Below are 122,407 nucleotides of genomic sequence, written 5' to 3' on the forward strand. Positions count from 1 at the left end.
CAATTTAATATTTATGATTAAATATTATATACTATAACTGCTTTTATTGCTTACTAATATTTAAAACAAACTGTAGTCTAACTATATTAACATTAACATTAACATTAACAAAGATTAATACATAGTGTAATAACATAGTCAGTGTATTGTTCATTGTTTGTCCATGTTAGTTAATACATTAATGTTAACAAATGACACCTTATTGTAAAGTGTTACCGGGACATTTTAAATGATATATATATATAATGATATTTCTACAGCCATTAAATAAAAATGTAAAATGTTATACATATTTGTGAATAAAAACAGTGTTTTTTTACTTTTAATAAATATCTGATATATATTATATACCAGTCTATGAATTTATAAGTTGTATTAATATGTGACCCTTAAAACTGAGATTCATACGTCATCTGAAAGTTAAATACTTAGCTTTCCATTGATGTATGGCTTGTTAGAATAGGACAATATTTAGCTGAGATACAACTATTTGAGTATTGGAATCTGAGAGTGCAAAAAAAAGCTAAATATTGAGAAAATCGCCTTCAAAGTTGTCTAAATGAAGTTCTTAGCCATGCATATTACTAATCAAAAATAAAGTTTTGATATATTTACGATATGAAAATTACAAAATTAATAATATAATTTATAATTTTGACCCATACAGTGTATATACCCATTCTAACTTAAGATTGGTTTTGTGGTCCAGGGTCCCATATTGTTATATGTATTACCTAGGTTTTTATTATTCCTACGTTAGTTGCAAAATATGTTCAATATAATTCAGTTATCACCTTTTTGCTAATTACAAAATGACACTCATCATAAATTGAAGTCCTGCTATTAATATTTTTTTCCATCTCTCTAAAAATATTTTGACTTTTTTAGCGTAATCAGATCTCCTTAGCAAAATAGCAAATGTCAAAACATATCTTAAGACAAAACATAATATGTCATTGCCCACACACAGTGCACTCAGTGAGTGGAACAGAAAGAATTTTCTGTGTGAAGCGTCTAACAATAGCCATTAAATTTTGTGCAACATTCATAAAACGATGTTGCTGTAATTTGTTCATTTTCAACAGGTTAGGAGAGAGGAGCTGGTGGCCATGCCCAGCACCAACCATGACCCTTCTCTTCATTTCCCATGAGCCCCGGTTAAAAATGACCTTCCATGCCTCTCCTCTCTGCTCCAAACCCCCTCGAAGAATAATAAGGGCGCCAGACACATTAATTAGACGCTCTATTTAGATAAATGTCTGCGAGCGAACGTGAGGTAGTTATTAATATTTCATATTAAAATAATTAAATTCAATTTTTCATTCGAGCGAAATAGAACATCTACATTAGCGTGCATTGCTTTCTCTTCTTACCTCCTTCCTGGGTGTGCATTTTTATTAAAGCCTTTTTTTCTTTCACACACATTTTCCTGCTCTCTTCCTTGCAATGTTCCCTCTGCAACACTGATTGGGTCAAAGTGCCACATGGAGAGAAGGTACAGGAAATGACTGTTAATTAAAGAGCTGACAGCTCGCATGTCGCTTGCTGCGTGTGTGAATGGAAGTGTGTGTGTGAGCGACATTGTGAATGTGTGTGTGTCTCTCTAAACCCAAATCGTGGACCATCTTAGATCAAATAGGTAACTACATCTGTCAAAAGACATTTTTGCCATGGCACTTTGTGCAATTGTTTCAATAAAATTCTAATTTAGCCTTATATTTCCTTCATCTCCGGTTTCCGTCCGTTTTCCCATCCTGTAGAGTCTCATCTCATCTTCCGCAGCATCACATTGTAGAGCACTTTTGTGCCCCTGATCTCTTCAAGGTTCAAATCCATCAGCAAAAATCTTAAATGCTTCCATTGTCTCTTGTGTGGGAGGTCAGTTCTCTGTTTCACCTGACCAGAAAGGGCTAAATGGTTGCCAGGGAGACTGGAGATCATTTGTGCGTATATGTGTGTGTGTGTATGCGTGTGCACTTGTGTCTGTGTTTCTTACGTGTGTGTAGCGCTTCTAATGCTTCTATCAGCCTTTAGTCACGCTGGTGTTATTTGGAGCAATAATACAGAGCCTGACAGTTTGTCTCTCTTCTGTCCGTTACTCAATAGCATAAAAGGCACCCCTGACCTTTAAAAGAGAGAACTAATAGATGAATGAAAGAAAGCCAGGACGTATACGCAGTGAGGGCAGACTCCTGTGGAAAAAAGCCATTCCGACACAGGAAGTACAATAGATGTAGAGCTGCGGCAATCATAGAGGTGTCGCGGAGTGTTACACAGAGTGGAGCGCATAGAATAAATTCATTACTGCTGCAATGAAATGGAGCAGAATGCCTATACACTGAAAAGCAAAAGCATTCACTCGAATAAATGCAAAAATACTATTCAAAAATACATATTTATAGTATTTAGTTTTTATGAAAATTCAACATATTCAGTGCACAAATGTGTGAACACAACTGGGCCAATTTATTTGAATTTAACATTAAATATGCATGGGGTTCAAAAACCTAAGACTGTATGAGATATTTATTAATTTCATAAATAATTGAATTAATTTAACAAATAAATAAACAATACATAAGAAAAATCCATGAATGTTACATTCTTGCAGAATTTTTTACAAATGTAAGGGATAAAATATATATTTTACATAAGATATTTACATACAGTCTAACCAAAAATTATTCAGACACCAGATATCATTTTTGATTTTTTTTTTTTTTTTTACTTGTGGGTGCAGGGTACATTTATGTAAGTGAGGATGGCAAAATAAAGTAAACTATGACATATTATACACAAAAATTCTACAAACAGTGGACTACTAGCAAAATTGATTGACCAAAGATTTTATATGACACTTTTACCAGACCATGTTTTGTTATGCACCTTTCTATCAAAGTTATCTGCCAGATTGTTTGTTCTGAGTTCTTGTCATATTTTATTACCATTTTCTAGACTATAGTGAATAAACTGTGATAATGTGAGAAATCTTGAAGGTGTCTAAATAAATTTTGGTTTGAGTGTAATTCATTTGTGATTATCAAGATGAATTTAGTCTGACACAGTTTAACTCTGAGTTCTTATCATATTTTATTACCATTTTCTAAACTATAGCGAATAAACGGTGATAATGTGAGAAAAAAATTAGGTTTGACTGTATAAGGCAAAAAAATAACAATTCTCTTGTTCAAAAATGTGTCCTGTTCAAAAGTTTTCTCCCCCTTGTTTTTCAATACAGTGTCTTGTCATTTGGAGCATCATCAAATGCTTTTACCTTGTTTGTGTGAATATCTAGATCTCAGTATCATATAGCCACTGTTGGGATCAGCTCAAATCTGCAGAAGATGCTGAAAAATAAAAAAAATGTGCTAGATTACACTCTTAAAAATAAAGGTGCTTCAAAAGGTTCTTCAAGCGTAGCCATAGAAGAACCTTTTTTGGTTCCACAAAGAACCATTCAGTCAAAGGTTCTTTAAAGAACCATTTCTTGCTTACATTTTTAGAATCTGAAGAACCTTATTTGCCACAAAGAACCTTTTGTGAAACAGAAAGGTTCTTCAGATGTTAAAGGTTCTCACCATTTAGACAAAAAGGTTCTTCTATGGCATCGTGAAGCACCTTTATTTTTAAGAGTGTAGTTTGCACTATTATCACAAAACATACAAATAATGATCTTCAATGAAGGTACACACCATAATAAGAACCACTTTTGAGATTATCAAAATAATGATAATAACCTGATCAGTGCAGTATTAAGGCGAGACAATGCAGGTGAATAGGGTAAAAAAATGAACAGTTATGACCTTACTTACCCAGTTGATTGATTGCATTGATATAGCAAACATTTTTTGTATTACAAGTTTTCTAAAATGTTAGGTTTAAATATGCAAATGAGGCATTATTTAATTAAATATGCGCTAATTTGCATACATTTCTAGTACAAAAATCTAAACACTGGATGAAGTCCGTTTCATAATTCTTGTTTAATTTTTTTTGACATGTTAGAGTCGAATGTTTTTACAGAGGGAATTTTGGGTATTTGTCACTTCATAATTCAGAATATACTTAGAACCGGATTTTTCTTACCATTTTTGAGAGAGTAAAATGTTGTATAAAATCAAGCAAATTATATATGAACAAATCTCTCCGTAAAAACCTTCAGGATATAGATGGGAATAAAAATGTCAAGTTTGGTGTGTGTAAGTGTTACTGAAGTGGAGATTTATGGCTCAGTGTAGAAAAATTAACTCATTTTGAGAAAACACTCTTTAAAAATATGTATTGTAATGGAAATCTATTGACACAAATAGATAAAGTGCTATATAAGAAACACTTAACAGTGTCTTTTGAGTGTTTTCTTTCCACTAGCCTGAAAGAAAGAAAAAATCTCAAATTTGATAGGTGCATATTTATGAACCCTCTTTATTTATTTTTTTAAATGATAAACATCTTTCAGATTCTAAAAAAGCTATGCAAACGTATGCACTCAACTGTAGGAATCTTAAATATTTTTTAATTAATTTTATTGTTTATTTCCTGCTTTGAGGTTTCAACTGCATTCAATCCCACATTCAAACCCACTCGATTTTATTATATCAAAATTTGAAAAAGCCCAAAATTTGAAAAAAAATTGAAATTTATATGAATTTATACAGTGATAATTTTTCTGCTAAAGCAAACTGTGAAAGCACATTATTGTGGACCTGCAGTTCGCTAAAGCTCACATCTCCAATCTCCAATCTAAAACAACTTTCGGCCTATCGGTCTCCATAGCATCTTTTTAACAAGATTAATGTTAAATAATGTGCATTTGTTCATGAGTTAGCAGTTTGTGTAGACTAAAAGGCTGGCTGATGATTAGGCAGATATGGGGAGTATTTAGCATGTTATTCTCCCCCTGCTCTCTTTTGGACTCTTCCTTGGCTCTGTGCCTAGTGAGTGTAATTTGGATGAGTACTGCTCGCTTGCCTTTGGGCTCATTAACAACAATATAAACAGTAATTACAGTGATCGCCTAATTAATTCATTGAAAAACGGGCGAAAAAAGGAAAACGCTGAATGGTTAAGAAGCAAACGCAAATCTTTTGCCAAGATAACAATTTTATGGCAACATTGTTGACATAATTAGCAATTTCACGTGCCACAATACAACTTCAATAATTACAACACTTTTTTTTTTAGGAATTCATTTATGTGCATTCTCCTCTTATTGTTTGCAAAGATTTCCACAGTGCCCATCATTTGCGCAATTGTCCCTTCTTTGATATTCTTGAGAAAATTTACTACTTACAATCTACTTCTTTTGTTCCAGAGCCAATAATGTGTTTCTGTCTGGGCATCTATGACGAGTCTGCAGTGTGCTTAGTCTGGAAAGAGAGAAAAAAAATTCACGTGACTCTTAGCTCTTCATTATTGGTCTTAATTAGCTTAATTAGTGTAATTACTTAATTGTGGTTAGTTAAAAAATGATAAATACCTACCGGTAAAAGATGAATCGCTTGTAAGAGAAATTAATGAGCTTATATTTCATTAATATAACTGACTAATATTTTTCCTATGAAATTTCATTCACCTTTTTTCTTATTGAATAGCATCACCTATATTCCCTTATGAAACATACTACATTCTTAATATATAATAAAGGTTCCAAAAGGGTGTTTTTGCAGTGATGCCATAGAAGAACCATTTTTGGTTCCCCAAAGAACCTTTCAGTGAACAGCTCTTAAAAGAACTATTTAAAAAAAAAAAAAAAAAAAAAAAAAAACTAAAGAACCTTATTCAACTATAAAGAAACTTTTCAGCATTTGAAAGATTCCATGGATCTTCAAGGTTCTTCATAGAACCATTGATGCCAATAAAGAACTTTTTGTGTAGGAATATAATCCAAAATATAATACAATATTTTAAATCATACATATCCATTCTAGAAACTGCTAATATATATTTTTAATTTTATTTTATTGCTTTTATAGCACATTATCTATTTGTGTCAATAGATTTCAATTACAATACATATTTGTAAAGGCCGTTTTCTCAAAATGTGTTTTTTTTCTCCTACACTGAGCCATAAATCTCCACTTCAGTACTTACACACATTAAACTCTAAAACCATTTGACGCTAATATGCCAAAAAAATTTAACAAGAATTTTGAAACTGACTTTATGCAGTTTTTAGATTTTTGTATTAGAAATGTATGCAAATTAGCGCATATTTCATTCAAGAATACCTAATTTGCATATTAAAATTTAACATTCTAGAAAACTTGTAATACAAAAAATGTTTGCAATTATCAATGTAATCAATCACCTGAGTAATTAAGGTGATAACTATTAGTTTTTTTAACCCTATTCATCTGCAGTGTCTAGCCTTAATTATCGATTTAATACAATATACATTAAATAATTCAATATATTGATCATTGATATATAAGGAAATATGTTTTTTCTTGCATTTGGGTTACTTATTGCGTGTTAATTTTTCACAGTATCTGAAATACAATTAATCTGATACCTTAAATAATATTAGCTTTTGAATAAGTGAAAGTTGAAACTACTACAGACTTTCGCTGATAAATTAAGACTATTTTAAAATGAACTGATTCTTCCTTCAGTAATTTATCAGGAATCTAGATAAACTGTGAGAATAAGCTTTTCAGCTGTTGATCTTAGACTGTTTCAAGCAGTGTTTTTAATGCCCTAACAATGTAAGAGCAAGATATTTTAGTGACAGAGACTGATCATTGATCGGCAGTGAAAGCAGACAGGCAGAAAGCATGAATGAGCTCCTGGGCCGCATGGAAACCAGGCTGTAGTTGTGCCAGCTGACTGGTCGCCAGCAATGGAAACTTCCCACAATTAACACAAATTACTGACAGTCTGCCAGCTATCAGCGCCTGGCATCAGCCTCGGGCCTGGCAGCCATGCAGAAATAGGAGGTGGGATCATATACAACAATGATAATGTGCACTTCTGTGTGTTCATCCATTATCACCAGTGTCACTGCCAATATGTGTCTCATGTCTCTGCATGTCATTTCTAAGTGGCACAAGAGTGGTGTGTGTGAGTGTGTATGTGTGTGTTTATAAAAATAACTCATGAGACGTTTGTTTGTTAAGGTTAATCATTCTCTAAGTATTTATGTATACTTTAAACAGACAATTTTCAAAAGGCAAATTTAAGAGTTTATTATTCTGAAGTCCTCATGCATATCAGATCAGTGTGATATGATAGGTTGAAAGTGTTTATTTATCTTCTCTTGCCATTGTTATCTATTTATTATTTACATTGTGCAAATGTATCAAGTCTGTAAAAGAAAAAAAGAAATGATGTAATGTGGCACAAGGTTTTAATCTGAGATATCTTCCCATTCTGGATTTTTGCACATAGAAAATCACAGAACAAGCACAGACTGCAGCAACTTTCAACTGTTAGAATAGAGTTATAGCGCCATCTAATGTTTTTTCTAGTAGAGTTTGGGATGTATCTTCCTCGCTATAATTAATAAAACGTTGTTTTGAAAAACTAAAAGTACACTGTAAGAAAAAAATGGTACAAAACTGTCACTGGGGCAATGTCTTTTTAAAAATTATTACTTTCAAAGTATGTACAGTCAAGCACGAAATTATTCATACCCCTGGCAAATTCTGACTTAAAGTTACTTTTATTCAACCAGCAAGTTTTTTTTTTTTTTTTTTTTTGGGGGGGGGGGGGGGGGGGGGTTGACCGGAAATGACACAGGCTTCTCCCAAAAGAAACAAGAGGCATCATTGTGGAAAAAAATAGATTCATTGGGAACAGCTGTTTTAATCAACTCAACAGGTGAAAAACAGAAGCTCTCTGCTGTTGGTTTGTGGACAGTCATGGCTAAGACAAAGGAGTTCACTGAGGACCTGCGGCTGCGCATTGTGGCTGCTCACAAGTCAGGAAAGGGCTATAAGACCATATCTAAATGTTTTGAAGTTCCGGTGGCTACAGTGCAAATTATTATTAAAAAATACAAGACGTTCCGCACTGTGAAAAAATCTCAGAGGATGCGGTCGGAAGACAAAAGTGACACCTGTGCTGGCCAGGAGGATAGTGAGAGAGGTAAAGAAGAATCCAACCAACCCCCACCAAGGCCATCCTTGAACCAGGGAACCTAATCACAGTAAACGGGACCATGAAAAAGGAGCAATACATCAAAATTCTCAAAAACAACATCAGGCAGTCTGCAGAGAAACTTGGCCTTGGGCAACAGTGGACATTTCAGCACGACAACGACCCAAAACACACAGCAAAAGTGGTGAAGAAATGATTAGCAGACAAAAACATTAACATTTTGCAGTGGCCCAGCCAGAGTCCTGACTTAAATCCAATTGAGAATCTGTGAAGGGAACTAAAGATCAGGGTGATGGCAAGGAGACCCTCCAACCTGAAAGAGTTGGAGCTCATCGCTAAAGATGAATGGGCAAAAATACCAGTGGAGGCATGCAAAAAGCTGGTCAGCAATTATAGAAAGCGTTTGATTGCTGTAATAGCCAATAAAGGCTTTTCTATTGATTATTGAGAAGGGTATGAATCATTTTGGACATGCCACCTTTTGTTCAAATGTAATGAGTATGAGTAATAATTTTTTCCACAATGATGCCTCTTGTACATCGTCTTATTATCTTCTGGGAGATGTCTGTGTCATTTCTAATCAAAAAACTTGGTGGTTAAATAAAAGTAACTTTAAGTCAGAATTTGCCAGGGGTATGAATAATTTCGGGCTTGACTGTATGTTTAAGCTAATATGTACCTTTAAGCTAATAATATGCACTTTTTTTAAGGGTTAGAAAAAGGTGCACCTTTTAGCTTTTGTACCTTAGGGTAGTGTGCAGATGACAGCTTTGTACCTTTTTCTGAGAGTGTAGATTTGCACATTGACCTGATACAATATACAAAGAGCTATAATACAGAAAGAGTACTAACTAACTAAATGCATTTCATGAATGACATCCCAGGGCTAGCAAAATGTAGCCTAAAATTAGTAGTGTCAGTGACACAAGCTGTAAATCTAAATACACATCCATGGAATCTGGTGTAAGGCTAAGTGGTTCAGGCTTAACTGTAGAAATTTGTGGAGAATCAAAAGGCCAATCAAATTCAATAATGTGCTCATCTTTTAAGCATTGCATTGAATTAAGACTTGTATGGAGGTTATTGTAGCTTTTTGTTATAGTGAGGTAGCTGTTGGAATTATTTTTCATGATTATTTTTGTTTATCATTTATTTTGGGCAGGAGCCTACAGCGTTAGCAGTTGCATAATTGATTCAAAGTTTATAAAAATATATATATATATATAATAATAATAATAATAAAAGAAAACTGCTTGACAAGAAATCTAGAATTTCTTTTAGCTTTTTGTCTGTATGGTCTACACTACCAGTCAAAAGTTTTTGAAGTAAGAAATGTTCATTTTTTATAAAGAAGTTTCTTCTGCTCGCCAAGCCTGCATTCATTTGATCATAAATATGGCAAAAGTGGTAATATTGTGAAATATTTGTACTATTTAAAATAACTGCTTTTATTATTTGAACACATTTCTAGAATAATTACTCCACTCTTCATTGTCGCATGATCCTTCAGAAATCATTTCAATATGCTGATTTGCTGTATAGGAATCATTTACTATTATTATTACCAAAATTTAAAACTGTTGAGTACACTATTTTCAGGATTCTTTGATAAATAGAAAGATCCAAACATCAGCATTTATAAATAGAAATTAATACTTTTATTTAGCAATCATCTAAAGTGCATGATAAAAACATTTATAATGTTACAAAAGATTTATTTTTCAGATAAATGCTGTCTTGTTGAGCAGACAAATCTTTTTTAAAGAAATCTTGCTGTTCAAAAACGTTTGACTCGTAGTGTACATGTTCTTATAATAGTTTTTCATTACTCTTTGTAAAAAATGAGCCTTAGGTAGCAGGCCTGTTACATTTACATTTAATACAAACTTTGCTAAAGTATAGACTAACATTTGAATTATAACTCCTACAATATTCCAAAATAAAAACTGATACTGCTTTCCAAGAGCAATATGAAAGCAATAACTGAAAAGTAAAGTCCTCAACAGACAACAGATGAGAGGAAGGTGAACTGTCGAACTCTACCATACTACAACAATATGATTCGTGTGCGTTTTTCCAAATCTTTTAAAATCTTTAGATTTTTTCTTTGTGAAAATCAAATCTAACTTTAAGACGTTATTAATCTAGCACTCAAGTGAGAAACATATGGCGAAGAAAGGTATTTTCTAGTTTTTATTTAAAATATCTTTTAAATTTTATAGCTATTTTGTTCTATTTTGTATATAATGTGAATGCAAATGTCAATAACAAAATTCAAATGTTGCCTTTAAGGGGAGACACTGCAGGTGAATAGGGTAAATAAATTAACTAATAGTTATCACCTTACTTACCCAGTTGATTAATTACATTGATAATTGCAAACATTTTTTGTATTACAAGCTTTCTAAAATGTTAGGTTTAAATATGCAAATGAGGCATTATTTAATGAAATACGTGTTATTTGCCTACATTTCTAGTACAAAAATCTGAACACTAGATAAAGTCAGTTTCAAAATTTCTGTTTAATTTTTTTGACATATTAGAGTCAAAAGTTTTTACAGAGGGAATTTTGGGTATCTCATTTCACCACACCATAATTCAGAAAAAAACTTTGAACAGACAGGAAACACTATATTTTTTTACCATTTTTGGGGGAACAAAGTGTTGTATAAAATCAATATGAACAAATCCCTCTGTAAAAACCTTATATATACAGGAATAAAAATATAAAGTTTGGTGTGTGTAAGTGTTACTGAAGTGGAGATTTATGGCTCAGTATAGAAGAAAAAAACTCATTTTAAAAAAACTGCCTTAATAAATATGTATTGTAATTGAAATCTATTGACAAATAGATAAAGTGCTACAAAAGAAATACTTTACAGTGTTTTGGATGTTTTCTTTCCACTAGTCTGAAAAAACACTTTATGAAAAACCAAAAAGCCCAAAATCTCAAACTTGATAGGTGCAGTGTCTCCCCTTAAAAATTATTATACTAATTATGATACAGTCTAAAATAGGCCTTTTGTTATTACTTTATGGCTGGAACACCACTAGATGTCAGCAAACGCATAGATTTGAGAATAACATTTCCCCATCACGTCTGACACGTCTGTTATTTTGGGTAGAACATATATTTTATTTACAAAACACGCATGGCGTCAAATCAAACTGCATATTTAATCGTTGTTGTCGTATTTAATAATAGCTTAGAAGTAAATTCCAACACGTTGAAGTGATGACTAATATTAAGATTTGTTATGGAAGTCGTAAAAACGTATTTGAAAACAATAGATCAGCGAAAATGCAACCATTTCTCAGAAATATACGACAAATATCTAAATATAAACAATGATAATAATATCCACAGGCTGAGCTGCAGCCAAGAGAGGAAGGCGTGCCACGCGCATGACGTCATCAAACATTTCTCGTGCCACATTCCCCAAACGGTGCGAGGGCAGTGAGAGAACGTTTTCGGTTTAATTTCTCCACAGTTCTCGTTTTGGTCTCCGCTGTTGCATAGGACCCTACAGCTGGTTTTGTTCCTTGGCTTCCTCCAGTCGTCTGCATAAAGTTTGTTACCGTGAGTATCCGTTCGTTTTCTTGTTTTCCTGAACTTTTCTTCAAGTTTGCCGCTGTCCTTCTTTGAGCTCTGTGTTTGTTTTGTTGTTTAACACATGACTGTGTTTCTTGACTATGATAAACAACGTAAAACAATCTAGAGAGGATGACAAACAATAGAGTGTCTTGTCATTAATAGCTGATAACGTCGTGTTGTTTCTTAACACAATTAGTTCTTTTTTTTAATGTTGACATAACGCGTTTTAGCCAGTTAGCTTGATAGTAGGAAGTCTCCTTAAGCCTCTGCTTGTAAATGTAGGTCTTCTTACGCTAAACCGAAGGTAAACTGGTTATACTGAGTTAAACAGCTCTTCCAGTTCATGACACAAAGATTCTGTCTGGCTCCTGTAACGTTAGAAAGATTAGTTTGTCAAGTACGACCGTTAGCCACTAACAAAAACAGATGATCCTGAGTGTTTTGATGACGATTGTTATTTTCATTGCAATGCATGAATTGATTCTCATCTTAACTTTTCATTTAAAGAGTCTGCTGAAGTTTGCTTATTAAAATGCCTGTTGTAAATGTTGATATGTCTTGGGGATCATTGAGCACAGATCTCAGATGGATGTCATGCTATACAGTGGCATCCTTCAGAATGTGAGGTCTGACGCTGAAATAGCATTTAAACACGTTTAATACAGTCAGGTCCATACATATTTGGACACTGACACAGTTTTTATTATTTTAGCTGTTGACCAAAACATGTTTAAGTTACAGTTATACAATGAATACGGGCTTAAAGTGCACACTCTGAGCTTTAATTTTTAGGGCAGTCTCATGAAATTGGTAGAAAGGTTAAGGAATTACAGAATATGTACCTCCCCCCTTTTTCAAGGGGCCATAAGTAATTGGACAGTTGACTCAAAAGCTGTTTCATGGACAGTTGTGATGTTTTCTACATCAATTAACCAGGTAAAAGGTTCGGAGTTGATTCCAAGTGTGCCATTTGCATTTGGAAGCTGTTGCTCTGAACCCATCATGCAGTCAAAGGAGCTCTGAATGCAAGTAAAACAGACAATTGTTAGGTTTCAAAAACAAAAGAAATCCATCAGAGAGATAGCAGGAATATTAGGAGTGGCCAAATCAACAGTTCGGTGAATTCTGAGAAGAAAAAGAACACACTGGTGAGCTCAGCAACATAAAAAGGCCTGGATGTTCACAAAAGACGACAGTATGGTGGATGATTGGATGATCTTCTCCATGGTAATAAAACATTTTACAACATCCAGCCAAGTGAAGAATACTCTCCAGGAGGTAGGCGTGTCACTGTCAAAGTATTCAATCAAAAGACTTTACAAGAGCAAAATAGAGAGGGTTTACCACAAGGTGCATACAAGGCCAGATTAGACTTTGTCAAAAAACATTTAAAAGGGCCAGACCACTTCTGGAAAAACATTTGTTGGACTGCTGAAATTAAAATCAACGTGTACCAGAATGACAGGAAGAAAAAAAGTATGGAGAAGGCTTGGAACAGCTCATGATCCAAAGCCTACAACATCATCATCTTTGAACATGGTGGAGCAGTGTAATGGCATGAGCATGCATGGCTTCCAGTGGCACTGGGTTACCTGTGTTTAGTGATGATGTGACAGAAGACAGAAGCAGCTGGAAGAATTCTGAAGTGTATAGGGATATACTGTCTGCCCAGATTCAGTTAAATGGAGCAAAGTTGTTTGGGCGGCTCTTCATAGTACAAATGGACGATGACCTAAAACATACAGCAAAAGCAACCTAGGAGTTTTTAAAGGTAAAAAAGTGGAATATTCTGCAATGGCCAAGTCAATCTTCTGATTTCAAATTGATTGAGCATGCATTTCACTTGCTGAAGACAAAACTAAAGGCAGAAAGACCCACAAACCAACAACAACTGAAGTCAGCTGCAGTAAAGGCCTGGCAAAGCACCACGAAGGAGGAAACCCAGTCTGTGGTGATGTCCATGAGTTCCAGACTTAAGACAGTCATTGCCTGCAAAGGATTCTCAACAAAATATTAAAAATGAACATTTTATTTATGATTAAATTTATTTGTCCAATTACTTTTGAGCCCTTGAAAATGGGGGGTCTGTGTGTAAAAATGGTTGTAATTCCTTAGCATTTTATGTTATATTTTTGTTCAACCTTTGAATTAAAGCTTGCACTTCAAGTCTGCACTTTAATTTCATCTTGACTGTATCATTTTAAAACTATTCTAGTGGCATACAGAGCCGAAATTATGAAAAGTGTGTCAGTGTCCAAATATATATGGACCTGACTGCATCTCTGTCAATGGATGCTGTCTAAAGCAGTTGTGATTATGAAAAACCCTAGTAGGTACTGCATGTGAAATATGTTAGATTCATTCAAGAAGTCTTCTTGAAACAAGCCAGCATGTTGTCTCGGAATAGCCTGAATGCTTATTTTTAAACTGCTTCAGTTTAATGCATGTGCCTTTTTTCACCAATGTTTGAAGAGGTCATCCATGCCCATTACAGTTCCTAAAAAAGATGTCAAAGTCCTTTGGTCTGTGTACTTTCATGACTGCGGTTGAGGAGCCCAGATCTGCCTCCTCCCTCATTTTCCCACTAATGCAGACCAGATGGAAATTAGAGCCACTGATGCAAGCCAAGAGATAACACTCACAACCGTGTGTTCTAATGCCAGATGCCCCCCCCCACCCCCAAACAAACACTCACGTCTGTGCTATCTGTTGGCCAATTTCACTAATGCATAATTTGCAGTGAAAGAGGGAGTTGGCATACAGGAGCCGGCTGACCATCCTGCTGTCACTTTGGGTGAAGAAGAGCCACTTAGAACGTGCATAATATGTTGTGGAGGTGTGGCAATTTCGCAGACATCAAGCTTCACCTTACAGGCCGGTATGCGTGACAATGGCGATTACGGTCAATGACATGTAAATGTGTGGTCTCGTAAAAACTGACAGCAGTGTTCGTATTTTAATGTCAAATCAGTCTTAAGGATGGTGAAAAAAACTGCTGAAAAATTGCATACCATCAGGCCATCTGAGATTTTAGATTTTTTTTTCACTGAAATTAATTTGCAGAGATCCTCTGCAGTGAATGGGTGCCGTCAAAATGAGAGTCCGAACAGCTGATAAAAGCATCACAATAAACTACAAGTAATCCAGTCCATTAGTTAACATCTTGTGATGAGAAAGACTTTGTGTTTGTAATGTTACGTCCAAGGACGTATTAATTTATTATTGTGTCTGGGGTAGTTGTTCTCTATGCTCTGTGTCTTCTGCTCTCCAGGTTTCTCTCTCTCCCTCTCTCTCTCTCTCGCTCTACCAGGGCGCTGATTGCAGCTCCAGCTGCAGGAGGTTAACACCAAGGAGGGAAGCAGCTTAAAAGCAGATCTCAACAGTCAGCTGAGGAGAAGTTCTCCAGAGCTGTCGGGTGTCCTGCTTAGTACAATTTGTTGTTGAGCTTCACCTTTATCATCATAACTGGTTGTACCTTACTTTCCATTTCTATTAGTTGCTTAGATTGTTGCTGAGATTGTTGCTGAATGTGTAAAGATTAAAGTTGAATTAACAAGCTTAACTTCCAACCCAAAGCACTGTGGCTTTGAGTGTTGCAGATTCATACTCATGTGCAGGTAGATACTGACATGCCTTCAGCTTATGGTACATCTGTATCGTTCTTCTTCTTCTTGTATGTGTTAAATTGTCACTTTCATTAAGGCACCATCATTAAGGCTTTTCTAATTTTGAACTTTCACTTTTGGATGAAATGTCAGTTCATAATTCTTAATAATACTTCTCTCAGATCATCCCCTGTTGTCCTGTCACATCAAAAGTCACCAACATATTTCATTAGAACTGTTTTTGCTTGTAAACCGTGCTTTATCTGTGCACATTTCAATAAAAGTCTTAATGATAAATTACACAACCAGTCAAAAGTTTTTGAACAGTAAGATTTTTTTTTTAATTAATAAGTCTCTTCCGCTCACCAAGCCTGCATTTATTTGATTCAAAGTACTGCAAAAACAGTAACATTTTGAATTATTTTTACTATTTAAAAGAACTGTTTTTTTTTTTTTACTTTCTATTTGAATAAATGTAATTTGTTCTTGTGATTTTTTTTTTTTAAAGCTGAATTCAGCATCATTACGCCAGTAAGTTCTTTTTATTATTATGTTGAAAACAGCTGAGTAGATTTTTTTTTTCAGGGTTTCTTTGATGAATAGAAAGCTCAGAAGAAAAGCATTTATCTGAAATGGCAATCTTTTGTAACATTATAAATGTCTCTATCCTCAGTTTTGACCGGAAAAATACTGACTCCAAACTTTTCTATTTATCGAAGAATCCTGAAAAAAAGGATTCAACTGTTTTAAATATTGATTAATAATAATTAATAATAATAATAATAATAATAATAAATGTTTCTCGAACAGCAAATCAGCATATTAGAATGATTTCTGAAGGATCATGTGACACTGAAGACTGGAGTAATGATGCTGAAAATGTATCATTGATCACAGAAATAAATTATATTTTAAAATATATTCAAATAGAAAGCAGTTATTTTTCAAATGTTAAAAATATATCACAATATTACTGCTTTTGCTGTATTTTGGATCAAATGAATGCAGGCTTGGTGTGCAGAAGAGAATTCTTTAAGCTTTTGAACAGGACAACATTACAGTTAATTACAAATACAGCTTTTTACTTCAAGACGTTAAATGATGGGCTGGAGTTGTGTGGATTATTTGTGGGTTATTGTGATGCTTTTATCAGCTGTTCGGACTCTCATTCTGATGGCACACATTCACTGCAGAGGATCCATTGGTGAGCAAGTGATGTAATGCTGAATTTCACAAAATCTATTCTGATAAAGAAACATCATCATGACATCTACATCTTGACAATGAGTGCATTTTTAGCAAATTGTCATTTGAATGAACTATTCCTGTAATATATTGTATTTCATAGCTTGTGTGTTTGGGGTGTTTATTGAACCAGGTTCAGTAAACATCAAAGGGCTGATGGCAGATGTACATACAAAAGCTGCCAGAGCCGTAGGTTCTGTTGTTTTATTTTTTTGTGGCTGTTGAACAACATAAGAACAATGAGGGGATGAGTCAAGGTTTCTGTTGCTTAGAAACAAGAGCACCCACCCAGAAGAAACCAGCCTCTCTTTTTTTGTATCAACATTAACCCATTCTTTCAGTAAATAGTCTTTTTCTGCTCTCATTTCCATAATTCAAACCCCAGTTGAGATACTATGCATAAAACAAACGCCCCGCAGATTAAAATAACATTTTTCTGTTGTCTTTCAGGTGAAGAGTCCCTGGACGGCAGCTAAAGAAAGCAGCCTGGTCAGCTGGTCAAGCTTGTTGATTTCTTCTGGCAGTTGGTGAGGATCTGTTTCTTTAAGAAAAACTTTCACGATAAGTCTATCTGTAAATCTATTACAGAACATTTGGTGGGTTTTGTTTTAACCAGAAAAGGCTTTACAGACTGTGGTTGTCATCAAAAAAAGGAAGGAAGTGACCTTGAGGTTTATGTTGTTGAATTACTTAAACGGTTGCATTTGTTTTTAGCTAGTATTGACTCTTTTAAGAGCATAACTTAGAACTTTCTGTAAGCTGCTGTTGCTTGGTTACAGAGAGGAAATAAAGCCCACCTGTGTCACTCAAATCAGTACATTTCTAGCATGGTGGCTGCCTATTGAGAGCACCGAATTGACACGTTATGATTGTAGCAGTATTCGTTTCATATAAGGACAACATTATAACCACGGACTTCTCAGATTTAGGCTGAGAAAAATTCATTGTCATGCTGATTTATATGCAAATCTTGAAATTGTGAACAGTGGACAGTTACTGCACAATCTTGACTATGTCTCCTTTCATGTTCTCAAAACCAGTGAAGATCAGGTGACTTTCACAAGAATTTCCGACTGAAAACCACTGTAGTGTCGCTGCCCGAATCATGCTGCTATGCCTGAATGAATACGCCTACTGGCTCTCATATCCGTAATCACAAATTGCCTGGAGAGCTTGAAGTCTCACGTCTGCTGTATTTTCACTGGCTGCATGGCTGTACTCTGGTTTGCATCCTTCTTATTCTCAGTAACCTGCATTAGAGTCTCAGAACAAGTGGTTTGGATGACTTTTTCCAAACTTGTAACATAGGCCATCCTATAGGTTAAAAAAAAAACCTGAACTTTTGTTATCATGCTACAGTGTCTTAATATACTGTACAACACATGACATACATTCATTCATGGGGCACTGCACTTATTCGCAATCACTCAAGTAGATTATTTGCATGTGCATTAAAGCTTTGCTGATTAAATAACGTTAATTCATCCACACTTTGTCTAGTGTGCGCTTTATGAGTGCGTACACCCAAATGGCGTGCATGCTAAAAGCCTATCAAGCACAGGGTTGCCAGGTTTTCACAACAAAACCCGCCCAATTGCTACTCAAAACTAGCCCGAAATTAACCCAATCGCGTTTTGAGGGGGGTCCCCCATTAAAAATTGTGTTCCGGGGGTAAAATACACAAGGATTACATATAAACAAAGTTTGTTACGTCTAAAGTGAAAGTTAAGAGAAAAACAGATGTGCACCTGTAAATAAGATGCACGCAGCTCTTAAAGCGATAGAACTAAACATGATGTCGCTTGTCATTAAAGGGTCAGTTCACCCAAAAATGTACTCGCTCACATGTTGTCCCAAACCTCAATTATTATTATTATTATTATTATTATTATTATTATTTTTATTTTTTGTGCTGAACAAAAAATAAGATGTTTTGAAGTATGTGGATAACAGTAGCTGGTACAAAGTACAGCAAAGACAGTAAAAGTTTGAAATATTTTTACTATTTAAAATAACTGTTTTCTATTTGAATATAATTTCTTCCTGTGATTTCAAAGCTGAATATTTAGCATCATTACTCCAGTCACATGATAATAATAACGTTGTGCTGCTCAAAAACATTTTTATTTATTTTTTATTATTATGTTGAAAACAGCTAAGTAGATTTTGATTTTTTTCTGAGTAGAAAGTTCAGAAGAACAGCATTTATCTGAAAACATATGTCTTTATGATCACTTTTGATTTCACTTTTAGTTTAAAAAATTTATACTGACTCCAAGCTTTTGAATGGAATATTGTATAATGTTACAAAAGCTTTTCATTTCTGATAAATGCTGATCTTTGGATCTTTTTAATCATCAAAGAATCCTGAGGAAAAAAATGACTCAACTGTTTTAAATATTGATGATAATAACAATAATTATAGGTCTTATAAATAGGTAAATGTTTCTTGAACAGCAAATCCGCATATTAGAATGACTTCTGAAGGATCATGTGACACTGAAGACTGGAGTAATGATGCTGAAAATTTAGCTTTGATCACAGGAATGTTAAGTTTTTAAAACATATTCAAATAGAAAACAGTTATTTTAAATAGTAAAAAATATTTCAACATTTTACTGTTTTTGCTGTACTTTGAATCGAATAAATGCAGGCTTGGTGAAAAGAGACGTCTTTTACTGTTCAAAAACTTTTGACTGGTGATGTAACTTCACAGGTAAATTCATTCTCAACTGAGATGATATGGAAATGCATCATGTGTAAGCCTGAACCATGGTGGAACCTAAACAAAGTCCATGTGTGTAAAAGACCTACAGTATTATTAATATTTACTGTAACATGTACCATTAATGTTTTTGCAATTAAAATCATCCACAAAATTCAGTGGAAAATATCTATGCGAAACTGCACAATGTTCTTCGACTGATCATAAAAATCACTCTTGACATGATAAATGTGTTTTTATGTAATGTGTATTGCAGATACATTGCTTGTCATAAAAACGCAGTGCAAATAGTGGTCTGTCAAAAGGTATTTAGCTTTGCAATTTGTAATCCAAGATGAGAAATAGCTTGCAGCATATTCTATAAATAATCTTAAGCCCAATCTTTTTTTCACTTTATCTCAGGACAGAGGTATTCAAAACTTGGCTCAACTCTATAGCTGATCTCATTTAACTCAGTGGTTGTGTTATCGCATCGGTGATCTAGCCCACACAACACTATCTCTGCCCAGTGGGTTGGTTGAAAAGGTTGTTTCTCTGAGGCAGTGAAACGTTGTTTTTCTGTCCATGTTTAAAAGACTTGGCTCAGTCGACAAGCCTCAGGTTATTTCAAACTAAAAATGCAACACCTTTTGTTTCTGCGGGTACTTTATTGTCGTAAGACCTCTATTGTCTAATGTTGGCTGAATCCCAGTATTGCACTGATGCCCAGACTAGTGCTAAATGCACTCGCTTTGCTTTACAGTGCCTTGCAAAAGTATTCATACCCCTTCATTTTTTTTCCACATTTTATGTTGTTGCCTTATGTTACACTGTTTTAAATTACTTTTTTATTCCACATCAATCTACACACAATGCACCATAATGACAAAGCAAGAACAGAATTGTTGCGACTTCATAAATATATATTTAAAAAAAAAACTGAAATGGGTACATTGCATATGTATTCATACTCAGTACTTAGCTAAATCACCTTTACAGCCTCAATTCTTTTTGGGTATGATGCAGCAAGATTTGCACATCAAAATTTGGCAATTATTTGCCATTCTTCGCCCTCACCTCTTCACCTTTCAAGTTCTGCCAGCTTGGATGGGGTCTGGCAGACATTTTCAGGTTTCTCCAGAATTGTTTGATTGGGTTCAAGCACAGGCTGTGGCTGGGCCACTCAAGGACATTCACAGTTGTCTATAAGCCACTCTTGCTGTGTGCTTGGGGCCATTGTCCTGTTGGATGGTTCTGTTGGCTGAGTTTTCTTTAAGACTATCAGTGGTGGACGAAGTACACAAATCAAGTACTTGAGTAAAAGTACAGATACGTATAATAGAATATTACTCCAGTAAAAGTAAAAGTACTCCTTTTTCAATTTTACTTGAGTGAAAGTACAAAAGTAATACATTTTTTGTGTACTTAAGTAAAAAAGTACTGAACTATTTTGATATTTTATAAAGGTTAATTTAATTTTATATTAGCATATATATATATATATATATATATATATATATATATATATATAAAAAATTTTTTTTTTTTTTAACATCCTACTGTTCAAAAAGCCTTGGATTTTCCCAAAATAATCACTAGCCTACATGGAGTCAAGTGTTGTTGATATGGACAACGTTGACAAGAGTGATGTTCACTGTGAAGCTTACATTGCCATGTACCTGAGAGAAAACTGATTTGACCATCTCATTTCAACCAGTAAGAAAAGGTGTTATTTTTAAAGCTTGTTATTTTGCAGAACGGCACAGTTATAAATGATAGGAGAATAAGGCCTGAAGTTAAGAAGAAAAATGTAATTATTTTTCTTTTTTCTCAAACATTTTCTGTGTAAAAACACTCCTGGCCAAATGCCCCCAGAGGGCTTTACTACCCATTTTGATAATTACTGTAGTTCTGTACCATGTTCTGAACATCACATCTTTTGTTTTTCCCTCAGATGTAAACTGTCTAGGTGGTTGATTATAAATATGTGGACTTCATATCTGAAAATTACCTCAACTTAGCACCAGCAAGCTTGTTTGTTAGGAAGTTAGCATCAGCTAACAATATTTACTTATTTTCAGTATGGTTATGAATAAACATTTGTATAAACATCTGTGTACTAGGCTAGTTGATCCGAACAATATAAAAAAGTATACCGTTAATAAACAATTTAAAAACAGACGTTACATAGGGATATATACGTAGCATTTTAATAAAACTGTTAATGTTACATCAGCAAGGAATATGAACGTGCATGAGTTATTTTATTTAATCCGTTATTTTAATGTTATTTGACCTAAAAAGAGACAATGATGTTAATGTGTCTGCATTCAAGCATTTCAGAGGGCTTAAATACATCACCCTCTACAGCAGACTTAGTTCGCAAACAACTGACAGATACAATAATTAATCCTAAAATGCGACATTATAACTTACTTTTCGCAGCATCACTCGCGCACGCGCTCACATGATCTCCCGGTTCTTGTTTGTGAATCCAGTTGACGGGAGACTCGCTCTAAACGGCTCATTTGAATCAATAAGTTGTCGACTCGAGAACAGCTGCAATTGGATCAGTCCAATTCGTGAATGAATCGTTTGTTGCGATTTGCGAACCGATTGAAAAGAATCAGTTTGTTCATTAATCAGACACCGCTTCTGCGTCTCGGAACACGTGATATATTATAAGGAGTAACGACATGTTTTTGAAATGTAGTGAAGTAAAAAGTACGATCTTATGCCTTGGAATGTAGTGAAGTAAAAGTAAAAGTTACTCAAAATAAAACTACTCCAGTAAAGTACAGATACTTGAAAAATGTACTTAAGTACAGTAACGAAGTACAACTACTTCGTTACTGTCCACCACTGAAGACTATCTCAATATTTTGGTGCATTGAGCTTTTCTTCTACTCTGATGAGTCCCTCACTCCCTGCCACTGAAAAACAGCACCACAGCATGAGGCTACTACCAGCACACTTTACTTTTGGGATGGTACTCTGCAGGCGATGAGCAGTGGCTGGTTTCCTTGAAAAATTATGCTTGGAATTGAGGTTCATCAGACCAGAGAATCTTGTTTCTCACCGTCTGAGGGTCCGTTAGGTGTCTTCACTTGAGGAGAGGATTGAGTCTTGCCACACCACTATATTAAGCCCATCTGCAAATATGATCATGGAGCTCAAGTAGAGTGACCATCAGATTCTTGTTCACCACCCTAGCCAAAGCCCTTCTCCATCAATTGCTTAGTTTGGAAGACTCTAGGAAGAGTCCTGGTTGTTTCAAACTTCTTACATTAAGGGTAATGGAGACTACATGCTTCTGTGAACCTTCAGTGCAACATTTTTTTTCTAAACTCTTCCCCAGATGTGTGACTTGATGCAGTCCTGTCTTTGAGCTCAACTAGAGTGACCATCAGGTTCTTGGGCATCACCCTAGCGAAAGCCCATCTCCATCAATTGCTCAATTTGACCAGAAGGCCAGCTCTAGGAAGAGTCCTGGTTGTTTCAAACTTCTTACATTAAGGGTAATGGAGACTACATTGAACCTTCAGTGCAACATATTTTTTTATAAACTCTTCCCCAGATGTGACTTGATGCAGTCCTGTCTTTGAGCTGTTTTTTTACCTCAGGGTTTTTGCTCTGGTATACATTTTCAGCTGTTAGATCTTTTATTAAGACTTGTGCAGGGCTCTACAGTGCAACCATTTCAGTCGGATTTGCTATTAAGTAATGTATCACGGATATATCTCACAAAGCCTTTCATAAAACAAAGTGTAGAGAGAGTGTAAATTAGAGATTAATTGTGCAGCGTAGAGAGCTTTGTTGATTATAATGGAACTTTATGAGATCGCGATGAACTAAGATGAGTGACAGCTTTTAATAATTTTAAGGGGGTTTGTAAATGAGCTATTGATTTAATACAACAGTTAAATAAATAAGAAGTTAATATTAAGTGACTTACATTGTCTGACTATAACACTATTGCCTTATTTTGCTCTATTTCGTCATCAAAAATGGTCTGAAACAAGTCACAACTGAGCCGCTGCGCATCTCCATTCAAACACAGCGTTGTTTCGTTTATAAATGAATCAAATTAATAAATTATTCAGTCATGAAATCAGTGACTTGTCGCCACCTATTGGCAGATTTAGTTTCATTTTTAAAGTAACTTTTTAGTTATTTAAATCATTTAATATTTCCGTTGTATATTAAAAAAATATAAAATATTCAAAATTGTATATTTAAAACATTAACCTCAACATGAATGAATGAATTTGATTGCATTCATGCCACCTCTGAGCCTTATTAAACATGAAAATACACCTACAAGCCACATTGTGTGTGACATTCTTCTGCGCCTCTAATAAAAATGAATTGTTATTACTGATTTCATTTGAGTGGTAACTTATTCTACTTGTTCCTATTCTGTTGTTTTAATTAGAAATTTTAAAAAGCTTTAAAAAATATAATTTTTGAAAAATTACTAAATACTTTAAAGTTGCCAAAAATGCCATTATAAAGGTAAAAACAAAATCCCTTGTAAATCACTTTAAGGAGTCAGATTTTTTTTATCAGATTTTTTTCATTATTGGTTAGAAGGTGCTCCTGATATTTTGACTGTGCTCCTACATTTTTTAAGTTAGGAGCACAAGTGCTCATAAAAGAAGGTGCTCCTGATATTTTGACTGTGCTCCTACATTTTTTAAGTTAGGAGCACAAGTGCTCATAAAAAGAAAAGTAAGCATAGAGCCCTGGTGTGCCTTTCCAAATTATACCCATTTAATTAAATTTGCCACAAGTTAACTTTACTCAAAGCGTAGTAACATTTACAAGCAATAAGAATGCTCTTGAGCTAAATTTCAACTCTCCCAGATATACTCCCAGTATGAACTCCCCCAGTATGAATACTTATGCAATGGAATCATTTAGGTTTTTTATTTTTAATAAATTTGCAAAGATGGTGTATGAAGTGTAGATTGATGTGGGGAAAAAAGTAATTTAAAACAGTTTAACATAAGTCAGCAACATAACAGAATGTGAAAAATGAAGGCTATGAATACTTTCACAAGGCACTGTATATGGTTGACAGAACTTCATGAAGAACTTCTATGTAGTACTGTAATATTTATGTCTCAATTATATTTTTATTTAACATTTAATATTGAAATATAACTTAATTAGAGTTACTTGTTTCAGTCATTAGTCTGATTTCCATCAAAAGTTGCAAGTTTAACTTCTGCGCAAAATTGAAATATGACATAAAACATTTGCAAATAAGCATCGTTTTCATCCAATGAGTCAAAGAGAACAAAATCGTCAGTTCCTGATAAACTGGCACTAAATATCACTAAGAAAAGTAGGAGAAGCCTGAATATACAAATTTTCATAAATAATACAGTACTTGCACTTCACAGTGAGCAGACTAAACACAAATGCGGTAACTGATTTCGGAGGCAGATGCCAGCTGTTTGGGAACACAGTTTTGTAAGAGTAAGTTCTGGGAGGCAATCATACACAAATACTTTGACAATAAACTTGCTCAGTAATGCTCAGGCATTTCAGACTGACCATAACAACATGTCAGATGCTCTGCAATGAGATCTGCTGGTTATTCAAGTTATCCCGTCTCGGAATTTATTTATTTTCCATTATCCACATTTAACCCTTTTCGCACTATTCAAAATCCATCTCAAGTGAGCGAATTAATTTTTTTTGCAAATTAAGGGATTTAAAAACAGGATGATAGAAACATATGTGTTGTTATTATTAGAAGTCTTGACATTGAGGATGATATTTTAATATAAATATTGCTAATTGTGGTATTTAAAGTACCATTGTACAGAATGAATCAAGCATAAACGAAGAATCTATTTCTGTTCGCCTCAAATATGTGGAAAATATTTGCTCGAGGCCTATTCCGAACACCTGTCCTTTTCTATGTGGGTCAGGTTTAATAAGCATGACAATAATCTGTGGTAACCTGATGTTTTGTTTGTGGAAAAATTTGCAGATTAATTTTTGCATGTTGAGTTTGAAGAGCAGGTTCTACATCTATGTCTGTGCGTGCTAATGTATACTGAACCCAAATGAGCCCCTGGATCGGAGTGATGTAAACTTTCAGTCATGGTCATGTGAAAAAGGCCTCAGTGATGGTGACACGTGTTTCTGTGACTAATTCTTGCCAAATGTTAAGCTGTAAAATCAAAAGTTCATTTTACAAACACGTGCTGACTTTAATACCTCATAAATTTCATATCTCTAAATCAAGGGTGTCAAACTTAGTTCCTGGAGGGCCACAGTCCTACAGAGTGGATCTCCAACCTGTTCAAACATACCTACCTTTAGTTTTTAGTTAATTCTGAAGACGTTGGTTAGCTGGTTCAGGTATGACATTCCTGCTCTAAATCACTGGGGTTCATAGAGTATGCAACAATAATGGTCACAAAAAAGTTTGCAGTTGATCTTAAGAAAAATCAGTCTTCAGTTTTATAGTGAAAATGTAACTTTAGACATTTAGCCAGTCATGCTCTCTTTGGCTCTACTTTTGAGCTGCAGTGCATTGTGAGCGTAAGAGACCCAAATGGAGAAAACTGTTGTAACTTGCTGTGTTTTGTGATTGATTGATCTTGCGTCATGGCTCATTTTCATGTTTTGTTTGAACAGACAAATTGCTTGTCGCTGGAGTCTGGCCTTGCCGTGCCCGGTTAGGACACGGTTATTAGTCTTCAATAGTCATGCGGTTTCCATTGGCCCAGTCATCTCCGTTATTACATAATCATCAGGCTATTTGTTTGAGAAAATCTGTGGCTATTGATGCAGATGTCTGTCTGGCTGAGGATGTTCACATGAATTAAACTCCGAGGCACATCATCATTCTCACATTCAAATGTCATCTCACACCAGCTGTGTGCAATCAATGAAAACTCAAATGCAATTTGACAAAAAGTGTTTTTGGCGATGGAAAAAAATATATAATTGGTATTCTGAGAAGAAGTGGTAGTCGTTTTAAGGTTGTTCTGATCCACTGTAAGAAAGCTTTCTTCTGCTCAACATGAACAGTTGCAGAGAACAATGAATCAAGACTCAGATTGCAGCATAGTGCCCAGCTCTGTGGGAGGCACACAGACAGCCATCCGTCGATAATGTTGTATCAAAGCCTGTGCTGATGCCGTCATTTCTTGAATAATGATGTCTGTAAATGTCATTATTCTCCAGGTGGTCGGCTGAAAGGAAGTCAATAACAGATCACTCAGCCTAAGCACAAACTCTGTGAGCAGACACATGCCACCAGAGCGCTGCCTACACACTGAAACCAATCAATCACTGCAGCACATGGCGTTGAGTATTGGCAGAACCTGATGTCTTTGGATATTGTGTGGATGGAATGTGTGGTGGAACGCTTTCAGCACTGACACTAAATCAAGAATGTTTGAACTGCGTGATTAAATTACTGATATGAAGCGATTAATGATGGTATTTAGTGTCAACAAAGGTTTAATGGCTGTGTATGGAAAAGCCTTGGGAGGTTGTATCACTTAAATCAAGGGGTTATATTATTATTATGGATATATTAGGATTATTTTTATATTGTATTATTTTCTTTGATCTTTTGAGGTAAGCAGTCATTGTACTACAATGAAGACATGCTGTTATTTTTATTTTTTTGCCCGTACCAGTGAATACATAAGGTAATGCTTTTTTGTGAGTGTCAGGTGATGTTTCTTCTTCAACGAATTTAAGTAAAACCAGAAATGTGCATCGGTAAAACAGACAGTTTAAACTTCTTATTTCAGAATTCACGGTTGATAAGACACAGTGGTGTCATGGTTCAGTAAGTTTTTTTGATACAGCAAAAAGAAAAGAATGCCATAGAAAATTCCTTGATTTTTGATATGTTTTAATTTATTAGAACTAACCTCCTAGTTTTACATACATGCAATGACAAAAATGCTTTTGTTTTCTCAAAATATGCATTTAATGTCTAATTTTTCAGTGATTCTCAAACAATTAGTTTGAAGCAGTTCTAAGGGTGTGTTCACGCTTGTAGTTCAGTTTTTTTGGTTCATTTGGTCCAGACCAAAATAGAAAGAGATACATTTGGTCCTGGTCCGCATTCACACTGGCATTTTTGACAGCAAACTTAAAGATACCATAAAGGCATAATGATACTTTCACAGTCTGATGGTTGAATGACGTATATTACAAAAGGAAAAGGTGAGTTTGACTTAAAGCAGCACTGCGGGTGTATGACATCCAAGTACCCATTCACTGAGCAGTCTGCCGATTGCCGCTTTAAGTCGAATACACCTAATGCCATCTGCTGGACAAAGTACTCTCATTTGTTGCGTGCATATGTTTTTATTTTCACCACCTGCAAACTCACAAAGAGCTCGCACAAGTCACTTTACCTCCTTGTTGTGGCTTGCGGCTTGTTGCATGTCGCATAGCGGGCATCTTGTCATTACTTCCTCTTTTTGGTTCGTTTAGAAGTATTTGGTCCGTGTTGCATTAATATTTCATTTGAACTGCAATGAAGTTCATTTGGAAGCGGACCGAGACCCATCTTTTCAGCGGTCTCTGTCCGCTTGTTTGGTGCGCACCAGGGTTCGGATGGCAGCATTCACACTTACTCAAATGAAACGCACTAACAGAGCAATTCAGTCTCTCTAAAACCCTCCTTTCCGTGAGCCTGTTCTGCTCTGATTGGTCAGATTGTCCAGTCTGCTGTGATCAGTCTATCATGTACTACGCGTGTCATAAACAAACACTTGATAGAAAATATAAACGTCTATTATTTATCATGCTTACAGGTTGTGATTCAGTGGATCCAGCTGGTTCAAATAAACTAGGTGCTGAGCCATCTTTTAAAGGGTCTTCTAAAAGGTCATGCCATGAATAGTTTTTATTATTTTAATGTGTTCCTTGAGGTTTATTTATGTTTTTTTTGCAAACAATACCAAATATGTGGAAAAATGATTTTCAACCCTTATTCTGACCCTCTGTCTGAAACTACCTGTTTTTCAGGGGGCGTGTCCTGTAAAACGCTGTTAGGATAATGTCATTGCATAGGAAACCTTATCATTGCCCTGCCCCCTCGCTATTGCATGCAAGTGTTTTGACAACATAATCAAATACGGATGCACTAAAATGAAAATTCTTGGTCGAAGCCGAACAAAATTAAACACTGGGCCATGTTTCCCCCATGTATTTTGCCTATTTTTTTCACCATTACATAAGTTAAATAGCCAAAATGTGCTTTTACAGTTTTGTCTTGCTTTAAAAAAAAAATACAAAATTCTATTACAAAACAACAATTTAAAAATATTTACTTAACACTGAACATTTTTAACATTCTAGTATACATTATAGCCTACCAGCAAAGCACAATTTAACTTAAAATTAATAAGTAAAATATTCTTTGGCCATTTTTAAAACCCCCTTCTTGAAACAGGCATGTGTTTTTTATGTACAAATAAATGCAGCCTTGCTGAGCAAAGGAGAATGTTATAATAAATGTATTAATAGAGCTGTTGTTAGTAGAGCTTTCTGTTCTCATCGAAGACATGCAATGCAGTCTTTCTCGGACAGTTTTAAATGCTTTCACACTGCCGACATGTTTGCTACATTAGTGCACGCCTCTTTTGGATCGCTTCATGTAATTTTTCTGAATAATTTATTCGGCCTTTTTGCTTATTTGATTATACGCTATAATTTCGGTTGCCGAACATTCGATGCAGACCTATTACCCTACGCTGTATTAGGCTATATTAAAGTGCTGTATCATATTCAAAAAGTCTAATAAATGTTAAATTGATAGCAATTATAGTCAAGTCACCTTTATTTATATAGCGCTTGTAACAATACAGATTGTGTCAAAGCAACTGCACAGTATTTAAACAGAACAATAGTGTGTAAGTAACGCATTATTGAAGATAATAAATTTTCAGTTAAAGGCAGTTCATCAATGAATTCAGTGATATCATCGTCAGTTCAATTCAAATAGTATACGATATCGCTGGAAAATGTCCCCAACTAAGCAAGCCAGAGGCGACAGCGGCAAGGAACCAAAACTCCACAGGTGACAGAAATGGAGAAAATACCTTGGGAGAAACCAGGCTCAGTCGGGGGACCAGTTCTCCTCTGGCCAGACGAAACCAGCAGTTTGTACCAATGTCCAATTGTAGAGAACTCATCAGGTTCCTGTGGTGTAGTACCGATGGCTATCTAGGTTGGCGAGGTCTTCATTGATGATCGGTCTCTGGAGCTCATCTGGTTGACATCCATGGCTATTGAAGTCATCTCCAGGTGGTGATCCATGATCTAAGCCGGTGCGGACTGGATCCGGGGGACTGCAGTGACCATCTGATCCGGATACAGGCTGGATCTGGTGGCTACGGTGACCTCGGAATAAGAATGAAACAGACTAATATTAGCGTAGATGCCATTCTTTTTACGATGCAACGAGTGCATCAGATGTAATGGGAGGTGTTTTCGGTTCCGGCTAACCTAATTAATGCAGCCTAACAATCCTTTAACGGATTTGAATTATAGGAATGTGTTAATGTTTTATGTGTAAGCCAGGTTAAAGAGATGTGTCTTTAATCTACATTTAAACTTACAGAGTGTGTCTGCCTCCCGAACAGTGTTTGGTAGGTTGTTCCAGAGTTTAGGCGCTAGATAAGAAAATGATCTGCCGCCGGCAGTTGATTTTGATATTCTAGGTATTATCAAATTGCCAGAATTTTGAGAACGCAGCGGACGTGAGGGACTATAATGCGATAGAAGCTCGCTCAAGTACTGAGGAGCTAAACCATTGAGGGCTTTGTAAGTAATTAGCAAGATTTTAAAATCTATACGATATTTTATAGGGAGCCAATGCAATGCTGACAGAACCGGGCTAATATGCTCATACTTTCTAGTTCTAGTAAGAACTCTAGCTGCTGCATTTTGGACCAGCTGGAGTTTGTTTATTAAGCGTGCAGAACAACCACCCAATAAAGCATTACAATAATCTACCCTTGAGGTCATGAACGCATGAATTAATGTTTCAGCATTTAACATTGATAGCATAGGTCGTAATTTCGATATATTTTTAAGATGGAAAAATGCGGTTTTGCAAATGCTAGAAATGTGGCTTTCAAAGGAGAGATTGCTATCGAAAAGGACACCTAGGTTCCTAACTGATGACGACGAATTTACAGAGCAGCCATCTAGTATTAGACTGTGTTTTAGGTTATTACTTGTGGAGGTTTTAGGTCCAATAATTAACACCTCTGTTTTTTTTTTTAATTTAACAGTAAGAAGTTACTCGCCATCCAGTTTTTAATATCAGCTATGCATTCTGTTAGTTTTTCGAATTGATATGTTTTGCCGGGCTGCGAAGAAATATAGAGCTGAGTATCATCAGCGTAACAATGAAAGCTAACACCATGTTTCCTGATGATATCTCCCAAGGGTAACATGTAAAGCGTAAAAAGTAATGGCCCTAGTACTGAGCCTTGAGGTACTCCATACTGCACTTGTGATTTAAATGATACCTCTTCATTTATTGCCACAAACTGATGACGGTCTGATAAGTACGATTCGAACCAAGCCAGTGCACTACCATTAATGCCTACATAATTTTCAAGTCTATTTAAAAGAATGTTGTGGTCAATAGTATCAAACGCAGCACTAAGATCCAGTAGCACTAATAGAGAGATGCAACCACGATCGGTTGACAAGAGCAGGTCATTTGTAACTCTAATTAGAGCAGTCTCAGTACTATGATATGGTCTAAAACCTGACTGGAAATCCTCACAGATACCATTTTTCTCTAAGAAGGAGCATAATTGTGAGGATACTACCTTTTCTAGTATCTTTGACAGAAAAGGGAGATTCGAAATTGGTCTGTAGTTAATTAGTTCATTGGGGTCAAGTTGTGGTTTTTTAATGAGTGGCTTAATAACAGCCAGTTTGAAGGTTTTGGGAACATATCCTAATGATAGTGACGAATTAATAATATTCAGAAGAGGATCTATGACTTCTGGAAGTACCTCCTTTAGTAGCTTAGATGTAATATAGGGTCTAACATGCATGTTGTAGGTTTAGATGATTTAACAATTTTATACAATTCTTCCTCTCCTATAATAGAGAATGAGTGGAATTGTTCCTCAGGAGATCTACAACGCATTATCTGATGCAATACTGTAGCGGGCGGCTGTATGGTTACAATTTTATCTCTAATAGTGTCTATCTTGGAGGTAAAGTACTTCATAAAGTCATTACTGCTGTGCTGTTGGGAAATGTCTGCACCTGTTTCTGCTATATTTTTCGTTAATTTAACCACAGTATTGAACAAATACCTAGGGTTATGTTTGTTTTCTTCTAAGAGAGACGAAAAGTAATCCGATCTGGCAGTTTTTAATGCTTTTCTATAAGATAAGTTACATTCACGCCAAGCAGTACGAAAAACCTCTAGTTTTGTTTTCCTCCAGCTGCGTTCCATTTTTCGTGCTTTTCTCTTTAGGGCGCGAGTGTGATCGTTATACCACGGCGTTACACTGTTTTTCATAATCTTTTTTAAGCGCACTGGAGCAACTGTATCTAAAGTGCTAGAAAAGAGTGATTCCATAGTTTCTATTACATCAAGTTTTTCTGAGCTATTGGATATGCTGAGGAATTCAGATAAGTCAGGAAGATTACTTACAAAGCAGTCTTTTGTAGTAGAAGTGATGGTTCTACCGTACTTGTAGCAATGAGTTGAATTTACAGTTTTAGCTATCTGGAGTATACAAGAGACTAGATAATGATCTGAGATATCATCGCTTAGCTGCAGAATTTCAACGCCATTAACATCAATTCCATGTGACAGTATTAAATCTAGAGTATGATTTCGGCAATGAGTAGGACCTGACACGTGTTGTCTAACCCCAATAGAGTTCAAAATATCTATAAATGCTGTTCCTAATGCATCTTTTTCATTATCAACATGGATGTTAAAATCACCCACTATTAAGACTTTATCTGTGGCCAACACTAACTCGGATAGAAAATCAGCAAATTCTTTAATAAAGTCTGTATGGTGCCCTGGTGGCCTGTAAACTGTAGCTAGTACAAACGTCACGGCGGATTTATCATTAGCACTTGTTTCTCTGGATAATGCTATATGAAGCACTATTACTTCAAACGAGTTATATTTGAAGCCCTTTCTCTGAGAGACATTGAGAATATTGCTATAAATAGTAGAAACACCTCCCCCTTTACCTTTTAGACGCGGTTCATGTTTATAACAGTAATCTTGGGGGGTGGACTCGTTTAAAATAATGTAATCGTCTGGTTTTAGCCAGGTTTCTGTCAAACAGAGCACATCTAGCTTATGATCAGTGATCATATCATTTACAAAAAGTGCTTTCGTAGAAGGGGACCTGATATTCAATAAGCCAAGCTTTATCAATTGTTTCTCTGTATTATATATATATATATATATTTTTTTTATTTGTTGAACATCAATTAAATTGTTAGTCTTGATTTGATTCAGGCGTTTTTTGTATTTTCTTGCTCGGGGAACAGACACAGTCTCTATAGTGTGATATCTAGGTGAAAGGGTCTCTATGTGCTGAGAATTAACTGATTTCTGTGACGTGAGGCGGCTAGCAGACGGTCGGTTTAGCCAGTCTGTCTGCTTCCTGACCTGGGCCCCAGTTAGTCAAGTGCAAACGCTAAGACTATGTGCCATATTTCTAGATAGGAGAGATGCTCCACATCCGGAGGGATGAAGACCATCTCTTTTCAACAGGTCAGGTCTGCCCCAGAAACTCGTCCAATTGTCTATGAAACCTATGTTATTTCGTGGGCACCACTTTGACATCCAGCCATTGAGTGACCACAGTCTACTGTGTATCTCGTCACCACGATAAGCAGGGAGGGGACCAGAGCATATTACAGTGTCTGACATCGTACTTGCAAGTTCACACACCTCTTTAACATTATTTTTAGTGATCTCCGACTGGCGAAGTCGAACATCATTAGTGCCGACGTGAATAACAATCTTACTGAATTTACGTTTAGCATTAGCCAGCACTTTTAAATTTGCCAAGATGTCAGGCGCTCTGGCTCCTGGTAAACACTGAACTATGGTGGCTGGAGTCTCTATTTTCACGTTCCGTACAATAGAATCGCCAATTACTAGAGCACTTTCATCAGGTTTCTCAGTGGGTGCTTCACTGAGTGGGGAGAACCTGTTTGATGTTCTGATCGGAACGGAAGAGCGGTGTTTTGACCCGCGACTATGCCGTCTCACAGTCACCCAGTTGCCCTGCTGCACGGGCGTTGTTACCGGAACCGAACAATGTACAGGGCTTTCTGAGCTAGTCGCATCCAAAACCGTATCTAAGGCCCTCACATTCTTACTATCCTCTATTAAAGTTTGGATGCGTGATTCTAGTTCTGAAATCTTCTCTGTCAGCCTGACTATATTCCTGCATTTATCACATGTATAAGGCTCACTGCTGACAGAGATAGATAAGCTATACATGTGGCAAGCAGTGCAGACTACAATTATAGGAGAAGAAGCCATTACTCACCGTGATTGTGGAATGTTTCCAACTTACCAACTGTTGTTGTTCGAATTCCTGAAAAAACGGAACGGAACTGGCTAAAGGAGTACTAACGATATTAAACACGAGAGAAAAAACGTGAATGGAACGCAGATGACAAGCTAACCGGCTAACGTAATGCAAGAGTTAAAAGCGTGAATGGAGTGCGAGTAGAAAGTTAACTGGCTAATGGAATGCTAACGTGCTGCACTCGTGATTATAAAATAAGGCGAACGATCAAATTAGTCAGATTAGTTTGTTGGATAAGATCAGAAATCAAGTTAAGCTATATCTATCAATTTAAAACGGCAGAATTAACAATAAGATAGAGAATCCAACAGAAAACCGAAGCTGCAGGGAGCAACAAACACAGACCACTCTGCAGCAAGACAAGGCAAACAGGAAGCAGGGAAAGCAGCGAAACAGCCGAAACAGCAATGCCAAATGGCTATAGTCAATGGTTGAATATTAGGGGGAAAAAATCACAGAGACATCAGTTGGTATCAGTGATCAGTACGTTTTTTTTGTTTGTTTGTTTGTTTGTTTTTTTTACTTTTAAGTAGGGTATATTTGAATCATTTAAGTTGTATTTACCTGTATGTAAGCGCAGTACAGTGTTAATGTTCAAGCTGTATTTACAATGTTTAAAGTGGCCGACAATAATAAATATTCTTACTAGGAATAAAACTGCCTCGTTTTTGAACTGTGCATAGCTGTAGCTGAATAAATAGGCCTACTATGCTTCTGTATTTGAATGTTGGTCATTATGGTGGTACTTGGAGAGCCAAATATTTTCTGAGGTGGTACTTGGTGTAAAAAGTTTGAGAACCACTGTTATAGTGATGTGGTGTTTTTGCAACTTTCCCTTGAAATGTCTTTTTAAGTGGGTTTTTTTTTTTTTTGGACTGTTTTAGCTGGAAGTTACATAATATATGTTCGCAAAAACTTTGGAGTGTAATTTCACATCGATTTCAGCTGTGTTGATTAAAGTTGGCCTTTTCACTGTTACTCTAGGATGGCTGAAACCAGCAGTGTGGTGACAGCTAGCGTGACATACTGTTGAGACAGAGTTGAGAGGGGTAACTAAGTGGTGCTGACAGCCCCTGGCTTCAGATTCCATATATGACAGGCTCTAGCTTTACCCTCCTGAGCTGGCAAAAAAATCCTGGGGCATAACAGAAGCATGTTTTTGGCAAAGGTCATTACACACAGAATCTGCTACTAAAAATAGATTATATGCTTGTTAAACCTGTATTAGCTACACCGATTTTACTTTAAAATTCAGGAATAGGTTTTGGATTCTTGTATTGGGTGGCAGCAAACCATTGGCTTATTTCCTGAGTAAAACCAAATGTGTGAGATCAACCTGTTAAACCAGTTTAAGGTAATATCAAATATCTAGAAAATAGGTCTTGTTTATAGGAAGTGCAGTTTAAATTGGCAGAGCTGTTATGTAAGACCTGACAAAGAAACGCTGCCCTGCAACCAGCCAGCATTGTAAAAACGCACAAGTTGAGCTGCTTGACATTGATTCTCCAGATCTGTAAATCATTCGCCATCATCAGCACAGTTATTTCTCCATCATTCACCATCATCAGTGCAGTCATCTCTCTGTTTATGTGGTAAGTGAGATCCTATGTATTGCAATGTAACAGGCTAGCGCTAGCATTAAGCTAACCGTGTCCCTTCAATGGATTGCCTTGTTTAACTGATGTGCTGACATTACCGATGATTGGGCGATGCAAATGTTGGAGGCGTAACTATTAACGATTACAGGGATGTTGCGTAACAGTCTGTTATGTTGGAATTTACCTATTTTTCGGTGGTCTTTTTCAAATACTAGATTTATATAAGAAGGAGGAAACGATGGTGTTTGAGACTCATGGTATGTCATGTCCATGTACTGAACTGTTATTATTTAACTATGCCAAGGTAAATTCTGTTTTCCATTCTATGGCACCTTTAACACCCATTTTACACACATACTTTCTTTCATAATAAATTCATCATTGTTTAGTCCACCCAATCATGTTTATTCTGTAGAGAAAAATCTTTTTAGAAACAAGCAATTGGCAAGGCCTTAAGTGCATGATAATCACATTCGAATATCAAACTTCCATAAACACTAAATTTGTAAACACAGAAGCCATTGATCAGTAGTGCACTGCAAATTCATTTTATGTGAAAAAACAATGGCACATGCTGCTTCCGTACCATATACATACTGCAAACAGAGTATGCGTAAACTGCCTCTGTAAAGGAGATTCTGGAGTGCTTACAGCTAAACAACATTGAGCAAAATATTCTTAAAATGATTTAAAAGTGGGCATAGTTTAAGATGGATTGACATGCACCCCAGATGTTTAAATCCAGAAGTCTGTTTTTAACATGCCTGTCTGTGTGCATTCATCTAAATTGAATCGTAAGAGGCATCACCCACGCGGCTCTGTTGACAGAACAGAACCACTGCAGAGGGATGAATCACTCATTCTTTCATTGTTTCGTGACCAGCTGCACTCTGGGTAAGGTAAGGCAGTGGAGGGGAGGGTTAGTTAGACTCCACATGTTGAACAGCAACACTAACAAATACATCTAGTGCATCTCTGCTTCCCTCCCTGACTGTCTATATGAAATGGGAGGTTTTGCTGTGTGAGTGGGCAAAGTCGTGACAGTCGTCTCTGCCGTGAGGAAGAGAACTGAAACACTCGTAGGAGTACAGCTGCCCACACACATTCATATAAACCTGCGTGCGTCCACGACTGTACAACCTGCATACCTCAACCGTCACCCACATCTCCGTAGCAGGTGTCCAAGGAGATGGGCACGCAATGGTTCATTCTTTGACACTGCATGCGTGTCTGTTGTGGGTATGCTTGCCTGTAGGCCAAATATCAGTGCAAAAATTATGTAACCTGCTCTTTATAGTAATTGTACTCCAGAGATCCAGTACGAATGTTTGCATATTATTAATTTAAACCATTTAGACTTTATGTAACAAACTTTATGTAACAAAAAGTTTGGCATCTTGGGTGGTCCTGCACCTTCAGACTCGTTTGAATATGTATCTCTGGCATAACTACCACAAGTGTAGGCAGAACACTCACTGTTCTGCATTTTCATGAATATTCTTGATATTTATGATGGTCTTGTGCACTTTCTGATTCACCTACAGTGCCCACCTTTTTCTTATTGTTAGTGAAAGACGTGTATTAGTCTTTTAAGTCTAAAACTCACGTATCATGCTATCACAACGACTCATTTTGGACAATGAATTATATTGTCCTATGCATGTTTGCTTTCATATCTTGCTGATATGCATAAACATATACACCAAGGCAGTTTGAGTGCTGTTTTAGAGCCTAGTTTCAGATCAGTTCTTTGTCTTTCGACACCCAAAGCACCAGCTCTGAACCAGGCAAAATCATTTGTAAGTAGAACCAAAACATTGCTATTGGTGCACAATATACCGGTACTAAAAAGGTATCATGCTACCCTGCTTTTAAAAATGGTACGATTCCACATTTTGCTAGTAACGGTACTTTAAGACTGCATTTTGATAAGAGCTGTTTTGATAACACTGTTTATTTAGGGCCCTATGAATACCGCAAAGCGGAAAACGTGGATGGAATCCAGTCATAAAAAAATGCAGAATATCACGGAATTTATTTAAATATAAATCCTGCACTGTCTGTGCGTCTCTGTGTGGTTTCGTTTACTACACACATACTGAAGTGCACATGACACTTGCAGTGTTTTCAGCCTCTGCCACTTCAATATATGAGTACATGAAGTACATAAACAATCTCTAGAACTGCTGTGAGATGAGACTGTTACTTTTGAGAAAAACCATTGTCATGTTTATAGATGAACAGAAACGTAAAGGAAGCAGCCCATCAAAATAAAAGTTTGTTTTAACTTGACAAACTGAATTTTGGTCAAAATAAATTTGAGAAAAATAATAAAATGAATTTGAGAAAAATAATAAAATGTATTTCATTGTGTCTTAAAATGTTATTTTTGTTAAACGTTTAAGAAATTACTGTTAAATTGTGTACGTTTTATTATTTCAATTAATTAGACATGCTTTTTGATTAATACTTTTTAATGTAACAGTTAAAATGGAGTCTAGAAAAAAAATGAATGCAGAAAAAATAATTAAAAAAGAAACTGAATTTGGAAAAAATAAAACAGAATTTGGAAATAAAACGGATTTCATAGAGCCATATTTATTTCATTTGTGTCTTTGTTTTATTGTGTTTGTCCTTTAGTTTTTTGCATCTATGTTCTTATTATTAATAACAGATACAATTATAAAAATGACTATATCATGATATAATTTTTTATTGTGAAAAAAAAAATTACTATATCATGAATTGACAGGGATGATTTGGCTTTATCCTTTTAGCTTGCTTACCAAAGTTGCAAAGATCTCTACAGGCTTGGTGGTTGCTATTCATGCTCCTGTGTAGTGGCACTGGCATGTGATTTTCATGTATAGTAGCTGTTTTTTTTATAACCAAAAATGCAACTAATGCAGATATGGTTGACCTTGTATGTCATGATGAATTCATATGGTGGAGAATGTCTGATTAAAGTCAAGATTAAGTTGGTTCTCCTCATATCTCAAGGGTTGAACATCCTCAGTTAAACTGGGTAAGCACAACTCATCCTCAACGTTTATCACATGTAGTGTCCCACAAGGTTCCATTTTGAGTCCTCTGCTTTTTTTTTTTTCTTTACACATGCTTCCTCTTGGCTCTATCTTTCAGAAATATGATGTCTCTTATCACTGCTATGCTGACAAAACACAATTTTATCTTCCTGTCTAGTCTAGCAATGGAAACTCTATCATAAATCGTATCTCCTGTCTGGAGGAAGATAAAATGTGATTGTCAGAAAACGTCCTAAAGCTGAATCAAGACAAAACTGAGGCTATTGCTTATGGATGTTCATTGTGTGTCGCTAATATTGCTAATACATAAAGCCAGTGGGAGCATCAACAACCTTTGGTCAGCTAGATGTGTGCGTGTCCAATGACTTGAGAAAGTTAGGAAGTTTAACTATATGCAAATAAATGAACAGTAACCTTTTGGGTATGGACTTGATTAATGGACTTATACAACCCTCAGAGCACAGGCTCTAGCTTTAAGTGTCATTTAATTGGTTTGTTGGCATGTCTGTTTCTTAAGTGAAATATCAGGACAGATCATTTTCAAGGGCTCTGCAAATAGTGGTTGTTTTCTGTTTTGCTATGATCTGTTTGGTAAGAGGGATTTATACAATGGCACACAGTTTCCATTTGTGTTTATCACGCTAGAGGCCAAAGTTTTATGGACAAGCTTAATAAACATTGTTATGGGTCACACAAAATTAATATTCAGTGCTCTAATAGTGGTCATAACGTGACCATGTAGTTTGAAGAAACGGATTCAATAACGGCTTGCACGTAGCCTTAATATTCGGTTTTCCATTTCAGTGATACATTTAGGTTAGTTCAGTGAGTGTAAAGAGCATTTGTGTGGAAATTCCGTTCAGTGCATAGAATACAAGGAAACAGCTCCAGTGGAAAACTAGATTAGGCTATGACTGATTAAGATTGGTGTGATGTGAAGTAGGGCTGTGCGATTAATTGAAATGCACGATTTCTAAATCGCCTTACAGCATGATTTTTTGCATGCACTCAACTGATACTTTTCCCGCAGCATGCTAGTTGAACCGATCACAACACAGCACGCCTAAACAGAGAGCAAGAACATGCCAACGTTCATGCTTGAAACCAGAAATGGTCGTGCTGGTTTTCTTAGCAGAAAGCAGCTAGACTCTGCCAATGTTCTAATTGTTTTTATGTGGGACACTGTGGTCTGGGTTGTTGTTTTTTCAAACACACGCACGCACATACGCACACACACACATACTTACGTTTTGCCATAGGTCTGTTCTAAAGACATTTTGTTCTACCTTTACTAGGCAGGGCTCGAAATTGTGAACGTTTTGGTCGCATATGCTCCCAAAATTTAATCTGCGTGACCTGAAATTACATTTGGGATCATTCGTGCGAGTGCGAGAAACTGTTGTGGTCCAACTTGGTTTCATTTCTTTACCAAACTTTCGGTAGCCTAACTACTGAACAGACTGCTGTGAGCTGATGCAGTGACAGCTTCGCCATTCTCTTTTTCGATTGTGAAAACTAAAAGGTCTCCACAAACCGCTTTTGAAGAAATATAATATATTTCGTGCTATAGCGTACATTCTGTCAGATACAATTCTGGCGCCTCCGTCTCCATATACGTTCCTGTACAACGCGGCATTCATCCACATCAGATGATAACTCAGCGGCAGAGTTCCACTCACACAGGGGCGTATTTTTCACTGGGGACATGCTTTTCAAAATCCTGTTTGTGTCCTCTCATATTTCAAATGGTTTTGTTATAATAATCTCTTTTATTGTAGAATGCACCCTCAGTGCCTTTGAGAGTCTCACACGATCGTTAAAACGAAACCAAAAGTAAAACGCGGATGCACATTCAAAAGCAATTTTAATATCCCGCGTTTAGAGAGCGACTCCTCAATGCGCGCAAATTAGGCTACATAAAATATCTAGGCAGTTATTAGTATGTGGGCTATAAAAAATATATTGTGTAGTTGTCTATAGTTCTGTATCATGCTTGAAAAATTCGGTCTCTTTTTGCACTTTGAATATTGAAAGAGTAGTCTGCTTTGATCATGTGCTTGTAAAACATCTGCTGTCAGAATCAGCCATGAAGAATCAAGATCAGTGCATTACTAAAAAGAAATTAGGAGCACCAAAAAAAAAATGTAGGCGCACCCAACTTTTTTCACCTGCTAGGTGATTTTTTTTTCCCGCCTTCTGTTTTAGAGACATGTTACAGGTCTTTGATAAACATCTAATTGTTTTCCTTTAAAAAAAAATGTTTTAGATTCACACTGTAAAACATGTCTGTGTCAAAATCGTGATTAAAATCGAAATCGCAATACTGTTCAAGAAAATCGTGATAGGTTTCTTTTGTCCATATCGCACAGCCCTAATGTGAAGACCAGTAGAGTCAAAAACATTTGTGGCTGTCACTTGAGGAAACAGCTGCACTTTATTTATTTATTTATTTATTTATTGATTGATTTCATGAGAGGTCCATGTCAAAGCTTTTGGTTGGAGTGTGTGTCCGTATGATGGGTGTATAAATAGTTCACTGATGCTCTAAAACAGGGATCTGGCCCACGAGATCCGCTTTCCTGCAGAGTTTAGCTCTAACCCTAATCAAACACAACTGAACATGCTAATCAGTGTTTCAAGATCATTAGAAAATCACAGGTAGGTAAGTTTGATCAGGATAGGAGCTAGACTTTGCTGCGCATTGGCCCTTCTGAAGCAGAATTTTACACCCTTGCTTTAGAGCATGGTTCCTCAGATTTTGCCCTGGAGATTTTAAGCTCCAGCCAGTTTCAGAACACTAGGACTGTGCCAAAAATCGAATGCAATTATCATGCGCATCTAGTCAGTAATGCCGGTTCTGTGATTAGTCGTAAAAATTAGTCTGAGGAGATCATCTCTGATAATGCAGGCGATATTGCGTAGCTTGTCAGTGAACTACGGCTTTGTGTAGTAAATGCCACTCCATGAATGAGCACATGAATGAGATTTACGACTAATCACAGAACCGGCATTACTGACGAGATGCACATGATAATCACGATTATTGGCATAGCCCTACAACACACTAGTGAGTCTGAAGAATGAAGACTGTTTAGCTGGTTCAGGTGTGTAAACTCTGCAGGACAGTGACCCTCCAGGAACAGGTTTGGACACCCCTGCTCTAAAGCCCTGAGCTGAAACCTATGCACTTTGTCCACGCTCTCACTCCTTGTAATGTATCTGATATGACATCATCTTATAAGGAGAAAGAGAAGAGGAACCACTGAAATAATTGTAGTGCTTAAGTGTCTGAGAGAGTCAGTTAAAAAACCCAGTTTTGTTTTTAATAGAGCCATTGTCTGTTTGCTTACTCACAGAAAGCATGTTATGTGAACCAGTATGAAAAATGCTTTTGTGTGAGATTTTTGCTTTAGAATCAAGCTCTGTGATGACATTTCATTGTTGTCAGATTTTATTACCGATTATTATTGAAACATGCTTGACTAGTCTCTTCACATGAAAGTGTAATGGTGTTGTACTTTAATGCCTGTACTGTAAATGCTTTAAACGGACTTTGACCAAGGCCTACTTTGTTTGCACATATTTGTAACTTCCTGAATGCTTATATACTGTTCACATTGTATTTTTAGATGAAAATTGTTATATGGTAAATGCCTTCTTAAGGTGTCATCACACCTTCTGTGTCTGTTGCAGTAATATGCCTAAAAACAGTACATTTGGTCTCTGCCAACTTTCACATTTACAACAGTGTTGTTGTGTTTTTCCAGTCATGTACTGATAAGTCTGTTATCAGGGGGGAAGAGTTAATTCAGGATTTCAAACATTCACTGTATCTAGCACAGTTGCAATGTACAAAGGTTTTAATGGTGCATGCTAGTTCCTGTGCCCCATGTCTTTCCCAGAGTTCACTGGGCCACCCCAAGAGAGGGTGAGGGGAGATGTTCCCATGCTCTGAGATACACTAACCCTGAATGAGCTCATCTCTGTGTTGTGTTTTTTTCCTCTCTTAAATTACTCTTTGTCATCTGTTTCATTAGTAAGGATTGTTGATCCATGAACTGTACACACACTTTGGTCAAAGCCTTGGTAAAACATGGCACATTTTATATTGTTATATAAATCTGTTTCCTACTCTTTTAAGTTCACAAAAGAAACCTTGTGTTCTGTTGTATTGACAACTATCAGTTAACTGAGCAGCTTTCTTTCTGTCATATAAAAGATTGAGTCCCTGTTTATTATTCAGATGTGGCCGGGTCACTGAGGAAGCATTCTTGGTTTTCCAATAACAGAATCCCTTCAGAAGATGGTCTAGGTTGAACCAGGTGCACAGATCTTTATTTACCTTCTCCTGCTGCTGCCTTAAGGCCTGGTTTTACTTCACTTTACTCTTTCTGTCTCGTGCACAGTTGCATCTGCACACAGTATACCAAGGCTCTATAGAGCACCAGTGTGACTGACCCGATTAGCATATTTGTGTTTCCGCTGAGGGGAGCTTCAAAGGTTTCTACGTGTTTTTGCAATGTTGAGTAATGTATCACAGACATATCTGACAATCCTTTCATAAACCGTGTAGAGAGAGTGTGAATAAGAGATTCATTGTGCAGTGTACAGAGCTTCGTTGATTATAGTAGAACTTTGTGAGATCGCAATGAACTAAGATGAGTGACCGCTTTTAATGATTTTTAAAGGAGTTTGTAAATGAGATACTGATTTAATACAACAGTTAAATAAACCAGAAGTTAATATTAAGTGACTTACGTTGTCTAACTATAACACTGTTGCCTGATTTTGCTCTATTTCGTCATCAAAAATAGTTTGAAACAAGTCACAACTAAGCCGCTGCACATCTCCATTCAAACACAGCTGTTTTTTAATGAATGAATGTGCATTTGTAAACCAATCTAGTAAGTCAATGAATAAATTTCCCTTAAAGAGAGACAGTCACTTGCTTTATTCCTGAATGAATCAGCCATTCGAACAAATCAAATGAATGAATTATTAGTAATTAAATCAGTGACTTGCTGCCACCTACTGGCAGATTTCATTTTAAAGTATCTTTTCATCATTTTTTTTATTTCTATATTAAAATTTTTATATTTAAAACATGAATCTCAACATGAATTTATTAATTTGATTGCACGCATGCCACCTCTGAGCCTCATGGGAAGCTAATTTTAATTTTTTCATTATTGTTTAGAAGGTGCTCCTAAAATTTTAACTGTACTCCTGAATTTAAGTGCTCCATAAAAGAAAAGCGTAGAGCCCTGAGCGCAGATGGACAAGTTTGACACGTGTCATGCTGACAGTGCACAAGTAGTCACGAAACGTACACAGCTGGAGTATTCTTTGGGCTTTAGATGTTGTATTTGGTCATTCTTGCAGGGCATTGTCTTAATGTGCTTGTGAAAATAGGAAAGGAAATACAGGTCCTTTTCAAAAAGTTAGCATATTGTGATAAAGTTCATTATTTTCTGTAATGTACTGATAAACATTAGACTTTCATATATTTTAGATTCATTACTACACAACTGAAGTATTTCAAGCCTTTTATTGTTTTAATATTGATGATTTTGGCATATAGCTCATGAAAACCCAAAATTCCTATCTCAAAAAATTAGCATATTTCATCCGACCAATAAAAGAAAAGTGTTTTTAATACAAAAAAAGTCAACCTTCAAATAATTATGTTCAGTTATGCACTCAATACTTGGTCGGGAATCCTTTTGCAGAAATGACTGCTTCAGTGCGGCGTGGCATGGGGGCAATCAGCCTGTGGCACTGCTGAGGTGTTATGGAGGCCCAGGATGCTTCGATAGCGGCCTTAAAGGAGAACTCCGGTGTGATATTGACCTAAAGTGTATTGAATCATGATACCGAGTGTGAACGTACCTTGCATATCTCATCTCGGTTTGTGTCCAGCTGTCCGAAATCTGGGGTCAGTTAGCCGATGCTCACAACAGGTTGTCAATGAAAGTCAACAGGGCATCGGAATAGCCATGTAAATAAATCACTGTTTTACGCCATTTACGAGGCACAAAGTAGCTCCACACTTCATTGGTAGACTTCCAAGGGCCCTGACATTTAAAACGAGACATTGAGAACTCAGAAAAAGCACCGGTAGTTTATTTACAAGTAGATTTATACAGACATGTTCCACCAGGAACAGACCGGTCACCGCCATCTTAAATGTAGTCACGATAAGTCGAGTGTCGAGCACGAAGGAAACTACAACCTGATACGTTGATAACCTGATAAATTCCTTGGTGCTCGACACTCGACTTATCGTGACTAAGTTCAAGATGGCGGCGACCGGATTTTCTTTCCCAGGTACTGTCTGTATAAATCTTCTTGTAAATAAACTACCGGTGCTTTTTCTGAGTTCTCAATGTCTCGTTTTAAATGTCAGGGCCCTTGGAAGTCTACCAATGAAGTGTGGAGCTACTTTGTGTCTCGTAAATGGCGTAAAACAGTGATTTATTTACATGGCTATTCCGATGCCCTGTTGACTTTCATTGACAACCTGTTGTGAGCATCGGCTAACTGACCCCAGATTTCGGACAGCTGGACACAAACCGAGATGAGATATGCAAGGTACGTTCACACTCGGTATCATGATTCAATACACTTTAGGTCAATATCACACCGGAGTTCTCCTTTAAGCTCATCCAGAGTGTTGGGTCTTGTGTCTCTCAACTTTCTCTGCACAATATCCCACAGATTCTCTATGGGGATCAGGTCAGGAGAGTTGGCAGGCCAATTGAGCACAGTAATACCATGGTCAGTAAACCATTTACCAGTGGTTTTGGCACTGTGAGCAGGTGCCAGGTCGTGCTGAAAAATGAAATCTTCATCTCCATAAAGCTTTTCAGCAGATGGAAGCATGAAGTGCTCCAAAATCTCCTGATAGCTAGCTGCATTGACCCTGCCCTTGATAAAACACAGGTATCACTCGGTATCATGATTCAATACACTTTAGGTCAATATCACACTGGACTTCTCCTTTAATTATGTAGAACTTTACGGCTTAATATAACTTAAACGGATGAGTTATAAAAAAATTCAACCCCCTCACAGTTGACATGAAGGGTGAAATTGGCTATATAGACCAAAACCACTTTGTGTACCAGGCTGTAAAAATTTTTTTTTTTCTGCTGTAAAGTTGGGCATTTTAACATGGGGCGTCTATGGGAATTGACTCCCTTTTGCAGCCAGTCTCTAGCGGCCAGTCGATGAATTGCAGTTTAAGCCACTTCCGTGTTGGTTTCAATAGAGAGAGCGGGAGGTTGCCGCTTGGCCAAAATGCACCATTTTTGTGTTTGTCCCTTTAAATCCAAATGAGCTGGTGCTCCCGGCCCCCTTTTCAGAAGGCGCAGCTTCACAAACTCATGCTCTGCCATACCGACAAAAAAAAAACAGGACAATCTCTCACGCACTGAAAATGTCAGAAACTCTCAGTCCCACTTTATTTGAGCCTCGTGATTATGAGCTTGACAAATTCAAGGTCTTTCAGAAAGGCAATTTGGAAAACAACATATAATGCGTGAGCCTTACTTTGTCTGGAGCCGATGTTCACGCACAAAGCGTTCATATTGATCCCTCTTATAGAATCAACCTTTATGAAAATCCACAGTTGAACTGACCCTCATTTGTGAGGCATAAAATGATTGGCACAAACATATTGGACTTTTGGCGCTGACTAGGGTTGGTTATCGTTTGAATTTTTTAGGGTTGGTTATCGTTTGGTTCCGATTCTGCTTATCGATTCCTTATTCCGATTCCAATAAGATAAAAAATATATTTAAAAGTTTTGAGTCAAACATTTAGATGTCAAACATATTTATTCTGTCTTTTGCCTATGGATTTTAGGGGTGTCAAAATTAATCGTTTTTACGATGCATCGCGATGCAGACAAGGACGATTCGGTATCGGTTCAGTAATAGACCATAACCGGTTATAACGGACTCAGTCCAGTGCCAGAACACGTGACCCAGTGGGCTTGTATGATTTTCCGGGAGGGGGGTTGGGCTAACGAGGGGAGTACTCCACATGAATAAAATAAGTCTTCAGATTTTAACTGAAAGGATTATTGCCACTTTCTTTACACACCGGTGCATTTAACGATCAGTGTGCATTTAACAAAATGTCTTTTTTTTTTTTTGTTAGTAATTCATTTAAAGGACTGAAACATTATTTTTATTTGGTTGAAAAGACTGGCTAAAAGCACTGAGCGCGTCTATCTGGCTCAGCGCCGTTTTACACAAATATAATGTTTTGTTGATATTGTGAGTGCGCACATAAATAATAATAGTAGACCTTTTGCAGTTTTGAATGATGCCTTTTTATGCCTTACTTTTATCGACAAAAATGGTGTATTTTAGGTTTCCACTGTTATTAAGAAAAATGCAAGTGATCGCGTTTGAGCTTCCATGTCAGCTGCAAAGCCCGCTTTCGCTTTCACTCTCCGCAAAAACGATTGGATATGCGTCTAACAGCGCACATTTATCTAGGTTAAATGTTTAAATTAATATTCTGAAATGCATCAAGTGTTTATGTCTATAGATTGTATTTAATGTAAGTCGTGTTGATTTGAGAAGGCTAAATTTATCAAACATGCTCAACTCATTACCGCTGGCCGCTTGTTCGTTAGGTTAGGTTAAAAAGACAAAAGCTTAAATTTAACAAACATAAAATGTTCCAAACATATTTCTAAATTAACTTAAAAGGGAAAGAAAACGAAATCTAGCCACTTTGCCTTTAGAATCCAAAACTGAACTATTTTAATGGCTGCAACACGAACTCTGTTCTGATAAATTGTCCGATAAGGACGGGGCTCGGGTCTGAGAGTCTCAGTCTGGGCTCGTGCAGGACTCTATTCGTTCCCTCGTTTCAATTAAATAAGATTTCTCATTTTCACATGACTATAGCGGCAGCTTTTATCAAAAGATATACGGCCCTTTTCTGTGGTGGAAAACCCCACCTGTTCAATACACTGGAGCCGCGATATAAGCTTCCCTCACGCTGACACTTTTCAGAAAAGATTATGCCGGAACTCTAGAACGAAACCAAAGCCCAGGTATTTACTTTTGTGAATTTGTTCTAAATGTTGCTGTTGTCTTCTGTGCCCAGATTTTAGTTTTGTTTGATACATTCAAGAAGTGTTTTTTCTTTGAGAAGGTAAGATTAAAGTTTCAGTTCATATATCTGACTGTTTGTATTTATTAACACAATTGTATATATTTGAAGTAAAGTTGCAAAATTAGTATGTTTTATTCCTTAATTTAATGTACTGTAGAGTACAGTACAAAACAACAAACAACAACAAAAATAATCATTCTGCCCAACATCCTGTGTTTGGTCTGAGACAGCCCAAAGAACCTCTTCAGCATCACAGGCTAAATTAGCCCTGGCCAGGCAGCAGGGGTCAAATCCTCTTGCATGGCTGATCCAACCCTGGCACTCATCAACTAAAATATATGAGACTGCTTCTCTTCTTGCCCTTGCCCTTCTTTTGTCTTTTCCACATTGTCGTCATTGTCCTCCTTCTTCTCCTCCTCTTCCTCTTTCACCTCTTACTCTTCCTCATCAAAATTACAAATTACTGTATGTGGGATATTGATTGAAAAAGACTGGATAGGATGCACAGTTACACTTGTACAAGTGGTCTGACAAAAAATCTAATCAAATAAAAACGCATTACAACGTCATTGTGAAATAGAAAAGCAAAATAAATTTGAAGTAAAATTGAAAAATGAGCAGTGCATCGTCAATGCATCGTGATGCATCGAGATATTGTATTGAACCGAATCGATGACATGATAATCGTAATTGAACCGAACCGTAAGACCACTGTAGGTTCACACCCCTAATGGATTTACCAAAAAAAAATACCACAGAAAAAACAACTAGACTAATATAAATTCCAAACATTAAATTGATAAAGTCAAGTAATAAAATGGGAACAAACAAATCAATTAGCAATAGCATAAATAAATAAAACCGAACAAATGTCAGGTACAGAAATTGAAATCAAAAGTTTAAAAACACTGCTTAGTTTTTTTTCATAAATAAAATATTGATTAATCCTCATTAAATTTATAAAAGATATTCAGTCAGTTAATGATTTTCTTTTGTTCTTTGATTAACATTAATGACAGGCAGCACGTTTATTAGACGGCTGTCTCTTTAACGACGACCAAAGATCTAAAAAGACTGTTACACATGCGTTTTCTTTCTCACCTGTTTACATTCACTCAAGACAAAAAAACTCTGTTTATGAGGATATGCTGATTTTGTATTTCGTTAAGCGGAATTGAAATGCATGTGTCTTATTGAATACCCAGTTATTAGAAATTTGGAACCGATTCTAAAATGGAACCGGTTCTCGATACCCAACCCTAGTGCTGACATTGTATATCTCCAGCAGGTACAGCGAGAAAACAGTAATGGCTGTTTTTTATGCTAATAGGGCAGAGATGATCACAAATGGGTGGGAATTTCTTTCTGTGATGACGTCAACGTAGGGAGAAATCTGGAATTGCGTGTTCAAAGAGACTGTTTATGATTTATTGGGTTTATAAAAAATGAGGTGGGTGGATTTTTACCATCATAGGCTGGATGTTTTCACACTTCAGCCACGCAACAGTTCAAACACCTTATAAAAGTGTTTTTTGCATAATAGGTCCCTTTAAGTTAATTGTTCCATTCTGACTATAAGTTTCTCCACATCCCGTTAATCAAAACCCTCACTGGTAGTCCTTTGTAGTCCAAATGATTATTTTGTGCAGGAGTGTGTGATGTGCAGCAGTTCTGCTGTTTGATTCAGTAAGTGCTGCTGTATCTTTGTGGTTGCCTTATCTAATGCTCTGCCGTGACACTTTAGACACACGTTCTTGGTTTATCTTGACAGGCAAATGTAAGAGAACCTGTCTTCCGCCACACTAAAATTCATTCATGGTTTATGCAAAGCAAGAAGAGTAAGAGTTCTTGCACAGGAATAAGATACTATATGGTATGCAATAAGCAATTTATTTATTAAAAATGTATTATTTACAAGTTTAAAAATTTACTGTCCTTTCTGGCCAATAGGTATTCATTTTACTCTTTTCCACCAAACTTTCTCTTTTCCACCAAACTTTATCTTTTTGAATTTCTCTGGGCATTGTTTGTAGCATACATATAAACTTATTTTTCCTTGTATGGAACAAACATTCATGTTTCTCACAACAAGCATCCCCCCCCCCCCTGCTCTACCCATCGACCCTTTGGGGGATGCTCCCCCTCTTTCTCTGTGCCAAAGCTCTCCCCCCGTGGTGCTCTTATTTCCTGACCTTGCCCTTTTTCTGTTGTCATCCTTTCTTGCCTCATTTTAGAGGCTTGGTTACCTCTATTCAACAAGCCACCAGATGGTATTCAAATTAGACCCCTTGCATAAAAGCAGAGTTTTTCCACGCTCTTGGGCTGGAGAGTGGGCGGGTTCACCCTGAAATAGTGACCCAGAGACCCCTGTGCTTCTCTTTCCGCTGTCTGTAAAGGAATCCAGAGACCAGGACTCAGAATTCTGTTTCTGGAAGACACAAATAAAATGTGCTGCCTGTTTTTTAAAGAAGTTATGTTGAAAGAGTAACCACACAACTGCTGACAACCTAATGTTAGAGTTTAATTAGTTTTTTTTTTTTATCTCTGAGTGATGATTACAGTGAAAAATGTGTTGGAGTTTTATGACAAGAGCACATTATTTTTACACTTCTCATCTAAAAAGCAATATTTTGGTTTCTAAATCCTGCAAATCTTTCCCCAAGTCAAGTTTTGGAGAACTTAATAGCTCTAGCATACTTTAACGATGTTAAAATACTATCTCCTATCTCTGTTTAATATGCAGAGAGAATTTTATGTAAACAGTTTGAAGGTTGATATAAGAACTGGCTCTCAGCATTGCACAAGTGACATTCAAAGGTCAATTAATAGCATGAGTTTGGAGCAGCATCCAAACTCTTCTGTTTGTCCAAGCAATGAGAGATGTGGGAAACACCTATTTGAAATTGGTCATTATTGAGTGCAGTTTTGTTTAATGCCATGCAAGGCAAAGAAATTACACACTCAGACAGGGTGACCCATGGGTTTGTTGTGCCCTTGGCAAGATCATTCAAATTAGCTTATGTCATAATTTTAAAACCTCAGTAGAAACTCTGCGAAGACAGCGGTTATTAGGGTTGTCACTAATGATTATTTTGGAAATCGAGTAATCAGTCGATTAATCAAGTATTCGGATAGTTAGTTACTTTTTTGTGGTAATAAAAATAGATCAAACCAAACAACAGCATTTAAAAATTCTTAAAATACCTATATAATTGTAATTATAGCCTTTAAAAATCTTAAAATACATATATAATAGCAATTAAGGAATAATAATTCAAAAGTAATTAATCATGGTTTTATTGGACAAAACTGTTCAACAATAGAGCTAACATACAATACGCACTGTATCAAATGCCTGCAGAGGTTGGCAACAGCCTGACGATTGTTTTTACACTTTACTCTGTGATCTAATCCTTGTTTAATATTGACTAAACAACATTTAATTCAAATGTCCACTTAATCTTTGATATTGGGCCATTTCTTTATAACATAAATTCTACAGCTGCAGTAATTTCGTGAATATGTGGACATTAAAGAAGTTCTTAATGTCTTTCATTCTTCAGTCGTAAAGAAATTGTGTTTTTTGAGGAAAACATTTCAGGATTTCTCTCCATGTAGTGGACTTCAATGATGCCCGAGAGTTTAAACTTCCAAAATGCTGCTTCAAAGGGCTCTAAACAATCCCAATTGAAGAAGAATGGTCTTATCTAGCAAAATAGTTATGTAACCACACAACTGCTGACAACCTAATGTTAGAGTTTAATTAGGTTTTGTTATTATTAGGTGTTATTATTCACCTGTCATAATTAGGTGATAATTAGCACATTATTTTTAGACTGTTCTCATCTAAAAAGCTATATTTCGGTTTCTAAATCCTGCAAATCTTTCCCTAAATCAAGTTTTGGAGAACTTTATAGCTCAGTAATAAAGTGTATATATACTTTATATAAATTGTAAATATTTTAGAAAATAACCAATTGTTTCACAAGATAAGACCCTTCGTCCTCGGCTGGGATCATTTAGAGTCCTTTGGAGTTGCATTTAAACTGCATTTTGGAAGTTCAAACTCGCAGACACTATAGAAGTCCACTATATGGAAAGAAGTCCTGAAATGTTTTCCTCAAAATATTATTTCTTTACGACTGAAGAAAAAAAGACATGAGCATCCTGGATGACAAGGGGGTGAGTAAATTATCTGTAAATTTTTGTTTTGGAAGTGAACTTCTCTTTAAAACGTTAAACTCAGAGTGAGGGTTAACTTTTATTTTGAAATTGCGATGAACAGTTAGCATAATGAGAAAGATATTAAGGTATTCCCCTGTGTTTGCATAGGTTTATAAATTATTTACCTGACAAATCTGATAAAATTGTGGATGTTGCGTTCCCAGATGAATGATATTAACTAGGGCTGTGCAATAAATCGCATGTGATTGTCATGCGTATCTCATCAGTAAAGCCGGTTCTGTGATTAGTAGTAAATCTCCATCACCTGCGTTCAGATGGAGCGGTATTTAAAACACTGAGCCATAGATCACTGAAAAGCTACGCAATATCGCTTTCAAAAACGCGGATGAATCGCATTCGATTTTGAACGCGATATCGAGTAGCTTTTCAGTGATCTATGGCTCAGTGTTTTAAATACCGAGCCATCTGATTGCACGTGATGGAGATTTACTACTAATCACAGAACCGGCTTTACTGATGAGATACGCATGACAATCGCATGCGATGTATCGTGCAGCCCTAATGGGCATAATACATTACTTCGTGTTTTTGGTTCATTTTGAAGTATTTGATCCTTGTTGTGGTTATATTTCATTTGAACTGCACCAGAGTTCGCTTGGAAGCGGACAGAGACCCATCTTTTTAGCGGTCTCGATCCACCTGTTTGATGCACACCAGGGTTCAGATAGCAGCATTTACACTTACTCAAATGAACTGCACTAACAGAGCAATCGCAGCAGAGTTTGTTTGGAAACGGACCGAGACCCATCTTTTTAGCAGCCTCGATCCACTTGTTTGGTGCGCGCCAGAGTTCGTTTTAATCAAACCAAACATGACAGGTGTGAAAACTCCCGTGGAATGTGCCACTTCCCATATTTTGCCGGTTACTCGATGTGGGCAAAATGCAATCGAGGATTTTTTTAAATCGAGTACTCTAATTGAATCGAGTAATCATGACAGCCCTTTGAGCTTTTAAAACCAAGCACGAAAATAACTATGTAACTGTCCAGCTGGCATTAAAATTTATATTAAGAATGTGTTAAAGTGTGTATGACTTAGTTAATTGCTAAATGTCCAAAGATTTTTTATTTTATTTTTTATTTTTTTCATAAAAAAAAAGTGTTTGGATTGAGCCTACAGCAGTATGTCTTATGGTGACGTGAGTAGAAGTTAAAACACTGAAAACCAGTAACGGGGAAAGTTTTTAAATGTGCAATTAAAAATTTAAATAAATACAGTATATTCAACAAAAATTATATGATGCATACAGAAGTAATATCTAAATAAACAACTAAACTAAATATGAACTATTTCACTCTTTAACATTTGTGTCACTGTTTCCTTTTATGTATACTGCTGCTTTATTTGTGATTTTCACTTTGTCATTTAGTGATTTATTCAGAGCTCATCTTTTATGTTGTTTTTGTTTGTCAGCCTTGATGACAAAAGTGTTCATTACTGAGCTGGGTGAATGTAAAAGATATGGTTACTCTCCTATAAAGCAAACCTGCACTTGATTTGCCCAGTTTTATCAATTAGTTGTTGCAGCTCTAGTGGTAATTCTTCTGATTTTGAGCTGGATTGTAACCATTAAAGGTTCACTTCAGTTTAAGGAATTTGCTGACATACCAATTGTCATTGCATCACACGAAAACTAAATGATTTTTATTCTCAGGAAATTGGTAACGCAGTAAGATTGTAATGTTGACATCATGAAGCTGAAGTCTGTTTATGCTCTGCCTTCCTCTGTGGTTCTGATTACCAAAGAATGTTTATAATCTGGGTCCAAAGTCTCATGGGAACCATTGACTCCGCACCAGAACGCCTCCGCTCCTGTCATGATTGAAGGAAGCATGTCTGAAAGTGCTGGAAACTCTACCGCAACACTGCTTTTCATACATCGGCGCTTCTTCATGCTCCGCATTGCACTGCAACACTCTGATGATTGTTGTGTGTATTCACATTTCGCATATCGTTGCCCACTTCATGCATTTTTTTTTTTCCTTCATGCAGTTTCCTGTCTACACTGAAGCTTTTCTTCCAAAACACTCGCTCATCTTGACTGCGGATTAGACTGTGGTTTTGTGAGGGATTTCTTTCAGCGCAGCTCTGACAGATGACCTATTGAAATCACTATAGAACTGTCTGCCTGTTGCCAGGGCAACACTAGCTCGCTTCTGCTTTTTATGCGCTCACGTGACTGGCCGTTGACGTCATCGGGGGAGGGACGCTGCCAGAGTTTGGTCCACTCTTGACTGCATAGGGCTTCGAAGAATCTTGAGGACTTGTTGAATTGAATCAGTTAGTCTCAGTCTTAGTGGTCTCTGCTAGCTTTCCGGCATCATCCTCATCATCAGGTCTAAATAGCTGGGTTATGGACTTTTGAAGGCTGTGGATTGCAGGGGAATATAGAAATAGAAAAAGAGGTAAGTCACATTGCTTATTTCTCTTTCGTAGGATCGCCCAATGATTTTTTTTATTGATTATTTGAGCATGTGATATCACAGAAGAGGTGAGATTTTATTGGTTCGGCTATGCGCGATGTCAGTGTGATTATTTGTGCACAGCTGTTGCATGCTCTCTCACTCCTTCACACGCTAACAGCGCAGTGGGGGTCTATGAATAGCAGAAAGGATGTAGTTAACTGTTCCCTTTCTATCATTCACTCGATAAACTGTCTGTATGCACAGATTGTCCCTGCTCTTTCAGATCCTATTCATCTCATGTTATCGGTTTGTTTGTGGACAGGCTGAATGAACTGGACTGAGAGAGTCCACCGCCAGCTCTAAATTGTGTCATATTGTCATAGCGGAAACAGCTATATCAGAGAACCTCATGGGAAAGCATGAGAGATGAGGGAGCTGGCATAATCTGTCCAAATTCTTTCTCTACTCTTCCCCAACTTTTCATTTTCACCTTCCCCCACACTTTCACTCCTCGCTTAACTCATGCATGTGGGTGAGCGTGTGCGTTAAGAATGCTCTCTCGGAGGAGACGCACTTGTACTGAATACCAGAATAGCCCCATCCCCCCGTCGCATTGAACGTGGGTGGAGGGTGATCTATGGCAGGAAGAAAACATTTATTGCTAATTGCTGAAGTTTTTTGAAGGCTCAACGGTTGGCTTTATTTAAAAATGTCAGAGAGCAGATGGTGCATTCTGCACTTACAGTTGTAGACATCACTAGCTAATTTACCAACAGCTTATTTAATGTAACAGCCTACCTGAGGAGCAGACCCGAAGTGACTCAGTGCTCGGCTTGACTCCTGTTGCGAGACATATTGGTTATTAGATGTTATTGGGTCCCTGTAGTGATGTGGCAGTATTTCCTATACGCACTCTCGTGCACACACGGCCTACTGGTAGTTCAGAAACACATGGCACCAAAGACAAACACACTCCTGCGTTGGGGGCCTGCTGGCTGTAGGGATGAGAGACACTGCTGGCAGCTTGTTCGGCACGGCCCACGTGTGTGGGAGGAGATTATCCTCACCGCAACCACTGCTATTGTGTGTTATCAGCCCTGTCTGTTATTACAGTGTCTGTGTGTGTGTGTGTGTGTGTGTGTGTGTGTGTGTGTGTGTGTGTACGCGTACGCAGTGTGTAGGTGGTGCTTGTGTGTTGTGTGTATCTATTAAACAGCTGAAATACACAGAGTGCCAAATTAACATTTTTTTTTTTCATTATCAGGCCTCTAAGTGCTGTTTTAATTGCGTTCTCAAAGTCGGTATCATTCTGATAAGCACCTAAAGTGACCGTTCAACCAAAAATGGAAAATCTGTCATTTAATTATGTCGTTCCAAACCTATAAGACCTTCGTTCATCTTCGGAACACAAATTAAGATGTATTTGATGAAATCTGAGAGCTTTCTGACTCTGCATAGACAGCAACGCAACTACCATGTTTAAGGCCCAGAAAGTTAGTAAGGACGTTAAAATAGTCCATGTGATATCAGTGTTTCAACCCTAATTTTTTTTTTTTTCAAGGAAAACAAAAATAACAACTTTATTCAACAATTTCTACTCTTCCGTGTCAGTCTTTGAAACATGTAAGTCTTCGTAGTTTCAAAAAATTACCATTTGAACCGCTGATGTCACATGGACTATTTTAACAATGTCCTTACTACCTTTCCAGGTCTTGAAAAGTCCAGTAAAGCTCTCGGATTTCATCTAAAATATCTTAATTTGTTTTGTGAAGATGAATGAAGGTCTTACAGGTTTGGAACAACAGGATAATTAATGACACAATTTTCATTTTTGGCTAAACTATCCCTTTAATGCCATACTGAATCTATCGCAAACCTAAAAGCAGTCTTGTATTTTCGAGATCAAAACTAAAAGTAAAATCAATTTTCCTGTTTCAAGGCCCAGTGAAAGTAGGAATTCATGTAGAATTTTGGCCAATCATTTTTTTGGCATCCAAAATTTTAGTGTATTCCTAATTTTACTGGCATTTCGAATGGCATTTTGTTTTTTGGCCCAAAAAAGCGACAACCAAAAGTACGAGCTGAAATATATAGCATGCCGCTCATGTTTACTGAAAAAGCAAAGTCTGCTCAAATAATGCACCGACAGGAAATTTCTATGTTGTGTTCCTGTTTGCAATAGCGCTACTGTGCTGTAACATGGTGTGTACAGCTGGGCAACGCAGGTAAAATGATTGCTATGCTTTGATAGCTTTGTTATTTGGATAATTAAAAAATCAATTAAATCTGATTCTGTTGCATAGAACTGAATAAAAATAAAATATACTTAATATTAACATTTTCTATCTAATTTTGTTGTTTTAATTTCAATAAAAGTGTGGTTATTTTATTGGCTTGTATTTTAAAATTTAATATCATTAAAATTATTTAAATTAAAAAGTCTTACTAAATTATTTAATTTAATTTTATAATATAATAATTATTACACTGTAAAAAGTTTTCACCAGATTCAACTTAAAAACCTAAGTTCAGCAGCTGCCTTAATTTAAGTTAAATCAGCTTAAAACTACAAATCATTTTAACTTATTACAATAAAAATGAGTTGATATAACTTGTGATTTTAAATGACTTAAGTTGATTTAACTTAATCTTAAGGCAGCTGCTAAACTTAAGTTATTAAGTTGACACTGGTGAAAACATTTTACAGTGTAAAGCATTTTCAGCTTCGGTTTTCAGCTAAGTGCGTCCAGAATTTTCAGTTTTGGCCCAGAATTTTCAAATACATTTTGAAAATTCATAAAAGTGAAAAAAGTTTTCTTTTGCAAGTGCTGTTACATGTGCTAAAAAGAAATCTAGTTAAAGGGATAGTTCATCCAAAAATATTGTCATCATTTAGAAACTCAAAAGAAACAACTTGAGAAACAAAAGGTTTGAAACAACAAAGGGTGAGTAAATAATGACAGAATTTTCATTTTGGTTTAAACTATCGTTTCAAGGTCTATTCACACCAAGACTAATGTTTGGCATGAAAATTCTGATTGATTTTTTACGTGTCATCTGGATTCTTCCTCTGTTCACTCTTACTGCCAAATATTCTGTTTGTGAGCACCACTAAGTTATTGTTTTATGTAACAGTAGTGGCTCCAGGCAAAACCGCAAATCTTATTAGTTGGCCAGTTTTACTTGAGGTCCAGTGGAATATATTAAATTGAATATGGAATATATTAGAATACTACTTCATAAAAAAATACATAAATGTGTGCAATAAATGCTTTAACGGCATGTGAATGTCTGAACAGATGCATTACCAGCCATTCCTTTAAACTTAAATGTTTATCAAACTTATCAAAAAATGTTTTTATCTAGGTGTGAACAAGCCTTTACCTACTGTTTAGCAGGTACTTTTCATCCAAAGTGACTTTCAGTTAGAGATCTGCACTAACCTCCATTAACTTAAACCTGGCTCTAAAATGACATCTGGTCATCTGACCCAATCAATACTGTCACACTTGAAAACTTCAAATCACTTACTCTTGTTTTATTTCTTTGTCCGCTGATTCTATTTTAAGGTGCAATTCTCGCGTTTAACAAACCATTAACTGTGACTTTTGCCTCAATAAATTTCTTATTCATAGTCAGGAAGGTAGCTTTAAGTTTAAGTATTGGGTAGGATTAGGGATGTGGAATATGGTCATGCAGAATATGTGCTTTATATGTACTAATAAACAGCTAATTTGTTAATAATAGGCTATAATAATAGTTAGTAGTGAGTAATTGGTCCCTATACTAAAGTGTTACCCAAAGAGTGTTCAAAGAGTGTGTCAGTGCATTTGCACAAAACAAGTTCAAATTAATATTAAGAGTAATATTATTTTATTTGTGATAACCTGACCTATTGCAAACTGAGCTAAAATTAACCTAATGTTTGTCAGATCATGTCAAGCTTAGGTTTGCCAGACCTCTACTTGTTAAACACTAATTGTAGGGTTGAAGAACAAGTCATGTTGCCTGTGACAGGCACTTTCACAACCACTCACTGTTGGAGAATATCTAGTGTTTCAATGATTGGTCATTTCTGCTACGCATATGTCTTGAGTAATATTGTTCTTATGCAACTCTCACTGTGCGGAAGATGCAGCTTGTTTAAACTTATGAGGAAGTTCTTTTTATTTCGGACTGTTCCCAGGCTCTGTAAGGACCTGGTTACAAGCTCGTCGTTCATTCTTAAAATGTGAAATTGAGGGAAAAGGCTACTAAGGAAGGGCTATACAGTGCGACTCAAAACTATGAAAAAATATTTAGGAGCACCATGTGCAACTGACCCAATCAGCGTATTTGTGTTTGCGCTAAGGGGAGCTTCAAAGGTTTCTACATGTTTTTGCAACACTGAGTAATGTATCACGGACATATCTCATGAATCCTTTCATTAACAAAGTGTAGAGAGTGTGTAAATAAGAGATTCATTGTGCAGTGTAGAGAGATTCGTTGAATTAGAATGGAACTTTGAGATTGTGATGAACTTAGATGAGTGAAAGCTTTTAATGATTTTAAGGGAGTTTGAAAATGAGATATTGATTTAATACAACAGTTATATAAACAAGAAGTTAATATTAAGTGACTTGCATTGTCTGACTATAACAATATTTCCTGATTTCGCTCTTTCGTCATCAAAAATAGTAAAAATCAAGCCACAACTAAGCCACCAGGCATCTCCATTCAAACACAGCGGTGTTTCTTTTATAAATGAACGTGCATTTTAAATGAATCTAGTGAGTCAATGACTCAATTTCCCATTCATAAAGACAGTCCCTTGCTTTATTCCTAATTAAATCAGTCATTCGAATGAGTCAAATGAATGATTCAGTAATTAAATCAGTTGCCGCCACCTACTGGCAGATAGTTTCATCTTTAAAGTATATTTTCAGTTATTTAAATCATTTAATATTTCTGTATTCAAAATGTTATATTTAAAACATTAATCTCAACATGAATTTATGAAATTGATTGCACTCATGCTACCTCTGAGCCTCATTAAACATGAAAATACACCTACAAGCCACTTTTGTGTTTCTCTGTGCCACCTCTGTAGTACAAATAAATTAATACTGATTCATTTGATTGGTAATTGGTATTCTACTTGTTCTTATTCTATTGTTTTAATTAGAATTTTTAAAAAGCTTAAATATATATTTTTAATTGCATAATGATTTCTTACTTTCAATAAAGTAAAAACAAAATTCCCCTTTAAATCACTCTAAGGAGTCAAATATCACCTCGTAATGGGAAAGCTAATTTTTTATCAGATAGATGATCAGATTATTGATTAGTAGGTGCTCCTAAAATTTTGACAAGTGCACCCAAAAAGAAAAAGCATATAGCACTGTTAAGAATAATCCAGAATGTTACCAGTATAGAAGATATGGCCACACAGGATAGCAGAAAAAAGAGATTTCCTTCTGTACTATTTATGCAGCAGTGGTGTGAATTTGTAACCTAAGAAAGTTCCTCATAACTGTGCTACAGGTGTTGCATAGATAAAAGAACAATAAGAATGGGAGAAGTTTAGGATTTAGGAGAAGTTAGAAGAATTCTAGGCTAATGTTTCTGCTAAGATCTTCTTGTTTCTTGTTCACTTGTATTCAGATTGTGAGGGTATTATTACAGTGAACCTGACTACACTTCTGCATTATATCTGAATATCAAGATACTGAAAAATAATATCTTGTTTACATTGTGTCTACAGTTTGCAAAATAATAAATGCCTTTGAATGGCCATCATGTTTGTGCACTCAACAAACATGTCTGTGATTGACTACAGTACTCAACACTTTGCTCAGGTATTTAACAGCAGCTGTAGCCTCAATAACAATTGTTTTCAGATTGTTACAATGAAATGCATAGAAGTGTCACTGATGTGTATGAGATCAGTTACCCTGATAAACTTACTGACAAATATTTAACAACTGAATGCCAGAGAAGAGCCCTGTAAATGTATAATATCTTAGCAACACAAAATATCATTTTTTTTGTTGAATCACACCTTTGATTTTCTCCAAACTGAGGCCTTATGTTACTGTTATGAAGTGCATTTAATACAATAGACATATTTTACTGGCATGGAAATGCCTTTACAAAAGATTCTGGATTGGGTTTTTGCACTCAGAATTACAATTGTCTTTAGGTTGTGTGTATGTCTGTGTCTTTGAGTGGACATGAACTTTGTTAGTAAGTCTGCTGTCTCCATTTCAGTTGCTGAAAGTGAAAAAAGCTGCACTCTGTCAAATAGCTTGGATTTGCTCTCAGTTTGAAACAAATAGGAGTCATTTTTTGCCCTGTTTGTGTCCGGCTCATTCTCTGCAGGGCACCTCATGTCAGAAAATATCCTCCACCATGCTGAGAGCTGGACACAGCTGTTCTTGTTTTGTTACGCTCTTGAGTGTTGCACACTGCTTTTTTCTCCCTTACATTTTGTATTTTTCCTGTAGATATGCTTTAATTGATAGAAATGTGTATAGCCTTAAGCCTAATGCTAGATCTTTTTAGTATTTTTATTTTTTTACCCTCAAAGATAGAGTAGCCTAAACTACAAAAAACTGAAATGATTAAATTATACCTTTATTATTGCCTTATTTCTGGTAGTTCTCACATCAAATGCACTGCCGTTGCTAAAAATACAGTTCTCAGAAAACTTGGAAACGGATACTGTTGCGTTCCTCCTTAGTTTGCACTATTTATGATGTGTTAGTTGGAAGTGTTAATAGTCATTCTGTTTGTTTCCTTGGCTCTCCTCTCTCTGTGGGAAACTTTTTTTTTTCCTGCACTATTGTTTATTTGTTGGCACGCAAACATGAAATGCCTGTTATTATATTAGTCATTCTTTAGGCTGGTTCCTTGGTTTCTGTTCCCTTTTCTTAAATGTGGTCCCAGAGTCTTGCTTTTTCTGAGCTCCAAAAACCCCCAAAAATCTGACCTTGATCAATTATATAAATACTTATGGAAGGAAATGCAGCCAAGCTCCTAGTTTAGACTGGTTGTGTGTAGTAATCGGTAATGAGGGCAAGGCCTGCACTGCTGGACTGCACTGTGACACAGAATGAGTCCTGGTTCCACTTAATATGCACAAAACTGGATGGTTCGGGTGCAGACGTTCTTGGGGTTTGACCTGGTATGATTTGTAAGAGAGATCATTTGATCAATCATATTGCAATTAGGATCAAGTTATTTCATGCATCAGTTTTCAGTGTTCATTAATGTTCAATAAAAAGACAGCTCATCTGAGTATGTGTAAACTCTTCTATGAGAGATAGTACTAAACATAAGTGAAATGAACCATGTACAAGAGATTGAAACTGCTGATCTTTGTTCCTCTAATGCAGTGACTGTGCATTAATGGAGGATGAATGTGAGTACAATGAATGATTTGAAAGGCTAGAAGAGTAAAGGTGACTACAGGTTGTTATCACAACCGATCATCATACTGTGAAGCAAGACATTGTTTCCTTTTAGGAGAGAATGGTTTCCTATTTAACCTCTGGTGTTTTGCAGTGCTGTTTTTAAGTCCTGTCCATGTCATGAACAATTGGGACATTTTTACGCACAATAAGTATTCTCGTAGCTTCATAACATTGCGGTTGAACCACTGATGTCACGTGGAGCATTTTAATGATATCCTTGCTACCTTTCTGGTCCTTGAACATGGTAGTTGATGTGCTGTCTATACAGGGTGAAAAAGCTCTCAGATTTTATCAAAAATATCTTAATTTGTGTTTCAAATATGAATGAAGGTCTTACAGGTTTGGAATGACAAGAGGGTGAGTAATTAATAAGTAACAACTCTCTACAAGTAATGAATTCTCCTTTTAAGATTGTGGGGTTTTTTTAAGACCTTGGAAAAAATCATAAATGTCAAGTTTTCTAGTTATGCTGTAGTATTTATTTATATAAAAAACAGTTTTTTGCCAAAAACCCTTATACGCTAATCAAGAACAACCGGAAAAGTCATGGATTCACTGGTGCAGAAACGCTGATGTTTTGAAATTACGAAATGACAAGAGGCTGAAAGCAGCAAACTGTGTGGACATCAAAGATCAGCCTCTTAGACAATGTTCAGCAAGAGCTTAATCAGATTATTTTCTCTGTCATTAGCAAATTACCACCCAGATCGAGGGCCTTATTTTTTTGAAGCTCTGCTTTCATGCTGCTGAAATGAATGATTGTAGCCATTATACACTTGTTTCAAGAAGGGAAAACAGGATGTTGTTCCCCCCAGTGCTCTGCATAGTTCTTTTAGGGGTGCATATGCAGTATGTCACAAAAGCGAGTACATCCCTCACATTTCTGCAACTATTTTAGTATATCTTCTCAACTTGGATATATTTTAGAGTAGTCAGTGTGTAGCTTGTATAGCAGTATAGATTTATTGTTTCATAAAAAATTGCTCAACATACAGCCATTATTGTCAAAATAACTGGCAACAGAAGTGAGTACACCCTAAATGAACTTGTCCAAAGTGTCTATATATTTTGTTAGCACCATTGTTATCTGGCACTGCCTTAATCATCAAGGGCATGGAATTGACCAGAGCTGCACAGGTTGTTAATGGGATCCTCTTCCACTCGGCACTGAGCTGCAGGGCGTTACACACATGGTGCTTCTCCACCTTACGCTTGAGGATGCCCCACAGGTGCTTAATAGGGTTCAGGTCTGGAGACATACTTGGCCACCCCATCACCTTCACCTTCAGCTTCCTCAGCAAGGCAGTTGTCATCTTGGTAGTGTGTTTGGGATCATTATCATGTTGGAAAACTGACGTTCGGCCTACTTTCTGGAGGGAAGGCATCATGTTCTGCTTAAGAATGTACAGAACATAATGGAATCCATGTTTCCATCAAACACATGCTGGACACCATCTGAGCCAAACAAGTTTATCTTCTAGTCTCATCAGACCACAGGACATAGTTCCATTAATTCATGCTCTTGGATAGGTTGTCTTCAGCAAACTGTTTGCAGGCTTTCTTGTGAGCCAGCTTCAGATGAGGCTTCCTTCTGGGACGACGCCTATGCAAACAGACTTGTTGCAGTGTGCGGCGTATGGTCTGAGCACTGACAAGCTGACCTCCTACTTCTGCAACCTTTAAAGCAATGCTGGCAGCACTCATGCATATGTTTTTTGAAGCCAGGTTCTGCACCTGATGCACAGAATGAGTGCTCAACTTTGTTGATCGACCCTTGCAAGGCCTGTTCCAAATGGAACCCATCTTGGAAAACCTCTGTATGACCCTGACCACTGTAGTGTAACTCGGTTTCAGGGTGTTACTGAACCTCTAATATCCTTGGCCATCTTTGTGGAGAGCAACAATTCTAATTCTCAAATCCTCAGTGAGTTCTTTGCCATGAGATGCCATGTTGAACATCCAGTGGTCAATATGTGACAATTGTACTTAAAGCACCTAATTTTAACCGCTCTAATACAAGATACACAACTTTGTATGGTCCTGTCAAGAAGACAAAAAAATAAACATGATGAATATGACATGTGGCTTTGCATGGTTAAACAACATACTGCTGTTATCACTTAGGGTGTACTCACTTTTGTTGCCAGCTATTTTGACAATAATGGTTGTATGTTGAGTTATTTTTAGAGGACAGTAAATCTATACTGCTATAAAAGCTTCACACTGACTTCTCTAAAATATATCCAAGTTTTGTTTCTATAGTATTGTCCCTTGAGAAGATGTACTTAAATGGTTGCTGAAATGTGAGGGGTGTACTCACATTTGTGAGACACTGTATATACTGTTATAGTATTTAATAATAATTTGAACCATTTTCATCTTAAATTTCTATTGTTTTATTTCAGTTTTAGTGAAAAATTCCAATTAAATATAAATATATATAAATATATATATATATATATAATATATAAATTGGTTTATTTAATTTAAGCTTTATTTAAATTAGAGGGAAAAAGAATTTGTTTAAAAAATTCTTGATAATTTACTTATCCCTTTGTCATCCAAGATTTTCATATTCATTAAAAAAAATTGAAGGGAAACATTCCAGGATTTTTGTCCATATAGTGGATTTCAATGGAGATCAACGAGTCCAAATTGCAGTTTCAGTGCAGCTTCAGAGCGCTCTACACGATCCCAGTCGAGGAATAAGGGCCTTATCTATGTTTGGTCATTTTCTAAAGAAAATAAATACTATTTAATCACAAATGCTCATCTTGCACTAGCATTATGTAATCATGTAGGGATGGGCGATACCACTTATTTTGTTTTCGATATGATACCGATACTTTTACGGCCAGTATCATCGTTATCGATACTTCTACACTCAAGTTATTCCCTAACATAGGTTATACGTCCAATTCAATGCATGTTGCACACATTTTTCTTTGTTAAATAAAAGTAAAACACACCTTAGTATAAATATTTCTTACTTGAGTATCGATACTTTCGATACTCGCAGACGAAAGTACCATTCCCAGTATTTATAAAGCGAACTTGCCAAGAAAGTCAAATGCCCTTTACAAAAGAAGTTAAAACGGCATTGTCAGATGATTTTTAAGTTGAAGGTGAGCATTCAGCAAGATAACAATAAAAAAAAAAACTAGTGCCCTGCTAGATATTTTATGCCTTTTCTTGACAAACTATCCTTACTAGATCAGCAAAGATCCAGCTGAGATGTGTTTCTGCTCTGCTGTGGAAGTGGTAGATTGAGGTGACTAAGGCTCAGCAACGAGCTGCCTGAATTGTCTTTTCCCATACATTTTACTGGCTAATAATTTGAAGATTACGTTTGCTTGCACTGGATCACGAACAGAGTGAACCGTTAGTGAGAGCGAAATCAGAAATTCTGTAATTTCCCTGTGCAACACTATCACTGTACAATTAGTCTCTTTTCTCCAAATGACTGAAATCCACATTTTTTAAGGAAATCCGTTTAGAGCAGCAGTGTTCCGTCTAGAGACGCAAACATCTGTAGTCTCATTGATTTATTGTTTTCTCTGCTAACCAATGCTGCATGGAGTGTCTGTTTCCATAGCAACATGGCAAGAGGTCACAGAGATTCATTATTGTACATGAAGACAGCATTGCTAACTGCGTTGTAATTAAGCCTCAGTCTGTCCTCTGTTTAAATTGATGTTCAATTTAATCAGGAGGGTTAATGCTGGATGCTTAATACATGCCTGTCAGCCATGACACCTCTTAGCTGAAAACTATTTCACAGCACATGACATATAAAAAGAATGTTGTAAATGTAGTTCATAGCTAATGCAGTGTGACCTCAGCAGCTGCTTTCCTTGTCAATTTGCAGTTAAAGATAGATTAAACACGTATAACACCATAAATATTCAGTTACGGAGATACAATCGACCGCTTCAGTCTTGAGTGACATGAGAGAATTCAGAACACCGAGTCCAAACAAGAAGCCCTTGAGTTGTTGTTCTGTGTTTACCGCTAATGGCCTCTATCATTAGATTGAATGGCCAGGTTCCTGGGCAGACACACAATGATTCAATAGGGAATTTCTTCTTGTCTGCTGTTATATGTAGTTAAAGAACAAATTGGTTGTTCCAATTGCATCCTCATCCTCATTCCAGTCCTTCCATTTGCTTTTATTCTTGTTCAATGTTTAAATAGCATATAGTACAAACATTATATTTCAAATGAAAAAGGTGTGTCTGGGTTTTGCCTGAAGGGATTAATGAAGTATTTTACAAAGAATGCTTTGTTCACTAACATATAGGGCTGGGTAAAAAATATCGATTCTCCGATTTTAATCGATCTTCAGTTTAACGTAAGAGGATATGAATATTCACCTCTCCTCCTGAAGGTGTCACCATCAGCTGCTTTTTTGCAGAAAAATCTGGTGATCAAAAATTATTAGGCTGTAGTTAAGAACTGTTAGTTTTATGGACAGTTAGAACGCAGACAAGGGCTTTATGATGGGCCTGTTTTGAACGTTTTGAATTTAGAAAAATGTTTTATTTCTTAAACATGTTTGAATATCTTAATAGATTTCACTGTTGCACATTTACAGTCTTTTTATTTTTTTTTTACAGTAATGTGCATTTTGCAGTTTGTTTACATGGTGTACAATGGATGCACATATTTATGACTTCTTGTTACAGTGTTCATTTAAAATAAAAGTTGTTTAAAATAAACAACTGTGTGCACCCTATTATTAATGTAGGTGTGTATTTCAGTAATAAACTTAAGTGCAGAGTTTCAGTTTATTTATATCAAAATATGGATCCCATGTCTGCAAAACTAACATTTTAAATGAAATATTGATAGCTAATCGATATTGAATCGAATCGAAATCGAATCGAATCGAAACCATAAAAATAAGAATCGAATCGAATCGCCGAATTGGTCACAATACCCAGCCCTACTAACATAAACATCAATACCATTTATTTTTGGTTGTAGAAGTGACTCAATGCTGTAAAATGCATTATATTATATATTATATTATATTATATTATATAAATTTATTTAATTTGTTTTGTAAAAGTCTTTAACTGACACTTTTGATCATTTGAATGTATTGCATAAATAAGCTACTTTTAAAAATATTTCTTGCATGTAAAATAATCAGACACTATTTGTTGTTACATGTCATTATGTTACCAAGTAATAGGTTGGCATGCAACAAAGTCAATAAATAACAGTTTAAATAGCATAGCATTTGTCACAGGCACGGCACACGCAAAAGCTGTTGCTTCCAGTGCTCCTGTGTTTCATTCCCTCTCTTTCCTCCTCTTTAAAATAGGAAACAGCAAAATATACTGTATCTGTGCAACAGTCTTACTGTTTTCCAGATTTATATTTTCTTAATTCACAATTTGTGTAAAGCGTAATTATTTTCATGTACAAGGTTAGTGTTTAAGTGTATGTAATCCAAATATATTGGCATTATTTATATCCCATATATGGGGCATTCTACAGAATTGGTGCAAACTGTTGTCCCACAGCCAAAAAACAAAGCAAAAAAGCATATAAGTATTCAAATCTTAGATATTTACTAAGATCCTTTCATTATCTACTGAAACTCACAATAATATATAAAATATAATAATAAAATCAGCAATTAGTGGGTACTTGCAATTGGGTGGTGGCTATCCTGAACCCTAACCCCTAAATTTCAACTTATGAAAATATTGCAATGTGTTTTGCATTTTATTCTATTATTGTTTTTAAAAATTTAAAAGTTGTTACAATATATATGTATATTTTCCTTGTAAATTATGGAACTTTATGTAAAAAAAAAAAAAATGTGTCCTGCATTTTCATGTCACTACCGAAACTGTGAATGTTTTAGTCCATTGACTGAGACTGATTTTAACTACAGACAATAACTAGAGACAAAAAAAACCAGCGAAGCATCGAAAGGCAAGAAAGATTCCTATTTTAATACAATCAGTGTAAACAGCAATTGATAATGAATAGTGTATTTCTGGTCTATTTGTGACATACTTTAACAAATGAGCGTAACAGCACACATAAAGAAACTCTAAAGAAACACACTGAGGGAACAATTGAAAATGTATAGTTTATTTGTACTGTAAACCCGAATAAGTTGAGATTACTCAAATGATTTGAGGAAAGTGATTCCCTCAGTTCGTTTGAGTAATGGGAAATCGTCAACTCGATTAATTGAGTTGACCAAATGTGGTCTCTTTATTGAATTAACTTAAATGTTTAAGTACAGATAACTTAAAACAGCTAATAGACTAAACTTCTGAAATTTTAATCTTATATATTCTTTAATTGTATTAAATAATTTATAAATCAATAAAACAAGTTTTTTTTTCCCCACATCAACCACTTTATTAGGCTTATTCTGCATTTACATTACATTGCTTCCAAAAGTAAGCACCTATTTTGTAACAGTAAGCTCACATTTTTAAAAGACATGAACAACAAAATCATGAGCTCATTTTTAAAAGTAAACTCCTATTTTTGTCTATAAGCTCATATTCAGTCATTTTTAAGACACATAAAAAAAAAATCATAAACTCTCATTTTTTAGAAGACCTTAATTCATTTTTAACACAAACTATTTTAACAGTAAGCCCACATTTTTTAAAAGACAAACATCATGAGCCACATTTATAGAAGACAGGAACTCATTTTTACAGTAAACTCCTTTTTTTGACTAAACTCACATTTTATGTCACATTTTTAAAAACAGGTCATTTTTAACAGTAAGCTCACATTTTTAAAAGACACGAACAACAACATAATCTAATTTTTTAACAGTAAACTGTTTTTAAATGTAAACTTATTTTTTTAAATCACATTTTTACAAGACACATTAACAACCAAATGTAAAGGTGATTTTGATTTTTTTTTTTTTTTTTCAGATGACAAGGAAAGCACAAAAACAGAAACACATAAATTTGTCCAAACAGAAGGCACATTGATCCAGGAAGGTCACGTAGATTGTCCATCACCCCTTTCCCTCAATTATACACCAAATGAGGAGAGCACAAACGCAGAGTTGAGAGGCTGAAGAGTAGTCCCATCTTCAACTATTACAATCCCCACTGGCACGTCATGATTCAAGCTGCGATCATCAGACATCTAGTGAAGATGAATAAACATTTTCAAATTAAAGTTAATTCACATGCATGCAAGCTCATGTCGATTTCAAACAGTGCAACTTAACCTTAAGGAACAGTTCACTCAAAAATTTAAATTCTGTCATTACTCACCCTCATGCCGTTCCACACCCCTAAAACCTTCGTTCATATTCCAAACAGAAATGAAGATATTTTTAATGAAATCCAAGAGATTTCTGTTTCTCCAGAGATCCAATGTTACATATTTAAGGTCCAGAATGATAGGAAAGGCATTAAAAAAAAATACATGTGACTTCAGTGGTTTAAACTTAAAACTTTAAAGTTTTATGAAGCAGCGCGAGTGTTTAGTACAAAAATTGTAATTTACCACTATATTTACAAAATAATATTATTCGAGGCCAGTTCACACTTCAGATCTTGCGTGAACATGCATTGCAGATCTGTATTTTTAATAGTTTGTTTCGTGCAAACAAAGCATATACGTTGTTTTATAAAATGGAGGTTAAACCACTGGAGCCACATGTAAATGTGTACTTTACTGTCTTTCTTACCTTTTGTCCCTCTATGGAGGAATGGAAACCTCTTGAATATTATTTAAAAAAATCTTAATTCGTGTTCCAAAGAGGAACGGAAGTTTTACAGATGTGGAATGACTTGAGTGTGAATAATTAATGACAAAATTAAAATTTTGGGGTGAAATAACCCTTTAGATTAAAATGTATATAATGTGTGTGTGTGTGTGTGTGTGTGTGTTTGTCTTTTTTAAATTATTTTCTACATGGAATACTTACCAAACATGTCTTGAAGAAATCTCCAAACATAACACAAAAGGTAGTGTAGTCCTTGGAGCAAAAGAGTTCAGCCCTCAGCTGGCTCTAACAACTTCTGTGGGGAAAAAAAAATATATATATTAAATCTGACCACTTTTACTACATTTTTTTTTTTAATGAAATTTATAACGGCATTTAAATCAGGGGTGTCAAACTCAATTCTTGGAGGGACTGAGCCCTGCAGAGTTTAGTTGCAATCCCTATCCTAAAGTTAACGTTGTTACCTTAAACGTACATTCACAGTGACATGGCAAACAGACACAGCTCTGCTAATGGTAATTGATTTAAAAAAAAAATCAGATAAGATTAAATACATTTAATAAAATCTATAAAAACGAAAAATAATATTATGCACCAAGAACACATTACATCAACAGAATTATTAATTAAAAATATATTCCTATCTCTGTAAATGTGTCATAATTTCGTTAATTTTTAGCCTCGCATTGTTCTCCTCATAAAACCTTTAGGGGGGAAAGCGATTTATAGTAAACATGATTGGTCAAAGATATTCCTAAAACGACAACGTCTTCAAGCGGCAACCCAATTTTACACCAAAAGTATATGAAAAGTATATCAAGTATAATTAATAATTTCACAAATAACACACAGGGACATTTCAGTGAGCCTGGGAGTAAATTATACTCCAAGTTAGAGCCACACGGATGCAATAACGTTATACTGTTACCTCACGTATTTTCATTCTCAACTGTTTATGATCATTTAAAACATTAATGACAAAGAGTTTACGTGAATAATCACCAAGTGCCTCATTTTGAAATATTTTTGCTTGTATTTGACCGTTTAGGCGCGAACCTTGAGGTAAAAGCGAACTTTAACGTTAACATGTCCGTGTTCTGCTCCGTCTCTGAGCGCATACACAGAACAGAACAAGTTTTAAAAACACAACATCATAGAAACATTAATAAATTAAGCACGTCAAAACGTACAGGCGTGTTAAACATGAATTTACCAGCGTAATCCATGGGCCTTCATCACGACTCCATCCCTGTCTGCCTGCTTGGCTGCTTCACGACCGCCTGCCTGCAAGTGCCGCTGCGCTGGGGGAGGAAAACAGAAAGTTAAGCGGGAAATTCAAATGTTCTTACAGAAAGTTAGAAACTCAGGCGTGTTTATAACTAAAAAAAAAATTAAACGGCAACCAAGCGAAATTTACACTTATATTTGACCATTAACCTACCTGTGTAACGTCACTCTAAAAAATCTTTCACGACGACTCTCTTCCTGCCTGTTTTCCCGCCAGCGTACTTGTGCTGCTACTGGAGCAAAACGGAAAAATAACATTAGAATTAGAAATAGAAAGTGTAAATCAGTTTAGAAAAATGTATATAAGCATTTTCTCTACTTACTAATTTAATTTGTGTCTTCTGTCAGATGGTTTCTGCTAGTGTCTCTGTCCTGCTGCTGCTTCAGCAAATTTCCGCATGACAAGAAAAATTACTGCCTTGTGTCATATAACTTATATCGACCAATCAGCGCGGTGGTCAAAGCACAATTTCAAGCGCGACCAATCATTTTAAACAAAGACATGGTGAATCTTTCAAATTAATTAAAATGTTGAGTTCAGAGAACTTAAAATATTAATTAAAAAGTTTTTTGCTGCCAAATGAGTAAGTTAACCACACCTGTTTAAGTTTTGATGCCAAAACTTGGCATTTTAAGTAATGTCAAGTTATATTAACTTAATTTCTTTATTAATGACAACAGTGGGGTTTACAGTGTAACATGATTGTTCAGTAATATACCAAGGGAGCTTTTTGCTGAATATTCTCACGATTACAAATGTTACATTAATTTTAGTTTAATAAACTAGTTAGTCAAGCAGTTACTTACATTTTAGACAAAATACTTACTGTTTTGTTCTGTTTCACCAAATAGTTCCAAACAAAGGTCACAGCAAAAGTATAGCACATTCTCAAAGCATCGTTTTACTACTAAATGATTCAGTGTTTTTGCTCGAATCAGTTGAAATAACTCAATGACTCGCTCATGATTAACTTACCGCCACCTGCTGGTAGTTTAGTATGTTTAAAAGTATGCATCCCCACCCCAACATATCTAATTTGTACATTCATAAATGTATTGTAAATTATATAATCTGACTGCTAACAGCCATATAGAATTTGATAAATTGAAATGTATGCATCACCTTTGAAGTTATTGCAAAGGTAAAAAATGGCCTTTATAAAGGTAAATCAAATATGCAGATTTAAGATGTAAAAGCTGATAGAGCACTGGTGAAAATATTGCTTCAGAATAAATAGTTTACATCACCAGATATCTCTAAGTCGTACTTTTATGGGGACATTTGTGTGGAATAGTATCTGCTGATATGAAAAGTTCACTGTATATTTTGTTTACTTTTTACAATAAACACATTAAATATTACATATATGCATGTAATATAACATAAATTTCCATTACAGGTTTAGGTCTTAATTTTCATATAAGGTGGTATTAAAAAGGTCTTAAAAAGTCTTAAATTTCACTTGTTCATATCTGCAGATACCCTGATATAGCACATTTCATACACAGTGGTAATTCAAAGTGCTATACATAAGAGGAGTTAATATAATCATAAAAAAATAATCACAACAATAAAAACAAAATTTAAGAACATTTAAAATTATTTAAAATTGATTTAAAATGATTTAAAACAGTTAAGAATAAAAATGATTATACATAAAATACAGTGCAATCAGTTCGGACATAGCACAGTGCTTATTCAGTAAATGCACAACTGAACAGAGTTTTGAGTCTGGATTTAAATGTGGCTAATGTTTTAGCTGATCTCTGACAAACGGGAAGACGCAAACCTTTTTTGGGAGGAAATCAAATTTTACAGTTATGCAAATTGGTAGTAGTTTTTAGTAGTGTTTTAGTATGTGAGTTTAAATTCTGTAATGTAATGTGGTCGCTACCAAAACATTACCATCACTACCGAAAATGTGCTGTCACGACCGAAACACAGGATGCTTTTCAAAAATAAAGTATACTGAATCATCAACTAAGATGTTATAAATGTTTGGTCCGGTGTATTTTCAAACGAATGAATCCTTAAGTGAATTATCCTTAAGAAATCAACTTTTTGCCTTTTACAAAGAAAAATTGGATTAAAAATACAACAAATCTCATTAATCACACTTGAAATATTGTTAAAAATGTAATTGTTATTGTTAACCTCAGAAAACTTTTTAATAACATTAAAAAAAATTACAAGGAAGATGTAAGCAAAATCTAAATAGGTCAATATCGCCCTTCTTATTAAATTATAACATTTAAACATTTAATAGTTTCTTCAATTATATACTGTGTTTTGGTAGTGACAAATTTAGGGAGAGGAGAATATGAGAATTAACTGCAGAATTACTAGAAAGGTGTAGCTTGAATATTATACAATTTACATACATAAAAAAATTGTGGAAAAATACACTTTTTTTTTTTTTCCCCAAGACGTTTCTAACTCTGACTTTTAACCAATTCTGTAAAATGGTCTACATATTCATAGGTATAATTTATGTTCAGAAACGTTTTTCAAATACAAAATAGAAATACATGTCCAGCATGACTAGAATCAATAAACAATGCTTGGTTGAATGATTCCAAATAGTTCCAGACATTAACAAAACAGTTGCTAGCTAATAAACTAGTACCATATTATCTGTAAATGAGGGAATTTATGAAATGTGATCAGAGACCAGGCACTGGATTAGAGTAAAACTGTAATGTCAAGTTTCTTTCACACAGATTTCAGGGGGGAAAAGTTGTTAAAGAAGCTGCAAGATTTTAGTCACACTGTCAGAGATTTCCTGTATTCTGGGTTTAAATTTTTATTTATTTTTTTATTCTTGGTCTGATTTGTTGCTTGCTTTTTTTGGCTGTTTTTAGTGTCTATCAGTTTTTATGAAAGCACTACAGCAAAACTTTTTTCCCTCTGCACGAAACCAGTTAAGACAGGATGTAGTGTATTTGTGTGGGTCATTCAGAAAAGCTGTTTCTTATCTTTAAGTGTCCTTAAGTTTGAAGAGCTACGCTCCAGTTCTAATCAAGCAGTGAGTACTATCTCCTCTTCTGCCTTAACCTTCATTCCTCAGCTCTAATGCACATGATTCATTCAGCTTATTTAAAACTATTTACATTCTATGCTGTGACTGTGTATTGTATACAGGGGAGGGGGGTGCATGTGAGTGTTTAGCCTACAATTTTAGTAAGACACTTGTCTGATTAGTACAAAGATGCATGACCCAACTGAGAAACGGGAGTCACTTCCTGCATATAGACGCATCAGATGTCACGTAACAACTGATCCTCTCCAGACCTTCCGCCCTGAATAGAGGCTCTGCAGCTGGAGACTGTGAATGACCTAACACATGGGCGTTTTTTATTTTTGTTTTGCCATTTTTATTGATTGCTAAACATTAATCTCTAGATATGTTTTGTACTCTTGAGATTTATCATAACGTTTTTGTTGGTTTTGTTTTGACATGTTTTTTTTTTTTTTGGTTTTTTTGATTGATTTATGTTCTGGCTCATTTTTCTCATGCTAAATCCTGAAATGTGTGGCAAGCTGTTGCACCTTTTCTTTTTAAAGGACAAGCTTACAGTCCTTTGAGATATGGAGGTGGAAGTCTTTTATAATTTATCTTATGTAATATTATAATTTGTACTCATACTGCTTCAAAAAGGCTCCATGTTTAGATCTGTCATTAGGGAGATGTGAAAAGTGTGGTGTGGATTTTTGTTTCTCTAAACAGTTTTTTAGGGATATTATCATTCTGCAGAAAGGGAGCATCTTTAGGGATCTGTGATTGCATGATAAAAGGCATCTTGTCTTGTAAATTCGCCTCATATTCCTATGAGTATATGTATATGCCTTCTGGTAACACTCTGCAGAACTCCATCACAGTCTTTAGATGATGCAGCTGCTATGTAAAATGAATTATTGAGCAGAGAAATTGTGTATGGCTTTATAGTTTTGTTTAGTGTATGTTCCGTGTGGAATTTTTTTAAAACTCTGTTGTTGGATACAAAGTTTTGAAATGGAAAATGTTAATGCAGTTTTGGATTTCTGCTCAGATTTTGTCGTATGTACATATTTGTGACCCTGGACCAAAAAACAGTCATAAGGGTCAGTTTTTTTAAAATTGGGATTTATACATCATCTGAATAAATAAGCTTTGCATTGATGTATGGTTTGTTAGGATAGGACTATATTTGGCCAAAATACAACTATTTGAAAAGCAGGAATCTGAGGGTGCAAAAAAAAATCTAAATATTCAGAAAATCATTGTCCAAATGAAGTTCCTAGCTATGCATGTTACTAATCAAAAATCAAAAAGTTTTGATATATTTACGGTAAAAATATTAAATTTAAAAATATTTTCATGAAACATGATCTTTATTTGGCATAAAAGAAAAAGTTGATAATTTTTTGAACCATACAATGTATTTTTGTCTATTGCTACAAATATACCCCAGCTACTTAACACTGGCTTTGTGGTCCAGGGTCACATTTATGCACATTTCTCTGAATTTGAACATTTAAAGTCAGTGGTTTTCATGGCCTGATAGCGTGACTATTTTGTGACTGGCTGGAAATGGTATTGTGGGAAATCAGTCTTATGTCCCATACACGCATACAGTGATTTTACCGCTGCAGGTCACTGAGTCACTGTATTATTGGTCACTGTGGGTGTTCCTGTTGCTCAATTCCCACATGTTACTGGTGGGTTTCACAACTGGCCATAGTTTTAAAAAAAATCCAGAATTAACCGAAATTGCATTTATTCTATTGCCAGTTAAATTCTAATTTGACAAACCAATAATTTTTCCTACTACTAAAAAAGATCAGTCTGGTGTATGAATCAATCTCAGTTAGTATGCTTACAAATTTTAAAATATTACTTCATTTGGGCAGAGATAAGATAGAACAGTGTAGGGCTGTCGAAAACGATTATTGTGATAATTAAATATTTAATTAAATATTTTGGACGATTATTCTGATGATTAATCAAGTAAACAGATAGCTTTTTGTGGTAATAAAAGTAGACATAAGCTAACAATAGACGTATAATAGCAGTTTATATATGTGACCCTGGACCACAAAACCAGTCTTAAAGCAATGGTTCGGAGTAGATTTGACTACATTGCTATGCACTCCGAAGCCCATCTAAATGCCCCATCTGAAGTTTTTTTTTTACCTTAGTCGAACATTGACGGAGATATTCGAGCTTGTCGAATGGTCTTTGTGCATGTCAACGTAGTAGGTGGACTTTTACGTGCTTTTCCCAAACCAGGGAAGTGACGTCAACGTGTCGCCATTTGTAGTTTTTGAGACTAGTAGGGATCGGGTAACAGTTGTTTTTAATGCACTCATGGTGGACTTACAAATTTTCCAATGCAGCGTTTTGTGAGTACATACCCTATTTACACTACTGTAGAAGTTTGGTAAGATAACTTGCACATTTAGTGATGTAGCAAGCCATTCGACAAGCTCGAATATCTCCGTCAATCTTCGACTAAGGTTAAAAAAACTTTGGATGGGGCATTTAGATGGGCTTCGGAATCTACTCCGAACCATCGCTTTAAGTACCACGAGTATATTTGTAGCAATAGCCAAAAATACATTGAATGGGTCAAAATTATTGATTTTTCTATTGATATTAAGTAAAGGTTATGTTCCATTAAGATATTTTGTAAATTTTCTACCATAAATATATCAAAACATAATTTTTTAATATAGTAATATGCATTGCTAAGAACTTTAAACTTGATTTTTTTTTTTTCCCCAATGTTTTGACTTTTTTGCACCCTCAGTTTCCAGATTTTCAAATAGTTGTGTCTTGGCCAAATATTCTCCTATCTCAACAAACCATACATCAACTAAAAGTTTATTACTATTATTCAGCTTTATTTATTTGTTTATTTATTTATTTTGTATAAATCTCAATTTCAGAAAATTGTCCCTTATGACTGGTTTTGTGGTCCAGGGTTACATATATTAAATACATATGTAGGGCTGCAACAACTAATCGATAAAATCGATTATTATCGATAATGAAATTCTTTGATAACGATTCTCATTATCGATTAATCGGGTCCACCCACAGTGCACGTACAACTTCAGAGGATTACGTCAAATTACAGCACTGAATGACGCATTTCTATAGACAAAATGCATCTAAAAATAGTGGAGGAAACAGACTGAGATGCTGCAGGATAGTTACATGATCCAAGCTGCCCAAAACATGAGTATTCCTTATTTTAAACTTGAAGCTAATAGCGTAATGGCTTGCCCTGTGAGGCGCTTTGAGATCCGTTTGCATCCTCAGCATGAAAACTTTTAGTTTACGGTCATATCATTATCTGTAAATATCACAAATTCACACGAGCATTTCCATGTATGCATAAAAGTCCATTCTGGCAGTCTGTGTTAAGTTTAAATCTTTGCTGAATGAGCGTGTCAGACTGGAACACAGAACACAGACCGGGAGACAATTAATACTCGGCGCAAAAAACATTTATTGTGCTGAAACATCTGTCGTTGAATGTTAAATTTAGATTTAAATACAGCATGTAGCGCACATATTTAGGGAGGGTAGGAACTGTAGGGCTGTGACCGTGGCAGATTTTTACCACCGCCGGTGGTGCGGTGTTTTATATGTAAATAAATGAGGCTCAAACATTATTCACACACATGCGTGTTTATTTTAGCAATTCCGTCGGTGAACAAGCAGCCTACAAAACGCTAAAATAAATCAACGAAATAATACATTTAAATAAGAAAGTAGCCTAAATAAGTGTTAAATAGGCTATTAAACAAACATTCGTTGCAAAAATTCCTAACAACCTCGACAGCTGATCAGAATTACTGGCCGAGTTCTCTTTCCCATTGCACAGCTGCTGTTTTTAATATCAAAGTAATTACATTTATTTTCGTTACTTTAGTTTATAAAGTTAATTTAGAAATATATTTGGACCACCTTTTGTTTGTGAAATTCAAGTTTTCGTTTTTTAAAGTAACGACCGCAAGCGGCCAGCGGCAGACAGATCAATTTAGCCTTCTCAAGCCATCACGATTTAAATTAAAATCCTTAGATATAAAAAAAACTTTAAGCATATCACAATATTAGTTTAATCGTTTAACCTAGATAAATGTGTACTAATAGGCGCATATCCAATTGTTTGTGCGGAGAGTGAAAGCTTTGCAGGACATGGTGCCGCCAGCGCTATGTAAAACTTCATTTTTGCTCATAAATGTAAGAGTAATAAATTTACTTTAAATTATTACTTCACTACTATAAAATAAAATAATTCAAATCGAAAACAAAACTCTTTCATTAGCTATAGGCCTAATCCATAAAGATGCATTTAGGCTTTAAAAGCGCGTCCAGTGAGCAGATGGCGAGTTAGGATCGTCAACTTCATCTTTGCGACACTGACTCAGAAAATACTAGTTTATTAATAAATTTTAATATCTCCTTACTTTTTTAATATTTAATTCAAATGTCAACTTAATCTTTAATATTTGGCCACTTGTTCATGATAGAAATGCTACAGCCACTATAACACCCTGTTTGATGTATGTTTGGACATCAGAAAATTCAAAATCTGAGCAAGGGTTTCAACTTTTATTTTGAAGTTGCAGTAAACAGTTAGCATATTTAGAATGATAATGATGTATTCTCCTGTGCTGGCGTAGGTTTATAAATGATTTATCTTATAAAAATGATAGAATGGATGCATGTTGTTCCCAGATGAACATTAGAAGCAAATCAGACTTACAGCATAGGCAAAGATAAATTTTGCAATGGTCCGCTCATGTATAACTGTGTGGAGCAGCATTGCTGTAAATAGAGCTGCTCTGAGATGCATGTAACCTTCACGCATATAAATAAAGCACATATTAAACCCACAGAACATATATTTATTTAATTGAATCACAGCCTTTGTGAACTCACAATAGCACTGTGCTTTATGATTTTAAATGGTTTTAATATTTCATGCAGCTCTAGAAAATGGTTTAATAATGTTTCTGGATTTATGTCTATGAAATGCATCACTTTCAGTGTTTTGTTAGTTAATCAACACAGGCAAAATCCTAGAACAGTGAAATCACTAGTAACATTTATTTCATTTTTGTGTTAACACTACAGTATCCATAAGTATCAGTAGTGACTGCATTACGTTGCTATTCATTGACATAGTTAAAGTTAAACTTTTCAACTTGCATGACTGGACACGCTTGACACTTGAGTCACTAAACTCTCATGTTATTGTAAATCACCAGCTCTCATTGAAAATTACATCATGGTGTCACTATAGCATATTGCTTTATTTCATCTGTCTCTGATTTTTGCAGCTGAAGTCTAGACTTTTTCCATTTCAGAGCTGTTGTTTGGCTCTAGAGCCTGTTCTCTGATTAGCTATGTCTTTCCCTCTTACCAAGATGTATTTGATTGACATAGGCAAGTCTCTATTTGGAATAAATCTGTGAGCAGAGCCATTTTATGTAACTCTAGAGGGACAAACATGGATAGAAACAGCTCAAAAATCACCTTCATGGATATAGTTAAAGGTGCCATAGAATGGAAACTACCTTGGCTTAGTTGAATAATAACAGTTCTGCACGTGGACATGACATACCGTGAGTCTTAAACACCATCATTTCCTCCTTTTATAAATCTGGTGTTTGCAAAAGACCAAGAAAGAGGCCAATTCCAACATAACACAGACTATGACATGATAGTCTCGCGATCATTAATCGTTCCGCCCCCAACATTTGCATAGCCCAATCATCAGAAGTTCTGCGGGTAGGCTATTGTGAAAAAACAAAGCGAGGACAATAGCGAAAATGGCAGATCACAGAAATAAATGTTATGTTCCAGGTTGTGCAGGAGATGTTAAGTGCAGGGATGGGTTGGTGTCTGTACTCAGAAAGGCACGGAAAACAAATAAGGTGTTCTAATAAAATAAGGCGAGCCACTAAAGGGACACAGTTAGCTTCTTGCTAGCGGTAGCCTGTTACATTGCAGTACATCAAATTTCACATACCACATAGAGTAAGGAAAGATGACTGCGCGGACGATGGTGAAAGATTTGCAGATCCTGATCACCGCGGACAAGCATCGAAACTTGTCAAATGTGCCAAGTACTGCTGCTGTAGTATAACGTTACACAGAGCATGTGTGATCGCCGATCTCAAAAGTGAAAGTAAAAATTACTGTGCATTCAAAACGGCAGTTTCAAAGCTCCGCATATTAATAGCGACTCGAGATCCGTAATTAAATATATATTTTCCTACTTGTGTTTCCTTCCTGCTGTGTGAGAGCTAAATGAGGCACTCTGTGAAACAGCCAATCAGAGCAGAGCTCGTCTTTATTATTCATGAACCTTCCAAATAAGGTAATAACAGACCATTTCATTCTAGGGACAAATCCTAGGGTTGTAAATGAACTTGTAAAACCGTTTCCAGAGAATTTTTGCCCTTACCTAAGCCATATACCATCTATGTAGATAACATTTTGAAATATTGTATCAATACATTCTATGGCATCTTTAGGGGTATTGTTTGAACAAAATTGAAATGATGGCTGTTTTCTTCTACATACAGGATCATGGCAGCATAGGGCACCACAATATGACTTAAATCTAGCAAACTTTCCATACATACTAATTTTCCCTCTTTGCTTTCTTTTGCCAGTGCTGTCTCGTGAAACGAAACCATGGGGAAGCAGAACAGCAAGCTCCGCCCTGAGGTGATGCAGGACCTGCTAGAAAGCACAGACTTTACGGAGCATGAAATCCAGGAATGGTACAAGGGCTTTCTACGGGACTGTCCCAGTGGCAACCTCTCCATGGAGGAGTTTAAGAAAATCTACGGAAACTTCTTCCCTTATGGAGATGCCTCAAAGTTTGCAGAGCACGTGTTCCGTACTTTTGACGCGAACGGCGACGGCACAATAGACTTTCGGGAGTTCATAATTGCATTAAGCGTCACGTCACGAGGGAAGCTGGAACAGAAGCTCAAGTGGGCGTTTAGCATGTATGACTTGGATGGAAACGGATACATCAGCAAAGCAGAGATGCTTGAGATTGTGCAGGTATGTCAGGCTTCCTAAAGCTTTTTATGAATTAACCTAATATTGGCACTCTTTCAATCCTTTTCTAATCATCAGCATGACTGCTGAGGTCTGATATAGAATCAGATGTATCACTTCAGGAGACACAAAAGAGAGAACCCAGCCCAGTCCTGCTACCCAATTTTCACATCGCATATGTTGTTATTTCTCACTTGCGGTAACAGCAAGGATAGCCGTGGTGTTAGACTGTCAGGAAGCTCCATACTGTAAAGAGAGCCCAAGTCTTATTTCTGTCTATGATAAACAGGCTTTCATCAAAGTGCACTCCTTCACACGGTTATTTATGTTTGCTGTCATTGCAAGTTGCCTGATTTATCTTTGCATCTTTCTTGCTGAAAAGATTAATTTTAGCAACAGGTGATTTCTCAGATTTTGAGGGCCTATCAGAACCAAACCAAAATGTGCATATGTATGTACATACAGGGCTCGCAAAATCGCTAGCCCGACGTCCCGGGGCTGTTGGGTTTTCCAGTAGGGCTACCAAAATGTTTCACCAGCCTGCCCGACGGGCTATCATAAAGTAGAGGGCTCCTGCGGGTCCTTAACTCCTCAACTTAGTTCGTTGTATCAAATTTAAGGCCATAAAAAGTTTTAAATATGTTAAATAGTATAAGTAACGTCTTAATTATAATTTAAGAAGTTTTGAGGACTGAAAGACGAGAATCGCAATAGGGCTGGATTAAACTTCAAAAGGCGATGTCATTGAAGAAATATACACGCTGCACATTTCAAAGACAAAATGTGGCACGGATGTCTTTATATGAATGTTTCTGAAGGGAACCGACTGTCCTCAGAAACGTGTCATTGGAATTTTCATTAACTGTGTTAATGCTGCATTGTGTACAGCCGTTACTATGGAAACTGTAATATTTAGCCATAGACTGTAAAAAAGCCCCCTCGTGACAGATAATTAATTTTTCATTTCCAATACATTTTTTTTTCAGCTGTTTATGGTCAAATGATTGCAATTATCGACCCATGTTTTTATGCAGCAAACACATAGTTGTAAATGTAAAAAGTTATGGTGCCATCTAAAAATCTAAACAAGTACAGTAATATTTGTTTTAAATAAATATAATAAATTATATACTCAATTTATCCCTTTTAATGGTATAAAGGATGAAATGCTATAGTGTAAGATATTTTGTTTTTGTGTGAAACTGTATCTGAATTTTAAATCATGCCATTTTATAGCTTAATATTCTACTTTACATTGTCCAATCCCATTACTGTTTATTTTACTTGTGCTGATCTTAAAAAGGGTCATGAATTGCTTTAAATTAATATTTAAAAATTCTGCAGATACACTAAATGAAATAAATAAAATGAAATAAAATGACTTCCTTGATATTTGTTTATATTTGTGTATTAAAACATTTTTGATTAGACTCCTAGATGATTTTCTATATTTAAAAAAAATAATAATAATTTGGTCTTTTTTATTTGGGCTAGTTAAATTAATTTTCGGGCTACCAAAATCTGAAGAGTACCTGTTCGAAGGGCTACCAGAGATTTTGACATTTTGCGAGCCCTGACATATTACATATGTACTAAGACATTTTAGCTATAATACAGATATAAGTAAAATTCTATAGCCACAAATGCAATTAAAATAACAATAAAGGTTTAGTTGATGCATTTAATTTTCATGTAAACAAGTACCAAAATGTAATTAAGTTCTGTTTTGGTGGACATAAAAAATGAGATCACCTCTCATGTCTTGATTGTTTTATTTTGATGGATGGTTTACCTCCTCCCCAGGAGGCAGAGGTAAATCTAATGATGTACTGAATGCGTTGTGCACTTTGATGTATTGCATTAAAGGGGTATGCACTGGCTGCAAGTCTGTAATGGAGCCCATCTGTAGAGGGAAGACTCAATAACTCTCCACAGGAGAGCTGCACTTTAGAACACACTTTTCCTCAGACGTTAAGGTTATGGGGAATAAAAGTATACAGTTGAAATCAAAAGTTTACATACACCTTGCAGAATCTGCAAAATGTTAATTATTTTACAAAATAAGAGAGATCATACAAAATGCATGTTATTTTTTATTTAGTACTGACCTGAATAAGATATTTCACTTATTCTGTTTACATATAGTCCACAAGAGAAAATAACTACCCACTGTTCTTCAGAAAAAATCCTTCAGGTCCCACAAATTCTTTGGTTTTTCAGTATTTTTGTGTATTTGAACCCTTTCCAACAATGACTGTATGATTTTGAGATCCATCTTTTCACACTGAGGACAACTGAGGGACTCATATGCAACTATTACAGAAGGTTCAAACACTCACTGCTGATCCAGAAGGAAACACCATGCACTAAAGCTGCGTTCACACTAGACTGTTGTCGCTGCATGTCGCCAGAGGCTGGCGATGAGGTTTCTAGTGGGCGTTCTCACTGCTAGTTGCCTTGACAGCAAATCAGGTTTCCTGGTGCTAAATACATACATTTTGGAGGCAAAAGACTAAATATAATACAAATATTAAATTAAAATTAAATCCGTACATACAAACAAAAATGAATGAGAAGCAGAGCCTACTTTTTTCTATTGCGTATGTTTATCTATGGCTGAGAGGAGAACGATCATATGAGCTCAACCGTCTTCTTACCTATTGGCTGTCACTCCAGAAAGTCGCTCTTCATTTTCATAAAGTTGAAAGATTCTGAACTTTGTCGCATCACCAGAAATCATCAGCTCTCCATTGAAATGAATGAGATCGCGTTGCTTTGTCGCTGCATGTCCCTTGTAGTGTGAACAGGGCTTAAGACCTGGGGTTGAAAACTTTTTAATGAAAATTGAAGATCAGGGTAAATTTAACTTATTTTGTCTTTTGGGAAACATGTAAGTATCTTCTGTAGCTTCTGAAGGGAAGTACTAAATAAAAAAATATATATTTTTGGCAAAATAAGAAAAATGTACACATCTTCATTTTGTTCAAAGGTTTTCACAGCTGGCTCTTAATGCATCGTGTTTCCTTCTGAAGCATCAGTGAGCATTTGAACCTCAGTTGTCCTCAGTGTGAAAAGATGGATCTCACAATCATTCAGTCATTGTTGGAAAGGATTCAAATACACCAAAGAATTTGTGGGACCTGAAGGATTTTTCTGAAGAACAATGACATGTATGTGAAATGTCTTATTCAGGTCAGTACTAAATAAAAAAATACCATTCATTTTGTATGATCCTTCTTATTTTGGTAAAATAATTAACATTTTGCAGATTCTGCAAGGTGTATGTAAACGTTTGACTTAAACTGTATATGGGGAAATGTATTAATTTAATCATTCATTCACCTCACTTTTTGCTCAGCAGATTTATTTGAGATAGGATTTTTGATTATGTATAGTTTGTTTTTATCTATTGTGGTTTTTGATGTGCCTTGAGTGATAATGGTGTCCTTTTGGAGTAGGGAGGCACTAATGTTCATATTTTAAAAATTACAATTTTGCATCCAAAAACCGGTTGACCACTAAACAGTTCGATAGTTTCTTCTGCTTGTTTGCTTGATAATTGCATAGCATGTTCAATGGCTGTACCACAAAAGAATAGTTTTGCGTTAGATTTTTAAGGTTTTGTTTACTTTTTTCTTCACAAATTAAAGATTACAAAACTCTAATTTTAATACAATAAATTCATAAACACACTTTTGCAAAATTGCATATAATAAAAAGATTATTAAACATTAAAACTGATTGTCTATTTTTTTTAAAGTGCGTAACATCTAAACTAACATTTATAAATCTAATATAATTTTGAAAATTACATAAACAATGAACACCATCATGTATTTATGCATTTCTTAAAGCACCAAGCACACAGATTGCATTTAAAAAAAAAACACACACAGTGGATTAGAATAAATCCCCTAGAAATTCTCAACATGTTTTCTAAAAGTTGAACCTTTTTAACTTTACCTGGCTTTCTATACATCTCTTGTGTGAGATGCGAATGAAACAGTCCTAAGCCTTCTGTGTGAATTGCTTGGTAATACAAACACCATTTTTTCGCCCAGGCATGGTTACAAGTCATTTTTGAAAATTAAACAAAACCATATGTTAGCCAGTCCAACAGTGAGATCAGCAAAAATTGTAAGGATTGCAGCGTTTAATGGTTTAATTCTACACTGCATAAAAATGGCTGTACAAAAAAAAAAAATTAATGGAAGATTTTTAGTATCTAATGGGATTTGTATAATATTCCTTTATAAAGCTGCTTTGTAGCAGATAAATAAATTGTAATAAAAAGTAAGGTTTTTTGTTTGCATTTATGCACACAAATAGTGGGCCTGTTGCATTCTTAAAAACAGAGTCATCATATTAGACCAATTTCTACATGATCTTTATGCATGCCACTTTATTGTTCGTAGATTCTGTTCAGCTCTGAGTGTTCAATCAATACTGTTACAGGTTACTAGGTCTTGGTTTTACTTTCACATAACTTTCACTGTGCAGTGTTGATTCAAACAGAGGCGTTAATAAAAGACAAGAGCAACTTGTATCTGTCAAGGCTGTGGCAGTTATGTATGAGATACCTGTATTTTGTGATGTGATGGCTTTTTAATGAAGGGAATCTCTTGTGTATCATCTCCTTCAGGCGATTTATAAGATGGTGTCATCAGTAATGAAGATGCCAGAGGATGAATCCACACCTGAGAAGAGAACAGAGAAGATCTTCAGACAAATGGACACCAACCGGGATGGTAAACCCTTTTTATATAGCATAAAACTGCTTTAGCAGTGGTATATGAACAATGACATGAAACAGTGGTCTTTGAGGGTGGAAATTATTAATCGAAACATTAAAGTTCTTCTCCAGTGGCCTAATTTTAGTATTTTTTCTTACATTTATTCTAAAAAAGCAATTCTGGCTGAGCATTCTTGTGTAAAGTCTAAGTGCTTGTTTGTGCACTCTAATACAACCTATTTAAATGCATCATGCCATTATATAAAGGTCTCTAATTATTGAGTGATTTGAAGAGCCCCATTAGTGGTTAAACAAGGCTTAGGACTGTCTACTTCAGCATGAAGGGGTGTGCATGAAATTGATGATCACAACCAAACAGATGGGAGTATACAGAAGAGTGGTCTGATTCTATGGTCAGATGAACTTTTGCATTTCCTGCTCTCTCGTGACTGAAGTCACAAGGGACGGAGGCTGTGTGCATGTTTGTGTATTTGTGGGATCAGATGAAGCATAAGTGTGTTCTCAGACAGATACTTTATTGATCACATTGAGGACATTTTAAGTACTGCTTCAAATGCACAGGATGCAATCAAATACAATGCAGTCTAAGTATGGACTGAATGATAATGCTAATCACATCTTTGACTGAGAGGACTTGTTCTTTACTTCTCACTGGAGTAAACATTGTCTGTAAGCTGTACCGAATATTAAAGTTTCTTGGCATTCCTTCACCATCTCTCACTTTTGAATGCAAGGAGACGCTACTGCCACCTGCTGACTGATATGATGCATGGCACTTTTGGAGGTTCAGTCACTGCAAGTTAATTCAAAATAGAAATCTTTTCTAACAGTATAAGTATTTGCTATCACTTTTTATTAATTTAACACACCCTTGTTGAATAAAAATATTAATTTCTTTAAAAAAAAAAAAAAAATCTACTCACCCCAAACCTTTGAACAGTAGTGTGTATTGTTAGAAAAGATTTCTATTTGAAATGCTTTTCTTTTAAATGGTTTATTAATCAAAGAATCCTGAAAAAAAGTATCACAGGTTCCAAAAAATTTTAAGCAGCACAACTGTTTTCAGCTTTGATAATAAATCAGCATATTAGTATGATTTCTGAAGGATCATTTGACACTGGAGTAATAATTTGGAGACTGGAGTAATAATGCTGAAAATTCAGCTTTGATCGCAGGAATGAAGTTGATTTTAAAACGTTATTTTTCTTCATAATATTTCACAATATTACATTTTAATATAATTTTTGATCAAATAAAAACAACCTTTATGAGCTTAGGAAAAAACATTAAAACCAATAAATTACTTTTTAATCTTAAACCTTATGTATATATGTGTATACTACCAGTCAAAAGTTTTTTTTTTTTACAGAATTCTCTTCTGCTCCCCAAGCCTGCATTTATTTGATTCAAAGTACAGCAAAATAGTTTTTATTATTTAAAATAACCTTTTTTTATTTTAATATATTTTAAAATGTAATTTATTCCTGGGATCAAAGCTATTTTTTCAGCATCATTTAGCAGAAATTATAGAAATTTATAATTTTATTTAACAAGGATGCTTTAAATTGATAAAAAAAAGATGATAAATGCATTTATAATGAACTTTCTATTAATCAAAGAAACCCGAAAAAAATCTACTCAGCTGTTTTTAGCATAATAATAATAATAATAATAATAATAATAAATGTCTTTTGAGCAGCAAATCAGAATATTAGAAGGATTTCTGAAGGAGTAATGATGCTAAAAATTTAGCTTTGAAATCACAGAAATGAATAACATTTTAAAATAAATTAAAATAGAAAAACAGTTATATTAAATGGTAAAAAAAATTTACTCTTTTATGCTGTACTTTGTATCAAATAAATGCAGGCTTGATGAGCAGAACAGACTTCTTTAAAAAAAAAAAAAAAAACATTTTTCACAAACTTTTGACTGGCCTATATATGACCCTGGACCACAAAACCAGTCTTAAGTAGCGCGGGTATATTTGTAGCAATAGCCAAAAATACATTGTATGGGTCAAAATTATTGATTTTTCTTTTATTCCAAAAATCATTAGCATATGAAGTAAAGATCATGTTCCATAAAGATATTTTGTAAAATTTCTACCATAAATATATAAAAACTTGATTTTTGATTAGTAATGTGCATTGCTAAGAACTTCATTTGGACAACTTTTAAGGCGATTTTCTCAATATTTAGATTCTTTTGCACCCTCAGATTCCAGGTTTTCAAATAGTTGTATCTCAGACAAACATTGTCCTATTTTAAGATGATGCAAGAATCTCAATTTCGACAGATTTACACTTATGACTGGTTTTGTGGTCCAGGGTCACATATATATATGCAATAACATAGCAATGAAAAATATTAAAAATGGTTTTAAATAAATAAGAGATTAAGATTAAAGATTACATTTAACATTGTTGTTATTATTATCATTAACCTTTGTTATTCAGTCACTGGTGTTTTTATAATTAAGTAAATGTTAGAGAACAACAAAGGTAATTGAAGGTAAAAATAGAGAAAATGAACATGCACAATTCTGTTAGACTATACCCTGCCCTTTTTTAACCTGAAGACATGAAGGCTTATTTGATTTAATACAAGCACTAAAATCTTTTCCACTGTTTCCATAACACACTTTTTTTTTGCTCACATTTCTACAGCTTGATTCAGATTCTAACACAAGGAGCCGGATATCAGAAAACCAGCCATCATTTTTCTATTGTAAATAATATGATTTTCTAAGAGCCTGTGTTCTCTCTTGTTTTATTCTAGGCAAACTGTCTCTGGAGGAGTTCATCAAAGGGGCAAAGAGCGACCCATCCATTGTGCGTCTGCTACAGTGCGACCCCAGCAGTGCAGGACAGTTCTGAGATCAGCGTCTCATGCTTCGACCTTTTATTTATTTATGGGTTTTAATTTAGTTTTTGATATAGTCGCTCCTTCCACTCGCAGGGAAATGATGGAGGGTCAGGGTTTTTTCCAGAGTAGGGCATCTGGGTCTCATCAGACTGAGCTTGGCCAGATATAGAAACACACACACGCGCACACAGAGTTATTGGCTGCGTTATCTCTGTAGGGAGCCGCGCCGGGCCTGCAAGAGGCCTGTGATGGAGTGAAGTAGGGTAACTAGAGCATTTATCTGAGCTCGAATCACTTCCTGATTAGAAAAGAGGTTTCATGTCATAGTAAATACATAGTCAGTTTTATTCTTATTTCTCTGGGTATTAGATGAGACAGTTTAAGCTTGGCCAATGCAGCAATGTAAGATGGAAAATCATTTATGCACTCAGTAAAACAAGGTTTTATGCCAGTTTTAAAAAAATGAACAGTAAGATTTCTAATGTTTTCACCAAGCCTGTATATATTTGATTCAAAGTACCGCAAAAACAGTAAACATCTGAGATATTTTTACTATCTAAAATAACTGTTTTCTATTTGAATATATATTAAAATATAATTTATTCCTGATTTCAAAGCTGATTTTTAAGCATCATTACTCCAGTCACATGATCCTTGACAAATCATTCTAATATTTAGATTTACTGCTCAAAAAACATTTATTATTATAATTGTTGAAAACAGCTGAGTAGAATATTTTTAGGTTTCTTTGATGAATAGAAAGTCCAGAAGAACAATATTTATCTGAAATAGAAATCTTTTGTAACATTACAAATGTCTTTATCATTACTTTGATCAATTTAAAGCATCCTTGCCGAATAAGTATTCATTTCTATCATTTCTTTCAGTCTTTTCAGTGGTATGGTGTATAATTTTATTAAGGTGATTTCAGATAAATGCTGATCTTTAAGCCTTTCTATTCATCAAAGAGTCCTGAAAAAATGTACTGAACTGTTTTAAGTATTGATAATAATAATTTAGAAAAGGTTTCTCGAACAGAGTTATGATGCTGAAAATTTAGGTTTGATCACGGGAATGAACTGCGTTTTAAAATATATTCAAATAGAAAGCAGTTATTTTAAATAGTTAAAATATTTCAAACTTTTACTGTTTTTGCTGTACTTTGAATCAAATGAATGCATGCTTGGTGAGCAGAAGAAAAACATTAAAAATCTTAGTGTTCAAAAACTTTTGACTGGTAGCGAATCTGATGCTAAATCACAGCACAAACAGGTAACAATTGTGTGTAAACACCTCAGCCTTAGTGATTTGAATATTTTGATTATTTTTAACTTTAGACTAGTTAGACTAGACTCTCAATTCAAAGTTTGGCTAGCTTTACAGTATTATTATTCAACGGGACCAATAAATCAGGCAGGTTGTATGATTCCCCACGTTGTGCTTACGATCTAAAGAGCCTTACTACTTAGTGCTGGAAGCGCACATCCAGTTTTGTGTGGATTAGTTTGGTTTTAGTCGGACAGTCTAGGTTCAAAAGACATGAAACGAACTGCGTTCTCTTTTACCAGTTTTCTAATGTTTGTACTCTAGTAACTGTAGGCTTGTATATAAATCTGAAATATCAGACACGCATGCAAATCTGTACTCAGAGTTCCATCTTAGGATGCAGCGATCGGTTTTCTTGACATTTTTAGCAAAAGCATGTAACCAAGTTTATCTGCATTTGTGGACAGGAGAGTATTTGTGTAATCTGTATGCATGTGTTGTGTGTATGTGTTTGGTTGATATCAGTTACAGCCCTCACCCTGGTTCTAGATGTCGTGATGATTATTATTTAGCTTTATTGATTCAAAGCTAATATGATTTTCCAATCACTTTTATCTGCTATACAACTCTGGATTGTACACATGAGCATCATCAAGTTACTGAATTGCCTTATACACACTCAAGTGTTTCTGTGGGTGAGTGATTTTTATATGGCTTTGTAACTTTTTTCTTTTTTTCATCCATCTGTTGGAGAGTTTAGCTCTACACTCTTCCCGTTCACCCCTCTAACAGATGTAATTATGTTGACGGCCTTTCGTTTGCTATATTAATCTGTCATACTGAGTTTCACGCTCATTTCAAAAGTACATCAAGAGTGTAAGTGGAAATGGGACCCATTGCTTTTCAAGCGCCACTTGCGTTCATGTTGTATTCATACCTGGATCCATTTCACTTGCGGCACAAATTGAATTCAACAATAGCGTTTATTCGGAGCTCCTAATAGTTCTCATATCACCCTCTGCCCTTCTTTAGTAGTCATGCTGATGCCTGATGTTCACTGTTCTTGAATGTCCCTGTCATTGTCAGATGCCTCACCACAGTGCATTCGGTTTCTGCTATACTGTTAATGAACATATTTGAATGTTTTTATTTTTGTTTTACTTGTTGAACAACTGCTGTTTTTGTAAAAATATAGAAAAAGAAAAAGTGGCAGATCAAAACTGCTCTGATATTTCATGTTTTATGCATATTTTATGTAGGATTTTTTTTTTCCATTTTGTTTTTTAAACATCTGATGTAACATTTCTGTATCACAATTATATCATGTGGTCAGGTGCCAAAAATATGAAAGCAGTATTGTATAAATTTATACTGTACATTTGTTATTTGTCAAACAAATTGTTTGTAATTGTTGCATTTTGTAGATTTTGTATGGTAATCTGTATTTTGTGACTGTAGATTTGAGACATAGAGATTTGTTTTGGTTATCATATTGAGCAGGAATTAAATCTGGAGAGAACAGAGAATGTTTTTGTGTTGTGTTCATTTACTTTTAGAATCATCCTTTTTTCCATTGGCGTCCACTCGGCTTTCTCCATTGGCCAATTTGGAGTAGGTGTCACAGTTGCGTCACTTGCAGCTGCGAGTGCATTATGGTAGCAGAAAAACCAGTGTTGCCAAATCTGCGTTTTTTCCACGAAATTGGGCTACTTTAACACTGTTGCCGTGGGTTGTTTTTTATGTCTGTGGGTTGAAGAGCCTCAAAAACAGATTTATTCCCTGGAATGTGAATTTTACCCTGTGGAAAGCAATTGTGTGGGTTTTGTTGTGAAAACCTGGCAACCCTGATAAAAACACTGGAATGAAATGGGTAAAATCCATGGAATAAGAGAAATGTATTGTGTCTTTAGTCGTTAGAATCACAATGCAAATCATTTTTATAGAATATTGTCATCAAAGATACCATTTGAAGCTAAACGCAGATGTTTAATCGGACAAACTAATGGATGAAATCTATGATCACTCTATTTTTAAAGCATAAATTTGATTTGAACAATAGGTCTACATAATTTTCACACATGCAGTTCATATGGGACATATTATGTTAGCCCTACAGTTACAGCATGAAATACTATTAGAACCTATAACATTTTATATTTACCAATTTTATCTCACAATTCAGACTTTTTTTTTCTCGCAAATGCAAGTTTATTTGATTTAACTCAACAATAGTGAGTTTGTCATATTCTGAGGGAAAAAGCCAGAGTTGTGGGATATACATTGCCTTGTTAAAGTATTTATACCTCTTCAAATTTGATGTTGCTGTCCTGTTAAACTGCTTTAAATTACATTTTCCCCACATTAATCCTACACTCAATGCACTATAATGGAAAAGCAAAAAAACGGGTTTTTAACATATTTATTATTAAAAATAAAAAACATAAATGATACAATTCCATAAGTATTCATACCCTTATCTGGGACAGTTGAAATTTAGCTCAGGAGCATTCATACTGCTTGTAGATGTTACTACACTTTGAGAGAAGTTACACATATGTGAAGGCACACATGTCTTAACAAAAGGTTAAACATCTTAAAATGCATTTCAGAGCAAAAACTGCAGAAGGACAAATAACACTGCAACACTCCACCAATCCTATTTATGGTGGTTTGGCCAAACTCCTCCTCCTCAATTAAGACACATGAAAACACTTAAAATTTGCAAAAAACAAAAAAGTACCTGAACGACCCTTAGACTGTGAGAAACAAGACCAAGAAACCAGGCACTGCTCATCACCGGCAGAGTACAATCCCAAAAGTAAAGTGTGCTGGTAGCATGCTCATGCTGTGGGGATGTGTTTAAGCGGCAGGGACTGAAGGACTCGTCAGAGTAGAAGAAAAGCTCAATGCACCAAAATTTTGAGATAGTCTTAATAAAAATCCCAGTCCAGAGCATTCAGAAACTCAGACTGGGCAGAAGGTTCACCTTCCAACAGGACAATGGTCCTAAGCACACAACAAGAGTGGCTTATAGACAATCCTGTAAGTGTCCTTGAGTGGCTCAGCCAGAGCCTGGGCTTGAACCCAATCAAACATTTCTGGAGAAAACTGAAAATGTCTGCCAGACCCCATCCAAGCTGACAGAGCTTGAGAGGTTTAGAGGTGATGTGAAGAGTGGCAGATAACTGCCTAATGCAATTGTGCAAAGCTTGTCGCATCATACCCAAAAAGACGTTGGCTGTGAAGGTGCTTCAGCTAAGTACTGAGGGAAGGGTGTGAATACTTATGCAATGTACTTATTTCTGTGTTTCGTTTTTAATAAAGCCTAGGCTGATTGGCTGGTCTTAGCTGGTTTAAGCTGAAAGTAGCTGATTTTAGCTGGTCTCCTAGCCTGGTCAGTCTGATTTTAGCTGGTGGTTTCCCAGCCTGATCAGCTAAGACCAGTCATGCCAGGCTGAAAAAGTTGCCAAAACCCCTCTAAAACCAGCCTGCTGACCAGCTAAAACCAGGCTGGTTGGCCAGCTAAAACCGGCCAACCAGCCTAGGCTGGTTTTAGCTGTTTTTTTCACCAGGGTAGGGGGGGGGACAACCATGCAACCATGCAACCAGCAACATAAAACGTGACAAAATGAAGGGGTGTGAATACTTTTGCAAACTCTTGATCCTGACCTGTGGGGGAAAGAGAGAATGAGAAAGTTGAGAATCAGAATTGTAAGACTAAAGTCAGAATTTTGAAATATAAACTCAAATTTACCTTTTTTTAAGTAGCTGTCATAGACTGCTACTTAAAATTTGTCATTTTTTGCCACCCAAAGAAAACCTCACCACTGTTTGCAAACACAGAATTGGTTTTGTTGTAGTACCTACGTTTGCCACAAGATGTCGGCTTACTTCTGGTGAATTATTTGTTTACATGCTTGGATTTAAGCTTAAAATCTGAATGAATGAGAACCAAATTTTTTATATAGTAATGTATTATAAAATATTTATTTTACTTTAAGTAACTGGATATTGGTGTTACATTTATTGCCACTAAATCTTAACCCTAAAAGTACGTCTCCTAAAGTAGTTTTGATTTATAATTGCATCACTTTGAAAGCTTTTTATTCTTCCCAATTTTGTGAGTGTTGTTTGAAGGTCCTGCCCAGCCCAGGGGCTTCAATGAGGAAATCTTACACACGTCCGACACTCTTGGTGGTACTCCGGGCAACTCTATATGACCGTCTTTGTGGTGCTGTAAGATTAGATAGGCGGTGAAACAAATCTGAATTTTCCACTCCTACCACATGAGAAACATTCCTTAATATATAACCATTGTGTAATTAGAGCATTTAAGCACTTTATATAAACACTTGTATACTGATAAAACGTAGGATTTGTTTTGAAAAAATAAATAAATAAATTGCCTCAGAAATTGCTTGTACATTTTTTTATAAAGAGTAATATTTGTGAAGTTGAAAATGCCCTAATTTTTTAAATGACCTAATTAGGCTTTTGTCACCTTTCTTTTTAAGTAGAGTGGAGTGGAATGGCGTAGTAGATAGAGACTGATACCATTTTAAAATGTTGACTGTTGTGAAGTTTCTGTTGTCTGTAGCAGGAGATTGGGGCGGGCCTTGTTCTCATACTCAGGCAAGAGATGACATCATGTGAATCATGTGAGTCAGCAGGATTAGTCCTGAATTGCTCGTTGATATTTTCCCATCAAAATGCATTCAATATGCTATGTATGCAAGTGACTGAGAATTCCCAACTATAGCTGTTTTTAAAAGGTGGTGCATGAGAAAAGATTTTCTTCATTAAATTTCCAACATGAGAATACCTAAGTTATTCGAGGACAACTTTCTCCAAAGTTCTTAGCTTTTATTGGACTGGTACAACTGGTAAAATGCGTCAATTCAGTGTATGTGTGTGTGTATTATGTATAAACTTCTGTCACATTTTGCTAACAATGCAGAATCGTTACCTGTCAGACGGGTAGAAGCTGAAGCCCTTCTCCAGGTCAAAACAGGTTATTTTTCATTTGAGTACTCATGCATGCCACACCTCTTGTGAAATGTCCCATGAAGTCTGATAAGGATGCAGATCAAGTAGAACTGAAAAAGTATTAAAAAAAAAAAATCATGACAGAACAAGACAAGCAATTTACAAATACAGACTGATAATGCATTTTTATATGCCTTTGTCTCTAGTCTTTACGTTGGAGCAAATTACGAAATATTATTCTTCTGCACTTAGGTGTCAGTTTCTGTTCCCATGACTGATCACTACAGGTTATTAGTAGATTTCACCTGACCCTTCATAGTCTTGTTGAAGCCTGTCATCTCTGATGTGTCACGTACACAGTAGCACTCATTGAAATTGTTAAAAGTTTGGTTGAAAAATTATATATATATATATTTTTTTTTTTTTACTCGGCTCATTAAAAGCTCAACTTGTACTAGAGCTCAACCCAGGCCAGTCAAATCCCATATGCGAGCAAAGAAAGACCACATTTGAAGCTTTTAAAATAGAGCCACACCTGTTAGTCTAACAGACAATTTTATTTGCCCTCACAAACAATTAGGAGTCTGCTAGTCAACAATACCTGTATTTGGATAGGCCCAGACAGAGGGCTAAAAGTGAACAAACATTCCCTTTCCAAACAAGAAAAACTCGATGGAAACAAAAGTCATATTTCATTATTATACTCATTTGGTTAAATATAGTAAACTGCTCTGCCAGCTGCGATGTTATGTACAGACTTGATCCTGAACATCTTTTATTTTTAAAAAAAGACGTTAGATTTGGAGATTTAAATATAGGTTATTTAGAGATTAGCCGTATTTAATAATTTCCCATAAAACACACCTCTCGAGTAATATCTCTTTGCGCAATCAATGAAAAAACTCCCACGAACAGAATGTAATTCTCTATTTCAGATGCATGTTTTAACAGTATAAGCGTGCAGGTGGCTGCCACGCCTTCTTTGTGATAAACAGCCAATCGCAGTCACCGAATCAAAGCCGCTGCGCGGGGATTGGCTGGCTCGTCCCCTCCTTCAGGTAATGAGAGCGCACCTTTGCTTGCTCACAATAACAGTCACCTTGAGACTTCCTAGATTTAACACAATTTTCCGCTTGATCCTGAATGTTTGGCTGCTCTCCTTTGTGCGGAACAGACGGAGGATGCTGTAATGAGAGTCGGATGCGAGAAGTTGTTTGACCTGTAGTCCGAGTTTTCTTTCAGCCGTTCCCTGCGACTCACCTGCCGCATCTTCACCGACCTGAAAGTCCAGTTTCACTGTGGGAGCCCAGCAGTGCACATGGCTCAGGAGGAGAAGTAAGTCGCCAATGTAAACACTAATATGGGTTAGAAGAAACGGCAAACTTAAATCCGTTCTATCGCAACAAGTTGTTTGGAATTAAATGACGTTTATCTTTTTTAATGTGACGTCTTCGCTGCTGGACGTTTTGTTTGAGAAAATGAGAGTAAATATGTATATGTGAGAAGTAATATTCAGCAGTGCTTTACTACATAGGCCTAACCTAAAAGCATAAAATAAAAAGAGAAGAGGTCCTAGTATAGAACCCAGTGGAACACCGCAATGTTTTACTGTAATTGCACTGTAAATGTTTTATTTATGTATTTCTATTTAGATAATCAATAGTGTAAGGGTTTTTACACTATATACTATACAGTAAACTGATTGATTATTATTATTATTATTTTTTTATGTATATATATTTCTTTTCCTCTTCTGGTTTGTGTGTGTTTGCTGTAGTACATCTATAACGGTGGGTCTGGGCAGGTGGCTTATATTAGCTAACATCCTTGTACAGCCCCTCCCATGCAACCCTTCCTCACTGTAGTATCAATATCCAGCAGGATATAGTCCATTATCCCATAGAAAAAAAGCAATTGTGTGGAAAATGTAAAAGGATAGTTCTGGGAATTTCAGTTGAATGCTCAAACCCTTTGTAAACTTCGTGAACCCTAAGGTATGGAGAGAAGTGGAATTATTGGGATCAAGTCTGTCTATTTTTTACACATACATATACATGTATATACACTGTATATACATATGTTTTCCTAAATTAACTTTGATCAATGTTTTCAGTAAGCGTCTGGTGGTGGTGGTCCCAAATGAGATGAATATTCCATCACGCCGTTCCTTCACAAGTGAAGATGAGGCATGGAAATCTTACTTGGAGAATCCATTGACCGCTGCCACCAAGGCTATGATGAGCATCAATGGAGATGAAGACAGTGTGGCTGCCCTGGGAATCCTGTATGATTACTATAAGGTCAGAGATCATCTGTTACAGTTAGAAGAAAACTAATGTGCCTCTAGTGTAGGTGTACATATATGAAAACGCTTTGTCAGGAAGTTATACTGTTTCTGTTCCTTTAGGTTCCTAAAGAAAAGAGGCTCCTACCAGTGCCTAAACTTCCAGAAGATCATGAAAAGAGGTCAGTCTAACATGCAAGTGACATCCAAAAGTCTAAGACCACCATTTTATTTTTAATTTTAAAGTGAAATGTTGAATTGAAGAATTAACAAACTTCAGAACATATTCGTAATGCATCGTGATACATATCCAACATGGTTTTTGCTTATTAGTTCATGTAGAATCTTAAAGGAGTAGTTCACTTTCAGAACTAAAATTTACAGATAATGCACTCAGTAAGCGTCATCCAAGATGTTCATGTCTTTCTTTCTTCAGTCGTAAAGAAATCGTTTTTTGAGGAAAACATTTCAGGATTTATCTCCAGATAATGGACTTCTATGGTGTCTCTGAGTTTGAACTTTGAAGCTGCATTTTGGAAGTTCAAACTTGGGGGCACCATAGAAGTCCATTATATGGAGAGAAATCCTATAATGTTTTCCTCAAAAAACATACGACTGAAGAAAGGAATGACAAGGGGGTGAGTACATTATCTGTACATTGTTGTTCTGAAAGTGAACTACTCCTTTAAATATTTCTCCATTTTAGGCTGTAAATTTTCATGTTTTAACTATATTTCCAGGGAATGAATAAATGAATGAATGAATGAATGTTTATGTTCCAACTGCCATAGATTTGACTAACCTATTTGATAACCACTTTCTTTCAGTCGCATCGGTCAAGATGGCCTTGAGTCTGCAGAGACTCGTATCCAGGTCCTGAAGTCACTTCCTGTCAACCTGTCCTTGAATACTGATGTTCACGGTGCAGAAAATAAACAAGACCTGTTTGGTTCAGTGCCGGTTGAGGAGGGTGTCGTGGCCACTGTGAAGGCTGAGGTTTATGGTCAGGCGTTCTCCAATCACCACCACCACCACCACCAACAGCAGGTCGTTCAGTATCAGCGCATGCCCTACCACCAGTCTTTACAGGATCCAGCGAGCGTCAGCCATGATGAATACATGAAGGATGACCAGTGCAGTACACCAGATAGCACCTTTGAGGACTCCTACCCTGAGGAGACTATGGTAAAGTTTCTGTGCATTTATGAGTTAAAATTGTTATCTGATACTGGTAGCTACTCTTTGTTATACACTTGTAATGCAGTTTAGGCCAATTTGTTTCTTCATTAGGTTTACATTTTTGTCATATATTGTTTTTCAGAAGTACAGGGTACCCACCACACTAGGGGCGGAACATTTCTCCAAGGAGCATTCGGGAATGTAAGTACAACTTGCAAAATCCTTGATCTTCATTTACACCGCTATTGAAAAGTTTGGGGTCGGTACGATTTATTAAATGATTCATGAAGTCAGCTATATTTTTTTTTTTCAAAATTCCTTTTTTTTTAATTCAGTTTTTTTCCATTTGAATTTTTCTGGATTTTTTTTTTTTTTTTTTTTAAAGGCTTACTCCACCCCAAATGGACATTTTTGTCAGTAATTACTTCGTTTGTCTTCGGAACACAATTTCAGATATTTTGGATGAAAACCGGGAGGCTAGTCACTGTCCCATTGACTGCCGAGTAAATAGCACTTTCAAGTCCCAAAAATGTATGCAAGGCATTATCAGAATAGTCTATCTGCCATCAGTGGTTTAATCTGAATTTTATGAAGTGACAAAAATACTTTTTGTACGCAAAAAAAACCCCACACAGATGCATCTTCTATGTTCTTTACGCTTTGATTTGACCGAAAACAGCGTATCCGTGTGGTGCGGCTGACAGAGCACAGCGTCCAGTTTGCGTCCAGAGAATATTCTCCAAAGTGGCACTACGATGATGCAGATGAGACGAATTGTTGAATAAAGTCATTTTATTAATTTCTTGGCATACAAAAAGTATTCTCGTCGCTTCATAAAATTCAGATTGAACCACTGATGACAGATGGAGTATTTTGACAATGCCTATCATACTTTTTTATTCTATTAGTAGTAGTATTAGTAGTATTATCATTACATTAGGTAACGTTTGTGTCACGGTTTTTTAAGTTAAACAAAAAAGTTATTGAAATTGAGACATATTAATAAGCTGATGTGACAAAATTTGGCCAAGATACAACTATTAGAAAATCTGGAATCTGAGGGTGCAAAAAAAAAAAATAATAATAATAATAATGAGAAAATCGCCTTTAAAGTTGTCCAATTGAAGTTCTCAGCAATGCATATTACTAATCAGAAAATAAGTTTTGATATATTTATGGTAGGAAATGTACAAAATATCTTCATAGAACATGATCTTTACTTAATATCCTAATGATTTTGGTATAAAAAGAAAAAAACAATAATTTTGACCCATACAATGTATTTTTGACTATTGCTACAAATATACCCATTCTACTTAAAGGAGTAGTTCACTTTCAGAACAGTTGTCATCCAAGATGTTCATGTTTTTCTTCCTTCAGACATACAGAAATGGTGTTTTCTGAGGAAAACATTTCATGATTTCTCTCCATATAATGGACTTCTATGGTGCCCCCGAGTTTGAACTTCCAAAATGCAGCTTTAAATGCAGCTTCAAAGGGCTCTAAATGATCCCAGCTGAGTAATAAGGGTCTTATCTAGCGAAACGATGGGTTATTTTCTAAAAACATTTACAACTTATATACTTTTAATCCCAAACGCTTGTTTTGCCGAGCTAGACAAGACAAGCATTTGAGGTTAAAAAGTATATAAATTGTAATTTTTTTTAGAAAATAACCCATCGTTTTGCTAGATAAGACTCCTCGGCTGTGATCATTTAGAGCCCTCTGAAGCTGCATTTTGGAGATTCAAACTCGGGGGCACCATAGAAGTCCATTATATGGAGAGAAATCCTGAAATGTGTTACTAAAAAAACCTAATTTCCTTACGACTGAAGAAAGAAAGACATGAACATCTTGGATGACAAAGGGTTAGTACATTATCTGTACATTGTTGTTCTGAAAGTCAACTACTCCTTTAAGACTGGTTTGTGGTCCAGTGTCACATCCCTTTTGATGAAAAATGTAAACCATATGGCATATGTGCAAAAATCTGTATAATATGTGCCCAAAAAAAGGAAACAAACTTCATTCTATTATGATTTTTATTCACACAACGCTTTTTCTATCCTCTCCTAGAGACATGTTCCAGTACAGTATAGAAGCGAGTCGTTCAGTCCGCGAGAAAGCCGGCGAGGGGCCGATGATCTATTTGAACAAGGGCCAGTTCTACGGCATCACTCTCAGTGAGACCGGAGCCAACAAGGGCCTTCGCCACCCCATCAGTAAAGTGCGGGTGAGTTTTGCTGTTATTGTGACAACCACTTATTGACTCTGTAATATAATTGATATTAGGACCAGAATGATTGTAACACTCTTTGTAACTGTCTCTCTCAGAGTGTAGTGATGGTGGTGTTTGGACAAGAGAAGTGTCGAGATGAGCAGCTAAAGCACTGGAACTACTGGCACACCCGCCAACACACAGCCAAACAGAGAGTCCTTGACATAGGTGGGAGTCTACTTTACAAACATAACTTTTACATATGTCTTAAAGGGGTAGTTCACCCAAAAATTAAAATCCTGTAATTAATTACTCACCATCATGTGGTTCCAAACCTGTAAGATCTTCATTCATCTGTGGAGGACAAATTAAGGTATTTTTGATGAAATCCGAGAGCTTTCTGACCCTGCATAGACAGCAATGCAACTGACACGTTCAAAGCCCAGAAAGGTAGTAAGGACATCGTTAAAATAGTCCATGTGACATCAGTGGTTTAACCTTAATTTTATGAAGCTACGAGAATACTTTTTGTGCGCAAAGAAAACAAAAACAACAACTTTATTCAACAACTATTTTGACAATATCCTTACTACCTTTCTTGGCCTTGAACGTGTCAGTTGTGTTGATGTCTATGCAGGGTCAGAAAGCTCTCGAATTTCATCAAAGATATCTTCATTTGTGCTCTGAAGATGAACGAAGGCCTTACAGGTTCGGAAACAAAAAGAGAGTGAGTAATTAACGACAGAATATTATTTTTTTGGATGAACTATCCCTTTAAAACAAGAAAAGTCTGCCAGTGGGCTAAGAAATGTAAACTTAGTTATGTTTTCTTGTTTTGAGTCACTTAAAGAAGTAGTTCACTTTCAGAACAAGATCATTTACAAGATATAATAAGATAATTTACAGATAATGTACTCACCCCCTTGTCATCCAAGCTGTTCATGTCTTTCTTTCTTCAGTCGTAAGGAAATGGTGTTTTTGGAGGAAAACATTTCAGGATTTCTCTCCATATAATGGACTTCTGTGGTGCCCCCGAGTTTGAACTTCCAAAATGCAGCTTCAAAGGGCTCTAAACCAGTGGTTCTCAATCCTGGTCCTGGGGGACCCCTGCTCTGCACATTTTGCATGTCTCCCTTATTTAACACACCTGACTGAGATCATTAGCTGATTATTTCAGTTCATGGATCTCTCTCCTCATGAGCTGATGATCTAAATCAGGTGTTAGATAAGGGAATCGTGCAAAATGTGCAGAGCAGGGGTCCCCCAGGACCAGGATTCAGGACCACTGCTCTAAACGATCACAGCTGAGGAAAGAAGGGTCTTATCTAGCAAAACGATCGGTTGTTTTCTAAAAAAAAAATTACATTTGATATACTTTTAATCTCAAATGCTTGTCTTGTCTAGCTCTGTCTGTACTCGGTGTAGAGATTAAAAAGTATATCAATTGTAAAATTTTTTTAGAAAATAACGTTTTGCTAGATAAGACTTTTCTTCCTCGGCTGGGATCATTTGAAGCTGCTTTTAAACTGCATTTTGGAAGTTCAAACTCAGGGGCACCATAGTAGTCCATTATATGGAGAGAAATCCTGAAATGTTTTCCTTAAAAAAACATAATTTCTTTACGACTGAAGAAAGAAAGACATAAACATCTTGGATGACAAGGGGGTGAGTACATTATCAGTAAATATTTGTTCTAAAAGTGAACTACTTCTTTAATTTTGCTTTTGAATCGTAATTTAAGAATGTTTATTAATATTAAGGAAGAAAGCCATTTTTTTTCATGGATTCCTACTAAAATGACTGGGATGGTAAATATTACAGTGCCTTAACACCTACACCTACCCGGTGTGTTTTTGTTTGTGTGGCTCTACGTTTGCGTCATTATTTTTTTTCCCCCCTCTTTTATTCTCATCGTCTGTATCCCTAGGATACCAGATAACTGGAGTCTCCTCCTTTTGTTCAACGTTATTCTTCCCAGTTCCTCATCTGTTTTATTTGAGGTGTATTATAAAAAAGGGGTCTGCAACTTTAGCACAATGCTTAGGGCAAAGTGTTCCATCATAACTCCCAGTTGGGAACCGTAAGGACAATGAGGGGTCAGGTTAAAGGAAGGGTGGGGGTTTGTTTGACACCTGAGGGGCACTGCGATGGTCTTCTCGGTGGCAGCTGGCAGCCTGACGTGGTTTGGGCATGATTTTGGAAGACCGAAACACGATCCTCTGATCCTGATGTTGTCCTGATTTGAATAACAGTATCCAGGGATTTTTCATAGTGCCTGAGGCAGAAGATCAGGATTTGAATAGGAGCGTTAACCGTTTGGGGGGAGGTTGAATCCTCAGACAAGCGGGGGCTTGGGAAAGGGTCCTGCTCTTTTGTAAAGCGGAAGGCTTGAGTAACATCTGCCATACATTTAAGCGGTGTTGTATTTACACAGCAGGCAGGCACCATGTCATAGTCGTGAAGCTTGTAACAGAACGCCTGCGTCTGAGGTCAAAAAGCATCTCGCTGTTTTTTTTCTTTTAATTTTTTGAAATATAAACTGAAGTGCTTAAATTTGTTTGCAGCTTTGCATATTATATACATATTTACTCAGGGCAAAGCAGGAGAATCTTCAATTTTGTTTGAAAGTACAGTGGGGTGTGAAGTCTTAGCGATTTATATTATCAGCATAATTTGAGTGACAAGTTGAACTTTGACATGAATTTGACAGTGTGTCAGTATTTGGTATGTCCAGCCTTTGCTTTAACAAGAGAAGCACTTGAGCTGGCAAAACCTGATGATCATGTTATCCAGCATGATTTAAGAATCAAAAACAGTATATTGTGCTTCACTGTGCAAAAGTTTTTTGTTTTTTTTAATCTAGAAAAACATAGAATCCAAAAAGAATTTAATATCATATTTAAATTTAACAAATAGAATTTAAAATTATTTTTTAATATCATATTTAAATCCCAGATTTTACATTTCAAAGTAAATAATTTTTTACTCAGTATATCTAAACACAGTCTTGCATTCCAGATTTAATATCAGTTTAGATATTTCTGATTAAAATGTTATTTATTTTAATTGTTTTTAACTTATTTTACTCATTTTAATGTGTTTATTTAGTTTATTTTATTTACCTAAAAAGTCTTAAATTGTAGATTTTTAAAAAGTAGTCAAACTTATTTATTTAGTCTTTTATTCTATTATTTACTATTATTTCTATCATTCTACTTTTTATTCTATAATTGAATTCTAATAATTATTTTATTCATTTTAATGCATTTTATCTAATAACTTTTACGTAAATAAAATCTTAAATCCCAGATTTTACATATCGCCTCAGATATTTAATCTTAAATTTGTATTTAAATTGTTTTAAACTTATTTTATTCATTTAAATGTATTTCTTTTATTTTATTTATGTAGTAAATGTATTCATTCATTCATTCATATTATTATTACTATTATTTATTTCTATTATTGTACTGTTTTAGTTTTAATGTTCTAATGTTTATTTTATTCCTTTTAATACATTTTATTTAGTTAGTTTTAATGTTAATAAGATCTTGACTCCTCAAGTTTACATATCGCCTTAGGTATGTCAGATTAAAATTTTATTTATTTTAATTGGTTTTCAACTTGTTTTATTAATTTAACATATTTATTTAGTTTATTTTATTTATCTAAATAAATACATTTAAAAAATGTAGTTAAAACCTATTTATCTATTATTTGTTTTTCTATTATTTACTATTATTTCTATTATTCTACTGTTTTATTCTATAATTTAATTCTAATATTTGTTTTATTCATTTAAATAACATTTTTATGTAAATAAAGCCTTGAATCTCAGATTTTATGTATCCCCTAAATATTTCAGATTTTATTTATTTTAATGTATTTATTCAGTTTATTATATTTATCTAAATACGATTAAAAAATTGGATTAAAAAAGTAGTTTATTAATTAATAAATACGTTTTGACTTTTTTTTCTAAATCTACAATTTAAGATTGTATTTTATCTTTTATTCTATTATGTCTATTATTCTATTGTTGTATTCTATCATTTAATTCTATTTTTTATTTTATTAATTTTAATACATTTTATTCATATTTTTATGTAAATAAAATCTTGAATCCCAGATATTTCAGATTAAAAATATTTATTTAAATTGTTTTCAACTTATTTTCTATTATCTACTGTTTTATGCTATAATTTAATTCCAAAACTTATCTATTAACTTCTATTCTATTATTTGCTATTTCTATTCTACTTGTTTTATTAATTTTATGTAAATTAGGTATTTAATCTCAGATTTTATGTATCCCCTTAAATATTTCAGATTAAAATTTAATTTATTTAAATTGTCAATTTATTTTATTAATTTTAATGTATTTATTCAGTTTATTATATTTATCTAAATACGATCCAATTTTTGTGGATATGTTTTCAAGTAATCTTTTATTTCTGTTATTCTACTGTTGTATTCTATAATTTAATTACATTTTTATTTTATGAATTTTAATACATTTTATTAATATTTTTATGTAAATACAGATTTTTATATCGCCTTAGATATTTCAGATTAAAATTGTATTTATATAAAATGTTTTTCAATTTATTTTATTCATTTTAATGTATTAATTCAGTTTATTTTGTTTATTTAAATAAGATTTTAAATTGTATATATTTTTTAAATGTAGTCCTTTCTTAATTATTGATTGATTTATTTGCTTTTATTCTATTATTTACTATTGTCTTTTTCTACTTTATTCTTAAATTTAATTATCATATTTATTTTATTCACATTTAAACTGTAGATTTTAAAAAAAGTAGTCAACAAAATAATTGATTGACTTTTAATATATATTTTTTCTCTATTGCTTACTATTATTTCTATTATTCTACCGTTTTACTCTATAATTTAATTCCAAATTGTATTTTATTAATAAATTTTTAAAAATTATGTAAATAAAGTTTTTGTTTAAAAGACCCTAAACTGTAGATTTAAAAAAAAAGTAGTAAAAAATATTTATCTATTTACTTTTAACATATTTTGTTTTATTACTTACTATTATCCCTTATTCTACTGTTTTATTTTATAATTGAATTCCAAAATGTATTTTATTAATTTTAATGCATGTTATTTAATAATTTATGTAAATAAGATCTTAAATTTCAGATATTCTACATGGTCTTAGACCTTTAAACCATGTATACTGTTAAGTTCTTAAAGAAAAACTGTCAATTACTGATTGTAACTAATATCATGTTTCCCCAACCCCCCGTTTTCACCTTTCAGCTGACTATAAAGAGAGCTTCAGCACCATCGGCAACATCGAAGAAATCGCTTACAATGCCGTGTCCTTCACCTGGGACGTCAACGAGGAGGCAAAGGTGAGACTTCAGCTTCGATTCTCCGAGTTTTACTCTACTGTTAAGTTTGCAGTGTGCGGGTCAAGATGAAGTTGTTTGATAACAGCTGTTGAGCCTGAGGAGATGTTACAGCTCCCTTCTCCTCCTCTTCCCTTCAGCATCCAATTCACTTGTCAGGAGGATTTTTCCTTCTTAGTTCCAGTACTTAACAAGCTTACTTTAAGTGCACACTTAAGGGAGGAGGTCCACCCAGTACTCATGGTCAATATTTGTTTTTAAAACGAGGCTTTTGAAGTAGCCTGATGTGTCATTGTAATAGCAAGTGGAAGACTTTATAGAAATTCCCTACCTTTGGAAATCCATCATTTTATTGCTATAAAGTACTCATTTAGATATATAAAAGATATGGTGTTTCCGGAGAAAGGGTTGTAGAATTTTTAAACGTTCAATTTTGAGCCAACTTATGATGATTTGATACTGTAGGAGGATATTGTAAGATTTCGGTGTTACTCTGTATTTGTTCAGCCATCATTTGCTCGCATGCACCCACATGCACACAGAGTCCAGAGCAGATCTGTTGTGAAAGATTTGTCTGTGTATGCAGTTGCTAACTGATTCCTGTCAGAATTGATCACGTGGCCCTGAGAACGCAAGTGGTTCTCATAACATTGAACAACAAGCTCCTCTATGAAACAACAGCTACAGGCACAGACATGAAAGGACGGGAGACCGTCAGTGGGAAACTATTTTCACCTCGGGCTGAAAGATTCGCTACCTTTCATCTTTCAACAGTCGTTTTTCCAGTGTCTCTTGATATATTGGCATAAGACAGGTTACAGTTGGGAATATTTCAAATAAATTTAGTTTTGCTTACTATTTGAATAAACCGCAGACAGGCACACAATGATAGAGTGCTTATGCGGTTTTTGTTTAGAGTCGCCATTCAGAGATTTTAAGATTGTGAGCGTATTTAACAGAGAAGATTTACTATTCACTATTAAAGCTCACTAGTGCTGTAAGGTTTTGTCAACACAGAAGCTGGATGGGTGTTTTAGAGATTAAAGATGGACTAGTGCTAAAAGATTTTTGAAAGAAAAACGGACACGAACTGCTGTGCTTTCTTCACTATGTTTTAAAAGTCTGGGAGGCCATCCAATAATAGCTTTATATTCAGAACTAGTCTATTAATCAAACAGTGTGTAATTTCACTACAACCTCTATCGCCACTAGCATCACCAAACTGAATTGCAAAAATAATGAATTTTAGGTTCAGGTTTACAGAAAGCTCCCTATGTCTGCCATTAGTCGAACAGATAGACGCACCTCCTCCCAGTATGCCATTGGTTGCTACAATGATGCTAGTCTTGGAGCATTGCTGCACATTTTTGTAGCTTTTATAAGCATCTTGCTGTGTTAAGTTAAAAAAGGTTAGGGTTGATTGACAGCTGGTTTTGAATTTTTTTTTAAAACACTGTTTTTTTAGATTTCAACACAAAAATATGGCGTTTGAACAGCCCCTTACTTCATTATTGTCTAGTTTTTAAACACAAATATTTTGTGTGAACAGCACCTTACTGCAATGTTTTTTTGTGTGTTTTAAAATGCAAACACGTGTGAACAGCACCTTACTGCACTGTTTTCTAGTTTTAATGCAAAAACACGTTGTGTGAACGGCCCCTTACTGCAATATTTTCTAGTTTTAAAATGCAAAAACATGTGAGCAGCCCCTTACTGCACTGTTTTCTAGTTTTTAAACACAAAAACATGTTACGTGTGAACAGCTTACTGCACTGTTTTTTTTTATTTTTCAAACACAAAAATATGTTGTGTGAACACCCCCTTACTGCACTGTTTTCTATTTTTTTTAAACACAAAAACATGTTACGTGTGAACAGCTTACTGCACTGTTTTTTTTTATTTTTCAAACACAAAAATAAACCCACAAATATGCTGTGTGAACAGTCCCTTACTGAACCGTTTTCTGTTTTTTAAACACACATACGTTGTGTGAACAGTCCCTTACTGAACCGTTTTCTAGTTTTTAAACCCACAAATATGCTGTGTGAACAGTCCCTTACTGCACTGTTTTCTATTTTTTTAAACACACAAATACGTTGTGTAAACAGTCCCTTACTGAACCGTTTTCTGCTTTTAAACACACATACGTTGTGTGAACAGCCCCTTGCTGAACTGTTTTCTAGTTTTAAACCCACAAATATGCTGTGTGAACAGTCCCTTACTGAACCGTTTTCTAGTTTTTTAAACACACATATGCTGTGTGAACAGTCCCTTACTGAACCGTTTTCTAGTTTTTAAACCCACAAATATGCTGTGTGAACAGTCCCTTACTGCACTGTTTTCTATTTTTTTAAACACACAAATACGTTGTGTAAACAGTCCCTTACTGAACCGTTTTCTGCTTTTAAACACACATACGTTGTGTGAACAGCCCCTTGCTGAACTGTTTTCTAGTTTTAAACCCACAAATATGCTGTGTGAACAGTCCCTTACTGAACCGTTTTCTAGTTTTTTAAACACACATATGCTGTGTGAACAGTCCCTTACTGAACCGTTTTCTAGTTTTTAAACCCACAAATATGCTGTGTGAACAGTCCCTTACTGAACCGTTTTCTGTTTTTTAAACACACATACGTTGTGTGAACAGTCCCTTACTGAACCGTTTTCTGTTTTTAAACACACATACGTTGTGTGAACAGCCCCTTACTAAACCGTTTTCTAGTTTTTAAACACACATACGTTGTGTGAACAGCCCCTTACTGAACCGTTTTCTAGTTTTTAAACACACATACGTTGTGTGAACAGCCCCTTACTAAACCGTTTTCTAGTTTTTAAACACACATACGTTGTGTGAACAGCCCCTTACTGAACCGTTTTTTAGTTTTTAAACACACAAATACGTTGTGTAAACAGTCCCTTACTGAACCGTTTTCTGCTTTTAAACACACATACGTTGTGTGAACAGCCCCTTGCTGAACTGTTTTCTAGTTTTAAACCCACAAATATGCTGTGTGAACAGTCCCTTACTGAACCGTTTTCTAGTTTTTTAAACACACATATGCTGTGTGAACAGTCCCTTACTGAACCGTTTTCTAGTTTTTAAACCCACAAATATGCTGTGTGAACAGTCCCTTACTGAACCGTTTTCTGTTTTTTAAACACACATACGTTGTGTGAACAGTCCCTTACTGAACCGTTTTCTGTTTTTAAACACACATACGTTGTGTGAACAGCCCCTTACTAAACCGTTTTCTAGTTTTTAAACACACATACGTTGTGTGAACAGCCCCTTACTGAACCGTTTTCTAGTTTTTAAACACACATACGTTGTGTGAACAGCCCCTTACTGAACCGTTTTCTAGTTTTTAAACACACATACGTTGTGTAAACAGCCCCTTACTGAACCGTTTTCTAGTTTTTAAACCCACAAATATGCTGTGTGAACAGTCCCTTACTGCACTGTTTTCTAGTTTTTAAACACACATACGTTGTGTAAACAGCCCCTTACTGAACCGTTTTCTAGTTTTTAAACCCACAGATATGCTGTGTGAACAGTCCCTTACTGAACCGTTTTCTAGTTTTTAAACACACATACGTTGTGTGAACAGTCCCTTACTGAACCGTTTTCTAGTTTTTAAACACACATACGTTGTGTAAACAGCCCCTTACTGAACCGTTTTCTAGTTTTTAAACCCACAAATATGCTGTGTGAACAGTCCCTTACTGAACCGTTTTCTAGTTTTTAAACACACATACGTTGTGTGAACAGCCCCTTACTGAACCGTTTTCTAGTTTTTAAACCCACAAATATGCTGTGTGAACAGTCCCTTACTGAACCGTTTTCTAGTTTTTAAACACACATACGTTGTGTGAACAGTCCCTTACTGAACCGTTTTCTAGTTTTTAAACACACATACGTTGTGTGAACAACCCCTTACGTCACTGTTTTCTAGTTTTTAAATGTACAGAGTATTATGTGTGAATGTTTCCTTAGTTTTGTTTTGTCTTTGAAAAACATGTTCTGTGTAAAGGAGCCTAGTACACTACGGTTATGTGAGAGCAGCTCCTTGTGTTTTTAAATGCAAAAATGAGTTCTGTGTGAATGGCCCCTTATTGTGATTTTTTTTTTTTTTTTTTTTTCATGTATTCTGTGAGAACATTCCCTTTATACTTTAGCAGCTTGGTAGAAAAACTGCCCCTGGCTCTTTTGTCATAAGATAATAAGACATGATTGCCTGGTCATACTTGACCTTTTCCAAACTCACAAATGCATGTTTTGTCAAGCTGATTTGTGTATGCATCTTGCTTTTTTTCCCAAGGTGTTCGTTACGGTGAACTGTCTGAGCACCGATTTCTCCTCACAGAAGGGAGTCAAAGGTCTTCCACTTATGATCCAGATTGACACCTACAGTTACAACAACAGGAGTAACAGACCCATCCACAGAGCCTACGCACAGATCAAGGTCTTCTGTGACAAGGTTGGTGCTGCATCTGCATTGTTGTGGGTCAAAGGACCTGAGTCATTTGAGTCAGGAACTTGAATCATTTTATTCGCACAAGTTGTACTATAAATGCTACAGTTTACAGTGGAAATTTCCTGTTTGCCATTGCCATTTAGTAGCTGTAATAATGTGATCTTCATGTAGTGTTTTTGTAACTACTTAATTGATATTTAGTTATTATTTAATAAAAGTAATTTTTAATGACAATGTGTGACAACAACAATAGTCAGTACGATCACACTAGCATCTCTTCTGTACAGGGAGCTGAGCGAAAAATTCGTGATGAGGAGAAAAAGCAGCTTCGGAAGAAGGTCAAAGGTCAGGCTGTTGGCAACCAGGGTCATGATGGTGAGATTTCTGTCAATCAACCATACATTCTTTTATTTAATATAGCAGCATTATCCTTAGATGCTGTATGTATCATTTTACTCATGTATGTGCATTTTGTGATGAGTAAGAATATGACTAAAAACAAGTTTGCATTGCAGGTTTTGACCTAATATGTGACGACTGTGACCTTGTCGTCTATAAAACATGACTACATGTGTTTCTCGGCGTCAATTTGCTGATTTTGACTTGAGTCATTGGTTTTCTTTCACTCTATTAGGTAAGAGAGGAAGTTTTGCCACTTTAGCCCAAAAGAGGCCAGATATTACGCTCTTCAAAACATTGACAGACCTGGAGTCCCAGCCTGTGCTCTTTATCCCCGATGTCCATTTGAACAACCTCCAGAGATCCGGACAGGTAAAAAGAAAGATGAATGCAGTTCTCAAAGTGATATCAAGTGGTATTGATCAGAACTAATTATTGAGGCGTAGTCTCTTAGTAATAACTAGATCATAGTGAGTTGCTTAAATTGTTCGACTGGATGTAATCTCTGTTTAACTGAATTATCAAAAGTCACTGCTTTTTTAAGTCTCTGAAAGTTTTAAGTCTCTGTAATGTTTTGTTTTCTCTTTGTTTACAGGTGTTCAGTTTTGGCGTTGAAGAAATGGAGAGTGATGGGTCCGTGTATGTACAACAAATCTCCTGTTTTAATTATGATAGAAGTATTATTGGTGTTTAGTGATGCAATATATTACATTTAACTTAAAGCAGTATTTAATAGGACTTTTGATTTAATTTTTAGCAAATCTCAACAAGAATATAACATTTTTATAAATCATTATACATTATACTTTATTTAATGTTGTGAAACCTAAGTTTGCATAAAGGATTTTCACTCCTGAATTAAAATTTCATGAAAATATACTCACCCCCATGTCATTCAAGATGTTCATGTCTTTCTCTATTCAGTCGAAAACAATAATTAAGGTTTAAATTGAATTGAGGAAAACATACCAGGATTTTACTCCATATAGTGGACTTCATTGGTGACCAACGGGTTGAAGGCTCTACACGATCCCAGCAAATGAATTAGGGTCTTATCTAGCAAAACGATCGGTCATTTTCTAAAAAAATATACAAATTTATATACTTTTTAACCACAAATGCTCATCCTGCACTAGCTCTGCGATATGTATCCGCGTCTTCACGGATTACGCAATCACGTTGATAAAGTCACGCGTGGTTAGTTCATCATCTGTGTGCTTCGGTACATAAATGTAGGGTAGGGCGAAAAACTCGTCGAACTTCAAAATCATCCCACATGATTGTTTTACCTTTTTTTAAAGGGTGTTTGACTTTCTTTGCACTTTCGCATTGTAAACACTGGGTCGTTTATTTCCGACTATGCCATCTTTCCATCACGACTACTAATGTGTGAAGTCAAGCTAATGCAACAGGAGCATTTGTTTTTAAAGAATATATAAATTTATATATTTTTCTGACCCTTACCTTATTCCTTGGCTGGGATTGTGTAGAGTCTTTTGAAGCTGCATTGAAACTGCAATTTGGACCTTTGACCTGTTGATCCCCATTGAAGTCTACTATAAAGAGTAAAAAATGCTGGATTGTTTTCCTCAAAAAACTTAATTTTTTTGCGACTGAATAAAGATAATCTTGGATGACAAACATCCGACTAGTAGAATCAATCCAGTGTGTTTTAAATGTATCTGTAGCATTGAAAGTCATCATTATGATTCTAAAACTCTGTTTTTCATGCAGGGTGCCCATGAAAAGACCATGCCGGTCATCAGAGGATGATATTCCACTACCCGCCAAATACAGCAGAGAGGAAAAGAGAGGTATGATTTACTACATACTGTAGGTGTTAGTTTCACATGTCAACAGATTGCGTCCTATTCTTCTATAATTATTAATGAATGATATTTTTCTCCAGTCCTGCTGTATGTAAGGAGAGAAACCGATGAGGTTTTTGATGCACTGATGCTAAGGTCTCCAACACTGAAAAGTTTGCTTGAGGCAGTAAGTACAATGTCACGCAGCAGTGCATACTTGCAACACATGGGATGTACACTTTGAGTCTTAACAGACAGAAGTGATTACGCTTTACACTGCGTTTAGCAGCAGATCAGATTACTTTCCATGGAATACAACAACAGTCAGGCTTGTCAAAAGATTTAGTTTTAAGAATAAGTTCACTTCCAGAATAAAAATTTCCTGATAATTTACTCACCCCCATGTCATCCAAGATGTTCATGTCTTTCTTTCTTCAGTCAAAAAGAAATTAAGGAAAATTTGAGGAAAACATGCCAGAATTTTTCTCCATTTGGAGGACTTCAGTGGTGATCAACAGGTTGAAGGTCCAAATCTCAGTTTCAGTGCAGCTTCAATGGGCTCTACACAATCCCAGCCGAGGAATAAGGGTTGCAACGAGTGAAACGATCAGTGTTATTCTTAAGAAAAATACAAATTTATAAAAAAACATTACTTTTTGTAGTGTTATAGTAGTACAATTAATCATTTATTGTGGCCAAAAGGAATAGATCTTGATGTTCTTGTATGTTATTAGGGGTTCAAGAGTGTAGCGCTGAATTGTTAGAATGGCCAAGCATCAGCAGTCTTCACATAAAACTGAATGGGCTGACCAAACCGTAACTCCTAGAGACTTTAAATTTTGGAGGGATGGTAGTACTCACATGGTCTACAATGCCACCAAGGCTCGCCCCAATTGGCCTGACAAGGGCGCTATAGCAATCAAAAGTACAAAATTGCTCAGGCTTAAAGGGATAGTTCACCCAAAAATGAAAATTGATGTTTGTCTGCTTACCCCCAGGGCATCCAAGATGTAGGTCACTTTGTTTCTTCAGTAGAACACAAACAAAGATTTTTAACTCAAACCGTTGCAGTCTGTCAGTCATATAATGGCAGTGAACAGGGACCAAACCATTGAAAGTAAAAAAAAAAAAAAAAAACATGCACAGACAAATCCAAATTAAATCCTGCAGCTCGTTGTGGTGCATTGACGTCCTAAGACACAAAACGATTGTTTTTTGCGAGTAACTGAACAGTATTTATGGCATTTTTTACCTTTGATACACAGCAATGTGCAACTGTCCTGAGCGCGTGCTCAGCATCCGGCGCATTACCTGTGTATGTGCACTGGCATAGTATACGCAAACGCCGGAAGGGCAAATCGGTTGAAAGTCAACAGTGCCGGATGAGTTTGTGCAAGCAAACGTAATCTTTTAGCTTTAAATCGGTTTGAACAATCAGGATAAGGGCAAGTAATTACCATTTTGAATAGTCGCTATACCCACAATCTCTGTGCTCTGTGTAAACAATGAGTGTCGTATACACGCAACAGATCGCTTCTGGCGTTTGCGTATACTACGTCAGAGCGCGTACACGTGTAACGTGCCAGATGCTGAGCTCACGCTCAGGACAGTTGGACATTGCTATGTATCAAAGGTAAAAAATTATAGAAATACGGTTCAGTTTCTCGCAAAAACTGATCGTTTCGTGTCTTAGGACATCAGTGCATCATCACGAGCCACAGGGTTTAATTTGGATTTGTCTGTGCATGTTTTTTTTACTTTCAAACATTTGGTGCCCATTCACTGCCATTGTATGACTGACAGACTGCAACGGTTTGAGTTAAAAATCTTTGTGTTCTACTGAAGAAACAAAGTCACCTACATCTTGGATGCCCTGGGGGTAAGCAGATAAACATCAAATTTTCATTTTTGGGTGAACTATACATTTAAGTGTCTTATGTGGTTGGAACCTTGGCTACATTTTAGGGATTTTTTTTTCTTTACTTTTGCGAACTACTTCTAGGTTTTTCACTCGATCTCAGGAAGATTCTCTGGAGAGTGAATCAATAATTATTGTCACAAAGGGACACCAAAACGTTCGAAAGGGACAGGCTGTAAGTAAGAGCTGAATCTAAGGTCACATGAAAAAAGTTGCAGAGCTTGGCCACTAGGGGTGGGAAAAAAAATCGATATTGCAATATATTGTTGTGCTCTCTGTCGCAATAAATAATAGATACACTAACGGCCAATATCGATATTTTATTACAACACAAAATAATTAATTTACCCGTCGTCAGTCTCACTGTCACTACCCAATATCTACCATTCTGTTTGCGGGGGGCGCTGTTCGAGTAAATAGGGGTAAAGTGGCGGAATCAGCGGCCAGTGAAGAACACAAGTTGTCTAACAACAACAGAGAAGAAGCGCAGAAAAAAGAGAAGTGAGAAGAATGGCGGAAAATAACGAAAAACAAGTCAAAGACGCACCTGCTAGTTGCCTGTTTCACACATACTCCGTCTGCAGTGCGTATGCATTGAGTATTTTTTTCCGCACCCATGTTAACGGATTAGAGCGTTCACACTGCACGCGGTTGCTGTCCGGCAGTACGTCCCAGAAGCGGTGTGCAAGTGCATTGAATAATACGTTGTTTATAATACGTTGAGTTTAAACGTGAATATATCTAGTATTGTATTAGTGTACTGTGATAAAAGAGTATCACAATGCTGAAAAAGCATGTTTGTATTTGAAGTCAAAATAACGGATAAATGGTGTGTTTGTGGTAAACAGCCGCGGATCAGGAACGGACTGCAAACGTGTCCTGTGTGAAAGCAAAACGAGTCCGTGCTGCTTCTGCATCGCAAATGTAACGCACACGGACTGCATACGCACTGCATACGGAGTATGTGTGAAACAGGCGTTTAGTGTTCCTCAAGAAGAATATGCCAACTTACTACTGACGTTTCAGTATCATGGTTTACACATGTTAGTTAATGTTCATGTTGTTTTTTAATGTTCAGGCACTTTTATCTGTCTAGCTGTACAGTGTTTACATTTAAGACCAGGAGGCAGTGAGTTTTATGCAAATGCATATTTCTTTGCACAGTGTTGGAAATGTTGGCATTAATAAATGCATAAGATTTCCTTATTATGGGTATTTTTTTTCTTTTTCAGTCACATATATCGTGATATATCGTTGATGAAATTTCTTCCAATATATTGAATATCGTGAATCGTGATATTATCATTATCGTGGGCCAAATATCGCCACAGAATTGAATCGTGAGTTACCTGTATCGTCCCACCCCTATTGGCCACTTGGTGGCGCTATAAGAGGGAAATAATAAAAACGACCATAACTATGCAACGTTTGTCCTATTGACATGAAAATCGGTACTCACATGGTCTACAATGCGACCAAGGCTCGCCCCAATTGGCCAGACAAGGGCGCTATAGCAATCAAAAGTACAAAATTGCTCATAACTCAAGACACGCAGGCTTAAAGGGATAGTTCACCCAAAAATTAAAATTTGATGTTTATCTGCTTACCCCCAGGGCATCCAAGATGTAGGTGACTTTGTTTCTTCAGTAGAACACAAACGAAGATTTTTAACTCAAACCGTTGCAGTCTGTTAGTCATATAATGGCAGTGAACGGGCACCAAACCATTGAAAGTAAAAAAAAAACATGCACAGATAAATCCAAATTAAATCCTGCAGCTCGTGATGGTGCATTGATGTCCTAAGACACAAAACAATAGTTTTTTTTTGCGAGCAACTGAACAAGTAAGTAGCTGAATCTAAGGTCACATGAAAAAAGTTGCAGAGCTTGGCCACTTGGTGGCGCTATAAGAGGGAAAAAATAAAAACGACCATAACTATGCAACGTTTCTCCTATCGACATGAAAATCGGTTTATCGTACCGATTATCGACATGAAAATCGGTACGCACGATCTAGGTCCAAAGTGCCACAAGTGGCTATAAGGATGTTTGCGTTTCTAAAAACATGACTGCATAAGCTGATGAACTTCGAGCACCTATGAGACAAGGTTAACAGAGGTCACTTAGAATGAAACTCGGTGGGCCTGTTTGACTTATGGCCCTAAAGGTCTGTGAGAAATTGAAAGGAAATCAGCCACTGGGGCCATTTTTCGGGGGCATAAACGATTGTATATTGCATGGTTTTTCACACATTTTCTAAGAAAAATACAAATTTACGTACTTTTTAAAACCAAAAGTCGACCTCACGCATTACGTGATTACACACTTGTGACACAGAAGTACCAAAGTACGGCCTTTACTAAAGGTAAAACAATGACGAACAATGAACAATTCTGAAGTTTGAGGAGAAATTGCGTGTAACCTTTCCAACATGATTACGTCATGTGTGTGCAAGATGAGCATTTGTGGCTAAAAAGTATATACATTCCCTTTTTTTTTTTTTTTTTTTTTGAGAAAATGACCAATCGTTTTGTTAGATAAGACTTGAAGCCCTTTGAAGCTGCATTGAAACTGAAATTTGGACCTTCAACCCATTGGCTCCCATTGAGGTCCACTATATGGAAAAAAAATCTAAAATGTTTTCCACAAAAAACTTAATTTGCGACTGAAGAAATGATCATCTTAGAGTAAATTATCAGGAAATCTTTATTTTGGAAGTGAACTCCTTTAAGCTGCTGTTTGGATTAAGTTCTCTTTTGTTGTTTCTTCAAGATATCAAGCAAATATTCTATTCCTGTGGACAAGATGACTAAAGTCTATAAGAAAAGCAAGAAAGGGTGAGTAAACATACTAGTGCTAAATGTGTTTAATTGTTTAATTTTGCAATTAAAGTCTTACATTTTCATTTAATGTCTAGCATCCTGGTCAACATGGACGACAACATCATTGAGCACTACTGCAACGAAGACACATTCATCCTTTCCATTGAAAACCAGGCAGACTGTTTCCGGGTCACTCTCACTGAAATCTAACGCTAGTGCCACAATAAAACAGTTCTGCTAAGAGGACTTCTGTTACCCTAAAGGAGCACACAGTTCATTCTGTGCCTCTGTTTGGTTCTTATGAGCTCTTTTATGAATATTGGAAGAGCATGCTTTCAGAAGTTGTTGATGTGGGAATGCACTTCTGGACCTGCTTTATGATGGACAACACAAAAAATGCTCTTCCAAAGCACTATAATATGCCATCAAGTTTTATGGCTTTTATTTTCTTTGATGTGCTGTCTCCCCCTTGAGGCCAACAGTGTGAAGTCAGACATTTGCATGCATTTAATCTTTTCATGTATCAATTCTTGCATAATTTTTGAACATAAAAGAGATGCTCTCATTCTAGGCAGACATATTATGTTGTAATATGCACAACAAAAGCATATATTGAAGAATGGCCCAAATGCTACACTCTACTTTTACTTTGTGTTACATGAATGTATAGTTTACACATTTTCTTCGTTGTGTTGTATGTCGTTTTGATGAAAAAAAAAAAAAACACCTTGTACATATTTTTTATGGTTTATTTCATCAGTTGAATAAACAATCTTCACTGTCTTACATTCACATGTATTAATTTGGAAAACTGTGGTCTGACCAGTTTAAGTTTTAGTCATTTATAAAACCTGCAGCAAGAGGAAAACCAGATGTTCAACTTTCACACAAACGCACAGACATCTATAATCCATTATGTGCACATTACCATTTAAAAGCTTAGGACCAGTAAGATTTTTTTTTTAATTATTTTTTAATTAATAGAACTGTTTTCAAGTCTATTAATAAGAAATGTTGTTTTGAGCAGCGAATCAGCATAATAGAATTATTTCTGAAGGATTGTGACACTGAAGACTGGAGTAATGATGCTGAAAATTCAGCTTTGCCAACACAGGATTTGTTTTAAAATACATTAAAATAGACAGTTATAGTAATAATATTGCAATTTTACAGTATTTCTAATCAAATAAATGCAGCCTTGATGAGAATTTTTTTACTTGTATTGTAGTATGTAGCAGCGAACTTTAAGTAAATTGTTATTATTTAACTGTTTTATTATTTGCATAAAATTTTCATGATATGTATATTTCTGCTTTTGCTATATAGTGGTTTTATGTTAATAATCCCGTTTCTGATTTTTGGAGAACTACGTTTTAAAAGCACAATTGATTTCACATTTTAATATGCAAACACACCCTCTGACTCTGATTTGTTTCCCAGGCTTTAGGTGTGTGTATAATTACACAGGCACAGGTGTCTCCATCCCAGTCTATATAAGAAGGTTCAGTCTTTAACCCTGGGGATATTTGCTGGCTTTGAGTTCTATAACTGCTGATTCATTCTGATTTCTGTTGCTATGTAGTGTTAGTGTTCCTCCGAAATTAATATGAAAACCTTTGAGCTGCATTTGACAAGTTTCCAAACAGGTTTCTGAAGTTTTCTGAGAAACAGGTCATATACGGTGACCCAGAGCTTGAGTGGTACTATGCAATTCAGTAACACAATAACCACACTGTCAGCTTCCTCTTTTTGAGTCCAGGCTAATTTGTTATCTTTGTTTTTACACATTAATCTGAACAGGAAGCCAATATTTAAGTTAGCTGTCCTGTTTATTTTCCTCAGTATGTGGCTTAACTAATTTTTATGATTTTTTTGTTGTTACAGTAGTACAATTGATCATTTATTGTGGCCAAAGGAATAGATCTTCAGCGTAGCGCTGAAACCCTATTTTAATTGTTAGAATGGCCAAGGATCAGCTATCTCCACATAAAACTGATCGTTTAAACCAAACTGTAAGTTGTAGAGACTTGAAACTTGGTGGGATGGTAGTACTCACACCGTCTACAACATCACCAAAGCTCGCCCCAATCGGCCTGACGGGGAGGCTACAGCGATCAAAAGTACTAAATTTTGGGGTATTTTGAATCTTTTGTGAATCAGTGCAGGAAAATTCTCTGGAAAGTGAATATAACTACTTATCAAAAAAAAGTTGAACTTTCAACTCTCCATTGTAAGGGGACGCCAAAACGCCAAGACACCTTTACTAAAAATGGCTAGAACTTTTGAATGGAATAAGATATCTTTGCCAAACTCACAACGCTCAATCTTAGGGGTCACATGAAAAAAAGTCGCAAAGCTTGGCCACTTGGTGGCGCTATAAGGTGGTGGTCTTGGTCCAAAGGACTTTTTTGTGTATCTTAAAGGAACACTCCACTTTTTTTGGAAATAGGCTCATTCTTCAACTCCCCCCAAGTTAATAAGTTGAGTTTTACCATTTTGAGAATTTAACATAGCTTAGCATAGATGATTGAATCCTATTAGACCAATAGCATCGCGTTCAAAAATGAGTTTCGATATTTTTCCTATTTAAAACTCGACTCTTCTGTAGTTATATCATGTACTAATACCAGCGGAAAATGTTAACATGGGATTTTCTAGGCCAATAAGATCAGGAACTACACTTCCATTCCGGCATACTTAGTTTTTGATGGTAAAATGTTTCCCGAAGCCCAAATGTGTTGTTTTAAAGATGAATTGATTATTAAAAATCCACTAAACAAATCTGTAATGAATTGAGTACTGTATTGAGTACAGTACACTCAGTTATTGCCCAGTTCAGTCGCAGTACATGTATGTATATGAGTTTTGTGTGAATTTGTAATAAAATGTCAATTTTGGTGACTTGTGAACTCTTGATTATGTCATTTTTTTCTACAGCACCATGAGGCCAAAATGTCAATTTTTACATTGGACAGATTTACCAACATACAGATCACGTACAGTACTAGATTTAAGTTGCTCACCATAACAAAAACATATTGTGTTTTATCTACAGAGAACTAGTAAGGCAACTTTTTGCATCATTTTATCACGTAGATCAAACAAGAGTTGTCTTTGTATGTACAGCATTCATTTTGCAAGTCAGGTTAACTTAAATTTGCAAGTAAAGTTAACTCACTTTTGCTAGTAAAGTCAACTTACTTTTACAAGTTAAGTCAACTTACCAGAGTTGAGTTGCCTTTGTTTGCAAAAGAGAGTTGACTTTACTTGTAAAATTAATGTTGTAAAAACAAAGACTACTCTGGTATGATCTATGGGATAAAATGATGCAAAAAGTTGCCTTACTTTTTTTAAGTAGATCAAGCTCCATATTTTTATCAGTGTAGTCAAGGAAGCTGCCGTAACATGGCCGAAGCAGGCAAACTAATATCACGCAGCACCTGAAATTAGTTCCCAGAAATTATTTTCCACCGGTATTAGTACACGATATAACTACAAAAGAGTCCAGTTTTAAATAGGACAAATATCGAAACTCGTTGGTCATTTTTGGATGCGATGGTATTGGTCTAATAGGATTCAATCATACATCTTAAGCTATGCTAGAAAAAAGTGATTTCGCCAGAACAGGAGAACGACTGAATGGATTTCAAAACAGTAAAACTCAACGTATTAACTCGGGGGGAGTTGGAGAATGAGCCTATTTCTAAAAAAAAAAAAAAAAAAAAAGGGGAGTGTTACTTTAAAAAACATGGCCGCCATAGGCAGATGAAGGTTAATAGAACTTGCTAGTAGACCTGTTTGACTCACAGCTCTAAAGGTCTGTAAGAAATTTGAAAGAATTATCCACTGGGTGGCGATATCGTATTTTCAAGGACATAAATGATTGTATATTGCGTGTTTTTTTTACACATACCTATTTGTATATTACAATAGACCTCCTCATTTTGAACAACTTTGCCTATAGAATCATTGCTGTCAATCAAACCATTGTTAAATGATTGAGGAAGATGGAGAAGATGTAAAAACCCTACTTTTGCGAACTAGCCCAAGGTTTTTCACTCAGTCTGGGAAAAACCATTGTAGTACAATTCTCTAGACTCTGTAGGTCAATAATTATCACAAAAATGTTGAAATATACTCTTTAGGAAGCTATAGCGGGGTCGTTTAGAGAATGTCCAAATGCCTGTCCAAATATACCAAAAATCCTATAAAGCCTAAAGGAAAACTCAAAACTAGATTCTAAACAAACATAGGCCTACAAAGTTTTAGAGAGATTGGATAATAGGTGGTGTTATAACAGTCCAAAAGGATTCAAAAACACTGAATGTCTATAATAAATTACCTCATATCGCAAAATATGTTCAACTTTACCTGTGCTATCAATCACATTGTTCTTGAAGTATTTGCCATTATTTAAAAACTCCTCCTCATATCCAATTGCACTATAACCGTCATAAACGTTAAAAATGATATTTCTTTAGCAAATTACCTGGATTTGACAAAAAAAACGTAAATCAGTATTCACATATATGTTATTATTAATGCTTTTTTTTAACTTTCTTACATTCTTCTAAGAACTGGACTAAATAACTCGCAGTTTTTATCTTACAATTCTGAGAAAAAACGTCAGAATTGCGAGAGTCACAATTGAGAGAAAAAAGTCACAATTGCCAGTTTATATCAAAGTCCCTTTAAGCTATAGTCTTTGGTTTCTATCTTGCAATTCTGACTTTATTTCTCGCAATTATATCCCGCAATTCGATTTTATAACTCGCAATAGTGCGTTTATGTCTTAAAATTCTAAGAAAAAAGTCAGAATTGCAAGTTTTTATGACGCAATTCTGAGGACAAAAAGCAGAATTGCGAGATGTAAACTCACAATTGCGAGAAAAAAAGTCAGAATTGAGAGAAAAAAGTCGCAATTACCTTTTTTTTGTTCAATAGCGGACACGGGCTTCCATAGTATTATGAATTGTTTCTTTAGAATTTAAACAAGAAACACAAAACACTTACAATTGGCGGTTTAATAACAAGCTCCTTTGTTACAACTTGCCCCATGACAAGAGGATTATGAGTTAATGAACAAGCTACAGTGTTTTTTTTTTTTTTTTTTTTTTTGGCTAGCTTTTTTAGCAGCCAAGGTTTATGTGTCTATACAGAAAGTTACTTTCATAAACCCACCCTGGCCTGAAAATTCACTGAATCAATAATGGGCAACTAGCCCTGCACAGA

General features: G+C 35.6%; 2 protein-coding genes across 3 annotated transcripts; both read left to right on the forward strand.

The window, feature by feature from the left end:
- The first annotated feature begins 11,547 nt into the window (after positions 1-11,547).
- ncalda (neurocalcin delta a) lies at positions 11,548-91,232 on the forward strand. 2 transcript variants are annotated; one of them, XM_073846784.1, is made up of 5 exons: positions 11,548-11,677; positions 16,993-17,069; positions 80,423-80,822; positions 85,462-85,567; positions 88,354-91,232. In XM_073846784.1, exons 3-5 carry the CDS (start codon positions 80,445-80,447, stop codon positions 88,449-88,451), a joined length of 582 nt encoding a protein of 193 aa, XP_073702885.1. In that variant the 5' UTR covers positions 11,548-11,677; positions 16,993-17,069; positions 80,423-80,444; the 3' UTR covers positions 88,452-91,232. The 2 variants fall into 2 exon arrangements, with proteins under 2 accessions (XP_073702885.1, XP_073702887.1); XM_073846786.1 differs by lacking the exons at positions 11,548-11,677; positions 16,993-17,069 and adding an exon at positions 54,119-54,273.
- A 4,572-nt stretch (positions 91,233-95,804) lies between these two features.
- grhl2a (grainyhead-like transcription factor 2a) lies at positions 95,805-117,963 on the forward strand. The gene is made up of 16 exons (XM_073846821.1): positions 95,805-96,027; positions 96,806-96,992; positions 97,100-97,158; positions 97,804-98,161; positions 98,298-98,356; positions 100,232-100,388; positions 100,490-100,601; positions 105,663-105,757; positions 110,074-110,232; positions 110,517-110,604; positions 110,864-111,000; positions 111,224-111,267; positions 112,363-112,442; positions 112,538-112,623; positions 117,126-117,190; positions 117,271-117,963. The coding sequence occupies exons 1-16, from the start codon at positions 96,011-96,013 to the stop codon at positions 117,383-117,385; spliced, it is 1,818 nt and encodes a 605-aa protein (XP_073702922.1). The 5' UTR covers positions 95,805-96,010; the 3' UTR covers positions 117,386-117,963.
- Positions 117,964-122,407: the final 4,444 nt, after the last annotated feature.

Source organism: Garra rufa, chromosome 9 (genome assembly GCF_049309525.1).
Source record: "Garra rufa chromosome 9, GarRuf1.0, whole genome shotgun sequence".
NCBI classification, from domain to species: Eukaryota; Metazoa; Chordata; class Actinopteri; order Cypriniformes; family Cyprinidae; genus Garra; species Garra rufa.

Coding starts and splice junctions, on each gene's coding strand:
- ncalda (XM_073846784.1), top strand. CDS start 80,445: ATGGGGAAGCAGAACAGCAAGCTCCGCCCTGAGGTGATGCAGGACCTG. Junction 80,823..85,461: donor AGATGCTTGAGATTGTGCAG/GTATGTCAGGCT, acceptor CATCTCCTTCAG/GCGATTTATAAGATGGTGTC. Junction 85,568..88,353: donor AATGGACACCAACCGGGATG/GTAAACCCTTTT, acceptor GTTTTATTCTAG/GCAAACTGTCTCTGGAGGAG.
- grhl2a (XM_073846821.1), top strand. Junction 100,389..100,489: donor ACCCCATCAGTAAAGTGCGG/GTGAGTTTTGCT, acceptor TGTCTCTCTCAG/AGTGTAGTGATGGTGGTGTT. Junction 111,268..112,362: donor ATGGAGAGTGATGGGTCCGT/GTATGTACAACA, acceptor TTTTTCATGCAG/GGTGCCCATGAAAAGACCAT.